This window comes from Pan troglodytes, chromosome 3 (assembly GCF_028858775.2).
Source record: "Pan troglodytes isolate AG18354 chromosome 3, NHGRI_mPanTro3-v2.0_pri, whole genome shotgun sequence".
NCBI classification, from domain to species: domain Eukaryota; kingdom Metazoa; phylum Chordata; class Mammalia; order Primates; family Hominidae; genus Pan; species Pan troglodytes.
The window spans coordinates 128896850-129017500 of NC_072401.2; the positions used below are offsets into that span (position 1 = coordinate 128896850).

The 120651-nt window shown below is 36.5% G+C and overlaps 4 protein-coding genes across 10 annotated transcripts; 3 read left to right on the plus strand and 1 right to left on the minus strand.

Annotated features, from left to right (window-relative positions):
* Positions 1-227: 227 nt before the first annotated feature.
* On the plus strand, positions 228-44117 carry SLC25A31 (solute carrier family 25 member 31). 3 transcript variants are annotated; one of them, XM_016951023.3, is made up of 7 exons: positions 228-669; positions 14259-14386; positions 33838-33955; positions 36746-36900; positions 38575-38700; positions 42467-42518; positions 43207-44117. In XM_016951023.3, the coding sequence occupies exons 1-7, from the start codon at positions 438-440 to the stop codon at positions 43212-43214; spliced, it is 819 nt and encodes a 272-aa protein (XP_016806512.1). In that variant the 5' UTR covers positions 228-437; the 3' UTR covers positions 43215-44117.
* A 7428-nt stretch (positions 44118-51545) lies between these two features.
* HSPA4L (heat shock protein family A (Hsp70) member 4 like) lies at positions 51546-103839 on the plus strand. Of its 5 annotated transcripts, none has more exons than XR_010156694.1 (20): positions 51546-51681; positions 52268-52465; positions 63892-63949; positions 65583-65723; positions 68402-68524; positions 70952-71051; positions 71577-71710; positions 73426-73670; positions 73808-73884; positions 74864-75015; positions 75478-75584; positions 77786-77919; positions 81192-81391; positions 88076-88174; positions 90205-90342; positions 92545-92670; positions 93297-93404; positions 97084-97402; positions 100408-100569; positions 102449-103141. XR_010156694.1 is itself a non-coding variant. In XM_054683367.1 (20 exons), the coding sequence occupies exons 1-20, from the start codon at positions 51629-51631 to the stop codon at positions 102638-102640; spliced, it is 2667 nt and encodes an 888-aa protein (XP_054539342.1). In that variant the 5' UTR covers positions 51546-51628; the 3' UTR covers positions 102641-103839. The 5 variants fall into 5 exon arrangements, 4 of the variants coding, with proteins under 4 accessions (XP_054539342.1, XP_063665907.1, XP_016807663.1 ...); XM_054683367.1 differs by having other exon boundaries at positions 97084-97203; positions 102449-103839; XM_063809837.1 differs by having other exon boundaries at positions 51620-51681; positions 65549-65723; positions 97084-97203; positions 102449-103839.
* On the plus strand, positions 78951-79361 carry LOC112208966 (SOSS complex subunit C). Its single transcript, XM_063809841.1, has one exon. It carries the CDS (start codon positions 79048-79050, stop codon positions 79270-79272), a length of 225 nt encoding a protein of 74 aa, XP_063665911.1. The 5' UTR covers positions 78951-79047; the 3' UTR covers positions 79273-79361.
* Positions 82459-83014, minus strand: LOC129143766 (large ribosomal subunit protein eL21-like). Its single transcript, XM_063809840.1, has one exon. The coding sequence runs from the start codon at positions 82954-82956 to the stop codon at positions 82474-82476; it is 483 nt and encodes a 160-aa protein (XP_063665910.1). The 5' UTR covers positions 82957-83014; the 3' UTR covers positions 82459-82473.
* Positions 103840-120651: the final 16812 nt, after the last annotated feature.

The window sequence follows — 120651 nt, forward strand, 5'->3', positions numbered from 1 at the left end:
AAAACTAAATTCTGTTCATCTCACACCGCTGATTTACTGCTCTGGCCTAGTCTCAGCTACTAAATTTCTTCACACAGAACTGGCTCTCCTGGGCCCCTCCCCTCGCCTTTCCTGCTCAATGCTCACCGCCTCCGGACCCCTCCCTCATCAGAAAGCCCAGGCTCCGCTCGTAGAAGTGCGCAGGCGTCACCGCGCATCCAGGAGCCACGTGTCAGGAGTCACGTGTCAGGTGTCACGTATCAGGCGTCACGTGGCTGGAGGCCGTTGGAGCGCCTGCGCAGCTTTTCCGCACGCGCCTCGCAGGCGCTCCGCTCTCTCAGCGTCCCAAGAGCCACTTTCTCACCAGTACGATGCTGCAGCGGTTTTCCGCTTCCCTTCATCGTAGCTCCCGTACTCATTTTTAGCCACTGCTGCCGGTTTTTATAGCCTTCTCCATCATGCATCGTGAGCCTGCAAAAAAGAAGGCAGAAAAGCGGCTGTTTGACGCGTCGTCCTTCGGGAAGGACCTTCTGGCCGGCGGAGTCGCGGCAGCTGTGTCCAAGACAGCGGTGGCGCCCATCGAGCGGGTGAAGCTGCTGCTGCAGGTGCAGGCGTCGTCGAAGCAGATCAGCCCCGAGGCGCGGTACAAAGGCATGGTGGACTGCCTGGTGCGGATTCCTCGCGAGCAGGGTGCGTAAAGGCAGGCCGCCCCGACAGCCTCTCCCGGCGCCCTCGTCAGCTTCCCAGAGAAGAGGGGTGGCTGGGAGGGGCATGATTGTGGGCCCCACAACCACAGCTACAGCTGTCGGTGATGAATTTGCTTCTTACCCTTCCAGAATTTAGTTTCTGAACCTAACAGGCTCTGCTTTTCCAGGGCCGCGTTGGTCCTGACCAAGTCCTGGTACCGGGGAGACCACTGCCTTCTCTTTCTCTAAATCTGCAGTGCGATTTACACCTTGGTGCACCTGTGCCAGGTCCAGAAGGAAAGTGATTGACCTCCCAGGATTGAGGGAGATGCCATTAGGCACTCTGCTATAACTAGTGCTCTAAGTTGCTTAAATATTTGTTGGTATAATCACCCCACTATGCTCCAGCATGGGCGACAGAGGAGACCTTGTGTCAAAATCTGTATGTATATTTGTTGAAATAGTATGTCTAAGAGAAGTACAAATATGGGAGCACTAGGGCTTACCAGTACTCTGAAACCTATTAGTGAAAAGAGGTTCTGCTTATTCTACTGAAGACCAAGGGGGTACTTCGTTCTGCCCAAAATTCAAAGGGGCGCTAAAAAAAAAAAAAAAAACCCAACCCTCAGTCATCAAGATAAAAAGTATTTTAAGGCCAGGCGCGGTGGCTCACGCCTATAATCCTAGCACTTTGGAAGGCCGAGGCGGGCGGATCACTTGAGCTCGAGCTCAGGAGTTCTAGACAAGCCTGACTAACATGGCGAAACCCAGTCTATACTAAATATACAAAAATTAGCCGGGCGTGGTGGCGCACGCCTGCAGTCCCAGCTACTTGCGGGACCCTGATGCGGGGATTTCAGGGAGCCCAGATCGCGCCACCGCATTCCAGCCTGGATGAAGGAGTGAGACCCTGTCTCAAAAAAACAAACAAAACTTTAGGGTCCTTCCGTTTCCGAAGCCCCTCTCTTTCACTAGAGAGAGAGCTGTTCTCCTTTCTCTTTATTTTTTCTATTAAACCTCCACTCCTAAAAACAGAAAAAAAAAAAAAACTTTAAACTATTTTAATGCAATCTTTTAAAAATCAAGTCATGCAAAAAAATTCATAACTAACACAGTATATACAAGTTTAAAATAAACATGGGATCAGTATTACCAGTTTTTCTTTTTGCATCAAGCACTGTCCTTATTTAAAATTTCATTTTTGTTCATCATTGATTTTTTTCTATTAATATTGGAATGATTTAAAGAAATAACGAAAGTGCTTTGTGAACCATTGCTGCAAAATGGCTCCCAAGTTAGCTAAAGGGATAAGTCTATCAGATATTTTATATAATCCACCCATATAGTTGGATTCAATAGAAAAATCTGTATGATCTTTTAAAAAGAAATAGACATTTATTGTGTATTCTCAAGAAATGAAGTGGCTTCAACTCCAGTGCAGACCCTTCTTTTAGTCCTGTTCTAGGGCCAGATACTGTCCCATTTAAAAAAGCACCTTGTACCCTAGGAATGCTAGGGATGTGGTTACAACTCTTCCAGACCTGTGGCGTGGAGTATATGGGGTCAGGGGTAGAAACTTAATGCATCATCTGGGAGCTAAGCTCAGGTCTTTCATAGTTTGCCTCTCTCCACTCATTCATTTAATTAAAGCAAGCTTCTCATTTCCCCCAAGATTTTTTCAGGAAAAGCAAGGAACCTGTCTCTTCTTCGTTTATATTCTAAGACTTCTGAAGAGAAGTAGGGGCCTCTCTATTATTAGCTTTTCTGCTTCAAATATTTTGTCAGGTAAAATGAAGTATTCTGGTCAGATAGGGCTGACTAGTGCTAATTTATTTCATATTTTAAATGTTTTTCACAATATTTAAACCTAAACGTATTCAATATGGCCCTTGTAAGTTGATATCATTCTCAGATGTATCCTGGTCCTTGCTTTAAGTTCCAAGATGAGAGGATCATAAGTAGAACTTGAAGATGTTTTCTATTATATATAAAGCTTTATGAAGGTACCATGGTGTATCCTATGCTAAGAGATCAGTAATTTACAAGGATACTATTGCCATCTAGAGGCAATTTCGGAAACTTGTGGGGCAATTTTTTTTAATTTAGCACAAAGATAGAGGGGTATAATCCTACGTTACAATGGTATGAAAGGCAAGGGCCAGGAATGTTAAACGTCCTGCTGCTATATGCGGGCCAGGCATACATGATGAAGATTTATCCCGCAACCTGAATGACTTTTAGATCTCCCCTTCGATTTTCGTGTAGCAGTGAAACCTGTTTATGTTTCTCTAAGCCTAGAAATAACTTAACTCTGATTTACTTATAAACACGTTGTCTGGGGCATGATTTTAGTATACACTGATTCCAGTAATGCAGCTACCATATAAGGAAGTAGAAAAAAGATCGTACTTTCTTCTGTTCAGAAGTTTACTACGAGTTGTTCATCATTGCAGAAACTCATGTCAACAACTCTGCTTATAGTATTTGGTCATCATTTATACAGGTTGAGTATCCGAAAAGCTTGGGACCAAAAGTTGTGGAATTTTTAATTTTTTCAGATTTTAGAATATTCTCATTATATTTACCACATGAGCATCCCTAATCTAAAATCCAAAATGCTCTAATAAGCATTTCCTTTGCCCATGATGTCAATGCTCAAAAAGTTTCAGATTTGGAGAATTTTGGATTTTTGGATTAGTGATGCTCAACCTGTGTCATCTGTATTTGTAGCTATTGAATCTATGATGATTGTATGTATACTTGTACACTTATTTATTTGACGTATTTCAAAATGTCAATATGCAGTTAATTACAACTGAATCGTTATAAGTAGAGGCAAGCTTGACTATTATATTTTTGGTATGGTCATGACCTACCAACTTCCTTATTTTAAAACATAAATTTCTTGCAATTTGCCTTCTCTTTCTTTTTTGAAAGTCAAGACACATGCACATCTCAGGTGTCCTGAAGATTGTTTTTATGTTTTCTCTAATTTTATTCACAACTTTTCCTTTCTTTAGGCCATGTGAAATGAGCTGGAGAAAGAGATATGAACACAGAATGCACAACTAGATGCTCTCTAGTTTCTTACCTTATCTCTACTTTCTTTCCATTACAAGGATAGATCTCTGCATTCTTGCCTTGAATATAGCTTTAAATATCACTTTGAGTGTTTCTGACACTTTTTATAAGCTTTTCTTGGCTTATGAAAGCTTCTGGATTTATCCTTATGTTGTTCTTAAAGATTTATTATATTCTTTAGTTGGTTTTATCACCTGCCAACTTTGTATGTGTACTTTTATTTAACACTGTTTAAACCTTTATTATGCAAATAATGCATAATTATTGTAGAAAATTAGAAAATATAAAGAAGCAAAAAGTAACATCACTGCTAAAGTCACCACAATTAACATTTTGGTTTTTCACTGAGCAAAATATACATATGTAAATATGTGTTTAATCAAAGGAACTGTCTTATTAGTATATTGTAAATGTAGCCTTTTAAAGAACTGATTTTCTGGGTGTGGTGGCTCATGCCTGTAATGCCAGCACTTTGGGAGGCAGAGGTGGGCAGATCACTTGAGGCCAGGAGTTCAAGACCAGCCTGGCCAACATGGTGAAACCCCGTCTCTACTAAAAATATAAAAATTAGCTGGGCATGGTGGTGCACGCCTATAGTCCCAGCTACCTGGGAAGCTGAAACACAAGAATCACTTGAACCTGGGAAGCACAGGCTTCAGTGAGCCAAGATCGTGCCACTACACTCCATCCTGGGTACAGAGCAAGACTGTCTCAAAAAAAAAAAAAAAAAGATCCATACAGTCTCATTTTTACAAGCCTATCCAAACTCTTCTCTTTTAGGAGTTCTGTGTCACGAGTTTATCAGCTTTCATCTAAGCTTTTCCCAAACCCATTTTTCTGAAGACTTAGAACAGTGAGGTTTTTTAATATCCTAGGGTCCATCTTGAAGATGCTATTTTGGGGTATGGGAAGAAAATATTAGGTATTTTATTTATATGTACTTTAAGTAAAATACAAAAATAAATTTTACTGATATTTAATATATAAATTGGCATTGTCACCTATGCTTGGGCCCAATGTCAGTTACGTATCACGGGACATTAAGGGATCCTGAAAAAAAGAGTGGGAGTTACACAAGGTAGAGGGAATGACAAGCACCCTTCCTCAATAATATATTATTGTTTATGTTTGCCCAATTAACTGGATTTATAGATTCTATTATCAGGTTTTAACTAAATCCTCAAAACATGGACAAAACTTTGAAAAAGATTCTGCCGTGAAAACCAAATCAAGGGTAACACCAATATCAAATGATGAACCACAAGAAAAAGCTGATGCCATTTACTCCAAGAAATGGCGTATTATTTCATCATTCACATGACATTCAGTGTAGAAACAATGACAGTCTAATTGGACCTGAGACAAGAAGACTATTTGAAATATAGATTCCTATATACTATTCTTAAAAATGAACTTCACCCTAACAGTGCCTTGAGATAATAGTAAATGGTGGTGTGAAAACATCATAATTAGCAAGATGTTTGAAAATATTGTTTTTCATCTTTTAAATAAATGTTTAACTTTGCTCTAATATCATCTAACATTCAAGTTTCCCTAACAACCCTATCTAAATAGCCTTTTATTATTCCCAATCTTCATATATTGTTTTTTTGTTTACAGTTTTTTATTGCTAACAGACATAGTTATTTGCTACCTATCTCCCTGGTCCCTCCCTCTTAAGATGTAAGCTCCATAAGATCAGGAACATTGTTCCTAGTGCTGTCCCCAGTAGGCACAAAATGTCTGCTGTGGAGGAGGTACCAAATAAAAGTTTTTAAATGAAAAATCTTTATCTCATTCTTTAATTTATATTTTGAGTATGTTTTACAGATGTACATAATATGGTAGTATAGTTGCAAAGGTATATAATTTATTAATGTATACTATTTGGAAGTCATGCAGACTTTTTTTTTAATTGATAGGCATATCATCAAAACATGTTGAACCTCCCCTGCAAAAAAAAAAAAAAAATGTTGGTTTAGACTGTATATCCAAACATGCCTAACATTCTTGTTCTTGGCAAGGCCAGCCAATAAATGGCCCAGTAACTTTTTCCTGTCACTTTTATTTCAATTCTTATTTATTTGTTCAAAATTAGGTTCAGAGCAGGTTTTTCTCATCCTTCTTAAATTTTGAAGAAATTTTTTGCTTAGGAATTAGAAACTTAAACTTTTATTTATTTATTTTACTTTTAATGGAGAAAGAGGTCACCATCACTATATTTTTCTCTACCAATTTTGTGATATATATTAAGAAACCATCCATTTATTCTGTATGACTAGAGAGTCAAAACGTTCCTGCCATTGTATCACTTCTGCTTTAACCTTGTTTTATTCTAACCAAAAAATACTGTTTTATCCAGAATGGATTTTTATATAGAGGCAATAGAAGTGCAATAACTCTAGACCTGGAGTCGAATGGACCTAGAACCAAGTCTCAGCCTTTCCCATACCTTGTAACTTTGAACAGTTTTTATTTAACCTTTCTCAGCCCCAGTTCCCTGGGGCTGGTATACTGGTATAATAACTATACCTATCTGATACGGTAGTTGTGAGGATTAAAGAAGATAATGCATGTAAAATATTCAACATGTGTCTATACCATAGTTAGTGCTCAAGTAATTGTAACTAATGTGTATGTGTGTGTTCCTGAATTTATAAACATGTACTCCAGATGTTCATTTGTAAATGAAATAATTTGGGATAAACTTGCATTATGCATAGAGTAGATTTTTGTAATCTGTCCAAGGGAACTGGAACCTATGTAGTGCATAGCATATCTAAGTAGAGTTGAATTAAAACGCTGAAACCTGACTCCCAAAAATAGTTAGAAAATGCATTCAGAATTTTACTTAGGGGCTCCTCCTGTCTTATACTCTTAGCAGGGGCGTTGGAGTTTCTAACAGCAAGGTACAGCAGAGGCAAAGAAGGAAATAAGAATAAGATGTTTTAGTGTGATCTATGGGAAAAGAGGTTAAAACAAGTGTTCTTAACCTGACACCTGGAGCTTCAGGGAATTCAAGAATTCTGTGACATCTATGTAAAACTATTTTATGTATGTGAGATTTTATATTTTTTCTGACCTAACCCATTAAGAATTGCCTGCTATACTACTTTAACAGTTTTCCTGTTATACTTCTAGGGATTTGTTTGTAAATTTTCATTGAGATATTGACATTTCTTTTGATGCAAATGGTTTTATTCGTGCAAATACAATTTTTCTCAAAGGAACACATTCTTCAGCCAACACTAGCAAACCTCTTTAGTCATAAATCTGACACTCTGTCATCATGGTCTCATGTTAGTTTCCAGATGTCTTTATCATTAAAACCTTCTGTTTATGTTCAGTACGCTAATCAAAGTTACAAACCTTTGTGCTACTCTTTTTTTTTTTTCTTTTAGATAGGGTCCTGCTCCATCGCCCAGGCTGGACTGCAGGGCACAATCGTGACTTAACTGCAGCCTGGAGTTTTGGTGTTCAAGAACTCCCACCTCAGCCTCCTCAGTAGCAGGGAGCACAGGCACATGCCACCATGGCAGCTAAGTTTGTTTGGGGTTTGTTTTTTTTAGAGATAGGGTCTCACTGTGTTACCCAGGCTGGTCTCAAACTTCTGGCCTCAAGCAGTCATCCATTTTCAGCCTTCCAAGCCATTGGGATTACAGGCATGAGCCACCATGCCTGGCTTGTGCTATTATATATTATACTCATTTTTTATATACTCAGCAATATAATCATAATTACAGAATTATAACTAATAACTCCTAGTCTGAAACCCATAATATCTCATACCAGTCAGCTGTATTAGCCATTTCCAAAGTGGCCATTAATAGTTAAAAAGCCATGTGTAAAATAGCCTTCAAAAACCAGTTTATTAGTTTTTTCCTTTAAACAGCTGATTTCAATTTTCTTTTTAGGAGAGGGTCTCACTCTGTTCCCCAGGCTGGAGTGTGGTGGCACCATCACAGCTCACTGCAGCCTTGGCCTCCCAGAGTCAAGCGATTCCCACTCCGGATTCAAGCAATTCTCATTCCTCAGCCTCCTGAGTAGCTGAGACTACAGACGTGCACCACCACACCCAGCTAATTTTTATGTTTCAGTAGAGATGGGCTTCCACCATGTTGCCCAGGCTGGTCTCAAATTAAGCTCAGGCAATCTACCTGGCTCAGCCTCCCAAAGTGCTAGGATTATAGATGTGAGCCACCACGCCTGGCCCAAATTGCTTAATTTCCATATAATTTGTGCTTTTGAGAGATCTTTTTGATATTGACTTCTGTTTTTATTCTGTTGTGGTCTGAGAGTATGGTTGATATAATTTCAATTTTTTTGTATTTATGGAGACTTGCTTTATGGCTTAGCATGTGGTCAATCTTGGAGTATGTTCCATGTGTAGAAGAGAAGAATGTAATTCTCTGGTTGATGGGTGGAGTATTCTATAGATGTCTATTAGGTTCGAATGGTCAAGTGTGGAATTTAAGTCTAGAATTTCTATGTTCATTTTCTGCCTTGATGGTCTAAAGCTGTTGGTGGGGTGTTGAAGTCCCCCACTCTTATTGTGTGACTGGCTAAGTCTTTTTGTAAGTGTAGAAGTACTTGTTTTATAAATCTGGGTGGTCCAAATGTTGGGTATGTATATATTTAGGATAGTTAAATCTTCTTGTTGAATTGAACCCTTTTTCATTATGTGATGCACATCTTTGTCCTTTTTATTTTTGCTGGTTTAAACTCTGTTATATCTCATATAAGAATAATGACCCCTGCTCTTTTTTGTTTTTTATTTGCATGATCCTTTTCCAACCCTTTACTTTGAGCCTGTGGGTGTCATTACATATGAGATTGGTCTGTTAAAGACAGCAGACAGATGCATCTTGTTTTTTATCCAACTTGTCACTCTGTCTTTTAAATGGGGTGGTTAAAGGTTTACACTGAAGGTTAATATTTGATATATGAGGTTTTGATCATATTGTGAATTTGTTAGCTGGTTTCTTCATATTTTATATTGTGTGGTTGCTTTGTAGGATCTCTTGGCTATGTTAACAGTGTTTTTGTGGTAGCAGGTATTTTTCTTTCATTTCCATGTGTAGAGCTCCCTTAAGGATTGCTTGTCACCTGGTCTGGTGGTAACTAAATTCTCTTAGCACTTGCTTGCCTGGAAAAGATTTTATCTCTTCTTCATGTATAAAATTTAGTTTGGTGTGATATGAAATTCTTGGTTTGAATTTTTCTTTAAGAATGCTGAAAATAGGCCCCCAATCTCTCCTGGCTTGTAGTGTTTCTGCTGAGAAGGCTACTGTTAGCTTGATGGGTTTCTCTTTGTACATGATCTGACCTTTTCCTTTAGCTCTCTTTAAGATTTTTTCTTCAGTGTTGACCTTGGACATTCTGGTGACTATATGCCTTGGTGATTGATGTTCATTTTGTACAGTATCTCACTGATGTTCTCTGGATTTCTTGTATCTGGACAAAGATAGGGAAATTTTCTTGAATTATTTCCTCAAATATGTTTTTTGGGTTGTTTACTTTTTCTGTTTCAGGAATGCCAGTAACTTGTAGGTTTGGCTGCTTTACATAATCTTATATTTCTCAAAGACTTTGTTCATTTATTAAAATTCTTTTTTCTGTATTTTTGTCTAACTGGATTAAAGGACCAGTCTTCAAGCTCTGCATTTCTTTCTTCTGCTTGGTCCAGTCAATTGATAATTTTTTTAATTGTATTTTGAAATTTCTTAAGTAAGCTCTTCAATTCCATAAGATCTCATTGATTTCTTTTGAAGATGTTTATCTCTTCTTTCATTTCCCAGATTACTCTAGAAGTTTGTGTCTATTTTCAACCTTCTTTTAGATCTTATTGAGCTTCCTTGCAATTCATGCTTTGAATTCTTAGTCATTTCTGAGTTTCCATTTTGGCTAGGAACCATTGCTTGACAGCTAGTGTGATCCTTTGGTGTTGTTATTACATTCACATTTTTTGTGGTGCCTGATTTCTTGCCCTATTCCTTCTCAACTGGAGACACTAGTGCTTCCAATTTTTGTAGTCATTTTAATGCAGGTAGGATTTTTTTTCTTTTTCTATGTAACATTATTGGGGTTTTTTCTTTTCTCTTTCCCCCTCCTCCCTTGGGGGTGTAACTGTAGACAGTGTTGGGTAGGGGCTTTTGACTTTGCTCTATAACCCTTGGGGGTGTAACTGTAGACAATGTTGGACAGGGGCTTTTGACTTTGCTTCTATAGCCCTATGCATGTATGTCAGCAGGTTTTATATTGGGCTATGGGATCCAACCTACAGGCCAGTAGATAGCATGTACAGCTAAGTCAACTGAGGCAAACACAGCTACATATGTACTTGACCCCTATTTACTGGGAGAAAGGATGGGCCAGGCTGATGATTCAGGAGAGCAGATGGTCAGAATGCCTGGAAATCTGCCTGGTTGTGGAGCAGAGACAGCCCCACTTCACCACAATGTCTGCACAGGAAGGATGGGGCAGCTCAGGCTGCTGATCATGGCAAGTAGGTACTCTGCCTGCCTGAGTGTGAAGCTGAGAAGGCCCCCTCCACACAGATCTCTGCAAAGGAAGGGCGGGGTGACTCAGGCTGCCAATGCAGGTGAGCAGGTTCTTTGAATGCCTGGAGATCTGCCTGTGTATGGAGCAGAGAGGGCCCCACTGCACCACAATCTCTGCACAGAAAGGGTAGGGTGGCTCAGGCTGCTCATCTAGGTGAGTGGGTGCTCCAAATGCCTGGATATCTCTTCAGTTTCTTTCATCAGTTTTTTAAACTTTTTGGCGTACAGATCTTTCACCTCTTTGGTTAAATTTATTCCTAATGTTTCGTGTATGCTATTGTGAATGATACTGTTTTATTACTTTTTCAGGTAGTTCATTGTTAGTATATAGAAATGTGGTTGATTTTTCTGTGTTGATTTTATATCCTAAAACTTTACTGAATTATTAGTCTAATAGTTTGTTGGCATATTTAGGGTTTTCTGTATGTAAGATCATGTCATCTGCAAACAGAGACAGTTTAACTTCCTTTTAATTTGGGTACTTTACTTTTCTTTTTCCTAATCACTCTGGCTAGAACTTAAGGTACTATATTGAATAAAAGTGCAAGAGTGGATCCCTTTGTCGTATTCCTGATCTCAGAGGAAAGTTTTCAACTTTTCTCCACTGAGTATGATGTTATCTGTGAGCTTGTCACATATGGCCTTTATTATGTTGTAGTACATTGCTTCTATACCTAATTTGTTGAGAGTTTTTATTACATAAAGATAAATTCTGTCAAATGCTTCTTCAGCATTTTTTGAGATGCTCATATGATTTTTGTCCTTCATTCTGTTAATGTGGTATATCACATTTACCAATTTGTGCATGTTGAGCCATCCTTGCATCCCAGGCATAAATCCCACTTGATCGTGGTGAATGATCCTTTTATCATTATATTGAATTCAATTTGGTAGTATTTTGCTGAGGATTTTTGCATGTTTGTTCGTTGGAATATTGGCCTGCAATTTTCTTTTCTTGTAGTATTTTGGTTGGCTTTGGTACCGGGGTAATGTTGGCCTTGTAAAATGAATTTAGTAGAATTCAGCTGTGAAATCATCAGATCCTGGGCTTTTCTTTATTGTTAAGTTTCTGATTACTGATTCAATCATTGTTGGTCTGTTCAGAAATTTATTCATGATTCAGACTTGGTAGATTATATGTTTCTAGAAATTTATCAATTTCATATATGTTATTTAATTTCTTGGTATATAATTGTTCATAGTAATCTCTTACGACTGTGTATTACTGTAATGTTAGTGGTAGTGTCTTTTCTTTCACTTATAATTTTACTTACTTGACTCTCCTCTCTTTTTTTCTTAAGTCTAGCTAGAGGTTTGTCAATTTTGTTTATCTTCTTCTAATAAAATACCAACCAGCACTGGATCTCAAAAAAATAAACTCTTAGTTTGACTGATATTTTTCTATTATTTTTATAGTCTCTATTTCATTTATTTCTGCCATTGAAACCAGCTCAATTGGCCCATGGAACTGATGTTTATTGTTTCTCATCAATAAACCAAGAAATTGACCTCTCAGTCTTAAAACTTGAGAAACTCGTATTTGTCATATCTGAGTTCCTTTCTCAGGAAACCAACCTTTGGGCCTCCCAGATAGTATCGAGGAACTGAAACTTACCAGATCACCACATCTGGACATTGAGACACTAACCCTTAGCCTGTCATGACTGCCTGATTGATTACCTGTTGACCAAGTCCTTCTTCTTATTCCTCCCTAATTCTTGCTTTCCCACACATAGTTACATTTCTTTTCTGCTATATAAACTCCTAATTTTAGTGCATGAAAGAGATGGATTTGAGATTGATCTGTTCTCCTCAGACACAGCACCCAAAACAGCCTTCTTCCCTGGCAGTACTCATCGTCTCTGTGATTGGTTTTCTGTGCAATAAGCAGCAGAACCTAGACTAAACCCTTGGCATTTTGGTAACACTAATTTTTATTGTCTCTCTCCTTCTTCTAACTTTGGACTTAGTTTGTTCTTTTTCTAGCTCCTTGTGGTATAAAATTAGGTTATTTGAGATCTTTCTTCTTTATACATATGCATTTATTGCTATAAACTTCTCTCTTAACTGCTTTTGATGCATCTGTGAGTGTTGGTATGTTGTGTTTCCATTTTATCCCAAGATTTAATTTTCCTCTTCATTTCTTCTTTGACCCATTGGTTGTTAAGAGCATGTTGTTTAATTTCCATGTATTTGTGAACTTTTTCATTATCTTCCTGTTCAAAAATTGTTACAGCAGTTTCTTTTTTTAATAAAGCTTCATCTATTATAATTTTAGAACTTTTCTGTGATTTGTTTCTCCAGAAATCCAAGCCTAGAGTAGAGTTTTGGAGTCAGACAGAAAGCCTGATTTTAAGTCTTGGTTGGCTAGTAATCCTCAGACAGTTTTTCTTTTTTCTTTTCTTTTTTTTTTTTTTTTTTTTTTTTGAAGACAGTTTCTTATTCTGTCACGCATGCTGGAATGAGGTTGTGTGATCATAGCTCACTGCAGCCTCTACGTCCTCAGCTCAAGAAATCCTCCTACTTCAGCCTCCTGAGTAGTTGGAACTACAGGCACATGCCACTGCACACGGCTAATTTATTTTTTTAATTTTTTGTAGAGATGCGGTCTCACAATGTTGCCCAGGCTGGTCTTGAGTTCTTGAGCTCAAGCAGTCCTCCCAATTTGGCTTCCCAAAGTGCTGGAATTACAAGCTTGAGCCACTGCACCTAGCCTAGTTTTTAAACTTTTTAAAGTTTCACTTTGTACATACTTAAAATGGGTGCTGTTGGAGAACCTACATAATAAGCATAATTGATTAAATGATATACATGTAAATCCTTTGCCAGTGACTGGTTCATATAGTGAATGCTCAGTAAGTAGTAGTTGTTACCATCACATGTTGAATACTCTAGTAAAGATGGAGTCAGCTATGAGTACTGAGAAGATTATTTCTTTGCCATTAAATATGCTTCTGAATTGTCTTTGTGTAATCACTTTATATTCAGCCTCGGGTTCACCAAGATTATTTTTTTCCCACAGGGTTAATGTTACTTATTTAACAAATAATTATCTTTCCCTCTATGTACTTATCTAACTTTGTTCAATTCTGAGCACTAGCGCAGTTAACTGAGATTATTTTCTTTTGAATCTTTATTTTTAAAAGACTGATTCTGGGTATTCTCCGAACTGGTGCTAGAGGTATCCTGTTCAGAACAGCAAGGCCAAAGCATTTTACAATTTGTAATCAAGTGAAAACAACCAAGGCTATTGCAGAGCTAGCCTGCCATGCTCTAGGGCAGCTCTATATCATAAGGATAGTTCTGAATTTTAAGGGGTACACAATGAATTATATGGGTTGGTCAATCCCTGGAGAATTCAGGTAGGGAGATTACTGGCGTCAAAGATTTCTTCCCATCTCTCCCTCAGTTCTCTAGAAACTGCCTGGAATTGAAATGGATCCCTTTTCTGGATAAATTTTAACACCCATTCAAAATGGTTCCAGATCATAAAGATAAGGGCACTTTAGATTCTTTTATCCTGTTCTCATTCTCATAAGTATGTGTACAAATCAGTAAGTGGATTTATTCTATCATACTCATTTGTAACAGCCTTACCACCATAGGTGTTATACATCAGGATTTGGGAATAAGCCTAAGGGTTACTAGCCTCTGAGAAATACAACTGAGTTCTGTTTATCTACTAGTAAAGAGCCCTATATTCAACTGATAACACTTTCCGTTTTAGGTATTCAAAGCTCTTTATTTGAAATTTTTTAAAAAATGGAATGGGGTTCAATAGAGTTAACACTGCCTTTTTATTTTTCAATGGAGACACACATTTTAGAAAACTTTATTTTTCTCATAAGAAAGAGTATGTTTTAGATAGTTCATATAGCTAAATTTGCTAAAACTATGGCAATTGTTTAATAATACAATGTAGGTTTATGTATTTATATGTTTCCCTCTGTAGGTTTCTTCAGTTTTTGGCGTGGCAATTTGGCAAATGTTATTCGGTATTTTCCAACACAAGCTCTAAACTTTGCTTTTAAGGACAAATACAAGCAGCTATTCATGTCTGGAGTTAATAAAGAAAAACAGGTAATTATATATTTTTTTACTTTTTCCTTCCAATATAGAAATTTTCCATCCAATATAAATTTCCCATCCAATGTAAATATATTTCACTATCTCTAAAATTTTCTTTAAAATGGTTAGATTTGTCTTAACTGTGATGTTTTATTTGGGGAGGATGTGCTCAAGTAGTGGGAAAAAATAGTAAGTGTTTATTGTTACAAAAATCATAAAGGATCTTTTGTCTTAAGGCAGTATTTTTTGAATAAATATTACACTTAATGTAATTTCATCTTATCACTGTTTTGCACTGGGGAAACATGGCATTTTGTCTGCTTATTTTAAGCGCAGAAAGAAATCAACAAGTACGTAGTTCCTATTACTGAGGTAATTTATATCCTGAAGAAGTAAATTCTTTCTTCTTTGAGAATAAAGATATATTTAGCTGAGATTAAAGTGTATAGGAAGTCCAAATGGAGCAAAACTGGAAAATTATAAATTTAAACTAGAGAATTCTTTTTATTGCAAGGATACTTTTTTTTTTCGAAGTAATTACTCCCTTGGTTACAAAATCTCAATTTCAAAATTTCCTACTCATATAAACTACATGTTATTTATTCTGATTTCTATTTGTTTTGTTGTATGCAATACACTATACTACCTACATTACTCCCAAGATCTTCCCCTCACTCTTAAAAAATCTCTCTTCCCCGTCATCTTTTCTCTTTTTCTCCCTATTACTCCTCATCTCCCACTCCTGCCTCAGCCAACCACGTTGTCTTAGGAGGTTTCTTAAAAGCAAGTCTTTGTGGAACATTTCATTGTTGCTGCCTCCTTAAATTTCCTTTTATGCTCTGTATTCCCTTTTTTCACATTTTTATTAACAGTTGTTCATTGAATGTTTTGCCCTGTACTTTGGCCAGGGTGGTGGGGCAGGGTGAGGGGGCACAGGTAGAAAGGTAACCAAGAAAATTCCCTAGACTTAGAATTGGAAGGTTTAGATTTGGATCTTATTTAGCTACATGAGGTTTTTTTACTTTTATTTTAGGTTTAGGGGTACATGTGAAGGTTTGCTTTATAGGTAAACTCGTGTCACAGGGGTTTTTTGTACAGATAATTTCATCACTCAAGTATTAAGCCTAGCACCCAATAGTTATTTTTCCTGCAGCTCTCCATCCTCCCACCACCCACCCTCAAGTAGATCCCAATGTCTGTTTTTTCCTTATTTGTATTCATAAGTTCTCATCATTTAGCTCCCACTTACAAGTGAGAACATGCAGTATTTGGTTTTCTGTTCCTGCATTAGTTTGCTAAGGATAATACCCTCAAGCTCTGTTCATGTTCCCACAAAATACGTGATTTTGTACTTTTTTATGGCTGCATAGTATCGCATGTTATATATGTACCACATTTTCTTTATCCAATCTGCCATTTATGGGCACTTAGGTTAATTCCAGGTTTTTGCTATTGTGAGTAGTGCTACAATGAACATTCACATACATGTGTCTTTATAGTAGAATGATTTATGTTACTCTGGGTATATACCCAGTAATGATACCTCTGTTTTTAGCTCTTTGAGGAATCACTATACTGCTTTCCACAATGGTCCAACTAATTTACACTCCCACCAACAGTATATAAGTGTTCCCTTTTCTCCACAACCTCGCCAGCATCTGTTATTTTTTGACTTTTGAATAGTAGCCATTTTGACCATGAGACAGTATCACATTGTGGTTTTGATTTGCATTTTTCTAATGATCAGTGATACTGAGCCTTTTCCATATGGTTGTTGGCCACGTGTATGTCTTTTTTTCAAGAGTGTCTGTTTATGTCCTTTGCCCACTTTTTAATGGGGTTGTTTTTCTGTTGCAAATTTAAGTTCCTTGTAGATGCTAGATAGTAGACCTTTGTCACTTTGCAAATATTTTCTCCCATTCTGTAGGTTGTCTGTTTACTCTGTTGATAGTTTCTTTTGCTGTGCAGAAGCTCTTAAGTTTAAGTAGATCCTATTTGTCGATTTTTGCTTTTGTTGCAATTGCTTTTGGTGTCTTTTTCATGATATCTTTGCCCATTCCTATGTCAAGGATGATATTGCCTGGGTTGTCTTCCAGGGTTTTTATAGTTTTGGGTTTTACATTTAAGTCTTTAATCCATCTTGGGTTGATTTTTATATATGGTGTAAGGAAGGAGTCCAGCTTTAATCTTCTGTATATGGCTAGCCAGTTATCCCACCACTATTTATTGAATAAGGAGTCCTTTCCTCATTGCTTGTTTTTGTCAGCTTTGTCAAAGATTAGATGACTGTAGATGTGCGGTTTTATTTCTGGGCTCTCTATTCTGTTCCATTGGCCTATGTGCCTGTTCTTGTCTTAGTACCATGCTGTTTTGGTTACTTTAGCCCAGTTCTATAGTTTGAAGTTGGGTAACATGATACCTCTAAGCTTTCTTATTTTTGTTTGGCTATTCGGGCTCTTTTTTGGTTACATATGAATTTTTAAACAGTTTTTTCTAGTTCTGTGAAGAATGTCATTGGTAGTTTGATAGGAATAGCATTGAATCTGTAAATTGCTTTGGGAAATATGACCATTTTAATGATATTAATTATTCCTGTCCATGAGCATTGGATATTTTTCCATTTGTTTGTGTCACCTCCGGAGGTGAAAGATGAGAATTACAAAACACTGCTCATAGAAATCAGAGAAGATATCAGATAGAGATCTTTCACTTCCCTGATTAGCTGTATTCCTAGGTATTTTATTCTCTTTGTGACTGTATGAGGTTTTAAAAGTCAGTTTACTTCTCTGATCCCTAGTTTCCTCTTCTAAAATTTGGGCATAATAATACCTATCTCGTAGTTTTATTATGAGGTTTAGATGGGATTACTTGTGAAATGCATAGCATAGTACCTTGCTTTTATGACAGGCATTCAGTAAAATGTTTCTGGCCTCTTAAGCTGACAGCTCTAATAATTGGAATTTCCCTTGACTCAGATTGTTAGTTCCACAGCGTCAGGGTCTCCAAAACTATCCTCAGGGTCAGTGACTAGAAGGACATATAGAACTTAGAAAATCTGTTATACTGTGGTTTATTAAAGCAAAGGTACTCCAATTAAAATCAAAGGAAAAAGGCACGCAGGGAAGAGACCTAGAGAAACCAGGTGCAAGTTTATAGTTGTCCCGTCCTAGTGAATCATGTAGACAGAATACTTACTTCCCAAGAACATATGACAACACGTGATGTGTTGCCACAGTGAGCTTACCTAAGCCTTGGTGTCCAGGGTTTTTCTTTGGGATCAGTATCATAGGCGTGGAATGTGACTGACCTTAGCTACACAGTTTCTGGTCCCCTTCCAGAGATCAAACTCATACAGCTTAGTCCAAAACCTCAGGCATAGACAAACAGGTGTTTACCATAAATCACAATGTTAGCACAAACTCTCCCAGCTGAGTCACTCACCTCAGTCCCTTATAGATCTTGAAACAGTCCTATAAATCGGCTCCTGCCCTTCTCATTTGCAGCCTGAGAGCATGCCTGCTCACCCAACACCCACCAGGAGGCTCATCTGTACGTGACCCCAGAGACAAGCTTAAAGAGCTCGGTCTCAACAGTCCTAAAACAACCTTGTGACTTGGTTCCAGCCCCTGTCACCCATGGACCAAGTCAGTACTCCCTTCCCAGGGACCCACCCCGTCATCTAATGGAAATGGTTCCAGAGTTGGGAGGAAACCACACCCATCAGCACACCTAGTAACAGGCCTACCATCAATGAAACATGCAGGCCCTCATCCTGGCACCAACTCACAGACCAAGGTCCTTGAGACAGTCCAGTTCACCCAGGATCTAGATAGGATATGTGCTCACTACAGTTTTTGGTTAGAGACCCACCAACTCCATTCTCCACTGTGGACCCAGCAGCAGCCATGTGACTTGGATCCAACCCCACTGAACTGCTATCTATATAGCAGTCCTATCAGTCCAAAGACCTAACAGGAGAAGATTTTAATTTGCCAAAACCAGTTTTCTAAGACTGCAAGAAAAGTTTGGTCTTTCAGATATCCAGACACCAATACAAGGCTACATGGATAACAAAGACTCAGGCAACCAGGGCATCACCAAAGGAAACTAATAATGCTCCAATAACAGACCCCAAACAAATGGAGATATACAAATTGCCTATGAAATAATTCAAAATAATTATCTTAAAGAATCTTAATAAGATGCAAGATAGACAACTGAATGAAAATAGGAAAACAAAACCATACATGAACAAAATGGGAACTTTAATAACGAAGTTGAAACCATTAAAAAAAAAACAAAACAAAACAGAAATCCTGGAGCTGAAGAATACAGTGACAGAACTGAAAAAGCTCAGTAGAGAGCTTTAACAGCTGACGCAATCATGCAGATGAAAGTATCAGCAAACTCAAAGATAGGTCATTTAAAATTAGCCAATTAGAGAAAAAAATATAAAGACTGAAGAAAGCATAAGGAACTTATGAGACACCATCAAATGTACAAATGTGTGAATTATGGCAGTACACGATGAAGAAAAAGGGGAAGAAAGCTTATTTTTAAAAATATTGTCTGAAAATTTCCCAAATCTTTGGAAATGTATGGACGTCCAGATTCAGGAAGCTCAGAGGACTCCAAGCAAGATTAATTTTAAAAAGATCCAGGTGTGGATGGGCACAGGTGTGTAGTGGCTCAGGCCTGTAATCCCAGCACTTTTGGAAGCCGAGCCAGGCGGATCACGAGGTCAGCAGATCGAGACCATCCTGGCCAACATGGTGAAACTTTATCTCTACTAAAAATACAAAAATTAGCTGGGTATGGTGAGGCAGGAGAATCGCTTGAACCCAGGAGGTGGAGAGTGCAGTGAGCTGAGATTGCACCACTGCATTCCAGCCTGGGTGACAGAGTGAGACTCCATCTCAAAAAAAAAAAAAAAAAAAAAAAAAAATGCCAGGTGCAGTGACTCACTCCTGTTATCCCAGATCCTGAGGAGGCTGGGATAACTCTGGTTATCCTGAATACTTGAGGTGGGATGATTGCTTGAAGCCAGGAGTTTGAGACAAGCCTGAGCAATACAGCAAGACCCCATGTCTAAAAATAAATAAACAAAGAATACTAGGAGATACATTTTAACCAACTTGCCAAAAGTCAAAAACAAAGAATTTTAAAAGTAGCAGAAAGAATTAATCACGTGAGGTTATAAGTGAACTTCTTAAAGGAAACCTTGCAAGCCAGGAGTATTGGCATGACATTTTCAGAGTGCTAAAAGAAAAAAAAAATGTCAGCCAAGAATATTACACCTGGCTAAATTGTCTGTCAGAAATGAAAGAGAGTTAAAGACACATTTCAAGGCAAAAGCTAAAGGAGTTCATCACCACCAGACTGACCTTGCAAGAAATGCTAATGGAAATTCTTTAAGTTGAAAGGACAATAAATAACAACATGAAAACATATGAAAGTATAAACTTCAGTGGTAAAGGTATACAGGTGCTCGTCAACTTACAGTAGGGTTACATCATGATAAACTCATAAGTGGAAAATATTAAGTCAAAAATGCATTTAATGCCCTGATAAATTGATTATATAGTCAAAAATCATAAGTTGAACCATTGGAAGTCCAAATACTCCTTGACTCATGATGGGATTATTTCCTTATAAACTCATGGTAAAGTCAAAAATTGTAATTTGAACCATTTGTGTTGTCAAATTTGAAATACTCTAATACTGTAAAGGTGATGTGTTTATCACTTTTAATCCTTAACGTCAGAAGACATTATTAAAAACAACTATAATATTTAACAGATATGCAGTATACATAAATGTAAAATGTGATATCAGTAGCATAAAATGGAGAAGTAAACATGTAGAGTTTTTATGTGCAGTTGAACTTAAGTTGATAATCACCTTAAATTAGAATATTGTAATTATAAAGTGTTTTATGTGAGCCCCATGATAACCATAAAGTTAAAAACCTCTAGTAAATACAAAAAAAAAGAGAAAGGAATTAAAGCCTACCTTTACAGAAATACAACAAATTATGAAGGAAGACACCAAGATTGGAGGAAAAGAAGAAATGAACTACAAAAAAGTAAACAGTTAACAAAATGGCAATAGTAAGTCCATATTTATCAATAACTTAAATTGTAAATGAATGATTTTTAATTAAAAAACATAGTGGTAAAGGGATTAAAAAGACTCAACAGTCAGTTGCCTGTAAGAGGCTTACTTTAGCCTTAAGTATACACATATACCCCATCAAGCTACCAATGACTTTCTTCACAGAATTGGAAAAAACTACTTTAAAGTTCATATGGAACTAAAAAAGAGCCCACCTTGCCAAGTCAATCCTAAGCCAGAAGAACAAAGCTGGAGACATCACGCTACCTGACTTCAAACTATACTACAAGGCTACGGTAACCAAAACAGCATGGTACTGGTATCAAAACAGAGATATAGACCAGTGGAACAGAACACAGCCCTCAGAAATAATACCAGGCATCTACAACCATCTGATCTTTAACAAACCTGACAAAAACAAGAAATGGGGAAAGGATTCCCTATTTAATAAATGGTGCTGGGCAACTGGCTAGCCATATGTAGAAAGCTGAAACTGGATCCCTTCCTTACACCATATACAAAAATTAATTCAAGATGGATTAAAGACTTAAATGTTAGACCTAAAACCATAAAAACCCTAGAAGAAAACCTAGGCAATACCATTCTGGACATAGGCATGGGCAAGGACTTCATGTCTAAAACACCAAAAGCAATGGCAACAAAAGCCAAAATTGACAAATGGGATCTAATTAAACTAAAGAGCTTCTGCACAGCAAAAGAAACTACCGTCAGAGTGAACAGGCAACCTACAGAATGGGAGAAAATTTTTGCAATCTACTCATCTGACAAAGGGCTAATATCCAGAATCTACAAAGAACTCAAACAAATTTACAAGAAAAAAACCCCATCAAAAAGTGGGCAAAAGATATGAACAGACACTTCTCAAAAGAAGACATTTATGCAGCCAACAGACACATGAAAAAATGCTCATCATCACTGGCCATCAGAGAAATGCAAATCAAAACCACAATGAGATACCATCTCACACCAGTTAGAATGGCAATCATTAAAAAGTCAGGAAACAACAGGTGCTGGAGAGGATATGGAGAAATAGGAACACTTTGACACTGTTGGTGGGACTGTAAACTAGTTCAACCATTGTGGAAGACAGTGTGGCGATTCCTCAAGGATCTAGAACTAGAAATACCATTTGACCCAGCCATCCCATTACTGAGTATATACCCAAAGGATTATAAATCATGCTGCTATAAAGACACATGCATACGTATGTTTATTGAGGCACTATTCACAATAGCAAAGACTTGGAACCAACCCAAATGTCCATCAGTGATAGACTGGATTAAGAAAACGTGGCACATATACACCATGGAATACTATGCAGCCATAAAAAATGATGAGTTCATGTCCTTTGTAGGGACATGGATGAAGCTGGAAACCATCATTCTCAGCAAACTATTGCAAGGACAAAAAACCAAACACCGCATGTTCTCACTCATAGGTGGGAATTGAACAATGAGAACACATGGACACAGGAAGGGGAACATCACACACCGGGGCCTGTTGTGGGGTAGGGGGAGGGGGTAGGATAGCATTAGGAGATATATCTAATGTAAATGATGAGTTAATGGGTGCAGGACACCAACATGGCACATTTATACATATGTAACAAACCTGCACATTGTGCACATGTACCCTAGAACTTAAAGTATAATAAAAAAAAAAAAAGATATTGCAGGCAAATGGAAATTTGAAAAGAGCAGAGGTGGCTATACTTACATCATACAAAATAGACTTTAAGTCAAAAACTGAAAACAAAGAATGTCATTACATAATGATAAAGGGGTCAGTTCATCAAGAGGATATAACAATTGTAAATATAAATGCACTCTACATTGGAGCACCTAAATCTATAAAACAAATATTAATAGATTTGAAGGGAGAGACAGACTGCAATGCATACTGCACTTTCAACAATGGGCAGATCATCCAGACAGAAAATAAGAAAACATTGAGCTTGAACTGCACTTTAGATCTAACAGATATATTTAGAACATTCTATCCAAAACCTGCAGAATACACATTTTCACAAGCATATATGCAAGTCTTAACAAATTTAAGGAGGTTGAAATCATGTCAAGTTATCTTTTCTGACCACAGTGGAGTGAAACTAGAAATCAAGAACAGGAGAAATTTAGGGAAAATCACAAATATGTGGAAATTAAACAACATGCTTCTGAACAACCAGTGGATCAAAGAAGAAACCAAAAGGAAAATTTTTAAATATCTTGAGAGAAATTTAAATGGAAGCACAGCATAGCAAAACTTATAGGGTATAGCAAAAGCAGTTCTAAGAGGAAGTTTATAGCAACAGAAGAAAGACCTCAAATAACCTAATGTTAAACCTTACAGAACTAGAAAAAGAAGGATAAACTAAGCCCAAAATCAGTTGAAGGAAGGAAAAAAAAATCACAATAGAAATAAATGAAATAGAGACTAGAGATAAAAGATTTTTAAAAACTAAGAGTGGGTTCTTTGAACAGATAAACAAAATAGAAAAACCCTTGGCTAGGACTAAAAATAAGTCTCATATAAATCAGAAGTGAAAGAGGAGACATTGTAGCTGAAACCTAGAAATGCAAAAGATCATAAGAGTATTGAAGGATTTTTATGCCATATAAGTTATGAAAATTTATATGCCAAGTAATTATGTAGCCTGGAAGAAATGGATAAATTCATAGAAACATACAACTTATCAACACTGAATCATGAAGAACTAGAAAATCTGAACAGACCAACAATGAGTAAGGATATTAAGTCCATAATCAAAAACTTCCAAAGAAAAACCCAGGATCAGATGGCTTTATGGCAAATATTTAAGAACTAATACCAGTCCTCCTCACAGTCTTCAAAAAAATGGAAGAGAAGGCAACACCTTCAGACTCATTTTATGAGGTCAGCATTACTCTGATACCAAAGCACCAGAGAAGGACACTAGAAGAAAAGAAAATTACAGGTCAGCGTCCCTAGTGAACAAACATGCAGAAATCCTCAAGAAAATACTAGCAAACTGAATTCACCTGCACATTAAAAGGATTATTTATTATGATCAAGTGGGATTTATTCCTGAGAAATAAGGATAGTTCAATATACACAAATCAATACATGTGATAAACTGTATTAACAAAAACCATAGCAGCATCTGAGTAGATGTCAGAAAAAGCATTTTACAAAGTTCATTCTTTCATATTAAAAACTCAGCAAGTTAGGCATAGAAGGAATGTATCTCAACACAAAAAAAATCACATATGATAAGCCCACAGCTAACATTATATACAACAGTGAAAAGTTGAAAGCTTTTTCTCTAAGATCACAAACCAGACACACTCACCACTTCTATTCAACAAAGTACTAGAAGTCCTAGCCAGAGCAATTAGACAAGCAAAAGAAATAAAAGGCATGCACATGGACAGAAAGAAGTAATATTGTCTCTGTTGTCAGGTAGCATGATCTTATATATAGAAAACCCCAAAGACCACCAGAAAACTGTTAGTACTGGTAAATGAATTCAGTAAAGTCACAGGATACAAAATTAACATGCAAAAATTAGTCACATTTTACATACTAACAATGAATTCTCTTAACAAGAAATAAGAAAATAATAACATTTACAATAGCTTTTTTAAAAAAACACAAAATGCTTAGTAAATTTAACCAAGGAGGTGAAAGATCCATATACTGAAAAGTTTAAAACACTGATTAAAGAAACTGAAACTGAAATATAAGACCTGAAACATAAAACTAGTAGAAGAATGCACAAGTAACTGGAAACTCATCGTGTGTTCATAGTTTGGAAAAATTAATACTATTAAAATGCCCCTACTATCCAAAATAATCTACAGATGCAGTGCTGTTTCTATCAAAATTCCAATGGCATTTTTTCACAGAAATAAAAAAAGAATCCTTCAATTTATATGGGATCACAAAATACCCACAAAAAGAACAGAGCTGGAGCTATCGTACCACCTGGTTTTAAAATCTGCTACAAAGCTATAGTAATCAAAACAGCGTGAAAATGGCATAAAAACAACCAACCAGTATGACAGGACAGAAAGCCCAGAAGTAAACTCACATATCTATGGTCAGTTGATTCTTGACAAAGAAGCCAAGAACACACAATGGGGAAAGGACAGTTTCTTCAATAAGTGGTATTGACAAAAGGGATGTCCATATGCAGAAGAATGAAATTGGACTCTTATCTCACACCATATACAAAAAAATTAAAACATATTAAAGATTTAAATATGAGACCTGAAACATAAAACATTGGGGAAAAGCTCCATGACATTGGTCTGAGCCATGATTTTTTGGATATGACCCTAAGAGCACAAGTAATAAAAGCAAAACTTATAGACAGATGGGATAGTATCAAACTAAAATGCTTCTGAACAGCAAAGGAAACAACAGAGTGATGAGACAACCCGTGACTTGGGAGAATATGTTTGCAAACAAAATATTTGCCAAAAAAAATCTGACAAAGGGGCTAATATAAAAACTGTATCGAGAATTCAAATGCTTTCATAATATAAAAACAAATGACCTGATTAGAAAATGTACCAAAAACCTAAAGAGACACTTCTCAAACGAAGACATACAGATGGACAACAGGTACATGAAAAAATGCTGAACATTACTAGCCAGGGAAATGCAAATTAAAACCGCTTTGAAATATCACCTCATACCTGTTAGAATGACTATTATCAAAAATATGAAAGATATGCGTGAGCAAGACTAGAGAGAAAAGAAAACCCTTGTATACTGTTGGTGGAAATGTAAATTACTATAGACGCTTTAGAAAATAATATAAAAGTACCTTAAAAAACTAAAAATAGGGCCAGGTGCTGCGGTTCACGCCTATAATCCCAGCACTTTGATAGGCCGAGGCGGGCGGATCACCTGAGGTCAGGAGTTCGAGACCAGCTGGCCAACATGGTGAAACTCCATCTCTACTAAAAATACAAAAATTAGCTGAGCGTAGTGGTGTGTTCCTGTAATCCTAGCTACTAGAGAGGCTGAGGCAGGAGAATCGCTTGAACCCAGGAGGTGGAGGTTGCAGTGAGCCAAGATCGCGCCATTGCGCTCCAGCCTGGGCGACAAAGCAAGACCCCACCTCAAAAAAAAAAAAAAATAGAACTGCCACAGTATTCAGCAATCCCACTACTGGGTTATATATCCGAAGGAATTGAAATCAGCATGATGAAGAGATATCTGCACAATCTGCAGTCTTGTTTATTGCAGCATTATTCACAATAGCTAAGATACGGAAGCAACCTAAGTGTCCATGAGCAGATGAATGGATAAAGAAAATGTATGTATTCAGTGGAATATTACTCAGCCTTATAGAAGACAGAAATTCTGTCATTTGTGACATGGAATAACCAGCTAAGTGAAGTAAGCCAGGTGCAGAAAGACAAATACTGCTACTGACTTTGTACATCCCACTTATATATGGAATTTTAAAATTTTGATCTCATAGAAGCAAAGTAGACTGGTGGTTTCTGAGGTCGATGGAGCGTGGGGGGATGAGGAATGGGTAGATGTTGCTCAAAGGGTACAAAGTTTCATTTAGACAGGAGGAATAAGTTTTAGGGCTCTGTTGTACACCATGAGACTGTAGTTAATAATAATGTATATTTCAAAATTGCTAAAAGAGTATGTTTTAAATGTTCTCACCACAAAAATTTAAGTATGTGATATATATGTTAATTAGCTTGGCCACTCAACAATATAAATATAAATCACAACAACACATTGTACCCCATAAATATATACAATTATTTGTCAACTAAAAAATTTTTTAAGTCATTGATACTTTTAGCCATTGTACCGAAAAATTTTTTTAAGTCATTGATACAACACAATAAGATATCACTAAATACCTACAATAATGATAACACCAAATTGGACAGTGCAGAGAAACCAAATCACTCTTATATTGCTGGTGGAATGTGAAATGGCACTGCCACTGTGGAAAAAAGTATGGCGATTTCTTAGAAACTAACATGCACCCACCATATGATGCATGTTTACACTTTTGGGTGGGCATTTATCCTGGAGAAATGAAAATTTATGTTCATACAAAAATCAGTGTACACAATGTTCAGTAGCAGCTTTTCTTAGAATAGGCAAAATCTGGAAACAACTCAGATGTCCTTCAGTAGGCAAATGATTAAACTGTGGTAAATCACATCACAGGATATTACTCAGCAGTAGAAAGGAAGAAAATTTTAAAATAATAGATTCAGGGGATACATACACGTCTGTTACATGGGTATATTGTGTAATGCTGGGGTTTGGGCATCTGTTGAACCCATCAACCAAATAGTCAACATGGTACCCAACAGGTAGCTTTTTAACCCTTCCCCCACTTTCCTCCCTGCTTTTGGAGTTGCCAGTGTCTATTGTTTCCACCTTTATGTCCACACGTACCCTCTGTTTAGTTCCCACTTATAAGTGAGAACATGAAGTATTTAATTTTCTGTTTCTGCATTAATTCACTTAGGATAATGGCCTCCAGCTGCATCCATGTTGCTGCCAAGGACATTATTTCATTCTTTTTTTAAAGCTGTATGGTATTCCGTGGTGTATATGTACCACATTTTCTTTATCCAGTCATCCATTGTTGGGCACTTAGGTTGATTCTACAACTTTGTTATTGTGATTCGTGCTAAGATAAACATACAAGTTCAGATGTCTTTTTCATACAATAATTTCTCTTCCTTTGGATAGATAGCCAGTAATAGGATGGCATAGTAGTTCTATTTTTAGTTCTTTGAGATATCTTCATACTGTTTTCCATGGGGGTTGAACTAATTTACATTCCCACCAACAATGTATAAGCATTCCCTGTTTTTACACATGACTGACATATATCATTTTATGACCTTTTAATAGCCATTTTGACTAGTGTGAGATGGTATCTCATTGTGCTTTTAATATGCATTTCTCTGATGATTAGTGTATTAGTCCATTTTCATGCTGCTGATAAAGACATACCTGAGACTGGGAAGAAAAACAGATTTAATTGGACTTACAGTTCCACATGGCTGGGGAGGCCTCAGAATCGTGGTGGGTGGTGAAAGGCACTTCTTACATGGTAGTGGCAAGAGAAAAATGAGGAGGAAGCAAAAGTGGAAACCCCTGATAAACCCATCAGATCTCATGAGACTTATTTACTATCATAAGAGTAGCATAGGAAAGACTGACCCCCATGATTTGGTTACCACCCCCCCCCCGGGTCCTTCCCACAGCATGTGGGAATTCTGGGAGATAAAATTCAAGTTGAGATTTCGGTGAGGACACAGCCAAACCATATCAGTGATGTTGAACATTTTTTCATATGTTTGTTGGCCAGTTGTCTGTCATCTTTTGAGAAATGTCTGTTCATGTCCTTTGCCCATTTTTTAATGGGGTTATTTGGTTTTTTTCTGGTCAATTTATTTAAGTTCCTTATAGATTCTGGATATTAATCCTTTGTCAGATGCATAGTTTGCACATATTTTCTCCCATTCTGCATATTGTCTGTTTCCTCCACTGAATGTTGTGCAGAAGCTTTTTAAGTCCCAATTGTCAATTTTTGTTTTTGTTGCATTTGGCTTTGAGGTCTAAGTCATCAATTCTTTGCCAAGGCCAATGTTTAGAATTTTTCCTAGGTTTTTGTCTAGGATTTTTTTAGTTTGAGGTCTTATATTTAATTTTAGTCTTTAATTCATCTGGAATTAATGTTTGTATATGGTGAAGGGTAGGGACCCAGTTTCATTCTTCTGCATATGGCTAGCCATTCTCCCCAGCACTATTTGTTGAATAGGGTGTCCTTTTCTTATTGTTTATTATTGTCAACTTTGTTAAAGATCAGTTGAGTGTAGGTGTGTGGCCTTGTTTCTGGGTTCTTTATTTGCTTCCATTGGTCTATGTGTCTGTTTTTGCACCAGCACCATGCTGTTTGGGGTATTATAGCCTTGTAGTATAGTTTGAAGTCAGGTAATGTGATGCCTATGGATTTGTTCTTTTTGCGTGGGATTCCTTTGGCAATTCGGTCTCTTTTTTTTGGTTCCATATGAATTTTAGAATGCTTTTTTCTAATTCTTTGAAAACTGATGTTGGTAATTTGATAGGAATTCTGTTGAATCTGTAATTGCTTTGGGCAGTATGGTCATTTTAATGATACTGATTCTTCCAGTACATGAGCATGGAATGTTTCTCCATTTGTTTGTGTCATGTATGATTTCTTCCGTCAATATTTTGTAGTTCTCCTTGTAGGGATCTTTCACCTCCTTGGTGAAATGTATTCCTATGGGTTTGTTTTTTTTTTGTGGCTACTATAAATGGGATAGAGTTCTTGATTTGAGTCTCAACTTGAATGCTATTGGTGTGTAGAAATGCTACTGACTTTTGTACATTGATTTTGTATCTGGAAACTTTATTGAAGTCATTTATCAGGTCTAGAGGTATATTTAGGGTTTGGGAGGCATATCTAGGGTTTTCTAGGTTAAATTATTCATGTAATTTGACTTCCCCTTTTCCTATTTCAATGCTTTTTATTTCTTTCTCTTGCCTAATTGCTCTGGCTATGACTTTCACCACTATGTTGAATAGAAGTGGTGAGAGTGGACACTCTTGTCTAGGAACAAACTTTTGATAGGGCAAATATTGTATGATTCTACTTAAGTACTTAGTATAGACAAATTCATAGTGACAGAAGGCAGACTATAGATTAATAGGTGGTTAACCTCTGTTAAACTACTGAGAGGGGAGATGGGGAGTTAGTGTTTAATGAGTTACAGAGTTCTGTTTAGGATGATGAAAAAGTTCTGGAAATAGTGACAAAGTTTAAACAATGTTGCAAACATACTTAATGCCATTGAATTGTACACTTAAAATAGTTAAAATGGTAAATCTTGTGTATATTTTATCAGTATACAAAAAAGGAACAAACTTTTGATATGTGCACCAACTTTGGATTTTAAGGTAGAAAAAGCCAATCTCAAAGGTTATATGCTTTCTGATTGCTATTATATAACGTTCTTGAGATGATGAAATTATAGTGATGGAAAAAAGAATACTGTTTGCCAGGAGGGAGAGAAGTGGCTGTGATTTTAAGAGTGGCATGAGGTATCCTTCTCATGGAAGTGTTGACCAATTTGAACATGTGACAAAACTGCGCGTAACTGAATAAACACACAACTGAGTCATGTTAAACTGACAAAATCTGAATAGGGTAGGCCTTATCATGTCCATTTCTTGTACTACAGATATGCTTAGTACACTGAGGATAATTCGTTGAAGGATTTATAGTCTCTCTGTATATTACTCCTTATAATACATGTGAATCCAAAATTATCTCAAAATAAAAAGTTTTTTAAAAAATGGTAAGGGAAGCATGTGCCTACTATATATGTTGTTTCACTGAATCTTCACTTCACTCTTTGAGGTAATTATTTTTACCCAGAAGGTACAGATAAGGAGAGTGGGACTCAGAGCTTAAAGCTTTTGCTCCACTAGTTTGTTCCAATCTAACTCCCAAACTCACCTGAGGTGACTAGACTGGATGAGCCTCAGCTGGGCCTGGGCATAAACTGCTCCTCAGCCACCCCTTAGCAGCTTTCAGCACAGCCCTCAATGAGGAAGACTAGAGCTGCTCCCAGCTCTCTTCCTTGTCCAGACAAGTTGTTATAAACAACTTTGGTCTCAGGGCATTTGTTGTTTGATGCATCATTGAGTCTTTTCACACAGTATCTGTCAACAATTAAAAATAAATAGGATTATTTTTCCTCAGAACTCTCAGACTTTCATCTTCTTCTCCCTTCCTGATTCTTCTCCGTGCCTCTTCTTTTAACAATATAGTAGGCCAGGCATGGTGGCTCACGCCTGTAATCCCAGCACTTTGGGAGGCCGAGGCGGGCAGATCACAAGGTCAGGAGATCAAGACCATCCTGGCTAACATGGTGAAACCCCGTCTCTACTAAAAATACAAAAAATTAGCCGAGTGTGGTGGCGGGCGCCTGTAGTCCCAGCACTCCAGCCTGGGGGGAGGAAAACACCAATATAGTAATACTTTAAATTACTAACTTACAACAACCAAAACTCACTTATACTTATATACATACTACCTTTTCTGGGTCTGTTTTATTTTCAATCTTACTTGTGGAGGGACAGGCTTTGTTACATAAATGCAGGATCGTCACTCAGCATGGGCAGATTCTTACTGCCTTTCTCCCTCTATTTCTATCCTTCCTACCGTCACTACATAGATCGGCCATACTGTTTATATATGTTGTGCCTGCCCCTGTCGTTTTTTCATAGCTCCCACTTTCTGTATCAGAAGTGTCCTGGTTTGAATGATAAATTACATGATTATCCACGCCAAAAATCATTGATCTGCCTTCTTTCTCATCGAGAAAGAAAAAAAGATTAAGTAGAACTTAAGATCTACTTTATAAATCTTTATGCCACATATTTTGTTTGGTTGATGTGCTTGGTTTTCATAAGCAGAGATTGACTCAGATTACCTCAGGAAAAAGATGATTTATTGTAATGATACAGTGGCACTTGAATTTCAGCCACAGGCACCTCTACGGACCAAACTATACTCTCATCTTTCTCTCCCAAGTCACCTGTTCTTTCTCTCTAATTACCTGCTTTTAGTATGTGTGTTTGCTCTGTTTTCTCATTATTGCCTACTTTTTTTACTTACTGATATTTTCTTATTCCTTTAAATTCAATATTTGTACCATAGTAATCCTTTTTGGCCTTTCTAAAGGTCAGAGGTTCTTAACCTGGGATCCATGAATGCTTCCAGAATACCCCACACTCTAAAAATATATGTTTATACATGTGTAATTTTTCTTAGGAGAGGATCTATAGCTTTAAACAGTCTCCAAAAAGTCTAAGACATTAACTTTTCCTTTTCTGTCCTTATTGATAACTAGTATTGAATATTTAAAGTTCAGTTCCCAAGAAAGAGGCTCTGGCCCAGCTCATCTTTTTCTACCAGGTTACCAATCATCTACTACACTGTGGATTAACTACCCTTATGTCAGATGCAATCTCCTGATCTAATTATTTCTGTATGATGAGACATGCTGCTTATACAATAAAACTGATGAGTGTTACTTAAAAAGATCCATGGGAGTCTGGGAACAGTAAGTGGCATTACCAGTACACTTTATTAAACAAATACTTATTTAATACATATCTCTGGGCAAGACCTCCTGACTTGCTCTGTGAAATAAACAGAGGAATTAAGAATCTTGGCCTCAAACAAATGGAAACAACCCAAATGTTCATCAGCTGATGAGTAGATAATGTTCATAAAATAGAATATTATTTGGTAATAAAAAGGAATGAAGTATTAATATGTACTGCAACATGGATGAACCTTGAAAACATGCTAAATGAAGGAAACCAGTCAAAAAAGAGTGTGTCTTATGTGATTCCATTTATATGAAATGTCCAGGATAAGCAAATATATAGAGACAGAAAGTAGTTTAATGGTTGCCTAGGACTTAAGGAGGTAGGGAGGATGTGGAGTGACTTATAACAGGCCTGGGGTTTCTTTTTGGTGTGATGAAAATATTCTAAACTGTGGTGATGGTTGCACAACTCTGTGAATATATTAACAATTGAATTGTACGCTTTACATAGGTGAATTTTATGATATGTGAATTATACTTACTAAAGCTGTTAAGGAAAAATAATGCTGGCCTCAAGAAATTTATAGTCTGGGCTGGGCGCAGTGGCTCACACCTGTAATCCCAGCACTTTGGAAGGCCTAGGCAGGCGGATCACGAGGTCAGGAGATGGAAACCATCGTGGCTAACACAGTGAAACCCCATCTCTACTAAAAAAAAAATACAAAAAAATTATCTGGGCATGGTGGCGGGCGCCTGTAGTCCCAGCTACTTGGGAGGCTGAGGCAGGAGAATGGCGTGAACCCAGGAGGCAGAGCTTGCAGTGAGCCGAGATCTCGCCACTGCACTCCAGCCTGGGCGACAGAGCGAGACTCTGTCTCAAAAAAAAAAAAAAGAAATTTATAGTCTGTAGGAGTATAAATGTACACAAATAATTATAAATTGAAAGTAGAAAATGGTTGTAAGTGATATTTAAAAAATAAGAGTCTGTGCAGTGAGTCGAGATCGTGCCACTGCACTCCAGCTTGGGTGACAGAGCTAGACTCCATCTCAGAAAAAAAAAGAAGAGTCTATAACATGTTAATACATTTTACGTATTGGTCATGGGATTCAACTTTAATTCTCTGACAGAGATGAAGTATTTATGGGAAGAGGGTATGATCATATACAGTTTCAATAGATGGGTTGGAGATCAGATATTTCATGAAAGAAGTAGAACTTGAATTAGAGCATGAAGCAATAACTACTTTTTTGTTTAAAAAAGGAAGAGCATTCCAGGGCTAGAGAACATTGAGAATTGCAAAGCTGTCTGACACTTTATTGTTAGAAATAAAAGCCAGAAAATAAAGCAAGAAATTGAGCTTGACTAGCATATTATTCACTTTAATGTATTTAGTGCTTGCAGTGGCCTCGTATCCTGGATTTTTCATAACAGCTCCAATTCAGATACTCATTTCTTCTCGCATAAGCACTAGATGTTGAAAAGCATCTTGCTGAACCTGGGGAGGGCACATTTTAAATGTTGATCAAAAGTAATTATACTTCTTCAATAGCTCATGTGAACTAGTAGACCAGTGAGGCCTAACTTAAATGCCATACAACTACATTATGATTGATGTCTGCCAATCTCCATGTTGTCATTTGAACATAATTAAATACGTATTTTTGAGCTATTCAAATTTAATTGTATTTAAATTACAAGGTGAAGCTGGGGCATTGTGAAGTATTTTAGGTTGGTGCAAAAAGTAATTGCAGTTTTTTGCCATAATACTACTTACTTCACCCTTCACAGAAAAAGGGCACAACTAAAGCCTCCATATGTGCCTGACATTGTAATCATAGCAAGCACTATTATTAAGAATTATGTAGCTATTAAGGAAAAAAAAAGTATACAGCGTAAAGAGATGATTATGCGACGTCTTTTGCTAATTTGGGCTGCTTTGCTGGAGAACATTAAAATATCCTGGAATTTCAGTATGTCAGCATCTAAACTGGGTCTTCCAGACTGCATGAAACAAAAGCTATATGGCTATAAAAAGAAAATATTTTGGATAGCATGGTATGCATTATTATAGATGTTTACTTTATAAAAGTAGCTTATAAATCTGGTGTTTTAACATTTATAAAAATAAGAATTTACCAGGTATTTTAAACAGTTAGATTCTGTGGTTTAATAACCACTTTTAAATTAATATGTTTCAGTTCTGGAGGTGGTTTTTGGCAAACCTGGCTTCTGGTGGAGCTGCTGGGGCAACATCCTTATGTGTAGTATATCCTCTAGATTTTGCCCGAACCCGATTAGGTGTCGATATTGGAAAAGGTATGAGATTTTTAGAAATACTAACTTTTCCTTCTTTGCATTTTCAACCATCTGTTATTTATTGTCATTAATTGTGCTATAATAGTGTTACCAGATAAAGTCTACGAACTTTGTTCTCAACCAAATGGTGGAGTCATAGGGCCTAAAGTATATTACTTGCTTCTTTTCCCTTAAAAAAGGGAAGGAGGGAAAGCCTGTTGTAACAAAAAAGTGAACATAAAAACTGCTTATAACTTAGTCCCATTTTTTTTTCCTAGAAAGCCCTTCCTAGATTTTTTTCCATGCACTTAGTCCTGTCTCAGCTGTGGCTCCCTTCTAGGTTAGATGCACAAATCTCATCCTAGGGAGTCCCTTTGCCTCTATCCTTACTTAAATATCACATCTTCCCTTTTTTGTTATTACACCCTTGTTTTTTGGTAGAGTATATTCTTTGGTAACTTTTTGAGAAAGAGTGAAAAAAAATAAATTGAGCTCTTACATATCTTAAAAAAGTGTTTGTCTTACCCTCTCAAAAAGGGTAAGACATATATAAAAGTCTGAGTTTAAAATTATTTTCCTTCACAATTATGAAAATATTACCCTGACTTCTAGTTTCTAATGTTGCTCTTAAGATACCAATTTGCTTACTCCGGATCCTTTAGTATATGTTTTTTCTTTTTAGTTTCTTTCTATCCCTGATGATCTTATATTTCACAGTAAAATATCTTTATGTGAGTCTTTTTTCAGTGTTTGAGTGATTGCAGCGGTCACACAACTGGCCCAGTTAAATCTGGAGCCTTGTGTTCAGTTCTGTGGGTGGCAGCACAGTAAGTCATTTGGCTGCTCAGGGTGAGGTTGTGGATATTGAGCATCTCCCTGCTCCTTTGCTTTCATCCTGGAAGTAGTAGTTAGTTCCTCTAATTTCTAAGTCTTTCTGAGGTTATTGTGATCAAATGGCTTGCTTCCCAGCAGTGTCTTCCTCTGTAAGAAAATAGGTTCAGCTTTTTCTGCTCTATTTGGTGAATTACCACTCCTCCCTATTCTCTCCATCTGGCAAACTTTTGTAGATTTCATTCTGTCATGTTCTCTTATTGGCCTATCTGGCTTTAAACCTGTTTTATTTCATTATTATTAATGTAACAGAGTTTCTTTAGGGTACAGAGATTCATTCAACAAATATTGAGTGCCTTCTGGAATACAGGGTGCCTGCAGATACAGGGCGTGTGTGAGTGTGTATATGCGTATATATATGCACACATATTCACACCCCACCCCCCATATAAGATACAGAGCTCAGGGTGTGTGTGTGTGTGTATATGTGTGTATATATGCACACATATTCACACCCCACCCCCCATGTAAGACATAGAGTTCATGCCTCATGTACCTAAGAGTCTAGTGGAGGACACAAGTAATAATAAATGAATAAATGACTAAAATATATTGTCACTTAATGATAAATGCTAGGGAAAAAAGTTAGAAGAGAGTGATACCAGTTTTAAATAAGTGATCAGAAAATGTCTCAGAAGGGGTGGCAGTTTGAGCAAAAATAAAAATGTGAGTTTCATCTATTTAACTGGAAGTTGAAAGTTTATTTTTATTAATAAGAGGGTAAAAATAACTCAATATTATCTTGCTTTAAGTTCCATAGTTTTGTTTTCTCTTTCAAATCAGGAAGATTTAGTTTATTTTTGGAAGATTACATTGTACATATATAATAGTTTTAAAATATTGTCAAGGAATTCTTGGTCAAGGGAAAAGAAAAATAAAACCAGAAAATACTGGAAAAATATGACCCCTTCATATGAAATGTTAACTATCTTAAACTATCCTTACTAGTTTTTAGCTTTATCTTTTTGCTTTTCAACAGTCCTGGAGTTTTTTTATTTGTTTTTTGTTGTTGTTGTTGTTGTTTTTTGTTTTTGTTTTGAGACAGTCTTTCTCTGTCACCCAGGCTGGAGTACAGTGGCATGATCCCAGCTCACTGCAGCCTCCACCTCCCAAGTTCAAGCAGTTCTCCTGCCTCAGCCTCCTGGGTAGCTGGGATTACAGGCGACCACCACGACGCCTGGCTAATTTTTGTATTTTTAATCGAGACAGGGTTTCACTATCTTGCCCAGGCTGGTCTTGAACTCCTGACCTCGTGATCCACCCACCTCAGCCTCCCAAAGTGCTGGGATTACAGGCATGAGGCACTGTGCCCTGCCAAGTTTTTCCTTTCTAAGTGTTTCTTTGTTTTGTTTTGTTTTGTTTTGTTTTAATAGAGACAGGGTCTTACTCTGTTGCCTAGGCTGGAGTACGGTGGCACAATCATAGCTCAGTGAAACCTCCAACTCCTAGTCTCAAGCGATCTACCTGCCTCAGCCTCCTGGCTAATTTTTTTTATTTTTTGTAGTGGCAGGGTCTCACTATGTTGCCCAGGCTGGTCTCGAACTCCTGGCCTCAAGCAGTCCTTCTGCCTTGGCCTCGCAAAGCACTGGAATTACAGGCATGAACCATCTCACCTGGCCTGTTTCAAATTATTTTCTGAACCTCAATTAGTAACTTCTGGTAACTTTAATAAAATACTTTAAGGCAGGTTGTTTGAAGTAAATTGTTTTCATGAGAGATTAATATTTTCCATTTATTTCTTTTGAGATAGTACTTGAAATCTTGATTATCTGTAAAAGAACGGGAGGATTTTGATTTGTGCCTTCTTTGTTAGATTTGTAAGTGGGAATTTCAGCATTTAGATCTGTAAAGGTTTATTTTGATTGAAGTGTTTATTGGATATATAATGTTGCTAATAGATTTTAAATGGCTTTATTTTAGGTCCTGAGGAGCGACAATTCAAGGGTTTAGGTGACTGTATTATGAAAATAGCAAAATCAGATGGAATTGCTGGTTTATACCAAGGGTTTGGTGTTTCAGTACAGGGCATCATTGTGTACCGAGCCTCTTATTTTGGAGCTTATGACACAGTTAAGGTAATCTGGGGGCTTTAACTTGGACATATTAAATATATGGTTTCCATTTATTTAATTAGTAATGTTTTCAGCAGATATGTTACTTTTAATTATAAAAGTAAAAATCAGTGATGAAAAAAGAGAGACATGAAATTCTGCTTAATCATGATTTTGCCATAACCTAATTAAATTATAACTGCAGTATGGATCTGACTTTAGTTATAAAGCATGTATCTAAGTTTTTGAGGTGTTTTCACTGTACATCACATTACAAATGAAAAACATGCTAATTAAGCTTACATCATAATGAAATTATTGGTATATGGAAAGGCATCTTCTAACCGTTTTTCTGATTTTATGTTAACCCTATTATCACTTTTTTATATGCAAATAATAAAATGTCATTTTGAGAAGGAGACAAAGCAAAATTAATTAAATAAATGCTACTATAGCTTGGTTATCTACTGGATACTGTTAGATTCTGTGTTGTATTCTCCAGGTTGTTCTGCAATTTACCTTTTCATTTCAGATTTTAAGAACACTTCCATGTGGTAGGAAAAAGAAAAATTGTAACAATGGCTACCAATTTTTAGCTATTACCTAGTTCTAGGAAACTTTTTAAAGTACTTTACATCTTGAATCTCAGAAATCACTGGTAAAGAACTTACCCATGTAACCAAAACACTACCTGTTCCCCAAAAAACCTATTGAAATAAAAAATAATAAGAAAATAAAGATAATTCTAGTTGTTTAAAATAAATAATAAAAAAATAAAATCCCCCTTTTGTTTAAAGATAAATAGCCTAGGAATTGTTAAGTAAATAGCCTAGGAATGGTTAAGTAATTTACTTGTTAAAGGCAAGCAAAAAAAAAATCCATGTTCTTAATGACTACATTATAATGCTTCCAAAAGGAAGCAATGAAATTAATATCAGTATTATTTATTAGTATAATAAATAATTATACTATACTCCTTCATTAGTATAAATGTAGTTGCATGGCATTTTTATTGTTGTCTGGACAGATCAGTTTTTAGTGTATTTTTTAGACTGCTATGTTAATGAAAATTACAGGATCTTGTATTTATTAGTATAATAAATAATTATACTATACTCCTTCATTAGTATAAATGTAGTTGCATGGCATTTTTATTGTTGTCTGGACAGATCAGTTTTTAGTGTATTTTTTAGACTGCTATGTTAATGAAAATTACAGGATCTTGTACATTTATTTAATCACAAAAAAAGTTATGTGTGTACTCTGTCTCTAGTTTGTTATCACCTGCAGTAGTTATGAAATTTAGGAACATTTCTCCACTAGTTTTAAAGCTGCCCATCAAATATGTGTTGATGATAAAAGCAAGCATTTGTTTCACTTTTTTTCAACCCCACAAGGAAGAGCCATGGAAGAACTTCTTTTTTGTCAATGTCTGCTATCTTCCCTAGTTTTATGTGCATTAATAACAAATTCTTATAATGGCAAATATGCTTTATATTTTTGAAATATACCTTTGAAATATAGTCATATGTGGCATTCCACTTTTTATTGATCTGCTACTATTAAATCCAACATTTTTATTGCATTTTAAGTATAATTGGGCCCTCTTTCATATATTTATAAAAATTATCCTTTAACTTAAGAATTTAAGATATTTTAGAAATTTGGATAGTTACTTGGTACATTTTTCTTTTCTAGGGTTTATTACCAAAGCCAAAGAAAACTCCATTTCTTGTCTCCTTTTTCATTGCTCAAGTTGTGACTACATGCTCTGGAATACTTTCTTATCCCTTTGACACAGTTAGAAGACGTATGATGATGCAGGTATTTTATGTTATTGTTTCTAAGCTTAGTTGAGTTTTTAATATCTCTGATATTTAGGTATAATCAAATTTAAGAGAAATGTTGGCTGAAAGGCATAAGTCATTTGTTTTACTTAGCTAAAATAAATACATGATGTATTCTGTCTTATATTCTTTCCTATCCTAAAATAACCATCAGCCAGCAAAGCTGCTTCCTCACCTACCATCAAAACAGAAATGCCTACTATTCCTGTAGCATATATTGCTTGGAAGGTAGAGGGTTATGACAGAAATTGGATGAATATGTCTATCTTAACTGAAATATTAGATTAAGTAGAATAAGCCCAGTCACAAGCCATTGAGATATTTCATTATTTATTGTAATATATTTTTAAGAAAGCAAATAATTTTGAACTCCAAGGACAAAAACTTGTTTGTCATCATGTTCTAAATATAAATCCCTAAACCAAATTTTTGATACATTTGATCTCTATTGTTATTACTAGTTGACCATCCCAAATCTGAAAATCCTAAATCCGGAACACCCCAAAATTCAAAATGTTTTGAGCACCAACGTGATGCTCAAGGGAAATGCCCATTGGAGCTTTTCAGATTTCAGGTGCTCAGCTGGTAAGTATACAAAGCAAATATTTCAAAATCTGAAAAAATTGAAAACACTTCTAATTCCAAGCATTTCAGATAAGGGATACCAACCTGTACTTATTACATTCATCCATTCAGCAAATATTTGCATGCTTCATCTATGCTAAGCTCTGGTGACAGAAAAAGACAAAATCTGCACCCAAATTCATAGTCTAATATTGAAGACAGCAGTTAATGGTTTAAATACAAATGTGTGTAGGTTCCAGGAATACATAAAGGAGGGTTGCCCAAATGCTTAAAATGATCAGACGTGGTCTCCTAGAGAGCTAAATCTCAGTGAGTAGGCTTACTTCAGTCAGTGAGAGAACATTCTAAGCATAGGGGGAAAATCGTACACAGAAATATGGCTTGAGAAGTAGTTCAGGATAGCCAGGTCATAAGTTTTATGAGGGCAAGTGAAAATAATGAGGTCAGAAAACTAGAATAGTAATATAGTGCTTATTATATGCTTTATACTGTCCTAAGAATTCTATACTTTTACTCATTAAATTCTCAAAACACTGAGGTGTAGTTCCTATCATTATCCTCATTTTTATTGACTACAAAATGGTCCTGGAAGGACCAGTAGGCAATCTGGCAGATTAAAACTAACCCGTTACTTCACTTAGGGATAATACTTAGAGTTATTCCATTTATGTCTGTGTTTCTTTTCTTTCTATAGCTAGCTCTAGTTTAGCACATTGAGAAACTTTTTAAAATGGAAAATTAATCTGCACGTAGACTATGGATTGGGTCAGTGGTATTATATTAAATTTCCTGAATTTGATAACTGTACTTTGGATATGTAAGAAAATATCCCAATATTTAGAAAATAAATATGCACTTGAGCCAGGCACTGTGGCTCACGCCTGTAATCCCAACACTTTGGGAGGCTGAGGTGGGTGGATCACGAAGTCAAGAGATCAAGACCATCCTGGCTAACACGGTGAAACTCCATCTCTACTAAAAATACAAAAAATTAGCCGGGCGTGGTGGCGGGCGCCTGTAGTCCCAGCTACTCGGGAGGCTGAGGCAGGAGAATGGCATGAACCAGGAGGCAGAGCTTGCAGTGAACCAAGATGGCGCCACTGCACTCCAGGCTGAGCAACAGAGCAAGACTCTGTCTCAAAAAAAAAAAAGAAAAAGAAAATATGCACTCGAGTGTTTAAGGATAAATGGCATGATGTCTGCAACCTAATCTCACAACAGTACAGAAAAAAAAAATGGGAATATGAGTCTTATATGTGTGTGTGTATTAGTTTGCTAGGGCTGGTGTCACCCACAAAAGTGGTTTGCTTAAACAACAAATTTATTTTGTCACAGTTCTGAAGGCTACAAGTCTGAGATCAAGATGTCAGCAGACTTGGTTTCCTCTGAAGACCTCTCTCCTTGTCTTATAAATGGCTGTCTTCTTCCTGTGTTTTCACAGGGTTCCTCCTCTGTTCTTCTTCTTCTTTTTTTTTTTTTTTTTTTGGAGATGGAGTCTCACTGTGTCGCCGAGGCTGGAGTGCAGTGGTGCAATCTCGGCTCACTGCAACCTCTGCCTCCCAGGTTCTAGCAATTCTCCTGCCTCAGCCTCCCGAGTAGCTGAGATTACAGGCACACGCTGCCACACCCAGCTAATTTTTTGTATTTTAGTAGAGACAGGGTTTCACCATTTTGCCCAGGCTGGTCTCGAACTCCTGAGCTCAGGCAATCCACCCACCACAGCCTCCCGAAGTGGTAGGATTACAGGCCTGAACCACCACGTCTGGCCTGTTCCCCTTTTTATAAGGACAGTCATATTGGCTTAGGGTTCACTCTTGTGATCTCATTTAATTCTAATTACCTTTAAAGACCCTATCTCCAAATACAGTCACATTCTGAGGTACTGGGAGTTATTAGGATTTCAATATATGATTTTAACAATTCAGCCCATAACAGTACTACTTAATTTTTGTGTATTTTCATTTTACATCCCACAACTTTGTTAACCCTATTACAAACACGAATGTGTATGTACATACCTTCCAAATTTTTATTTACATGAACAGGTATATAATCTGCAACTAATATCAGTGTTTTCTTCCTTCCTGATCAATTCTTACACCTTTTATTTCTCTTTCTTGCCTTTCTGTACTCACTGAGACCCCGGATTCAGTGTTATATTTACAAAGTAGTAACTGGCAACCTTATCTTGTTCCTAATCATACAGAAAATGACGTCAGTGTTACATAATTTAATATTAACTGTGGGGGTTTTTTGTCATTATCATTTATCATGTAATGACAGTTCCTTTCTGTTCCTGGATTACAACAATTTTTAATTATGAATGGCAGTCATGTTCTTTCTGTATCTGCTGAGATGATTAAACCTTTTTTTTCTTTTAATATGTTTACATATTGTGTTAAATTAATCTGTTTTCTAGAGCTAATTCTTGTATGCCTGGGATAAACCCAGTTTGCAAGTATTGTATTCTGTAGCACTTGTTAGATTTGATTGCTGGGTTTTGTTCAGGATTTTTGCATCCATGTTTAATGACACTGGCTTGTATTTTTCCTTCTTGTATTGCTCTAGTATGACTTCAGTAGCAAGTCTGTGCAAGCCTCATAAAATATGTTGAGGAGTCATCCCACTTTTTCTCTCCTCTAGAATAATTTCTGAAAGATTGGAATTAAATGTTCATTGAATGTTTAGCAGAACTCACATGTAAAGCCTTTTGGACATGTGGTTTTCTTTATGAGAAGATGTTCAACAACTGATTGAATTTTTAACAACTATAGTATTATTCCAGTTCTTTTCTACTCTGTTGGTAAATTATACTTTTCTAGGAATTTATCCATTTCTTATGACTTAAAAATAATTGTCATGAAGTTTTTTTATGATATCATCTTGCTCTTAAATTTCTGGATCATCTGCATTTTTGTTACCGTTGCCATTTCTGATAATCTTGGGGCCTTTTCTCTTTTTTCCTCAAACAATATTTCCAAACTCTGTCAGCAAAGTATTTCAAAGACCTAACTGGACTTTTTTTGTGCTGTTGTGTGTGTTTTCTATTTCCTTTATTTCTGCCAGTTATTTTCTTGTTTTTACTTTCTTTAGGTTTATACTTTGTCTAAAAATGTTTAGGTTGCTCATTAACTTTTAGCCTTTTCTAATATTTCAAGGTCATTAATTTCCTTATAAATTACAACTCGAAGCTGCATCTTAAAAATTTAGGTAAGAGGTTTTGTAATTATCATTTGGTTTTCAGTATTTTCTGAGAAGAAGTGTTCTTCTTAACATCCCAACATATGATTTCTTTTTTTTTTTTCTTTTTTTTGAGACAGGGTCTTACCCTGTCACTTAGGCTAGAGTGCAATGGTGTGATCATGGCTCACTGCAACTTTGACCTCCCAGGCTCAGGTGATCCTCCCACTTCAGCCTCCCGGGTAGCTGGGACCACAGGCATGTGCCAGCACACCCAGCTAATTTTTTGTATTTTTTGTTGAGATGGCATTTTTCCATATTGCCCAGGGTGGTCTCAAACTCTTGGGCTCAAGCGATCTTCCTGTCTCGGCCTCCCAAAGTGCTGAGATTACAGGCATGAGCCACCATGCCTAGCCCATATGGTATCTTTCTATTTTGCTATTGATTTCTCAGTTAATTGCAGTGTGGTGAGAGGATAAATCATGGTCTATGTGATGACATCCTTTGACATTTGTTACGCCTAATGTATGGTCAGTTTTCAAGTGTGCCTGAAAAGTATGAATGTTCTCTAACCACCAGGGACAGTAGCCATATATGCCTATTAACACAGTGCTACTCAACACAGTGTTTATCTTATCTATCCTTAGTGCTAATAGAAGACTGTCTTAAGATAAAAGATATTCAGATAATGGAAAACCCTTTGTCTGTCTTTGTATAGAGTGGTGAGGCTAAACGGCAATATAAAGGAACCTTAGACTGCTTTGTGAAGATATACCAACATGAAGGAATCAGTTCCTTTTTTCATGGCGCCTTCTCCAATGTTCTTCGCGGTACAGGGGGTGCTTTGGTGTTGGTATTATATGATAAAATTAAAGAATTCTTTCATATTGATATTGGTGGTAGGTAATCGGGAGAGTAAATTAAGAAATACATGGATTTAACTTGTTAAACATACAAATTACATAGCTGCCATTTGCATACATTTTGATAGTGTTATTGTCTGTATTTTGTTAAAGTGCTAGTTCTGCAATAAAGCATACATTTTTTCAAGAATTTAAATACTAAAAATCAGATAAATGTGGATTTTCCTCCCACTTAGACTCAAACACATTTTAGTGTGATATTTCATTTATTATAGGTAGTATATTTTAATTTGTTCGTTTAAAATTCTTTTTATGATTAAAAATTAATCATATAATCCTAGATTAATGCTGAAATCTAGGAAATGAAAGTATCGTCTTTTAAATTGCTATTCATTTAATATACCTGTTTTCCCATCTTTTGAAGTCATATGGTATGACATATTTCTTAAAAGCTTATCAATAGATGTCATCATATGTGTAGGCAGAAATAAGCTTTGTTCTATATCTCTTCTAAGACAGTTGTTATTACTGTGTATAATATTTACAGTATCAGCCTTTGGTTATAGATGTGATCATTTAAAAGTTGATAATGACTTTAGTGACATTATAAAACTGAAACTGGAAAATAAAATGGCTTATCTGCTGATGTTTATCTTTAAAATAAATAAAATCTTGCTAGTGTGAATATATCTTAGAACAAAAGGTATCCTCTTGAAAATTAGTTTGTATATTTTGTCGACAATAAAGGAAGCTTAACTGTTATAAAGGAGTCTTTTTTTCCCTGACTCTGACTTTATTAGTAAGCAGAGTATAGCAAAATTTTTGTCAGAACTGGCTTAACTAAAGAGAGAGGTATTTCTCAATGGACAGATATAAACAGCATTCCAAGGTTTTGTACAGGAGTTTGTCTTGTTTTTCAGAGCTGTTGTAGAATACAGTATATTTGAAATCCCCAAGTTTTTAACGTTCTAATGAGTAAAGGGATGTTAAGCTAGTGGGGATAAACTATAGACGGATTTTCTGAGGCTGTGAATGGGCAAAATGGGGTGGAGGAACTTCCTTATGCACAGGGACAAAGCGTATTTCAAGGACAATAATACAGACCATACTTTTAAATATATTGGTGTTATCCCTCAAGAGGAAAAAAAGTCAAACTCTAAACATCATTTCTTGCAGTGGTCAACATAATGGAGTTACAGGAACAAAATAGAAAATATTTTCCTTTCCTGCTGCACTATCAAATGGTTCAAAGAAAGATGGTTAAAATAACCAAATATGAGGAATAGTTTCCCATATAAAGAGTAAGATAATATAAAAGTTTTCAATTTGTACAGAGGCATGCATAGAGGAAAAAAGACTCTAAATTCTGAATGGCATGGATAGAGGGCAAACAGGAATTTAATCGCTAAATTGCTAGACAATTCTATTCTTTGAAGCCTAAAAGATGTATAGTTAGAACAAAAAGTAAAAATATTACTTAGTATCCTGGACAGAGCTAAAACTGTATAAACTACATTAAACTGTTATTAATGAGAGTTTATAGTGAGCAAAATCATAACGTGATTTTATAAGGAAATTATTTTTTAAAATCTTAACATTGGAAAATGAATAGTTAAAATATATTTAAAATATATACAATTTTTATCTTAAATGACTAGTGCTGCATCTTTTTTTTTCTGTAGAAGAGAGCTGGAGTACTGCATCTTTTACAGTGTCTTATTAGATAGGATTTTTAATTTCCTGACCTAAAACTATCTCCCCAAATAATACCTAAAATTCCATTCTCAGAACTTCATTCTCTTGATTCATTAAAATACATCCTGCATAAAACAAGATGACCTTTTAAGTTGGTAGTCATTTATACTTACTGAAACTACATTTATTTTGATGAATTTTACATTGTTTTCTCACAGCACGTTATGCTAGAGAAAGAGGAGGGGGGAATGAAAATAACAGACATTGTGTGGGTAGTAAGAGGCCAAAAGCCCCTAGAGAGATTTTTGCTATTTTATATTCCTACTCTAGATTGATGCTTTCTAGTAAAAATTAGAATTTTGGTACCCTCACATTAAATTTTCTGAAACAGTTCCTTTGTTCATATATAAACATTATGCTACACAAGTAAGAAATTGATACCTTCATTCCTCATTAGCTGATAGATCGAAATGTAGATTCAGAAGGGCTCATTTTCTTCCACCACTTCTTAAATGTTAGTATTCTCCAGGGGCCAGTCCTTTGCTCTTTTCTCACTTTATATATGGTAGATTGTGCTGACACAGATGCCCCTCCCCCACAAGTACATGCTGGATAAAATATATCCAAAAAGATTTGGTTTTGTTTTGTATTGTTTTAAATAGGGAAATAGCATATCAAGAGATGTCAGAAATAAGATGCTGAAGGCCAGGAGAGTCACTGGGAGCTAACATTGTAGCAGCCCACAGATTTCAGAAACAAAAGGACACTAAGGGTGATTTTGACACCCACATGTGTAGATAGGAGTTAAGGAATTGGGGCCCTGGTAGAGTAGGCGGTTGAAACTGAAACATACCATGCCTACCAACCACACAAACTGTCCAATGAAGCTACAAACTTGGGTCCAGGCACAGGATGCGAGGCATGCGGCTGGTTTGAGGCCAGGAATTCAAGACCAGCCTGGGCAACGTACCGAGACCCCTGTCTCTTAAAAAAAAAAAAATTAGCCAAGTGTGCTGGCACATGCCTGTAGTCCCAGCTACTCAGGAGACTGAGGTGGGAGGATCACTTGAGCCTAGGGGACGGATGCTTCAGTGAGCCAAGATCATGCCACTGACCTACAGCTTTGGCCACAGAGCAAGACCCTATTTCTGTTTAAAGAAAAAAAAGCTACAATCTTAAAAAGAGAGTGTTTTATTTAAGAAGAGATGCTAGAAAAATAGGCAACAAATCATAGTGGAAAAGAATTGCCAACTACCCCAACAGTGAATAGGGAAAGAAAAACGCACCTGTGATGTCTCTGGTTTGGGGGTTAACAATTTTAAAAATTAAAAAGCCACCTGTGAGAAATCAAAACCCCACAAGCTTGTGCCACAACAAAGTATAGAACACACATATATATATTTAAACTATCCGTATAATACAGGAACTCCAAGCCAAACCATTATAACTGTTATAGGACCAGTGAAGCCCTCAGGACATTGGCAAAAACAAATACAAAACCTCTCTGAAACACTTCTACAACCTAGGCCACAAAAAATCCTACAGAAAAGGTAGCCTTCAATGAAGATGAACTGATGAGTCACCGAGAAAACAAAGCACTGTGTGGCAAAGGTGGTAGACATCACAAACAGAATTAGCACCCCAAGACTAAAAATGTGATGAAACACTAAAAGAAACTATAAAATTAGAATGTTTAAAATGATAGACTTTTTAAGTAATTAGATTTTTTATTTTTTAATAGTACAGTATGAAAGGACAGGCAAGTTTGAAAAAACATCTAGAAATAGTACAGTGTTTGAAATTAAAAACATGACAAAGGAGAGTCTAAAGGTCATAGTGGTTTGAATACATTTTACATATTCTAATAAGAGATCCAGAAGAAACTGAAAAAGGGTGTGAGAGACAACAAAAGAATAATGTTTGATACTTTTCCAGAATCTCAAGAATCCATTTGTCTTCAGGTTAACAAAAAACTCTTGAGTGAATAAGTAAAAGCAAATCTACAATTAAAGACATAATAAAATTGCAAAATATCAAAGAAAAGACAAACTGATTATTTAAAAAGGAACATTATTTACACTCAATAATGGATGACAAAAGATTGGAAAATACTGTCAAAATTTCTACAGTCAGCCAAGTTATTATTAAACAGTTCCATGACAGTAATATTTTCAAACAAACAAAGTAGTTCACTATTCAGAGACCTTTGCTTAGCAGTCCCCAACCTTTTTGGTATGAGGGACCAATTTCATGGAAGACAGTTTTTTGCACAAATTGGGGGAGGATGTTCGGAATGAAACTGTTCCACCTCAGATCATCAGGCATTAGAGTCTCGTAAGGAGCATGAAATTTAGATCCCTTGCATGTGCAGTTCACAATAGGGTTCACATTCCTATGAGAATCTAATGCCACCTGATGGGAGGCAGAGCTGAGGTGGTAATGCTTGCCTGCCCTCTGCTTACCTGCCATGTGCCCAGTTCATAACAGGCCACTGACCAGTTGGCTGCTTGGGGATTGGGGACCCCTGCCTTTGCTGAAAGGAACCGAACTCAAGAAGAAGTCAAGTTGAATGCAAGCAGCAACAAAGTAAAGAAATTGTTAAACATGTTAGTAGACCTAGATAAACACTGCCTGTGAAAGGAAAAATACATACTTTTTGGTGAGAGGAGTGACTTATCTTGATGAATTTCAGAATAATTTAGCCTCTTTCTCACTTTTCTTGGGAGCCTACACACATTCTTTTCTCTTGCTCTTTGATATGAGTTTATAGGAGAAGACCCTAATGTAACATTAGTGTGTATTACTGTGACTAGATAGATAAGTCTACTTAATTCTGGGGCGCAATAATTAACAAACCCATAGGCACCTAAGACATTTCTCTAATGTTAATGTTAGGTACACAGCTAAGGCTAATCCTCAGAGAAGCAGCCTGCCTACAAAATCACACCTATAGGCAAAAATAGAGCAGCCTGGGGAAAACTCAGGCTGCACCTGCACAGATAAGCAGGCAGGGTCCAGCACAGAAGCCTTTTGTTCTTTATGTGATTGGCAGGCTCCCAGGAAAAAGTGCCCCCCCCCCCCTTTTCAGACATGTACACGGTGGGCTCCATGGGAACTTCTGTAGGGAGAAGGAGGGATTACCTAAATTAAGCCCGCAGTTACAGAAACAAGAGAAGTGGCACTTTGTGCATGCCTAGAGACATACCCACAACTACATAAGGTAAGGGGAGTTGCACAGACAGCTACTAATAAGAGAAACTACTCAAACAGCTACAGAGATGAGGGGAGTTTCTTATAAAAGCTTTTGAATTCAACTCTAAAAACAGCAACCCACTAGGGCTCCCCTCTACACTGTGCAGAGGTTTCTTCTGCTGCTTATTAAACTTTCGCTCCTATCTCACCCTTTGCATCCACGCTCCTTCGGTCGTGAGACAACGAACTCGGATAACACCTTAGACAACAAGACCAGTGACCATTGACCTGTTTCATTTTATCCCCATTGCCTACTCTCCAACTTCAATTCTTTGAAAATTCAGGTAGGAATATAGCTAAAATGGTACGTAGAAGGAAATTTACAGCTTCAAGTGTATGTATTAGAAAACAAGAAACTGAAAATTAATGAACTAGAAAAGGAATAAACAAAAATAGTGAAACAAAGAGCAGATGGAACAGAAAACAAAGACAATTAAGTCAGGCAAGAAAACCAAAAGCTTGTTCTTTTAACAAACCATACTGACAGGAACCAAGAAAAGGAAGAGATTAAAATAAAGAATATTAAGAATGAAAAAGATGTACATATAACTACTGAAGAGATTTTTTTAAGTGAATAATCAACTTTGTGCCAACAAACTTGAAAACCTAGATGAAATGGTAAATTTTTAATAATACAAATAACCAATAATGATTCAAGAATAATAGAAAACATAGACCATAACCACTAAAGAAATTTAATCATTCATCATAAACCTCATAAACTCTAGGCTAAGATGGTTTACAGCCCTTTTTTTTTTTTTTTTGAGACGGAGTTTCTCTCTTGTTGCCCAGGTTGGAGTGCAATGACGCAATCTCGGCTCACCACAACCTCCGCCTCCGAGGTTCAAGCAATTCTCCTGCCTCAGCCTCCTGTGTAGCTGGAATTACAGGCATGTGCCACCACGCCCGGCTAATTTTACATTTTTAGCAGAGATGGGTTTTCGCCATGTTGGTCAGGCTGGTCTCAAACTCCTGACCTCAGGTGATCCGCCCGCCTCGGCCCCCAAAGTGCTGGGATTACAAGCGTGAGCCACCGCGCCCAGCCGGTTTACAGGCTTTTCTTACCAAAACTATCAGAAGGGAACAAAAAAGAGGAAACCCCTTTGGCTTCCTCTATGAGGCGATAATCTTGACGCCAATAAAAAGAGTAAAGAAAGAAAAAGGCCAGTTTCATTTATGAATATAGATGTAAAGATCCTTCATAAAATAATCACAAGCCAAAACAATCAGAACCATCATGGCCTTTCTGGTTTATCCCAGGGATACAAGGATGTTAGAAAACTCTAGTAACGTTATTCATTGTATTAACAAATTAAAGGGCAACAAACAGGTCATTAGATGATGGTTAACATTTGTTAAGTTTCAGTATCCACTTACAGGCGTGTGAGTGGATTTTATGAGAAAAATCTCTTAGCAAAGTAGGAATAGAAGATAATTTTGTTAACTTTCTTACATCATAAACACAAAGGTATTTAATGTTAGGGACAAGACAAGGATGCTTACCACTACTGTTTATTTTCAAAATTTTACTGGAGCACTTAAGCAACATAATCCAGGCAAAACAATAAGAAACAGAAGAAATAAAAATGAAGAAATTCATTATTTCCCAGGCCATATTGTTCTATACACAGAAAATCCAAGAAATTCTGCAAATACTTGAATTTAGAATACAGCAAGGTTGCTGGATACATGACCAATGTACATGAATCAGGATCATTCAGCAGCTAAGCATAGCTAGCATTTATTGACCGTTTGGTGCCAGGGACTGATGCAGTGCTTACATTATTTAATCATAAAAACAGCCCAGTAGGCATATTTGTCCTCATTTTAACAGACTGAACCTGTGGCTTGGAGCGTTAAGTAACTTGCCAAACGTTATACAGGTAGTAAGTTAGGCAAGCCTGGTACTACAACCCAAATCTGTGTGACCCCAAAGCCCGTCATGGTTTTAACCACTGGGTACTCTCACGTCCTGCCAGTAATTGTAAGGAACGTGATGATAACACCACTTTGCTCCTGGCCTCAACTTTCTTTTTACTTTGATATTTTAAGTGGTATTTTTAATAGGAAAAAAAAAAAAACATTCTTACACCCTCAAGTTGTATAGACAACATGGATAAACTAATGGAATTAGATAAATTAATTGTACTAGGAGAATTTCAGGATATTCTGGAATAAATCTAGATAGTGATGGCCGATGTCAGAAGAGGTGTGTGAGGAGAACTGGTGGAAGTCACAGGCGCCCAGCAGGACCAGGGCCCAGGGTTCAGTCGCAGGGCAACGCCCAATCCCTGTTCTGCTCACGAGCTGCCCGCTGGGACGCCGAGTTCTGCGGTGTCTCAGAGCGCAGCTTCACCCAGGGACTCCACGTCTCCTGAGTGCTCATGAAGGGAAGAGAGGCCTGATTGATTTCTTCAATGTAAAGACCAGAGCCCAAGCAATACTGTACAATCCAGTTGCCTCAGTATTGCCCTTGAAAATGGATTTCACGTTCATTCTAACAGCAGCAGGAACTATAGCCACCCTTGCTGCTGCTGCTGCTGTAGCAACATTATTAATAGTAAAAAATCTAAGTTATTTAAAGAAGTGGACAACTAGGGATAATCAGAATACTAAAGAATCTAGTAAACAAAACAAACAAACAAAAAAACACGCCTGTTTTCAAGATGGATACCAAAATGGAACAGGAAAACACACAAAGAATTGGATGAGAAGGAACAGAGACTAGATGAAGAGGACGGGGAGGAACAGGGAACAGACCAAGGACTGGCAGAGAAGGAACAGGGCACACACGTAAAAGTGAACGAAAAGCAACAGGGCAGCCAAATTTCTTAAGTGTAACATAAAACTTGGTTAATTACAGACAGGCAACACATGCCGATCAAACCAAGAGGGAGGGCGCTGGACCACACTGGGCTCTTTTTTGAGGACCACAGGGCAGCGGCTGGAGGCTAAAGCACAGACTTGGCTGGTGTGAGTGGCACACTTAATTAAGGTCACTTTCCTGTAAAACTGGTTTCCAGAGACAAGGGTCAGCGGCGGGGCCAGCATCTTTTAGAAAGGTGTGAGGAAAGGTACGTGGAGGGAAAGTTGTCAGTGTGATCTTATTTCTTGACAGAAGTTTGACTTTTGATATTTCAAATCCTGCTGATGAAAAAAGAAAAAAACCTAACATGTGCTCATCCCGCTTTCGCACAAGAGTCTGTCCCGGGCTCGGCAGCTTCCCTGGGGCTGGACAGGGCGGAGCGGCGGACGTCGGACAATGCGCGCCACCTCACAGAGCCGGGCGCGGCGGGCCTCGAGCCACAAGGGGAGTGCGCCGGGCTGCACATGGGCCCCTCGGGGAGGCGAGGCCTGCGGGCGAGCCCTTCTGAGGGCAGGGGGTGAGTGGGCGGCGCCCGCCAGCCAGGACAGCATCCTGCCGCCGTGACAAGCACGCCTCCGGTTGCCAAAACAATCCAAAAATGTGCCTCAAAACACGTTCGCAAAGCCCCGGGCCGGCCGGTCGCCTGCCTCTCACCTAGCCCGACCGCCCGACGTCCTACTGCCGAGCGAGGGCGAGCAAGCCAATGTGCCTAGCCTCCTTTCCCCGATCCTCCCCGCCCCGCCTTCCCGCTTCTCCCGCCCCCGGATAGCTCAGCAGCCTCCATTTTCCAGATCTTTCTCGAACCCGCAGCTTCTTGGGCAGCCGTTGCCCGAGTGCTGACGGAAGCGGCCGAAGTCCGGGCCCGGAGCTGGCTCGGGCGCGGAGCGGAGGCTCGCGCGCCTCCCGGGCAGCCGAGCGCGCAGGCGCAGGTCCCAGTAACCGCCGGTTGGAGGCGGCCGAACCGCAGTAGGGAAAGACCCAGGCTGCGGGACGCGGTGCAGGCTGCGGCGCTGACGGCCTCTGCTCCTTCCGCGGGTTTCCGACTCCCTGCCCTAGATTTTCTGCTTAGCGACTTGGGGTCCCCTCTCGTTTGCTTCTGGTAGGAGTCGCAATCCCAGCAGCAATAGCCCAGAAGAGGACACGGTTCCCGTACCGAAGGGTTCAGTACCAGCAGCCCGACCATCACGCGGCGGGATGTCTGTGGTTGGCATTGACCTCGGCTTTCTCAACTGCTACATTGCTGTCGCGAGGAGTGGCGGCATCGAGACCATCGCCAATGAGTACAGCGACAGGTGTACCCCGTAAGTGCCTCTGCTGAGCATCACCTCGACCCTAAGAAACGTTTTTCTCTCCCGTCCTTAACGTTTGTCCTGTCTGCTCGCTTCCTCGGATTTTCCCCTAACGTGCGCCGAACCCCGAGATGACAGGTGCAACCCGTCAACCGCAGTCCCTAGAGACCGCCGGGTGGCAGTCGGACTTCCTCGCCCCGCAAAGCTTCTTTTCCTTCAAGGACGAGGGACCGCACTAGTTTGCGCAGCTCTCTTTTCTGTACCTACGCACGTCCCCTGCCTCGTGCCGCTGTCCCCCAACGCCTCTTTTGCTTGCGAGAAAGAGGTTGCTGTGGGACAGCCCCTGGCGTCCGGAATATTGAGAAAGATCTCCGGTTGCCTCTAACGAGGTTTACGTGGGATTATCGGCTCCGCGCTAGCTGCCCTCCTTCCTTTCCCCGTCCCTCTGGGTGACAGCTTTTTCTCAGAAAAGTAAAAAGTCAGCTTCGGCTGCACACGTCAGAGATGAATTGCAGGTTGATCTGGCCCCGAAAGCCTTTTTTTTTTTTTTTAAGGGCGGGGAGTGAGGCATGTGGGGTTTTACAAAACCCAATGCCCTTGAGAACTGCAGGTAATGGAGCCGGTTTACAGGGCCAGGTCAATGGTGCATTGATAGGGAGAGCCTCGGGATGGGAGTCACTGGCCTTGTGCATTGGTAACTACGTCAGTTGCTGGAATGCGGCGGGGTTGGGTCGGACCAAAAGCGTGTTTCTGCAGAGTGAATTGCCGGAGTCGGGGGCAGCTGTCCCGTATAAACATGACTGTGGAGTGATTCTATTATGAACGCTTAATGAAAGGCTTAGGAGGAGCGGCGTTATGTCATGGAAACATGTTTCCACATGTTCCGTTGTTTCTCTGGCCTGGGAAGTTTGTTGGCAAGGAATATAATGAAGTAATTCTGAAATATGAAAAACTAGCTGCTGCTTATAGGCTGCTGTTACTGGTAATTTTATGAGGAAACCAACTGTATGAAACCTGTATTACTTTTTATGGAAAGGTAATTTGGCATCTTAATTTGACCGTTGTGAATGGTCCAAAATATAATACCTTAACTATACTAAAACAAGGTCAGTGTCCAATGGTCTTTAAATGCCTCATTTACTATTCTATGGAAAGCTTTAAAATATGGCAAAAAGATGTTGAAGAGTAGCTCACTTGAAGCAGTCTGTGCTTTGATTTCTTTCCAAGAAGATTCTAGAAGGTTTTATACCTTTTTTCGTAGATGTACACGTTTCTTCCATTGAAATTTTAAACGTTTTGGACGTTTATATTTTCAATACATGGGCATAGATAAGGTAATCCTCAATAATGTTTGAACTCTTCTACTTTTTACATCTTTTTCTGGCTTTTATGCACAGTGAGAGGCCGAAACAGTAACTGTGAAGTCGATGAATTCGTCTCTACAAGGTTTTATATTAAGCCACAACAAATACTGGCTTTCACCAGAAACAGACCAGAAATTCCACTCTCCACCTTCAGCAGAGTAGGGGTTAAAAATGGGAGCAATCTTTGGCTTCATTGACTCTCAACCTATAGAGAAAAAACTGAGAGGTAGGGTGGACATTCTTTTAGTCCTTAAAGCCATATCCTAAAAGATCAGAAACCAGAACAGTAAGAAAGATCGATCTGCATTTCCAGGCTGAGAAATCTCTTTAGCAGTGAGTGAACCTGTGATTCTTTAAAGATCCTGGCCGGCCAGACTTAGTTCTTTAAAAAGTGGGCTTCTAGAGTCTTCTAAAAGTCTCTTTGTTATTGTACTTAGGCATATTCGCTGGTTCTGTGTGGTTGAGAAGTAATGTGATATTTCTGATTTGTGTGCTAGAAAGCCAATAGTAATATCTAGATTTAATGAGCCTAATCTAAACTAGAAAGTTCTTAAAAAGTGAAAGGATATTCTCACTTAGCTTGCATCAGCAACTCTTCTCTCCATGGCTGGGCACTGTCATTTACCTCAGAAGTGTATCTTTTGTTGTTTCTGAACAAAAGTACTTCATGGTAGTGTAGTGCTCTTACACTATGTATTACTTTGTGGGTCCAATTGTTGAGGAAAAACATAGCCCTTCCGGGCCTCAGGACATTTATCCATCAATTCAACACCGATCATGCAAAAAGCATTGTAACTATTAGATAACCTTTAACTTCTCTAATACACCACAGTATTTAATAACACACATAAATAAAATGTTAGCTTTGCAAATAAAATGTTTTTCATATTCCAATTGCTTACATCAAGGTAATGTGACATATTTTCTAAGATGTGAATACATTATAAAATGATCCTATGAAAAGAGGAAAGAAATGTTCAATTTAGTTGTTTTCAGCATTCATACATTTTACGTTTCTTTCATTAACATACTTGATTGCTTATAGTTGAGAGGATTCCATATAAACCAAGGAGGACAGTTTAATGAAAAAGAACCAAGTTTTGGGCTATAATTAAGGGACAAAAGACAAGTTAATTTAACCTATTTAATTCAGATTCACCTTCTGTAAAGTTGGAGTGTTTATACTAGCCTCTCATCTCCTGCATAACTTGAAGAGGGAGAGAGAAATTAACCTGCATAAATTGAAGAGACAAAATAATTTTCCTGAACATCTTATTGAAAAATTATTACATAATAATATGTGCTCATTATAAAAAATACTGGCACATTAAAAGGTGAAATTAAAAATTTAATTCCTCCAGATGGTTTTCTGTGTGTGTTTTCAAAGGGAAGGGGAAGTATTTACTTTATGTTTAGTAACCTTTTTCTTTCTTTTTTTTTTTAAGACGTAGTCTTGCTCTTGTTGCCCAGGCTAGAGTGCAGTGGCGCGTTTTCAGCTCACTGCAACCTCCGCCTCCTGGGTTCAAGCGATTCTCCTGCCTCAGCCTCCCGAGTAGCTGGAATTACAGGCAACTGCCACCACGCCTAGCTATTTTTGTATTTTTAGTAGAGATGGGGTTTCACCATGTTGTCCAGGCTGGTCTCGAACTCCTGACCTCAGGTGATCCACCTGCCTCGGCCTCCCAAAGTGCTGGGATTACAGGTGTGAGCCACTGCACCCAGCCTATGTTTAGTAACCTTTTTCTATGTAAAACATACATATTTCTATACTATCAGTTGTAGTGTCTGTATAATCATGATAATTTAATCCATAGCCTAATAATTCAGGTTGTTTATGATACTTTGTAAAGAGTGTTGCAATAACTATCTTTGTAACTAAATTTTTGATCCTTCAAGTAAATTCCTAGAAGTAGAATTACTGAGTGTCCACATTTTTAAAGGCCTGGTACATGTCTGTATTGTTACTTAAAACAATTAGAATTTCCATCCCAGGCTTAAGTATACCAAGGTGATTAGTTTCACACATGGGGAAGAAAATGATAGCCAAGAATCGTCATTAAGTATCAAATTAAAGCGTGTGGTAAATTGGAATAGTGATTGCTATGTGCTAAGCAAGCATTGTCATATGTATCACAATTCTGTGAGTTTGATCATACTAGCTATCTTTTTTTCCGTAAGAAGCCTAAAGCAAAGTTAAATCACTTGGCCAAGAATTAGTAAAACAATGAATTGGATTCTGTTTCAGGCCTCTCTGACCCTAGAACCCAAATGTCTTTCCAGTATCCATTGTTGTAAGGATGGCATATACGTAACTAGGTTAATGATGAAAGGAACAAATTACCTGGTTGAGCAGTTATTGTACAGGAAAGCATCTTTGCTCTACCATCAATAAATGTCTAATTTTAGCTAGTTTTTAAGAAATACTATCTTTTTTGAAAACATTATTTTAATAATTCCTAAAAATTTTTTTGACACAGGGTCTTGGTCTGTTGCCCAGGCTGGAGTACAGTGGTACAGTCATAGCTCACTGCAGCCTTGAGTTCCTGGGCTCAAAGGATCCTCCCACCTCAGCTTCCTGAATAGCTAGGACTACAGGTGCATGCCACCATGCCACACTAATTTTTTTTCCAACAGAGACAAGGTCTTGCCATATTGCCTAGGCTAGTCTCGAACTCCTGGCCTCAAGCCATCTTCCCATCTTGGCCTCCCAAAGTGCTGGGATTATAGGCGTGAACCAACGTGCCTGGCCAGTAATTCTTTTAAGTTATGTTAAGGACATGTAAAAATCTTACTTTGTTTTTAAAATTCATAAAAAATACATACAAAACATATTAGTGTAAACATTTGGAGAAAAAGTAGTGTGGAAGACAATAAACTACTATTAATAATGGATAGATACTTCTCAGAGGTAGAATTATGGAGGAGGTGCTTTTAATTTATAGTCTGTAATTAATACTTTGTAATAGGGAATATGGATTTTCTTTACATGAAACTGTGTCAAGATTTTTGTTAGGAATATTTTATCATCAAAATTCTGTATGATTCTTCAATATTCAGTTCTCTGGTTTTCTATCTTATTTTTTCCTATTTCTTTACTAGCATATGAATAATCTGGAAATATGGGAAAATGCTGTTTAAACACTGTTTCAGATGAGTGAGACCCCTCTTAAATGCATGAAAATAGAAATCACTTTGGTGCACTGAAAACAACAGCACATAGAAAATGCCAAATCGGGGGGTTAACTGTGGCTATAATAGATGGGCATTTTCTGGTGATGGCAGTTTGGGATGAAGAAGAGGCTTTTACCTTTTTTTGTTAAATATTCTTTTTACTACATGAATTGGTTTTATATGTTTTACTATTTGAGCTTATATTTTATTTAAAATATTTTAAATGCTGAAGAATTACACAAAGTAAGTCTCCCCCTTCATCCCTTCCCAATCACATCCTAAAGTTTGATTTATGTTTCTAGCTATACAAGTATGTGATTATATGTACATAACTGGGATTTTTTAACAAAAGCAGAATTACATTACATTCTGCTTTCATTAAAAAATATTTTTTAAGTATTTTGCAAATTGCTTTCTTTTCACCTCAAAATATTGTGGACATCTCAAACTTATGGCTCTAATTTACTTCATTCTTTTTGCTAGCTGTATAGTATCCCATTGATATAGTGACTGTTTTGGACATTTCAAGTTAATATTTTGCTAGCGACATATAAAAATTCAGTGAATACCTTTGCTTTTTTTAAATCAAATTTGCTAAGATGAGTGAAAAGCCAGGTTATTTCTAAATGTTTAACATTGAACTGACTTCCTTAAGCACTGAAAAAAAAAAGGTTTAACATAGCACTGATAGTCTTTTAATATGTGGTCATTATAAATTAATGAGTATAGTTGTGTTGTGATGAAACTTTATTTACAAAAATAGGTTGCAGGTAGTGGTAGTTTGCAAACTCCTGGTCTAAACAATTATAACCAAAAGAATTTTAACATTGTTACGCATTGATATTTGTGTTTGAACCAAGTGAATTATAGGTAATATGAGTTTTTCAAATAATATATCTAATATAATAATTTAATAGTTAAATAATGTATCAAATTTAATGTAGCTAGTATACCTAATCAGCTTTTAAAATATTGTCTACCTCTGTAAATATTTGTGTGGTTTCTACTAATGGCTTCAAGCTAATTTATTTATGATTACCTTTACTAAGCATTTGAAAACTCTTAAATTATTATTGTTTATATATTGTTAAATGTTTAATTATTTGTCCATAATGAAAAGCTGAAAGCTTTGTTATTACTAAATCATATGTGCCCAGAAGTCTTATTTTTAAGTAGCAAGCTAGAAAGCAAATTGCAGCAGTGAGTTTTTTTTAGAGCATTCTTCCCCCTCCCCCTTCTAGGGCAACGTTTTTTCCAAATAATTTGAGAAACAATATCCAGATGTTTTCTTTGCTGTAGAATTTTGTAGATCCTTTAATTTGTTCATAAGCATTGAAATTCTCCAAGAAAGGGATGTTTTTCCCAAGCTTATTTGAACGTCTGAGGAATTATGTTTCATAGAACACTATTTGGGAAATGTTGTTCTAGGGCAGAGGTTCTCAACTGGAGGTGATTTTGCCTCTGAAGGGATAACTGACAGAATCTGAGATATTTTGGGGTATGTCGCAACTGAGGTCTAAAGAGGAGGTACTACTGGCATCTAGTGGTTGGAGGCTAGGAATACTCCTAATATCTGACAGTGCATACAGTACAGCCCCAGTGACCCAACAAAGAATTATCTGGGCCAAGATGTCAGTAGTGCCAAGGTAGAGAAATCCTGCTCTGTACACATCTTGGCAAGCATAGTTGAAACTATTTGTTCAGCCTTTGATTTAAACCTATGGATTACAATGATAGCAGAGGGTAAAGAGTAATTGTGATTTTATGGAACTGGCAAGGAAAAGAAAAGGGCTGTTTTTAAAGATTAGAGAGTGAGGATTGAATCTTAATGGAGAATAATAGGGAGCAAACAAACTTAGTGCTGAGCTTTTAGGCAACAAATCTCTTCTGGTAGTATGTATTTTCTCCAACCTAATTACGCTTGGCCTTATAAAAATTAGTTTTTTGAGAGAAGAAGAAAATCCTAATTTTAAAGAGAAAATACAGATACAGCTTTCTTAAAGTAGCATCTTGTCATCTGATTTTTATGCCCCTCTCCTACTAAAAGGAACACAGGACATTTAGAAATCTTCATTGTCTAGAATTTTGTGGTATTTTCTGATAGTCTGAGATTACCACACAATAGCAAGAGCAGATTGGATATTATAGATTTAAACTGCATTGAAAACCGTCCCTGGCCGGGCGCGGTGGCTCACGCCTGTAATCCCAGCACTTTGGGAGGCTGAGGCGGGCGGATCACAAGGTCAGGAGATCGAGACCATCCTGGCTAACATGGTGAAACCCTGTCTCTACTAAAAATACAAAAAAAATTAGCCGGGCATGGTGGCGGGTGCCTGTAGTCCCAGCTACTCGGGAGGCTGAGGCAGGAGAATGGCGTGAACCCGGGAGGTGGAGGTTGCAGTGAGCTGAGACTGCGCTACTGCACTCCAGCCTGGGTGACAGAGCGAGATTCTGTCTCAAAAAAAAAAAAAAAGAAAAGAAAACCCTCCCTTTATTTTAGCCATAAAATGACATTTCTAAATAGTAGTCGAAATAATCAATACAAAGTATAATATAGATTATGCTGTATACACTTGGATAAACTGTATCTTTTTCTGTGAAAACTCTTACATCAGCCTAATATGTGTTATAATGTGTCTGTTTCCCTTGCTATTACTAATATAAAAGTTTTGAGAGCAAATAGGTGTTTAATTTATTTGGGTTTTTCTGAAAATACTTGGCAGGTATTTTTTATTTCATGATTGTAACATCCTGGAATGTATTTGAAAGAAAATCGAAGGAGTTTGAAGGGTGCCTTTATGAAATGGGTTTTCTATGTATTTTAAACTGGGCATTTCCAAGCCTGGTTAATTGACAGATTTTTTAACTTTAAAAGTTGTCTGCTTTCAACTTCAGAGAATATCTGATACTGGTAACTGTTTAGCTTTCTTTGTGAAGCGATACATGTATGAAACACATTTCAAGGAACCAGCGCTTAATGATAGTTGAATCTGAATCTTATTTGGCTCTACTGTTCTAACAAAAATTAAACTCTTGAGAATCAACCTACAAATAAGATTTTCAGTGTAGTCAAGTGATGGTAGCCTAGTATTGAAAAATTAGAAGTATTTGAAAGTGTGTCCAAATAATGGAGTTGGGAGCAAGATGAGTTATAAGGTAGGCTGAGAAATGGCAAACGCATATTTTCTCTAATAGATGAGTTTTAGGATGGAATGCCAACATCCACACATTACCAAATTGGATATGTAAATTTTTACTCTGGCAGAGAATATGTTGAATCAAGGAGTTATTTATAAGAGATGTGAAGATGTCATCTAAGCCACTGATTCCTGCTATACCCTTATTTTCCTGTTTTTCACCAAATCACAACTAAAGACTAGTAACTTCCATTTCCTCTTTAATTTGACCATCACTTTTAACATTTCAGTTCTAAATATATATTTGCTTGGATGCCTCAAACTTACCTCAAGCCTAATGTGTTCACAATAGAGTTTGTGACTGTCCTGTCCCCAAACCTATCTTTCTTAGAAAATTTTCTGTCTCATTGAGTGCAAATAGAAACCTAGATATTATTACTGTCACTTGCCTCTTCTTACTATCTAGTCCAGCACTGTCCAATAAAAGCATATGAGCTACATAGGTAATTTTAAATGTTTTAATAGAGCCAGGTACAGTGGCTGACACCTGTAATCCCAGCACTTTGGGAGGCCAAGGCAGGTGGATCACTTGAGCCTAGGAGACTAGCCTGGGCAACATGGTGAAACCCCATCTCTACAAAAAATTTTAAAAATCAGCCAGTAGTCCTAGTTGCTCAGGAGGCTGAGATAGGAGGATCGCTTGAGCCCTGCAGGTCAAGGCCTCAGTGAGCCAAGATTACGCCACTGCACTCTAGCCTGGGTGACAGAGCAAGACCCTGTCTCCAGAAAAAAAAAGTTCCAATAATTAAAAAGGCAAAATGAAGCAAGTGAGATTAATTTTAATATATTTTATTTAATTCAGTATATCCAAAATTTTATCTCAATATATAATCAATATTTTTAAATTGAGATATTTTACTTTTTTAGTATTAAATTTTTAGAATCTGGAGCACAGATGTCCAACCATTTGGCTTCCCTGGGCCCCATTGGAAGAAGAAGAATTGTCTTGGGCCACACATAAAATACACTAACACTAAAGATAGCTGATGAGCTAGAAAAAAGTCCATCCATAATTTTTGTGATATCTGCCACCACAGACAAAAGAGTCCCTGCATTCAAACGGTTGGACACCCATGGTCTAAAGTTTATTTTGCACTTTATATAAGCACATCTCAATTCAGACTAGCCACATTTCATGTGCATAATAACCACATATGGCTGGTGGCTAGTGGCTACCATATGGGATGGTGAAGATCTAGTCTGTCACCAAGTCCTTTAAGTTTCCTCCTGAATATCTCTTCTTTCTTCTTGTGTCCCAGCTGTCACCATCCTGATATAGACTACTGGTAACTTTTTGCTTTCCTCTCATTGGTTAACACTACAGTCAATATGATCTCCAACAAACTCTCTACCACTTTTATCCCATCATCATTTACTCTTCCTTAAAATCTTATTTCCTTGGGTAAGCCTTTCCTGACTCTCCTCCTCTAGGTTAATTCTTGCTGTTACAAACTTTTATAGCACCATGTTCACCTTCTGTTATAGCACCTAGTTTACTTTCTTTTGTGTGAGTCTATAGCATTGTGAGATCCAAGAGAGCCAAAACCATGTTTTCTTTCATTATTATATCCCTAGCAAAACAGTATGCCAGGCATATAGTAATTATTAACAAACATCTGTTAAATTGACTAAATTAACTTTTTAACTGTTTGCTTTCTCTGAAAATCCAGTAGTCCCCAGCAGAACAGTGTTTTGTTCAGCCCTTGGAAAGCACTGCTCTGGAATATTGCCTCTCCAGTTTGTATTATGTATCAGTATGTAGGGTCCTCTCCATTATTCAGAAACATTGAATGAATCCTCATTGAAATTTAATCCTCATTAACTGAATAAATTTTAAGATTATAATCTGGCACCTGAGACCCTATATAATCTGGCCTTGATACTATCTTATCAAATTGTCCTATGAAACTAGCCAAGTTGTATTCTTTTTGTTTTCTCCCTGGCTGAGTCCAAATTATATTCTTCTAGTCCTCAAATGAGCATTACCTTAGGAACCATTATTCCATTCATTATGTAGCTTTATTATGTCCTTGAAAAAGATCTAGGCTAGAAGATCTAGGCTAGTGCTATCCAGTAGAACTTTCTGTTGTATATTTGTTCTTGTATATTCAGTTCTCTGTATATCTGCTAGCCACATGTGGCTGTTGAGCACCTGAGATGTGACTAGTCCTGAGAAACTGAATATTCTAGTTAATTGAAATTGTACTAGCACCACATGGCTTGTGGCTACCATATTAGATAGTGCAGATCAAGGCAGTGGATACCTGTTACCTTGCCTTCATAGAGTTCACGTTCTGGCTTCTGGTACTGAGATACAGTCACTAAATGAATTGTATCAGATGATAATACATACTATGGAGAAAAATAAAATTGGGTTAACAGTGTGAGGTATGTGTTGGGGAGGAGCAGGAATGTTTTTTATATAGGATGGTGAGGATAGGTGTTTCCGATAAGCTGACATTTGAGCAGAGACCTGAAAGGAGTGAGAGCACCAGCCACATGGATGTATTTTCTGAACACTTCAGAAAGAGAGAACAGCATTTACAAAGGCCCTGAGGCAAAAGGGTGCTTGGCATATTCTAGAAATAGCAAGGAGACCAGTGTGCCTAGATTGAATTTGCAGGGTAGAGCAGCCAAGGACTGGACCATGAAAGGCCTTATTGGCTGTTAGGGGGACCCAAGCTTTTACTTTGTGAGGTAGGGCACCATTGGAGGATTATTTCATCATCAGAGAACAGCAGAGTTTCATGATCTTAGTTTTTAAGTGGATCACTTTGGCTACTATATGGAGAACAGACTTACATACCTATATATCAGGAATGTCTATTTCTGCAAGACAAATAGATATTAAATGTTTTCCCTCCTTTCAAGTCCTAATTCAAGAAGTCACCTCTCTTATCTAGAAGTAATTATTCTCTTCTTTGCTAGTATTATTCATAATTCTATATATTCTATTGATTTTTTTTTCAATAGACTATACATTCTCCAAGACAGGTATTGTGACTTGTATACATGGAGTGCCTATAAATGTTTGTTGATTGAATGTAGTTTTCTGTAGTTATAACTGAAATCACAGAAACATTTTCTTGAATCATAACATTAAATGGTATTTTGATGAAGATGTTATTCTGTGCTTGCTCTGTGTTATTATTCCATGCTATTACATTTAAATGTGGTAATTAAAATACAAGAATTTACATAATGTTTACTATGTGCCAATTATTGTTCAAAGCATTTACCTATATCCATTCTCTTAATTCTCACATAACCATATGAGCAGATATTATCACTATCTTCCAGACAAGAAGCTGAAGCACCCAGTGGTTATGTAATTTCCACAAGGTTAAGTGGCAAAGCCAGGATTTAGCCTTTTTAACTGTTTACCTTCCCTGAAAATCCATTGGTCAACACGGTTGAGTTTTCTTTTAATGGGTCATAGATCAGTGTAATTTGAAAAACAATTTTGGAGATCAACATTGTATTGCCAGCTATTAGGACTTTTTTTAAAAATTGTAACATTTATTCTGACCACCATTTTATTATATAGGGAAACTTTAAAATAAATTTTTGATTTGCATAACCTATTTTTAAAATAATATATGGTTATATTTCTCCTTTTAAATTCATTTTCGTATAAGGAGAAGCAAGATAATAGCACAATAATATAAAAGTACCATGGAACAAACTTTTTGTTTTTCTGGTTTAGGGCCTGTATATCATTGGGATCAAGAACTCGAGCCATTGGAAATGCAGCAAAGAGCCAGGTAAATTGTTAATGTGGATGTTTTGACTTACAGGAAGAATTAACTGAATATTGGTAACTAAGTTCCTTAAGTTATATTGTTAAGAGTGAATAAGAGAGTGAGGAAAATAGGACAGGTACTACATCTTTGTTTTGTTTTGTTTTGTTTTTTTAAGATATAATTTGCTTTGGGTTGTAAAATATTTCTTGAATTTTATTTTTTAAAAATATTTTTTAGTTGTGAAGTTAGGGTGTGCTACTATGTGACATCAGTTTTTCCCTAAATGGTCCCTCAGGTGACCATCCAGAGAATAATGAGGGATATTCTGTCTAGAACATACATTTCAATGACAGTTAAGTAACATCTTTGTAAAATAAGGTAGGAAAAATGAAAGAACTAATTTCCAGAGTAACTCAACGTGGCTACCACTAATTTACATAGAATTTGTTGAAGTATTTATATTTTTAGGCTTTTGAAATCTTTATGATTAGAACGTTGACTTTTAACATTCCATGTTATAAACTGATTTTCCTTGGACTTTCATTACCTCCCTGAACTAAAAGCCCTTAACAATTATTTCTTGCATTTTATATATATCTGGGTCTTATATCTCATATTCTGGCTGACCTTCTAAGTGTGTCACAGATAATCAGAGTCTCTAAAAGCAGCCTTTAAAGTCATTTCTCCTAAGGAGCTAAAGAGAGCAACATAGTAATTCAGCATCCCTATAGTTTTCATGTCATAATTGAAGATCAAGGTCTGTTTGGCTTTAAAGGTCACTAGGATTATAGCAACTGGATCTCAGTAATATTCTGTAATTTGAACTGCATATTCTAGTTAAAGAAAAAATTGCTTTGCAAAAATGCAAGCCATTTACAAATTAAGACACTTTCATTTAGCACTATGCTACATGGAAGGGATTTTAATTTACTAGCCTAGGAGCAATCTGCAGCAATGGAAGCAAGATGGTAGTACATGAAGATTTTCACAAAGAATTAGATATGGAGAGGGAAAAAAAACCTAGACAATAATAAACCAGTTTAAATTAAAACACAGAAATGGAAGTGGAAATAAATAATCAAAGATACAGGTTGCATATCCCTTATAAGAAATGCTTGGGACCAGAAGTATTCAGATTCTGTATTTTTTCAGATTTTGGAATATTTGCATGATACAGGTTGACCATCCCAAATCCTGAAATCCAAAATGCTCCAAAATCTGAAACTTTTTAAGTGACAACATGATGCACAATGGAAATGCTCATTGAAGTATTTAGATTTCAGATTTTTGGATTTGGGATGTTCAGCTCGTACTAATTCACTAGAGCAAAAGCTCGAGGAAAACCAAAAAGATGAGTTGTAGATATTTGTAATTTGAAACGTTTTAAAGGTTTGTTCGTTCTCTTCTGAAGACATTAATTTTGAGTCTAACATTCCCAGGATAGGTGGATAATTTGGGAGGCAAGTGTTAAAATGTGTACATTCTCATTGTATGACTTTACCATCAGTTGGAAACCAGAAAAAATGAATGATTATTTGTAATCCTAAACTTGGATGTGTAGGATAAAGGAACTTGGTGGTTGTCAAGTACTAGGATAGAATTTTATTTTGCATTTATTAGGTAACTGATAAATACAAGTGTTTACTGCCAACAGATAGTCACGAACGTAAGAAATACAATTCATGGCTTCAAAAAGCTTCATGGGCGATCATTTGATGATCCCATTGTGCAAACTGAAAGGATCAGGCTTCCCTATGAACTGCAGAAAATGCCTAATGGAAGTGCAGGAGTTAAGGTAAGCTTTATATTCCCAGGGTTACAAACATATCTTCAAATTAAGTAAACCCAATGTGATAATATTGCTATTTGTAGTTTGACCTTTTTCCTCTAGATACAGTACATACACACCCAAGAGATAGTAGTTTTTGTAATAATTGTAGTGAATGCCAGGAGATCTAATTTAGATAATTTTTTCATTCAAATCACACTATTATTGTCAAGGAAAAAAGTGGTTATTGAGACTCAAGAGAATAGTTTTTAGGGGATAAAAATGAAGGTATATAGGATTCAGAAGAATAGACCCAAAAAGTATGTTAATTCAGAAGAATGGACCCAAAAAGTATGTTAATAGCTGTAATGAGTTTAATGAGTTCTAATTTAGAAGAATCTTATACTATAAATGTTAAAGCATACTTTTCTTCCAAGTAAGAGATGGATTCTGAATTTTTAATTTTATATTCTGAGATAGTTGTAGATTAGTTAACCAAAACATGTTTGTGCTGATTTTTTTCAAAAACTAGCCTCATAACACATGGAACTACTTACTATATGGCCCCAAAATTCCACTCCTGGGCTTATACTCAAGGGAATTGAAACATATGTACACATAAAAACTTGTACATTAATGTTCATAAAAGCATTGTTCATAATAGCCAAAAAGTGGAAACGATACAAGTTTCTATCAACTGATGAGTAGATATACAAAATGTGGTATATCTTAACACATGGAATATTATTTGCCCATAAAAAGGAATGGAGTACTGGTATGTGCTACAACATGTATGAACTTTGAAAACATGCCAAGTGAAAGAAGCCAGATACAAAAGGCCACATACTGTATGATTCCTTTTATATAGAATGTTCAGAGGAGGACAAATTCATAGAAACAAAGTCAGATTAGTGGTTGCTAAGGGTTAAGGGGAAGGAAAAATAGAGAGTGACTGCTAATGGGTTTCTTTTTGGGTGATGAAAATGTTCTACAATTAGATAATGGTGATCAGTGCACAGCTTTGTGAATATACTGAATTGTACACTTCAGAAGGATAAACTTAATGCTGTGCAAATTATCTCTTAAGAAAGTTATTTTTAGTAACTAATTTTAGACTTGATATATGTGTTATGGATATGTACACAGTTCTATTTTTAGAAGAGGGTTCTGACTAAAAGGTGGATGATGAATCGTAGTAAGGAGACAGGAGGCTGTTAAAATAGTTGAGGAAGACACCATGAGAAGTTGAAGACAGGGAACAAATTGTAAATCCATATTTTAGGTGAAATTTTCAGGTTACTAAAGTGAGTAGCTGGATGGGTTATGATAGTAACAACTGAGATAAAAAATAATATTCAGATATCTTTTAGATATGATAAGCTCTAGTTAATGGTTACCTAGAGCAGTTTTATTCTACTCCAGTTTAAAATTTGAACTACTTAATTTTGTAAGTAGTTTAACTTCTTAAAGTGAAAATTAATAGATCAGGCTTTGAGAATAGGCTGAGAAAAACAGAATAATGTTTTTAAAGAAAGGCAGAACCAAAGTTTTGAGTGATATAATTTTATACATTCATAGTAAGTGCCTGTAAGCTAGTAGAAAAAGCTTTGAAACATCATCTTTTGAAGACTTAAGAAAATCAATGTTCAACTCCTCAAGCATGTTATACATTTGTTTTTTATACATTTATTTAAATTTATTTCATCTAACTTTAAAAAAAATTTTTTTTTTTTTTTTGAGACGGAGTCTTGCTCTGTCTCCCAGGCTGGAGTGCAGTGGCGCAGTCTCGGCTCACTGCAAGCTCTGCCTCCCGGGTTCCCACCATTCTCCAGCCTCAACCTCCCAAGTAGCTGGGATTACAGGCGCCTGCCACCACGCCCAGCTAAGTTTTTGTATTTTTAGTAGAGACGGGGTTTCACCGTGTTAGCCAGGATGGTCTTGATCTCCTTACCTCGTGATCTGCTCGCCTCGGCCTCCCAAGGTCCTGGGATTACATAGAATGTTCTTATACAAAAGAATACTGTATGATCATGCCTCCGAAAGTCAGATTAAGACTATGATTCATTTTCTCTTATTTCTGTTTGCTTGATTTCTTTATGCACCCCTGGTTTAAAGGCAGTAATTTGGCATAATACTTGTTTTTGAATTTACTTGTAAATAGGTTTGGAAACAAATGCTTATCAATTTTAGGTCTGATTCAGAGTAAATCTTATGTCATTAGATATATATATTTATACATACTCATATACATAAACACATTGTGCTGCTTGAAAGAATGATGTTCTTATTTCCTTTTCCCAAAACTGTATGACTGAAGCTTTTATTTTAAACCCAGGGAGAGTTCTGACTTTCAAAAGAAAGATTATTTGATCTTTTCCTTTTTCATTGTTTGCTGTGTCACATTTGGAAAATGAATTATAAAAATTGTTTTTGTGGGAAGTGGGGATCTGAGAGGGTAGAAACTACACTTTTGAAAATACTTTGGTTATAATACTGTCTGTAAGGTACTACAGCCTCAGAAATGACATAGTCACTGTTTTTAATGGGATCATGATTCTAAAATGACAATCTTTCTGGAATAAAACTTCCTTGAGCAAGGGTGTCTTTTTCCCATTATATGTCTATCACATATACAGTAGATGCTCACTGAATATTTGTTGGATAAACAAATGACTCTTAATAAATATCCCAACTTTTGGTGTTAGGTGCGGTACTTAGAGGAAGAGAGACCTTTTGCAATTGAGCAAGTTACTGGAATGCTGTTAGCCAAGCTTAAAGAGACTTCAGAAAATGCTTTGAAGAAACCAGTGGCTGACTGTGTGATTTCAGTAAGTTTTACTTCAGTAATGAATACCCTTGAATTATATTTTACAGTGTATTAATGTAATATTGAAAGATTTTTCTTCCCTTACACTTTCTGCCCTTATCCAGTAAATAACCTAAATCCATCTGACTTTCTTTTTTAAAAAACTGCCTTATTTGCTAAAGTTTAGGATTGAATTCCCCATAAAATCAATTATGATGAGCAGTGACTCTTAAAAAACTGTTATGTAACTAGTGACTGCTGCTATCTGGGATTTATCCCTAAGAATCTTCTCAGATAGCAATTAACTTCTCACCTGTGAGGACCTTAACATTTTATAGCAAAGGTTGAAAATTTCTAGTTGGGAATTTGAGGTTGTGTATCAGGGGAAAAAAAAGATCTTTAAGGATTCTTAACATTTAAATTATTTACCGTCTTATCTCTTGAGGTCCCATTAAACATTGTTAACTGGTTCTTTACCTACATGTTAACTAAATTGATATATTCCTACTATTAAACTTGACTACAAAAGTTCAAGAGTCTCATGTCATCAGAAAAACAGAATCAGATGATGAACTTTTCAGTGAGTTTAGTAATCAATTTTTTTTCATAGGCATTTGGAATTTTTTTAATGGGAGAAAAATATTAGAGCTTAATATTTTATTTTCTAGCCACTTAGTAATAGCAAATAATAGAGTTTACCATTGACCAGGCACTATTTATAGGCATTTTAACCCATTTAATCTCAGAAGCAATCTATAAGGTAGGGATATTATTAACCCTAGTTTTACAGATTCAAAAAGTAGGATACTGAGATGTCAAATAACTTGCCCAAAATCAGCACAGCTAATATAGTGTTAGAGCCAGATAGTTAATTCCCAAGCCCATGCTCATAATTGTTATACTGCCACTTGAAAGGATATGTTAGAATCATACAAATTTTAAAGATTCGTCTTAAATTCAAATCCATTTCTATTTAATTATATTTTTCCTTGTGTGTCAGAAATTCATGTCAGAACAGAGTAATACAAACTTTTGACCAGTATTAACTTTGTGGTTGGTGCAGTAGACCCATTGTAAGCTCTACAGGGACAAGTATTTTGTCTGGTTTGTGCACTGTTTTCCTGGTAGCTAGAAAAGTACCTGGTTTGTAAGTGCTCAATGAATATTAAATGAACCATGCATGATAACTTAGATTTTTGTCAGGAGGATAATACCAAATCAGCAAAATTTATATTCTTTTCCTGTTGCTAATCTGTTCAATGAAATTTCTAAATTCATAAAACAATAAAATTAAAGGAAGCTACTTATTTGAAACTTAAAACTGGAAGAGCCCAAGTTGTTTTATATGTAAATACACTTAATAGCTTTTTAGAAATGGGTCTATATGTCAAAATACTTCTCAGTTTGATAAAACTAGGGTGTATACATACATACATCTTTATACATTTTAAGACTGAGTTTAATTTTTAAATAGAGATGTAGTTAATGGGCTGGGCATGGCGGCTTATGTCTGTAACCCTAGTACTTTGGGAGACCAAAGCAGGAGGATTGCTTGAGGCCAGTAGTTAACAGACCAGCCTGGGAAACCATAGTGAGACCCGTCTCTACAGTTTTGTTTTGTTTTTTTTAACTAGCCAGGCATGGTGGCACACACCTGTAGTCTCAGCTACTCAGGGGGCTGAAGCAAAAGGATTGCTTGAGCCCAGGAGTTTAAAGCTGCAGTGAGCTATGATTGTACCACTGCACTTCAGCCTGTGAGGCAGAGCTAGACACAGTCTCTTTCAGAAAAGAAAATTTTATATACATATATATGTGTGTGTGTATGTATGTATGTATATTTTTTCAATGTTATTTGGTGATTGTTAAAGGAAATTCCTATTTATCACAAGTTCCCTACAATATAGTTCCCCTCCTTTGAAATATAATTGTTTTAAACAGTTGGGACTGTATTCTTCTGGTTGGGTGTATATACACACGATAATGAAGTAATGTTATATGTGCTCTTTTTTAACATAATAAAGATAGAATTCCATAACAATTCAGATCTACCTGATTCTTTGTAACAGCTACATAGGATTCCATTATATGGATATACCATAATATATTTCTCTAATCTCATTTTCAGACTCTTGAGTTTTCAGTTTTTTATTATGAAAGATGAGCAAATATATTTTTAATAGATCAGACTAACACAGGAAGTATTTAGACGAATAAAACTTAGGCAACTCTGCCATATTACCTTACTTTAAATTAGTATTCATACTTTAGGTCAGATTTTTATGGTATAGAAATTGTCAAACTTAAAAAATAAAACACTGGTATTTTTCCTCTTTAGTTAGAACATCTTTATTTGCCTTAAACTGTACGTAAGTTTTAGGGTAATTATATTTTTCAGTTGACAAAATGTTTACATAAAACATTATACTTAACTGTTGTTTTTAAATACTAGATTCCTAGCTTTTTCACTGATGCCGAGAGAAGATCTGTGATGGCTGCAGCCCAGGTTGCAGGCTTAAATTGTTTAAGGTTGATGAATGAAACTACTGCAGGTGAGCACTTTGCAATTTGAAAATCACTATAAGCAAAATACTGTTCTAGTTTTTTTCTAATTATTAACAAAGCATTTTTTTTTTTTAACTCCAAGGCAAGAGGATTGCTTGAGCTTGGGAGTTGAAAGCTGCAGTGAGCTATGATCATACCACTGCACTTCAGCCTGTGAGGCAGAGCTAGACACGGTCTCTTTAAAAAAATTTGATATATATAAAAATACGTGTGTGTGTGTGTGTGTGTGTATGTACTGATTCTTATAAGCTTGTTACTTCGTAGTACAACTTTTTGGCAGAGGTTAAATATGTCTTAATGGCTTTACAAATCTTTACTATTACAGAGTTATAGTTGAGTAAGGGAAAAATAAAGTTAAAGCATTATTAACCGAATTGTGAAAAGTTCATTTACTTTGAAGATAATAATATGTATTACTATACTGCATATTAAAGTACAGTATCAAAGTGACATTTCTTGTTTTCCAAGTAATTACTGTGCTAGAATTAACATAATTCTTTGTTCTTATACAGTTGCACTGGCGTATGGAATTTATAAACAGGATCTTCCCCCATTAGATGAGAAACCAAGAAATGTAGTATTTATTGATATGGGACATTCTGCCTATCAGGTCTCGGTTTGTGCTTTTAACAAAGGAAAACTTAAAGTAAGTAAACACATGGTTTGTTATATTTACATATGTTAAGAACACAGACTAAAGAACCGTAATAGCTGGGTTCGAATCCTGGCTCTGCCCCTTAAACTATGACCTCAAGCAAGTTACTTAATCTCCCTAAATCTTCAGTTTGTTTATCTGAGAACAACAGTAGTAACTACCTCATACAATTTTTCAGGACAAAATGAGTTAATGTGTACAAAATTCTTGGAAAGCCTGGCATAGGGTAGCTGCTATAATATATATTAGCTATTTTTATTGTTGTTTCTATTGTTAGGTTGTTAAGTCATCTATCAGGAAGCATAAATTATTTATCCATAAATGTAATTACAGGAAGCATTTTCTAAAATGATTCCCATTGATTTTAGAAACCTTTCTATCCAAGCGTTCTAATCGTAATTTTACTTCTATGTGCTTCTTACAAATTAGGATTTATAATCATTTTTACATTGATTCTTTTGTCCAGACTTATGATCTCTCTCCAGTATGCACAGAGTAGAGTTTACTTAGGAGATAAACTGCAACACTGCAAGAGTATTCTGTCTTAATTTATATTACTATAATAGCATCTTTGTAATCAAAAAATTAAAGGGAAATGACTCAGACTGAATATAGGGTAATTTTCAGTATATATTGACTTAATCCTTGGCCTTTAGTCTTACATATTAACTTACTTGAAAAAGAACGTTTTTTTCCTTCCTTTTTAGTAGGTAACTTTGTAGTGAAATACGATTTTTAGATCACAGACCCGTTTGAAAATCTGATCAAGGCTATAGCCCTTCTTCCCAAAATACACACCTGTACTAGTTATTTACCAAGATAATTTTGCATTTAATTTTGGGTAATACTAGACTTCATGAGAGGTCTATACATGGATTCTCCATGCTAGTCTGTGGGGCGACATTCCACGCAGATTGTACTCATATCCTCCTGTGATATTTACCACCATACTACCACCCCACCACCCACCTTCTAATGAAAGAGCTGCAAAACCACCCCAACAGTAGGATTCTTTATTAGTGACTGTTGTAAGTAGTCATTTAACCCTAGGGAGAGAGCCTAGATGTTTGGTCCTATGTTTTCAAGAACTATAGTGTTGAATTTCTATGACTCTCTTCTGCTGGGAAGCCTGTTGCTCAACCAGCTTGTTAAATTGTTACCTGGTTTTTTTGTTGGTTGGTTTTTTGGTTGTGTTTTTTGTTTTTTTGTGTGTTTTGTTTTTGTTTTTGTTTTTTTGTAATAGTCAAAAGGCCTAATTTCTGATCCGTAAATTGACCAATTATGGTATTTTATATTTAATCTTTGAATCTGCTTTTCTTGGATGTTTTGCTCATGTTTATATGCTTAGGACTGTTTCTTTGCTCTCTTAAACTTGGTTTTGGTCTATCTGTTCAGTGCTGTTGTAGAACCAAGTGACTGAGATAATGAGGCTTTAGTTGTTGTAATTCAGTTATTTCTGAATTAGAATTCTTTTAATTATGATATATGGATCTGTAACTATAAAGTAGAAAATTCAGAATAAGGAAATATGTTGACTAAATATAAGTGATAATTTAACTCTGATTCCAAATTCAGCACCCCTGTGATTGGACAAGTTTTTTTAGCATCATTTTTATTTTTACATTTTTTTATTTTAGAGGTTTTTCTTTTTTTTTTGGAAGAATCTATATTTCTGAAAATACAGTTCTGCTTTTTCAATTAAACAGGTCTTGGCTACTACCTTTGATCCATATTTGGGTGGCAGGAACTTTGATGAGGCTTTAGTAGACTACTTCTGTGATGAGTTCAAGACCAAATATAAGATAAATGTGAAAGAAAACTCTCGGGCCTTGTTGCGTTTATATCAGGAATGTGAAAAACTAAAGAAGCTAATGAGTGCAAATGCATCAGATCTTCCATTGAACATTGAGTGTTTCATGAATGACCTTGATGTTTCTAGTAAAATGAACAGGTACCACGTATGTTTTTAGTTTGAAAAGTGTTTACTTATTTTATAATGTTTAGATCACGTCTGATTTGTTTGTTGTTTTAGAAGATACGCTCAACTTTTAATCCCAGAATAATGAATTTTATTCTATTTTCTCACAGGGCTCAATTTGAACAACTGTGTGCTTCCCTTTTGGCCAGGGTTGAACCACCTTTAAAAGCAGTAATGGAACAAGCTAGTAAGTGGAAATTACTGGACTATCAAAACTGTACCATAATGTTGCCTACTTAGCGGGGGTAGATAATGATAAAATAAATTTTTAAAACTTTGTTTTTTAAAAAGATTTATATTTCTCATTTTAGGGAAGGAGATTATAACTCATTATTCATAAGAGTAAGGCAGTATAATTCTGGGTTTATGAGAATTCTTCCTGGATCTTCTTATTGTTTATATCATAAATCTCATGCTAGTTCTGGCCAAGCACGGTGGATCATGCCTGTAATCCCAGCACTTTGGGAGGCCGAGGTGGGTGGATCACCTGAGGTCAGGAGTTCAAGACCAGCCTGGCCAACATGGTGAAACCCCATCTCTATTAAGATTCCAAAAATTAGCCAGGCATGATGGTGCGCACCTGTAACCCCAGCTATTCAGGAGGCTGAAGCCGGAGATCACTTGAACCTGGGAGGCGGATGTTGCAGTGAGCTGAGATTACGCCATTGCACTCCAGCCTGGGCAACAGAGTAAGACTCTGTCTCAAAACAAACACACACACACACACACACACACACAAAACTCATGCTAGTTCTATTTGGAAGTGTTTATAAACTGTAGATGATTCTAAAATGAAATTAATGTAGAAATGGGGACATAATTGCTTTTTCATAAGGATTTTGGTAATCAATTAAAAATATCTTCTATAGGGATTTAGGAGGTAGAAATAAGAAAATTGAAGGACTCTGAAGAGCTCCTTTAAAACCCATGAAGTGCTTTTCTCTTTCTATTGCCACTCCATCATCTGGACCAAGTTGGACCAAGTGCATTGCCTGTCACATAAATAATATTTATTAAATGTTATATCTTTCTAAAAATTGTATTTTTCTTCCCTTTTATTTTCTGACAAGTAAAAAGTCAATCCACTTTTTAAAAAAGTACTCGACAAAGCCTTCTGTTGAGATTTTTAAAGACTATCATTTTTCTCAATTAAAAAATTTTTCCAGACTTACAACGTGAAGACATTAGTAGTATAGAAATTGTAGGAGGAGCAACACGAATTCCTGCAGTGAAAGAACAAATCACTAAATTCTTTCTTAAAGACATAAGTACCACATTAAATGCTGATGAAGCTGTTGCAAGAGGATGTGCGTTACAGGTATAATTGTTATTTTATTTTTTAGAATATGTATTTTGCCAGAAATGAGTGATAGATCCAAAGGGGCCTTTTAATGTTATCTGTTCCATCCACTTATCAATAAGCTAAAGTAAATTGAAGTTATTTCTGATAAATAAGTCTTATGTCTTTCCCATTTATGTTTTTAAGCTATAATAGGACAGTGTGTCTGTAACGACACTGAAAGAATATTAATTTTACAAATTATTGCAGTCTGCCCATTTAAAATCCCTTTTGGAGATGTAAAGATATTCTGTTAATTTTTATAAGGTCACATAAAGAGTACTCAGGCCCTTTTAAATTTTCACTTCTCATTGCCAAAAACCAGTAACTTTTAAAATGTAACAGTTGTAATAGGAGGACTCTATTAAGCAGTTCAATCAGAGTAACCTAGGGTATGTTTTGTATTTGTTGATTTAAATATGGTATACATCTTATTTTCAGTGTGCGATTCTCTCACCAGCATTTAAAGTGCGTGAATTTTCCATAACAGACCTTGTTCCCTACTCAATCACATTAAGGTGGAAGACCTCTTTTGAAGATGGAAGTGGGTAAGTTATTTTTAAAACCTTGATTAGAGCTTGTCATAAATCTTTACCCAGTTAAACCTACTTTTCTAAATTAGAGAAATTTACGCTTCTTAAAATTCTGCCAAATACTTTTAAATAATGTATTAAAGAGATATAAAAATGATATATCACCTATAAATCATAATTGGGCATATTTTTAAATTTATGTTTTTTATAAAAGTAAAACAAGGCTCATTTTCAAATAAATCACAGTATAGAAGTATAAAAAAGACCTGCATTTGTCATATTCTCTCTTAGCCCATTTTACAGACATAAACATTTTTAAAAGCTAGTTTATCTGTCCAGTCATTTTCTTTGACTATCCATAAATAAATAAAATCATACATTTCTTAGGTACATATAGAATTATCTATAAATCTCTAGTGCAACTTAGCTTTTTAAATTATATTGTATTTTATTTTTCCATGTCAACAGACAGTAACTGTTTTTTCAATAATTATATGTGCCATAATAAATTTAACCAATACAGTATTAAGTCATATTTTTGCTATTTTAAACAGTGCTAGTAAGAACATCCTTGTGCACAAACCCTTGTTCAGTTGTGCTTGGTATATCTGTAAGATAGCAGTGTAGGAATGGAATTGTTTAGCCAAAGAATATGCACATTATTTTGAGTAATATTTGCAAATTATTCACTAAAAGGATACTGGTTTATATTCCTATTAACTTTCATGAGATTGCCTCTTTTAGCTCATTTTCTCCTGTACTTTTAATTGAACATGCCGATATTTTAAAAAAAGCACTGTTATTAAATTAATATTTCCCTCTGTCATAAGCTACAATATTTTCATGCTTGCATTAACATTTACATTTTTTTCCATGAACTGCCCAGGATTTAGGTAGCCTGCTTCCCTACCAGAATCAAAATTTATATTTCAAATATTTTACTTGCCTGCTTTTCAGAAGTATAGCTTGTACAATGAATAATGGTGTGTTTACATTTTGAAGTTATTTTTTAAATTTTGTTCTGTGTTCTGTACATAAGTACCCCCAAGAAAATGAGATTTTTGTATACATTTCAAAAATATGGATTTTCAGCCTTATCTGAATGTCTTGCAAAAGATTTTAATGGCATGTGTTAATGTCAGTTTTTTTCTTTTTAAATAATTTTTCACCTGTCTGCCCCAGATAATGTCAATTTTGAGGCAAGAATCATTATTCTATAAAATTTAATTTCAGTTTCAAGGTATAAGTGATCCAGAAAAAAATTGTAAGAAAACGTATGGGGAGCTAAATTGAAAAGTAAATATAGCCTAATGACTACAAAAAGAAAGTAGAAGGTATTGGTAGTTTCTTGAAAACTAGGATAGAGTAAGAAGTTTGTGGATTCAAGATTTTAAAATCTTCCATACTTATAGTAATAGGATGATATATAGTATTAAAGATTGGTTTCTGGGCCACTATAACAAATAGTCATAAACTGTTTCTGTTAAACAATTCAAGGAATAGGAATTGCTATGTAGGTTTTAAAAACTCCCTGTACTGGAGGGGTAAAATGCTGCAAAGGACATTGTTGTATCAACTGAAAAAAAGATGGAAATATGAATAGTAAAGCATCAGAGAATATCCCTATTAGGATGCACACTGACGTTTTTAGGGGTAAAGCACCATAATGTATGTATAACCCTCGGTTGGTTCAGGAAAAATATATACAGAAAGTGTGTGCACTCAGATGATGAAACAAATGGAGTAAAGTAGCAAATCTAGGTAAAAGATATACAAGTGTTCCTTGTCCTATTTTTAATTTTGCACCTTTTCATAGGTTTAAAATTATTTGCAAACAAAAGTTTCTATTAAAGGTAGCCAGAATTAAAAGGGTAATAGGTGGCAAGTATTTTAGAAGTTAATGGGTAGGACTTGGCCCTCAGATGTGAGGGAAAAAAACCATACACATTGGCCTTAAAATATACATATTCTCAGGTAATTTTTCTCTTTTTAATAGTATACAGTTGTCTGTTATTATGATAGACATTATGAAAACTTTGAGCCATAAATCTGTTGCAATGCATGTTTAGAGCAAAATCAGTAATTGTTTTTTCTTTTTATTTGTGCAGAGATTTTTGCAGTTGCTGCTAATGAATTAAGAATGAAATGGATTCAGTAAATAGGTTCATAGGCAACTTTCTATTTGTTTCTAAGTGAGTTCTTTCCCTCCATTTTAGGGAATGTGAAGTTTTCTGTAAGAACCATCCTGCCCCATTCTCAAAAGTCATTACTTTCCACAAGAAGGAACCATTTGAACTAGAAGCATTTTATACTAATTTACATGAAGTGCCTTATCCTGATGCAAGAATTGGTAAGATAAAAAAAAGTTCTCCATAACATTTTGGCCTTTTATAAATAATGTGTTATTTTAGAATCAAGGAAACAAATAGACATTTCAGCTAAGCCAGTATGGGACTTTTAAAGAAAGATATTTATACTCTTTTTAGAAATGTGCATTTGTAGTGCTCAGTTTATTTCTATAATGACAGCAGGGTTTACTGCAGTCGGCCCTCAGTATTCATGAGTTTGGCATCTGTACATTCAGCCAATATTAGGAAAAACAAGTGTCTGTACTGAACATGCCTAGACTTTTTTTTTCTTGTCATTACTACATGTAACAACTACTGACATACCATTTATTTTGTAGTAGGTATCATAATTAACCTAGAGATGATATAGACTTAAGAGTATTTGGGAGGTTGTATGTAGGTTATACACAAAATACTATGTCATTTTTTTTAATAAGGGACTTGACTACCAGAGGATTGCTTGAGCCCAGGAGTTGAAGACTAGCCTGGGCAGTATAGTGAGACCCCATTTCACTCACATGCAAAATGATGTATAAAAGGTTCTTCCATCCTCAGAGAGACCTGGGACCAATCCTCAATGGATACTGAGGGGACAGCTATATTTCTAATTCATTTTTACTTCTATATTTAAAATGCTGTGCAAAAATTAGCTGGGTGTGGTGGCACACACTTGTAATCTCAGCTACTCAGGAGGCTGAGGCAGGAGAATTGCTCGAACCCAGGAGGCAGAGGCTGCAGTGAACTGAGATTATGCCACTGCACTCCAGCCTAGGCGACACAGTGAGACTCCCTCTATCAAAATAAAATGCTCTGTAACTGTCCTGAAAGGTTTGTGTGATAATTATTTTTTACTGAAAAACTTAACTTTAATTGGTATATTCTAATTTTAAACTTAATGTTTACTGGCAACAACTAGAATGACTATTACTGGATTAATATGAAGGTGAGGGCGATTGGAAGGTGAGGCGGTCCCGGAGTTCTTGCATCCCAGGTGATTGTGAAGTGCTCACCATTTGCCACTGCACATAATTGAAACAAAATAGGAAAATTGCAGCAAACTCTTCAGGACAAGGTTTTCAAAACAAGTTGCAATCTTGGCAGAACTGGACAAAGAGAAAAGAAGACTACTTATGCAGAACCAGTCTTCAACAAATCATCCTGGAGCTAGCATTGCACTCTCGAGACCCTGTCTTAATAAGGACTTCTGGGATCACGCTGAGCCGCAGTATATTGCAGCCCAGCAGAAGGCAGCTTTGCAGCATGCTCATGCACATTCATTTGGATACTTCATAACTCAAGACTCTGCATTTGGGAACCTGATTCTTCCTGTTTTACCTCACCTTGACCCAGAATGAAGAAAATATTTGTGATGGAAAAGAGACTTTGTAATATCAAATGCCAAAGCTACTGTCATTCAGTGCTAGATGAACTGTGACTTTCAAAATTTTGGTGAACTTTGATATTTTTTGTTTGTTAAAGGAATGTGTAAGTGAAAGCAGAAAGAAGGGTAACCAGGATGATGAGAGCTGTGGAGGCTGTATTGTCCAAGGAATTGATTATGTACCGTAACTGTAACTTTTTTGTAATGCTGTTTAACAGTAATCAGACTCTGAACTGGATGGTCACAAAAACATTCCCCAACCCCTAGCAAGTTTGACTGAATATATCATGTCCACAGTAGATTTCCAAGAATCATTTATAGTACTTAACTTTAAAGAAACAAGAGTACTTTTAAAAAATGAACCAATAAGCTTAAATCTGTTACATCCATATTTGCTGTTTATAGGATTGGTGTCAGTGTACCTTTTGAGTTTACAGTCAACATGTATCATCCTAAAATATTATTTCTGAACTCATAACTACTTCCCCCTTTCTCACTTTAAAACAAACCCCAAGAATAAATTACTAACCAGTCTTAACCATCTTCTATAAACATATTCCCTTATAAATGATGTGACTAAATGCAATTAAAAATAATAGAAAAAAAAGGAAAGTGAGAATAGGAGATTGTAATATCCATTTTAACTGAGTGAACTTTTCAGAAGATATAAAATGAAATTACAACATTTAAAAGGATTTTCAAATTTTAAATTTTTTTCTATGTACTGCTTTATAGACTAAGAAGGGGACAGCACAAATATTATAAATATTTCAAGGATATTATATAAAGCAGTAAAATTATTGAACATTATATTAGTTTGCTAGGGCTGCTATAACAAAGTACCACAGGCTAGGTGGCTTAAACAGTAGAAATTTGTTGTCTCATTTCTGGAGGTTAGAAGTCTGAAGTCAAGGTATCTCCAAATACAGTCACATCTGAGCATGGTGGCTCATGCCTGTAATCCTAGCACTTTGGAAGGCTGAGGCAGGAGGATTGCTTGAGCCCAGGAGTTCAAGACCAGCCTGGGCAACATAGTGAGACCTAATCTGTACTAAAAATCAGAAAAATTAGCTAGACATGGTACCATGCACCTGTAGTCCCCGCTACTTGAACGCTGAGGTGGGAGGATTGCTTGAGCCTGGGAGTTTGAGGCTGCAGTGACCTATGATCATGCCACTGCACTACAGCCTGGATAACAGAGTGAAACTGTGTCTCAAAACAAAACACACATAGTCATGTTCTGAGGTACTAAGCACAGTGTGGGAGCAGGTGGGGGGCAAAATTTAACCCATAAAAAAGTCATCCAAGTTTTTTACTACCTGATTTTACTGCCTAATGTTCTCTCTTCTATAGATAATATATATATGAGATTTCTTTAGAGAAATAAAACATCAGTAGATTTCTTAAAGCATTGATAATGATCTCTGCAGGTATTTTGCTATAGGAAAAATAAAAATTGGAATTGCTTTATTTATGAATTACCAAGATGATTATGATTTGTAAAGCTTATATCAAAAAAAATCTATTTTGTTTTCAAATTCAGAAAGTGAATCTTGTTATTTTGGTTTTAGAATAGCAGTATTATGAGATAACTTACTGCCTTTGAATCAAATTGTCCATGGTTAAATTCCCAGTGCTTTTTTTTTTTTTCCTAGCATTGATGATTTTGAGCAGGTTACTTAAGCTTCCTGAGACTTAATAACAGGTTTGTTATGGTTTATAAAAGATAATCTGGGGGAAGTACCTGCCCCATAGTGATCAATCAGGATATGATCATAATTATTGCCAAGATGATTATTTGCCAACATCTTAAAGATGATAGCCAAATTATTCAATGAATTGAATAAGTTAATCTGAGGCTCACATACTGATTGGAGTTCTTTTTTCCTTAAGGGAGCTTCACTATTCAGAATGTTTTTCCACAGTCTGATGGTGATAATTCCAAAGTGAAGGTTAAAGTTCGTGTTAACATCCATGGAATCTTCGGTGTGGCTAGCGCATCAGTAATTGAGAAGCAAAATTTGGAAGGCGATCACAGTGATGCTTCAATGGAGACAGAAACTTCATTTAAAAATGAAAACAAAGATAATATGGTATGTAGAAATTCTTTCTCAATGTTCTTGTAATAGATAGTGTATACAGTATATCTTAATCATAACTGGGACTTTAATAGTTGAATACAGTACTCTCTGAGGTTTTGCTTTGATTTTCTGCTGTGGGAATCTGTGTAAAGTCTTTTGATAAAAGCATTAAGGAATAATACTATTTTCAATGCTTTACATCTTTCACGTTGTCACATACTTTTTAAGAGTTTGGTGCATCTTTCATAGTATTACATGGAGCAGATGAACCTGGAATTCTTTCCTAAGTTCTTAACTTCCATTAAAACATGTATTTTATTATGGCTAGATTTTTAGCTTACAGATAAAACCACTTCAGAATGATAAATTTTGAACTATACATTCTTTTTAGATTGAAAATACATGCTTAATAAATAATTTTTCAGGGTTTATTTGGGGGACATCTGAGACAGTTAAGCAGAGGAATGTGCTGTACATTCAGTAATGTTAAAGTACAGATTTTTGGCCGGGCGCAGTAGCTCACGCCTGTAATCGCAGCACTTTGGGAGGCCAAGGCGGGTGGATCACGAGGTCAGGAGATCGAGACCATCCTGGCTAACACAATGAAACCCCGTCTCCGCTAAAAATACAAAAAATTAGCCGGGCGTGGTGGCAGGTACCTGTAGTCCCAGCTACTCAGGAGGCTGAGGCAGGAGAATGGAGTGAACCCGGGAGGCAGAGTTTGCAGTGAGCCAAGATCGCACCACTGCACTCCAGCCTGGGTGATAGAGCGAGACTCCATCTCAAAAAAAAAAAAACAAAAACAAAAACAGATTTTTTAACTTTATTAAAGAGTTATGTGACCTGAATTTACTGTGGGGATACTATAGATGAAGGAATCTTAGGAGAACTTTATTGTATTTAATTACACAACGTTTTCATCTTTTTATGTGTGCTCTTCATGAATTATTTTTGTGCATTATTTTTAATGGCATTAGATTTTTTGTCTAATTACAATTGGAAGTCTGCCCTAGATTTTTTGTTTGTTTGCTTTTGTTTTGTTTTGTTTTGTTTTTGTAGCCCAGAGGTCCTTTATTTTTTTTTTTTAACACCTATTATGCCATGAATTCATAGGGAATAGGTTCCAGCAGCTCAGGCTCCTTCCCATTGATTCTCACAAAGTGTGCTGCTCTGGGTGGAGCAGGCTGGCGCTTTAGTTGAACCCAGGTACCTTTCTCTTTGGCTTCTTTCTTTTTCTGATCATTTTCCTTCACACGTTTCAGGAAGCTATCTCGGCTCTTAGAGTGCTTAATGTGCTCAATACGCACATTAATTCTCTTGGCAAGAATCTTGCCCTTAACTTGTTTGTTTACAACAATGCCAACAGCATGCTGGGTAACATTGTAGACTCTTCTAGTTTTGCCATGGTAACACTTGTGGGGCATTCCTTTTTGAACAGTACCCATTCCCTTGATGTCTACAATATCACCTTTCTTATAGATTCGCATATATGTGGCCAAAGGAACAACTCCATGTTTTCTAAAAGGCCTAGAGAACATATATCGGGTGCCTCTCCTCTTTCCCTTTGTGTTCGTCATTTTGGCGAATTACTGGAAGATGGCGGTTCCGGCCGAAAGGCGATTTTCTTTTATTCTATTTTAAGACAGTTTCTCCCTTTTTTTAAGGTTGCTTTTTGTTTTTATTAATAATTACTATGCATCTTTCTTCCAAATTGATCAGAATTCAACCACTAGACTTTAAACTACTTCATGTAAGGACTGTGGCTTTTTCTTTCAATCTTTCCATGTATCATTTTGTAATCGCTTTCTTATTTGAATTGAGGAAGAGGAAATGTCTTTATCTGTTAGTGAAGGTACAGTTTTTCATAAATTAACATAATAATTGGTGAAAAGTTAATATTTCAAATTATAATCCACAATAACTTAGATATGTAAATTTAATCCATTAAGATTTATTTTTACTGAAATTGAAAGTGCTTTGTATGCCTTCTAAGACCAGGTGTTTATAATCATTTATCTATTTTGTTGTTGTTGTTGTTTGAGACAGTCTCGCTGTGTTGCCCAGGCTGGAGTGCAGTGGCGCAATCTCGGCCCACTACAACCTCTGCCTCCTGGGTTCAAGTGATTCTCCTGCCTCAGACTCCCAAGTAGCTGGGACTACAGGCATGTGCCACCACGCCCAGCTAATTTTTTTTGTATTTTTAGTGGAGACGGGGTTTCACTGTGTTAGCCGGGATGGTCTTGATCTCCTGACCTCCTGATCCATCCAACTCGGCCTCCCAAAGTGCTGGGATTACAGGTGTGAGCCACTGCGCCCGGCTCATTTATCTTTTTTTAAGTATTTCTGCTGAGACCTTTAATTTTCTTTATATAATATTAGTGAATCCTGGGAACTGAAAATACAACAAGAATATTATGGTACCCATCTTGTACTTCCCCTGGCAGTTCTTATTTGCTGCTTCTGTTTGTCTGTGAGCTGGAAATTCAGTTAACCAAGCTTTAAAGGATGATTTCTGTATGTGAACTAAGTGGGTTCACCTGTGAATAAAGTGCATGGATTTATGGTATCTGCTTTGGTTACTCAGAGACTTACCTGCTTATGATAGTTTTTGGCTTGCTAGAACATTTGCAGGCAGTTGAGGTTCCCATACAAGGAATTTCTAGATAGGTGATGTGTTCCTTAATATTTCTTTTACAATGTATGTAATCAAAAGAAAAAAGGTAGCTAACATTATGGATCATATACTTGGCATTGTTGGTGAGCACATTCATATATGTATTATCTTTTTTTAAAAATTTTTTTTGAGCCACCATGCCCAGCCTAAATCTTTTAAATCCCTACTACAGCTAATATAATAAATATTGAATAAATTGTAGTTTATTTCCTTTTCCTTGCTAATAAAAGCGATGATGCTGAATACACTGTGTTGAAAATATTCTGTGCACTTTTTACTTTTTTTTTTGAGACGGAGTCTCGCTCTGTCGCCCAGGCTGGAGTGCAGTGGCACAATCTCGGCTCGTTGCAACCTCCACCTCCCGGGTTCAAGCAGTTCTCCTGCCTCAGCCTTCTAATAGCTGAGATTACAGGCACACGCCACCACGCCTGGCAGATTTTTGTATTTTTAGAAGAGATGGGATTTCACCATGTTGGTCAGGCTGGTCTCAAACTCCTGACCTTGTGATCCACCAGCCTCTACCTCCCAAAGTGCTGGGATTACAGGCGTGAGCCACCGTGCCCGGCCTGTGCACTTTTTAAAGGTTCTCTCTAGGATTTTTCTCTTTAATTCTGTATTTGGAAGTTTAAAGACTTAAATACCATTATAAAGTAGTCTCCCCTTCCCCTCAAAAAAGTGAACCAATTCAAAGACTCTGGAAGCTAATTGTTTAAATTTCAAGGGGTGGAATAATAAGATAATAAGTTCTTCTTTTTACTCTATCCTAGCTGATGGTATTGCTGGCTCTGAGGTAGATAAAGAGGCCCAGACATAAACCAGTGAACATCAGCAGGAGCCTTTTTTTTTTCTATGAGGGTCAGTTTATGAAAGACTATTTTGTATGTGTTATTTTCTAATTCAAAATTAAAATAGCATTGATTTTCCAGAAAAATCACAATAGAGCTTGCTGACTTCAATATAATGATGTGTGAGAAAATTGACACCTCTCTTGTAGGTATAATTTAATACAGGGGCATATTAAGAAATTACCACATCAAGCCCTGAGTACTTATTAAGAAATTACCACATCAGGCTCCGGGTACTTACTAAGAAATTACCATATCAAGCCCCGGGTACTTTGGTTTGTGCCTATAGTTACAGCTACTCAGGACGCTGGGGCCGGAGTTTGAGTCCAGCCTGGAAAACATAGTCTGCAAAAAAAAAAAAAATTATCACATCTTAAACTATATCACAAAACCCAGGGATCAAAGAAACTATATGCTATTCATCTTACTAATGTACCACAGTTTATTTCCCAATTGTTGACCATTTGGGTTCTTTATCTTTTTATTTACTTCTATTTATTTTTTTAATTCCACATATTTGCTTATGTGTAGCCAGGACTCTTCTATGCACTAGGGATACAGTGATTAAACAAGATTGAAAAGGTTGCCACCCATCTATAACTTACAGTCTAGTGGGAGAGGACAGGCATGAAGCAAAAAGATAGCATATAAATATAAAGGAAGTTAATGGGGATGCATAGTGGGAATTATGTGATAGTGATGAGGAAACCACTTAGGAAGGAACAGGTAAGCTAGTCTGAAAGATGCAAAAGGCAGCTTAAGGGTAAGGAGTAGATAGGTAGTTGTCCAGGCAGAGTGAATAACAAATAGGCACTGAGACAGGAAGGCCTTCTTTTTCGTTGTTGTAACAAATAGAAGAGTGGTTGGTGTATAGGATATAGGTGTGGAGAATGGGGGAATAGCAGGAAAAAAAATGAAATTGAGAGGGTAAATCAAGCGACAAATCGGGTAAAACCTTAAAGTTCATGGTAGTATCTAGATTTCTTTCTTAAGTGCTTTATGTTTATTTAGCAAATAGCTATGAGTACCTAAAATGTGTGCTTGGTCATAGCAGCAAACAGAAAGATGGTTTCAACTCCCATGGAGTTTAAAATCTATCAGGGAAGTCAGAGTCTAGAGGCACTTCCATTAATTATCCCACTATTGATAATATTTCTATAAACATCTTAAAATCATTTTAAAGAATTAACAGTTTATTACCACTTCATATCCATTTTAAGATGTGTAATTTTCTGCTTTTAAATATATCTTAGTCTTGCAAATGATAACATCTTATATTTGCTGTTGATCATGGCAATAGTCATGAGATACTTCTCATCACCTGTGCATCTGTGAACTCGGTTGTAATTCCTAGTGGCATGACTAGATAGTTGGCAACCTCTTGACATTTTAGTGAACAAACCATTTAAGGAGCATTCAAGGAAGGAATACGAGTCCTGGTTGGTTGAAAACAGGTTGTGATAAAGATACAGTCATAAGTCTTGTAGAATAGGTGTTAGTGGCTTGTAAGAAAACACTAGAGGCTATATTAGAGCAACTTTTAAACAAATGCTGGGTCATTTATACTCCTGATGACACACAGAGTGATATTGTATAGAAATATACATTAACAACTGGATTAAGTGATTCAGAAGAGTTGGATTCTGAATGTGAAGAAATTTTAGAAATAACTACTTAATCTGGTTTATTTTCCTTTTCTCTGTGAAAGATATAAATATATAAACAATAGAAGAGCTCTTTCAATAAATATAAAAATTCTAAGTGATAAGGCATTGTGACCATTTAGCATTTTTTTCTGAGTAATACAAAAATTAGAGTTAATAACTCAACACTTTATCACTTTTTTCACCTATCTTACCTATCAACAGGGTTGGGGAGGTTGTAAGGTAGGGCAGGGGAGTTGAAATATCAAAAATAATTGATTTTTTTTAAATTTGAGACAGAGTCTTGCTCTGTCATCCAGTTTGGAGTGCAGTGGCACAATCTCAGCTCACTGCAACCTCCGCCTCCCGGGTTCAAGCAGTTCTCCGGCCTCAGCCTCCTGAGTAGCTAGGATTACAGGCGTGCACCACCAAGCCTGGCTAATTTTTGTATTTTTAGTAGAGACGGGGTTTCACCGTGTTGGTCAGGCTGGTCTTGAACTCCTGACCTAGTGATCTGCCTGCCTTGGCCTCCCGAAGAATAATTGATCTTTTAACTACAAAAAAAAAAAATTAGCTCCTCTTTGGCAGAAATAAGCTTTTATTCAAGATAGCTTTCTGGGTATTACAGATTTGCTTAATTCTAGATGTAGTTGAAGACCTAACTTATGCTGATTCCTACATTTCAAGCTTTCTTCAGGAGGATGGTGACAGATAGGATTAAGAAGGTGACCAAAAAAATCTATTATATATATGGGATTATTTGCCAAGTGGAGAGTTCATTTTGGAGATTTTATTGGTAGAAAGTTTGGTTTTTAGACATAAAAAAATCTTAAAAGTGTACCTTTTAATAATTTAGAAACACCCACTTTGAGTTTTGATTAATTTGATTAATTTTGATTAATTTATATCAAAACTCAAAGTGCATATTTCTAATTATTTTACATTTTACAATTTAAAGATATAGTATTGTATTTGTGTAATTCATAGATTTTGTATCTTTTTCATTTTATTTTCTTGTGTTATTTATAAACATTTTTCATATCAAGTTGAATGTTCTCTATTTTATTTATTTTTATTATACTTTAAGTTCTGGGATATATGTGCAGAACATGCAAGTTTGTTACATAGGTATACATGTGCCATGGTGGTTTGTTGCACCCATCAACCCATCATCTACATTAGGTATTTCTCGTAATGCTATCCCTCCCCTAGCCCCCCACCCTTGAATGTTCTCTTTTTTTGTAAGCTTTTGTGAATCTTGATTTGTAAATTTGGCTTGAGAACAATTTTCCACGTATTTTGCAATTACTTAGCCATAGATAAACAAGATTTATCCCATAGCATCAAATAGATCTTTTCACTTTACTTCCCTGTTAATCTGTTTATTTGTAGCAATTCTCATTTGAAAAATGAGCTTCTACTTGTTTCTACATTTTACATTTCAAAACAGGCTTGAACTCTTAAGATGCAGTTTACATTTTTAAAACGAAAAAAAGACACTGCGTATATTATCAATTATGTATTTTCTTTCTAGGATAAAATGCAGGTTGATCAAGAAGAAGAAGGGCATCAAAAATGTCATGCTGAACACACTCCAGAAGAGGAAATTGATCATACAGAAGCCAAAACAAAGGTTTGGTTTACTTTTTCTGTAGTTATGTCTTTTTGAAATTGATATTTTGAATTATTGTATTTAATGCTTTCTTTTAACGCACTTGATATTTTTGATCTTAGAATTGTGAGAGAATATAGAAAGCTGATAGCCAGAATAAATATACTTTAATGATTTATTAAGAGTTGTGTTTTTTAAAAAGGAACCCTAACAACATCAGCAAAATTACCTTTTTTGGTAGGAAAAAAGATACATTTTTCATTAACTTTTTTTTTCATCTCATGAGAACACACGGACACATAGAGGGGAACAACAAACATTGACGCTTACTGGAGGGTGGAGGGTGGAGGAGGGAGGGAGATGATCCCTCCCCTTAATGGGTACTAGGCTTAATACCTGGGTGATGAAATAATCTGTACAACAGACCCCTGTGACATGAGTGTACCTATATAACCTGCACATGTGCCCTTGAACTTAAAAGTTAAAAAAAAAAAAAGAAATTTTATCAAAGAACCCAACAATAAAATTGCCTGAATTCTTTACCTTATTTCCTTAATTCATTATTTCTCATGTTTCACCAATAACTGCATTGTATTTCTAAAGTATGAATACATAAGTTAAAATTTTAACTTTAAGTGAAAAAAATCATTTCAGAAAAATATGAGATGGAACAAGCTATATGAGGAAAACATATTAGCTGTACTCTATATCTCAGAATTAACCACTCTAATTATTTTGTTGCATATCATAAAATATTTTTCTATGTGTAAAAATTAATACTTTCAAAAATAAAATGTTAAAGGATAAATGATTTATTGAGAGTAATTATTTTTCTAAGATAGTGATTGCCAATAAGACAGAAGGGAGAGGCCCTGCCCCAGTCACCCAGATGAATGTGGTTATAACTCTTAAAGCTATCATCTTCAACAGATTTTTCTAACCTGCATAGAATTTAATCTATGCAGGTTAGCCAAATAGATTCATTTCTCAGAGATTGTAAAGATTTAGTTTTAAATCGTAGATTCTAAAGTTATTTAAAACCTGGAAACTTTTTTTCTGACTTTTTCAAAATTTTAATTGTTGAACAGCTTTATTGAGATATAGTTTATATATCATTCAAATCATCCAATTAGTTGTACAGTTTTTAGTATATTCAGTTGTGCAACCATCATCACAATTTTAGAATATTTTCATCATCCCAAAGAGAAGCCTTGTTATCTATTAGCGGTGACTTCCCATTTCCCTTCAGCCCTCTCCCTGCCAGCCACAGGGAACAGGCAATAGATTTGCCTATTGTGAACATTTCATATACGTACAGTTATACAGTGTGTACTTATTTGTGACTGGCTTTCACCAAACATAATGTTTTCAAGGTTCATCCAGGTTGTAGAATATATCAGTATTCCTTTTTATGGCCGAATAATACGGCATTGTATGAATACATACCACATTTTATTTATCCATCTATCAGTTGATAGACATTTGGGTTATTTTCACTTTTTTACTCTTATGAATAATGCTGTTATGAACAATCATGTATAAGTTTTGTGGGGGTGTGTATTTTCATTTTTCTTGGGCATATACCTAGGAATGGAATTGCTGGGTCATAATTGTTTAACATTTTTGTTAACATTGTTTTGTTAAGATTGTCATCTTGAACATTCTGAAGAACTTCCCAACTTACCAACATTCTGGAACATTCCCAATGTTCCAGAATGGCTGCAACATTTTACAATCCTGCAAACAATGTATGAGGGGTTGCAGTTTCCCCACATCCTCAACTAACACTTATTATTTTATATTTTTTAATTGTAGCCACTGTAATGGGTGAGAAGTAGCTACTCGTCTTAGTTTTGCTTTTCATTTCCAACCCAATATTTTTAATATAGAAACTAGGATTTAACATACACAGACTACAAAATAACATCAGTCTTAAGGTAGTACTTTAAAATAAATAGATCATAATCGTTTTGATTTTACTTTCTGTTTTACCTCTTAAATCTATTTTTAAGCTAATTTTAGAAATTTATACTTCTCTTTCGGATTTGCAGTCAGCTGTCTCAGACAAACAAGACCGATTAAATCAGACACTTAAAAAAGGAAAAGTCAAAAGTATTGATCTACCGATCCAGAGTAGCCTATGTAGACAACTGGGCCAAGATCTTCTCAACAGCTACATTGAAAATGAGGTATGTAAATCTGAGTTGATGCTGAAATAGGTGGTAGTTTATTCTGAAATTTTGTAGAAGTCAATGATTATCTCCAAAATTTGGGGCACTAGTTTATAACTCCTAAGGAATTATATTAAGTAGATTACTAAACTATTTTTTACAAAATACTGAGCTGTTTTAATGCCATATGTACTGTGTAGCTGTCATCTTAGTTGTGTGAAAAACATACATTGCCTCCTCTATAGAGAAAGACTTTTCTGAAATTGATTCTTCCTTTTATTCTGTCTTTAACAATGACACCCAGCAGACCACATATGGGGAAATATTAGCTGCTCCCCTCTTCTCCTGTGTTGTCCTTAAAGATTATATCTCTGTTCAAAATGTTTTCTGACATCCATTAAAAATTTTTTTTAAAAATCTTTGTCATTCTTGACATTTTCTTACATGTTCTTTTCTATTTACATGTTTAAGTTACAGTCTCTAGAGGAAACGAGTTTTGTTTCTTTACCAGTATCTGTTTAAGAAGTAATTTATATTTTATAAGTTTACATTTAAGTGGTAGTTCCTAATTTTTACAAGCTCAGCTGGCATTAAAAGGTCAGTCTTCTGACTTTACAATGCTTGCTTTTGCAGTACCTACCTATATCATCTATTCATTAATAATTGTTAAAGGCTGCATTTTATGTGAAGCAAGCATTCCTGGAGATCCTGAATAATTTGGAATTTGTGTGTCTTGAGAAAAATTTTCCCAAAGGAATGAATTGTAGGGAAGCACAGTTTTGGCAAATTTTGTATATAAAATGAGATTTTCTTAACTTTTGAATGTCTCATTATTTTCACTTCACAAATGTGAATGCATTGTAATTTATAAAGGGATTCTTACGTTTACATGTGTTTTTATTAAAGTGAAAATTTTGCTCAAGTATTATAATCTTCAGGTTATTTCTTTGCTTTTGTTCATCATAAACTAACATCTATAAATACTTTTTATTTTTACCCTCAAACCTATGAAGTGTAGGTTCTGTTAGAGAACTACATTTTACAGGTGAGGAAACTGAGACACAAGTAGACTAAATTACCCAGGATCAGAGAATACCCTTTGGATTTGGATCCAGGTGATTGTTCTCCAAAGCTCAGTATCACAACCACTATACCATATCCACCCCCGCAAGGCTTTTATTCATTACCAGTTATGTGTCAAACATGGAACTAAATATTTTACATGAATTATCTCAACCTTATTAGCAGCCCTATGAGTTAGATGGAATTATGCTCTCTGTTTAGGATAAGAAAACTTATGTTTAGATGATTTTCCTGCTATCTCAAGATAGTAAATAGGGAACCTAGGATTTTAATCTGAGTATGTAGAATGACATAGGCTATGTTTTCTTTTGTTTTTTAACAGCTTTATTGAGATAAATTTACATATCATAATTAACCCATTTAAAGTATCCAGTGGTTTTTGGTATACTACGTTAATTTTTTTACATGAAATTTGCTATTATAACCATTTTTAAGTGTATAATTCAATGGCTTTAATTACATTCACCATACTGTGCATCCATCACCACTGTCTCTTTTCAAAACAATTCCATCACCCCAAATGTTAACTCTATAATAACTTATTTTCCTCCCTTCTCCCAGTTCCCTACTTTCTGTCTTTGCGAACTGCCTAGTTATCAATAGATAAGAATCATGTTAAGTGGGATTATACAATGCTTGTCCTTTTGTGTCTGGCTTATTTTACTTGGCATAATGACTTCAAGATTCCTTGTTTCAGCACGTATCATAACTTCATTTCTTCTTAAAATGAAGTAAAATACTACATTGTGTTTATATACTTTTTTTATTTGTTCATCTTTTAGTGCACATTTGGGTTGTTTCTACTTTTTGGCTATTGTGAATAATGCTGCAGTGAACACTGACATACAAATATCTGTTCAAGTCTCTGCTTTCAATTTTTTGTGGGTGTATCTAGGAGTGAAATTGAAATTCTGTGCTTAGCATTTTGAGGGACAGCCAAAACGTTTTCCATGGTGGCTGCAGCATTTTACATTCCTCTCAGCAATGTACAAGGGTTTCACTTTCTCCACATCCTCATGAATACTTATTTTTTTTATTGTAATCATCCTAGTGAGTGTGAAGTGGTATCTTGTGGTTTTGATTTCTATTTCCCTAATGCATATTCTTATGGCAACTAATCTGAAGCTTTTTGAATAGGGGAAGATGATCATGCAAGATAAGTTAGAGAAAGAAAGAAATGATGCTAAGAATGCCGTTGAAGAATATGTATATGATTTTAGAGACAGGCTGGGCACTGTCTATGAAAAATTCATCACTCCAGAAGTAAGTCTAAATTCTGTTAATTTTTTGTGAGGACTGTTTAAAGGTTTACTCGAGAATGCTAGTACAAATTACATAAATAAATGTACCAAATGTTGTTATTGTTGCCAATCTTGGGCCCATATGGGGAAGGTTCTTAGTTATTTTTACAAGTTGCAGAAGTATGGTGAAAAACATATTTTTGAATAAGAAGTTAGAAAATTTTGAAATTTAATATTTTATACTTGAAAAACATTCTGTCCTTCCATGATTTTTAATTTTTTATTTATTTATTTATTTGAGACAGCATCTAGCTCTGTCGCCCAGGCTGGAGTGCAGTGGCACGATTTCAGCTCACTGCAACTTCTGCTTCCCGGGCTCAAGCAGTCCTCTCACCTCACCCTCATAAGTAGATGGGAATACAGGCACATGCCATCATGCCTGGCTAATTTTTTAATTTGTTGTAGAAATATGATTTTGCCATATTGCCCAGGCTGGTCTCTTAATTCTGGGCTCAAGCGATCCTCCCACCTTGGCCTTTCAAAGTGTTGGGATTACAGGCATGAGGCACTGCACTGCACTGAGCCCAATGATGACTTTTATTTCTAAGGAAAGTATTTTTAATTAGTGTCTCTCAAATATATTACTAGGACTTGAGTAAACTGTCTGCAGTATTGGAAGACACAGAAAATTGGCTTTATGAAGACGGAGAGGACCAACCTAAACAAGTTTATGTGGATAAGCTTCAAGAACTAAAGGTACATTTTTTTAAAGTCCATGTTAGTATAAATCAGTAACTTTTTCTAAAAATTAGGGTGTAAGAGCACAGTTTATGTTCTATTAATTTTTAATTTTTTAATTGAGAGGAAAATTGTATATATTTGTGGTGTACGACATGTTTTGATTATGCACACATTGTGGAATGGCTAAGTCAAACTATTTAACAAATGCATTACCTCACATACATTTCTTTCTTTGGGGGGGAGAACACTTAAAATCTACTCTCTCAACCAATTTTCAAATATACAGTATATTGTTAAGTATGTGTGGTAACTGTGGTTACCATGATGTACAATAGATCTCTTGGACTTACTCCTCTTGTCTAATTCAAATGTTGTGTCCTTTGACCAGTAGCTCTCCATCATACCATCCCGATAACCACCAATTCTACTATCTGCTTCTAAGAGCTTACCTTTTTTAGATTCAACCTTTGAGATCATGCAGTATTTGTCTTTTTGTGCCTGGCTTATTTCACTTAGCATAATGTCCTCCAGGTTCATCTAAGTTGTCTCAAATGACAGGATTTACTTCTTTTTAAGGCTGAATAGTATTCCGTTGTATATGCATACCACGTTTTCTTTATCCATCATTTCACTGATGGACACTTAGATTGAGTCTCTATTTTGGCTATTGTGAATAATGCTGCAGTGAACATGGAGTGTAGATATCTCTTTGGCATAGTGATTTTATTTTCTTTGGATAGATACACAGTAGTGAGATTGCTAGATCTGTATGTTTTTAGTAAGTATGTGAAAAATTACTAAATCAGAAATGTATAAGAGGAAATGTTCTAATTTTAAAAGCATTTTGAGAAGCCAGCAATGCTATATAATTGAAATCAGATATTGTATAGTCATAATGTTGAAATATAAATGTTTATAGATGATCAGAGTGTTACTTTTGCACAAGCTATATATTACTGGCATGTCTTTAAGAAGTGATAAGTATATCATCTTGACCATTAAAGGAGTCACCCTCTTCTCCTGCTCCTCTGACTGTTAACTGTCTGATGTTAGGGAGTAATACCACACTGGTCTGTTGTATTTTCAGTGTCACTGCTCTTGAATTTTAACGTCCTTTCACAAATCAAGAGACTTGGCCACAAAATCTCCTTTTTTAGGTCAGTGGTGTTATTTTAGGGAAAGACCTTCCATACTTGCTACCAAATCTGGAAAAAGTACCTTAAAAGATTAAAAGTTTATATTGGGCTGGGTGCAGTGGCTCACGCCTGTAATCCCGGCACTTTGGGAGGCCGAGGCGGGCGGATCACAAAGTCAGGAGATTGAGACCATCCTGGCTAACATGGTGAAACCCTGTCTCTACTAAAAAAAAATACAAAAAATTAGCTGAGCGTGGTGGCGGGCACCTGTAGTCCCAGCTACTCTGGAGGCTGAGGCAGGAGAATGGCGTGAACCCAGGAGGTGGAGCTTGCAGTGAGCTGAGATTGCGCCACTGCACTCCAGCCTGGGCGACAGAATGAGACTCCATCTCAAAAAGAAAAACACGTTTATATTGGAAGGATGAAGGAAATTTTCAGTCATTCCTTCTTAGTATGGATCATAGCAGTTCTTTAATGTGCATATGAATTACCTGGGTGCTTATTGAAATGGAAATTTTGATTCAGTAGATACAAGGTGGGCCCACTTTTAACAAACTTCCAAGTGATGCTGATGCTGCTGGTCCCTGAACTATTCTTTGAGTAGCAAGGGATTATATAGATGCTAAATGATGACATTAACAAGGATTTTTAGAATATGGGGAAAGATGGCCCTTTACAACTTGGGACAGGCATGAGGTGGGGGAAGGTGTGCAAAAGAAGTTACTCAACTTAAAAGTAAAAGAAGTTAATACTGTGCAAAAAATTACCTTCATGCCAACAAATACTTCCAAAGGAAATAATTAGAAAACCTAAGTTTATGACAGCAAAACTAGGCTTTACCATGTCTTCTTGGTAGTTTTTAATCCCTGTCTCCCTAAAAGAAACACAAGCCAGCCAGGTGCAGTAGCTCATACCTGTAATCCCAGTGGCCCAAAGTGTCCGAGGCAGGTGTATCACCGGAGGTCAGGAGTTCCAGACCAGCCTGGCTAACATGGTGAAATCCCATTTCTACTAAAATTACAAAAAATTAGCCGGGCATGGTGGCACGCACCTGTAATCCCAGCTACTCAGGAGACTGAGGCAGGAGAATCGCTTGAACCCAGGAGGTGGAGGTTGCAGTGAGTTGAGATTGCGTCATTGCACTCCAGCTTGGGCAACAAGAGCAAAACTCCGTCTCAAAAAAAAAAAGAAAAGAAAAGAAAAAAGAAACACAAGCCAAGCAGCTGAGGCCAGTAGAAATAACTGGAAATCCCAGCAGTTCCTATTATGGATTCTTCTGCTTCAAATATGTAAGTAGCCATAGAAATGAATGTTACAGAAGTTTTCACAAGTTTTACTTTTTCTGTTTTTGAGATGGCATTTAAAAATTTAAAATGGTGGCTAGGAGCAGTGAATCACACCTGTAATGTTGGCACTTTGAGTGGCCAAGGCAGGAGAATCACTTGAAGCCAGGAGTTCAAGACCAGCCTTGAGCAACAAAGCAAGACCCCATCTCTACAAAAAAATAAATTAGCCAGGCACAGTGGTATGTGCCTGTAGTTCCAGGTTGGGAGGCTGAGGCAGAAGGATCACTTGAGCCCAGGAGTTTGAGGCTGCAGTAAGCTGTCGCCATTGCACTCCAGCCTAGGTGACAGAGCAAGACCCTGTCCCAATGAAAAAAAAAAATGCAGTACTTGCTTCCCTTTCAAAAACATTTAAACTATAAAAAGTATGACGTGAATAGACCAAATGTAGTAATGGTATCCTGGAACAGATGATAATGAACTCTGAATAAAGACTGTAGTCCAGTTAATAGTAATGCTCCAGTGGTAGTTTCTTAGTTTTGACAAATGTACCCTAAGATGCTAACATTAGAGAAAAGCATAGAGAAGCGTCTGGTGCTTGCTCTCTGTATAATTGCCTTTTAACTTTTCTGTAAATCTAAAACTGTTCTAAAATAAGCTGATTTTTATTTAAGTATATAAAGAATTTAAAAGAAAATATTTTATCCTTCTAATGTGCTCCCCTTCCCAAAACTACAGAGTCTGTTTTAACATTTAGAAACTCCTTAATCCAAGACATGTAGGGGAAAAACCTACATATACTACAGTACACATTTTACTGATTAAATGTATAAATAATATTTAGTTGATAATAATTATCAGTCCCAGTAATTATGTTGTACATAGAGGGTTATATTATGACTTTGAGTATTTGATACCAAGTTTCAAATCTACAAATTCTGCATGCAGTATAGTTTTTACAGTTTTCTTATTTTAATAGTTCTATAAAGTTTTAACACTCAGCTTTTAAGGAATTAAAGTTTTGATTGAGACATCGGATTTGAGAAGCTAAGAAGTAATCTTAATGAGTGAGAAAAAGATAAGGTGTGTGGAAGGCATCCTTGTGTAGGATTGAGGAAGTAGCTACTGTAACTTGCTTCCATACAGGAAAATAAGAGGGGATATATTTTTATCTGTCCATTTTTTCTTCCTATTTATCATCCTATAAGGGCCCTATAAAAGTTTTCTGTTAAAACTCAAAAATTTTTCTTCTTTAAAAATTTCTTATGTTAACAGAAATACGGCCAGCCTATTCAAATGAAGTACATGGAGCATGAAGAGAGACCAAAAGCCTTAAATGACTTGGGAAAAAAGATCCAACTTGTCATGAAAGTGATAGAAGCTTATAGAAACAAGGTATTGAATTCATAAAGCCAATTGGTGACGATGGCATGTGCATGGTACATAGAATGGGGCAAATCTAAAAGTTCTCAGCTACAAAGCTATAGCAGTTGTATCTATCAAATTCCAGAGACTTTGTGTACCAAACTTAAAACTTTTTTTTTTATTGGAGAATTTCACTTAAGGATTCTGATACATTTGAAATACAGTAAAGGTATGTAGCTTTCATCTTTTAGAATTTCCTGAAACTACATTATAAAATAACCCAGTGACCAAATCCATTGTTTTCTTCTTAGAGATTTCATTTTTATGTTTTTCATATAGTGAAAAAGAGGACCTCTTTGACTTTTTTTTAATTATGGGCCTCTTTGAGACTGGACTCTGCTAGCCTTTATTTTGTTTCTTGGCTTATTTTTCTTTTAGTTGCTTTTTGTCCTCCAGTCCATTAGTCATCCATAATCTCCTGTACGCTTTCTTCTTTTATGTACATATTCAAATCTATATAACCTTAATCTTTCTACTGTCAAATATGTAGTTATACAGATGATACTTCCATTTAGATATAACCATAAAATTTGAGAAAATTAAGCTTATTGTTTTGTTTCCTCTAAATCAGTAGTTATCAGACTTTTTTTAAGACAAACAATATTTTAGGCTTTGTAGTTTTTACTGTCTGTACAGCTATTCTTATCTGCCACTGTAGCACAAAAGTACCATAGACAATATGCAAACTAATGGACATGGCTGTGTTCCCAAAAACTTTATTTAAAAAATCATAAGCAGTGGCTGGATTTAGCCGATGGGACAAGTTTTTTAATCCCTACTCTAAGTAAATATTCTCTGTAATCCCTAGTTTTTGTCATTGATGTTAAACGTGCATTAGTAGAAGAGACCAGCACCAGAAATATTCAAGCATGTCAAAATAGCTTACATTTATTGTGCACGTCATGAATTTTAAGTACTTTATGTGGATTATCTCACCAGCATATATCCTATACAAAGTTAATGCTATTATCTTTATTTTACAATTAAGAAAATGGAAATACTTAAGCAACTTATTGAGGTTTACCCAAGTAGTTAATGATGGAATCAACATTCAAACCTAACCAGTCTGACATCAATATACAAATTCCCAGCAACTATACTGCTTTCCACTACACAAAATTGAGAAGAGTTACTTATTTTAGAAATAAGAGATTTTTTAGTTTTGTGAAACAAAAACTGCAGTCCAGAAAACCTAAAGGAAAAATTCAGATATTGATTGTAAATATGCCTGCTAATATCAGTGTTCAAATTGTTCTTATAGGCACAGATAGAATGTTGTAAGGATAATGAAAAAGTAAGAAGGAAGAAACAACCCAATGAAAACACCAAGAATATTTTAAATCTGGTATAATTACTAGTGTCACAGTGCTCCCCAGGCTTTAGCTGTCTTCTTCAATATGCACATTTAAGATACTATCCCAAACAAGGCAAGACTTCACTTTTGCTCGAACATTTGAGTTTTTATTATGTGCTAGGCTATTTTCTAGATGACTGAACTATATTGTCAAACAAAACATTGAACTTGTTTTTAATATGCTTCAATAGTGAAAGGTGGACAATAAATTACTGTAAGTTATGTCAGATAGTAATAAAAAGCTGCAGAAAAAGGACTGCCAGGGTTGGAAGAGGTTTGTCAGAAAGGTGTACTAATAAGGTGATATACATGTTAGGAGAGAAATGAAGAAGTGAAAACTCAAAGATGTGTGATAACTGGAAGAGAAATGCTCTAGACAAAGAACAGCAGTTGCAAAACACCAAGGGGAGAACATGTTAGAGGAACAGCAAGGTCACTGTGGTTGAAAATAGGGGTAAGTGTAGCAGTTGAGAGATCATAAATGGGTCTAGTTGGCCCTTGTAAAAGTTTGGGTTTTACTCTGAGATAGGAAGCTGTTGGAGGTTTTTGAGCACAGGAGTAATAACATTTGGCTTTTTTTTTTAAGGATCTGGAGGCAGAGAGATGGAATAAGACATTATTAGAATAATACAGCAAGAAATGATGGAGGCTTGAACCCAGATGGTAGGGTTGGGGAGCCAAGAATTGGTTAGATTTTTGCATTTATTTTGAAGGTAGACGCTTTTAAGATTTCCTGATAGATTTGATGTAAATCTATCACAAAGAAGCTGAAAATTACTCCAAGGATTTTGACCCGAAAGAATGAAGTTTCCATTTGCTGAGATGAGGAAAACTGGGAAGAGTAGGTGGGGACATAATCAGGTGTTTGAAACATAAGCATTTCAAACTTTACAAATAGAAAGTCAAAGTTGGATATAGAGTTGAGAGTTAAGGGAAGAGGTTCAGGCTAGAGATTTTTTTTTTTTTAAAGCATGTGGGTAGAGAGATGAATGAAGATGAACTGGCAAAAGAAACTTAAAAAGTGATCCATGACATAGGAAGAAATTCAAGAAAATGTGGCGACCTAGAAACTGAGTCAGATGATTGATGCATAATTTGTAATAAAAGCAGAAGGAAGATTTGGGTATCCGAGGAAGCTTTATGGGTTTTCCATTTGTTTGTTTGGGTTTTTTCTTCTTCATATATATAGCTTTATGGTTTTAAAAATGGCATCACCATCCTCCCACTTCTTTGACTTTGGAGTGTTCTTACATTCTCTTTCCCTTTATCTTCTGTGTCCAAACTGTAATCCATCAGGAGATTCTCTTTCTATATGTTCATTGCCATTTCTTTGTGATTCTGTCACTACTTATCTAAACCATGACTACTTGGTTGTGTATTACATGTGACAGCTGCAGTTTCTCTTTTTCAGAAAGAATTTTGTCATTTTTCTAATCAAGAATTTAATATGCTTTTCTATTATATATTCATAATTTTGTGTCTAGTTTGCTATATGCCTTGTTCACTTTATTTCTCCTTTACAAATTCCATTTCCTTGCAACTTCTTCCTTGGCTAAGTGCTTTCTCCATGAGTATTCCTTAGTAGTCATTCTTTCCCAAACCTGATTTCTTCAGAGAGCCTTTCCTTTTTAAACTCACACTGATCTTATCTTTTATCCCATTCTCTTCAGTTCTGTGTTATTCGTATGGGGTTTCTTCAGATGAGTACATTTGAGATAAACAGTCAATAAGAGTCTAAATTTTTAAAGTAGAAATTACTAATAAACTGGTGCTAGCTGAAAAATCATTAACATGCAGTCAAGCTTTTTTTTTTTAAATAGGATGAAAGATATGATCATCTGGATCCTACTGAAATGGAAAAGGTTGAAAAATGTATCAGTGATGCCATGAGTTGGCTGAATAGTAAGATGAATGTACAGAACAAACTAAGTCTCACTCAAGATCCTGTGGTAAAAGTTTCAGAAATAGTAGCAAAGTCAAAGGTAAGAAGTTTATGAAATTGCCTTTTTAATGGTTTCAAGTATTAAAATTTTTAATGAGAGTCATACTTTGGCAAATAATCAACTTGCAGAAGAACTTAGAACAGAAATTTAAGACTAATTTTTTATTTAGTTAAAAAATTTTAAGATTTTAGGTATGGGGTATCCCTTGATTTAATTTGTCATATACCAGGCTGGTTTTTAAACTTCAAGAGTAATACAGAATGAAATAAAAGCAATGTGACAACTTCTGATTAAGTATTTCAGACTTATAGGTTGGATGAAACCTCTAAGTCTTCATTACAAAATTTTTCAGTATAAGTCTGTCTTTGACCTAGTTTGAAGCGTATAAACTTCCATGGTAAAATCTTATTCCGAGATAAACTTTTCAATTTAAAAAACACTGCTAATGAAAATGTTGGCCAGGCGTGGTGGCTCACGTCTGTAATCCCAGCACTTTGTGGGGGTTGAGACAGGCGGACTGCTTGAACCCAGGAGTTCGAGACCAGCATAAACAACATGGTGAAACCCCATCTCTACAAAAAATACAAAAATTAGCTGGGCATGGTAGTGCATATCTGTAGTCCCAGCTACTCAGGAGGCTGAGGCAGGAGGCTCCCTTGAGCCCAGGAATTTGAGGCAGTAGTGAGCTACAGTCATGCCACTGCACTCTAGCTGGGCGACACAGCAAGACCTTGTCTATTTAAAAAAAAAAAAAAAAAAGGGAAGCAATCTAAATATCTATCAATAGGAAACTAGATCAATAAGTTGATGCATCCATACAACACTATGCAGCCATTAAATATAGCATTTTACATATAGAGATATCTGTTTAAAGATGTATACAGTGTATTGCTAAGTTAAATTACAGAACTTAAATGTATTCATTTGTACAAATACGTGTGCTCATAGATTTGTTTATATGTATGTGTATGCCTGAACATACATCTAGAAGGATATCCACCAAAAGGTTAATATTATTAATTTGTAGGAGATGGAATTTCAGGGGATTTTTAAAATAACATTTAGTATGTTTTGGGATATGTGATTTTTTTCTTTTTTTTTAACAAAAGCTGGTATTTTTTATAATGAAGTAAGTAATAACAATATTTTTATTCTAACAAAGTTTTGCCAATAAGCTATAATATATATTTTACTCCTAATGAGATGAGATGAGATGTGGAGTGTGACAAGAGCAGTTTGCAACTAAAACATTCCCCTTAAGATGTTAATCCCTATATTTCCGTCGCTACCCCGATCTTTGTGACATTGATCTTCAAAGGTTTTTAAATTTGAGTAGTGTTTGTATAGTGGTCTTCTATTTGTTTGTAAAAAGCAAGGAAATTGAAGAGCATTGTTTCATTTAAATTATTAAGTTCCAATTTACTTTCACGGCACTTTTTCCTTCAGAAGAGGCTACTCAGCTATTTTCAAACAAAAAAAAATGTCGTTTGTATATGTATTTGTATGATTCCATTTATTAGAATTGTTTTCATATAAATGTTGAAATTTTTCAGTTTATGAAATAGGTGTTATTTGATGTAATTCTCATAGCAAAGCATTACACGTAATTTAAAGGAAGAATTAAAAATTATTCCTGCCAAAGTAAACTGTATTTGATTATAAAGAAACAAGTTTTAGAAAGGTTAAGTACAAAAAATAATTGTTTAAGATTCAATAATTTTTGACTGCCACAGACATATACTAACAAACAAGGTAAATCTCTCATGAGGCATTTGAAGAAAACAGTTGGCTATCTAGCTGAGCAAATTCAGAAAGGGGGAATTATGTGAAAATTTAGAAAGTTAATGTGGAATTTAGAAAGTTAATGGTAACTTGTTCTGTAATCGTTTTAATATAATCAATTTCTTCATGTCTTTAGGAACTGGATAATTTCTGTAACCCCATCATTTACAAGCCCAAACCAAAAGCAGAAGTTCCTGAAGACAAACCAAAAGCTAATAGTGAACACAATGGCCCAATGGATGGACAGAGTGGAACTGAAACTAAATCAGATTCAACAAAAGACAGCTCACAGCATACTAAATCCTCTGGAGAGATGGAAGTGGACTAAGTCTTAATTTTACCTTCACATTAATTCAAACCGTGCAAGTAACCACGGGGTCCATCTTTTACATCTGGTACACACAACAGACGCTCAGTTGTTCTTAACCACTTTTGTCATTTGTTTTTTGGAGTAGTTTTGAAAAGTGTTTTATATTGAGTGCACTTCTGTTCATTTCCATTGCTGCTTATATGCAGCGTTAGCCGAATTAGATTTACAAGACAATCTAAGCTTTCCGGATAATTTTATATATCAAACATATAGGATTGATACATAGTTGGCAACAGTCTACCTTATTTAAAGCTTCTACTGGGATAAACCTCAATTCCTTTATTCAGGAAAGGATACTTTATTGCATTATTGTTGCAGAAGCATAGATTTAATTGCATCTTTATTTTGAAAAACAAATGAAAATTGATGGGGTTTAAAGCTACGGAGGCACTGACCTTTTTCTAGTTATTGTATTGCTACAATTTAAATATTAAAACAAATAAGAGCTTTCTCAACAAATTAGTCCATCTCATTGATGTACCACAGAAATCCAAAGCTTTGCTGTCATCACATAAATGAATTAAATCACATGTGAAAGGGAACACACCCAATTTTATGTTAAGGTGAAACCAGCAGTTTGCTTCTTTTATTAGTAATGTGGATTGATGTTTTCTCAGAGTAACTCGTTGTCTTTTCGCTTGAAATTTTTGATCTTGTCCTGAAGACTAGCTGCTGCTAAAACAATGCTAGCCTAAAGATACAGGAGTCTCTGACAAAATGACTTTCATGTTAAGGGGAAATGCTGTTTATCTACTCAGACATGCATCTGTGATGTTCATAGCCTTGTTTCAGTTATAATAGTTGTCTTGTTTTTTTCTTAATTGATTTTGTTAATAATACCTTAACACAGGGTAGGAAGAAGTGGCACAGTGTATTGCATTATATACATTTATCATTGATTTACCTAATGTTACCTTGTAGATTAAACACTATTAAGTGGTAATACTTGAAAAGGAGCACTTATACCATAAGTCTTAGGAAATAATGTTTGTAATAAACTTAACTATGTTACATATCAACAGGCAAAAATATAGAATGTTACATAGTGTTGTGTGATTAAATTATAGTTCCTGCTGTTAACATTACCTTTTGAAACCTTGGCTCCAGTTTTGGTGCTGCTTATACAAATTAAATGCGAAAAGGGACTGTAAACTTAAGATGTATTTTAAGGACTTTATCTGTGCTTCATCACCCAACTTGTTCACATTGTTAATTTCTGTCCAGAGACCTGAAACTGCTTAAGTATGGGAACAGACTGAAATGGTGTTTCAACCTGCAAGAGACAGAAGCATAGACAAGTATATGAGCCCTTATGTCCTTAATGCCAATCAACTAGATTGACCTAGGTTAAAATTTCAAAAGGCTCATTTTCTCCCAAAGCTAAATCTTTATATTAGGAACAATTAAATATTGACTTAAGTTGTAAAAATTGAGAGTATAATATCTTTAGGGATAGTCATTATTTCTCACAACTAGTTCTCTACGAGAGATTTTGTTTCTACAATGTAGTCAGCACTTAATGGAGAGTATGGAGTAGTGCATTTTGCAGGGATTTTTATTCCATCTTTTGAGGGGAAGAATCTCTTTTTTGCATTAAAAAATCATATAAACTTAATATATTTTTAAACTCTCCTAGTCTTTAAACTTTCTCTTAATTCTCTTAAAATGAAATAGGTATATCCAATAGGTGATGAAATACATTTTTTACAAACATAGATGCTTTTTATTTGTATGTTGAATGTACAGATTCATTTCAAGAAAAGCATGAAGATAATGAAAGCAAATATGTAACAATACAAGTAGGGACTTTAGAGCTTCTATTTGAGTTAAAACATCCACTCACTTGGTTAGGAGCTATGCCTCAGAAACTTCCTGGGAGTAAATATGGGAACAACTTTTCTATTAATACATCTAAATTTTCTAGTATGTCCTGACATTTTCCATTCCTGCTCTGAAGTCACTTTTAGTTTTGTGTTTTAGTCAGATAGTACCACTAATTTTTGTAATTATATAACACTTCATTTAATAACTTATATACATCCAAATATATATATACTTTTTCTACCCAATTATTCAACTTAAAAGATTTCAAAAGCGATTTAGCCTTATAATGTATTTATTTATTTAATTCATTAATGAAAGAGAGTGCTCTCTTTAATGCAGCTTTGGGTAGACAGTCTAATTCAGTCCAATTTTAATCTACATTAAAATATGCAATGCTAGACAAAGATTTTCAAAATAAAAAGCTATTATTTCAGAAATTATTTTAAAAGATGCATAGTAAAACAGTGTTTTCCTATGGTAAGCAAATAAGAATGAAGTTTGTAGGGAATATTTGGAATGATTAATATAAATTAGTATACTTTGGCTCTGTGGGAAAGTGTAAATTGTGGTTTTAGAAACCAACTCTTGATAGTCAGTTGTACTGTGATTATAAAAAACAATTGTTAAATAATATAATGGAAGTTTGTGATAATTCCTTAGCAGTAATGTAAAATTATTAAGTTTTGGCCAGGCGCTGTGGCTCACGCCTGTAATCCTAGCACTTTGAGAGGCCAAGGCAGGCAGATCACTTGAGGTCAGGAGTTCAAGACCAGCCTGGCCAACATGGTGAAACCCTGTCTCTACTAAAAATACAAAAAAGTAGCCGGGCGTGGTGGCATGTCCCTGTAATCTCAGCTACCCGGGAGGCTCAGGCAGGAGAATCGCTGGAACCCAGGAGGCAGAGGCTGCCATTAGCTGAGATCGTGCTCCTGCACTCCAGCCTGGGCAACAGAACAAGACTCCGTCTCAAAAAAAAAAAAAAAATTCTTCCAAAAAACTAGAAAGAGCACAGCAAAGAATTTGGCTATTGAAATAACAGATAAACTTGATTTTGAAAAGGATAACAAGGCTGGGCACGGTGACTCACTTCTGTAATCCTAGCACTTTAGGAGGCTAAGAAGGGAGGATCACTTGAACCCAGGAGTTCAAGACCAGCCTGAGAAACATAGTGAGACCCTGTCTCTAAAAAAATAAAAACTTAGCAAGGCATGGTGGTGCACACCTGTAGTCCTAGCTACTCAGGAGGCTGAGGTGGAGGATCACTTAAGCCTGAGAGGTCAAGGTTGCAATGAGCCATAATCATACCACTGCACTCCAGCCTGGGCAACAGAGTGAGGCCCTGTCTCAAACACAAAAGGCAGTGGCCCACGCCTGTAATCCCAGCACTTTGGGAGGCCAAGGCGGGCAGATCACGAGGTCAGGAGATCAAGACCATCCTGGCTAACACGGTGAAACCCCGTCTCTTCTAAAAAATACAAAAGAATTAGCCAGGCATGGTGGCAGGCACCTGTAGTCCCAGCTACTCAGGAGGCTGAGGCAGGAGAATGGTGTGAACCCAGGAGGCGGAGGTTGCAGTGAGCCGAGATTGTGCCACTGTACTCCACCCTGGGCAACAGAGCAAGACTCCATCTCAAAAACAAAACAAAACAAAACAAAAACATAAAAGGAAAACAAGACATTTACTAAGAAGAGCTAAAGGAAAGAATTAAAGGTTTCTTATGCTTTTTTTTGGGGGGGGTGTCAATTTTTAGTATATTAAGAGCTAAAAGAAGTAAAGGTTTCTTAGACTTTTTTTGGGAGGGAGGTGTCAATTTTTAGTATATTTGTGATTAATTCCATGATAGAAGTCTTTAAAGAGAATTTTGGGGCTCAATAATTTAACATAATGTCAGTGATAAAGCACTTAATCCAAATTAGCCCATCTTTAACTGTTTTGAAAAATTTATATTTATTAAAGGTAGTAGACATTTGAATATAGTAATCAAATTAACTGATTTTGTTTTCACCCTAAATACATACAACCATTCCTCCACTTTCATAAATTTGACAAATAATAAGCCTCTCCCATTAGGATTTTCTGTTTTATAGTAAATAGTTGTTATTTGGTAGTCCACAATTAAAGTCATTGCATTAATTTTACAAATTATAGATTTAGAAATGATTCTTTATTGGTAAAATATAACTTTCTCAGTTTTTAAAAGTTTACAAAAATTTTTTTTTGTTTTGAGACAGAGTATGGCTTTGTTACCCAGGCTGGATTGCAATGGGGTGATCTAGGCTCACTGCATCCTCCACCACCTGAGTTCAAGCGATTTTTCTGCCTCAACCTCCTGAGTAGCTGGGACTACAGGTGCATGACACCACACCCAGCTAATTTTTGTATTTTTATAGAGACGGAGTTTTGCCATGTTGGCCAGCCTGGTCTTGAACTCTTGAACTCCTGACCTCAGGTAATCCACCCACCTCAGACTCCCAAAGTGCTGGGATTACAGGCGTGCGCCTCCATACCCGGCCAAAAATTTTTGCTTTTAAAGTTAATGTTATTTTGTGGTTAAACTTCTGAAGTTTTGAACTGTAAGCAGAATTTTGTTTTGTGATATTTTATTGTATAAACTGTTAATGAGAGGCACAGCTAATTGTACATATCAATATACATTTAAAATCTGGTAACACTGGTTAAATAGCCCTTGATGACTTTTCATGTGGCATGAGAGGGATATGCTTATAAAGCTTAATTCTGATATTATCCTCTTACTACCTACAGTATGTTTTGCAAAAATCAGTCCACTTAGCAAACTAATCTTTGTAAAGCAGTCAGTTTCAGAAGATACTTTTTATCAAAAAAGATGGCAGGTTTAACATTATACCTTTTGGTTTTTGCCCAACATTTGATTTAATCTAAAGCAAGAATATAAAATAATTTTAAGAAGCATATAATTTCTTTTGATAAAAAGTAACAAAAATTTAATGCAGATCAAAGACCAAGGCTTTTAACCAAAACAAGCAAAAAGAAACTTTAGCTGTTTAACTATCACCTCTCTAATTTAAAATGCATGAAAATTAATACTTTGTTTTTGTTTTTTTTTTGGAAACAGTCTCGCTCTGTCACCCAGGCTGGAGGGCACGATCTCTGCTCACTGCAACCTCCACCTCCTGGGCTCAAGCCTCAAGCAATTCTCCTGCCTCAGACTCCCAAGTAGCTGGGATTACAGGAACCCACCACCACGCCCAGCTAATTTTTGTATTTTTAGTAGATGGGGTTTCATGATGTTGGCCAGGCTGGTTTTGAACTCCTGACTTCAAATGATCCACCCACATCCACCTGCCAGAGTGCTGAGATTACAAGCGTGAGCCACCGCACCTGGCCAATGTTCTTTTATATACTCATGTTTTCTAACAAAACAGCTTTGGATTTATAATGCTGCCAGATGTCATTACAATTTTTTTTCTAAATTCAAAGGTAATTATTCTAAACAATAAAAGGGCACCTGGAATTTTCAGAACATTAAAAAACTGAAACCACTTAGAAGAAAAGAAGAAACCTAAATGTCTATGGAAGTGATCAGTGTTAAGTGGGTGATGGCTCTTTCATCTTCCTTATCCCTAAAGATACTTCTAACATATTGTTAGAGTAAGTATTAAAAGAAAAAGTAGGTTTGCTGAAAAACATTACTAAATGACTTGGAGCTCTCCAGTCAAAGAAACAAAGCTAACTGAAATAATGTACATTTGGTTCAGTCTGTCAGGCAAGTACAAATCCATAACAAAAAAAATTAATAGTATGCTCTTTGCTTTGGAATCTCTAATTTACGGTCATGCCCTAAGTCACAGGATGATTATTAGGGAAATGTCACTGACACCTGAAAATTACCTATCCTGTAAAAAGACTGGTGAAATTCAACATGTTTTAAATAATTTAATTGCATTATAGCATATAAACTATAAATGAAAATGATCTTTGTCTTTCCTTTATCTTGCTTTATCCTCTTATCCAATTCTAGACTCTTAAATAATCACTGTATTTTTCTCAAGTATTTGTTATTTTTTATTATCCTTTAGATCTTTTTGTTCATGGCTTTTTAAAAATAGTTTTACTGATAATCCAGTCACTTGGATAGTTTTATTACTTTTTGTTTCCTTTTTAATACTTATTCTTCCCATTAAGGGTTTTTTGGCTATAAATTCGTACTTGATAAGCTATGTTATTTCTTTGTGTAATTTAATAGCATTCTGGAGTAGATTCTTTTTTTGTATTCTGGCCTTGGAATACTTTAATTCCAGACCAAAAGAGGTCAATTTTGTGAGTATTGCCTATTAAGTAAACAACATCCCTCATTTTTAATCCAAATATCAATTTGACAGAATAACAAGGGTCAGAAATTCAAAATAGCTGTTAGACACCTTTGATTCTTTGCTGCTCTCTGGTTATGTATGTGTGTTGTGCATCTTCCTTGTTGTTTTAGAGTTTCCTAAATTTTTTGCTTCTGGGGACTTGAGTATTTTTAAATGTTCTTAAAATTATATGAATCTACCCAGAATGTAGATGTCAAAATGTAATTAGAGGCCCCGTGCAGTGGCTCATACCTGTAATCCTAGCACTTTGGGAGGCCGAGGCAGGTGGATTGCCTGAGCTCAGGAGTTCAAGACCAGCCTGGGCAACATGGCGAAACCCCGTCTCTACTAAAAATACAAAAAATTAGCTGGGTGTGGTGGTGTGTGCCTGTAGTCCCAGCTACTCGGGAGGCTGAGGCAGGAGAATCGCTTGAACCCTGGCGAAACCCCATTTCTAAAATAGAAAAATTTAGCCGGGTGTGGTGGTGTGTGCCTATAGTCCCAGCTATTCGGGAGGCTGAGGCAAGAGAATTGCTTGAACTCGGGAGGTGGAGGTCGCAGTGAGCTGAGATCCTGCCACTGCATTCCAACCTGGGGGTAACAGAGCGAGAACTCTGTCTCAAAAAAAAAAAAAAAAAAAAAAATGTAATTAGAAAGGGAAATCTAGGTAAAGGAAGCTTTAAAATGTTGTATTTTTTCCCTGAAATAAACTTTTATGATTTCATGTCTTGGAAAAAGACTCACATGAAAAGTGGCTTTTATATTTGGTAGGATAAAGCCATTGTCCTTTAATACCATAGCAAATAGAAGCAATTTTTAATGAGGTTACTGAATTGTTTAGTATTCCTAATATGGCATCCAGGTCATCTTTTCTTTTCTCCAACCATTATTAAAATAACTTGACACTTTGGGAGGTCAAGCTGGGCAGATCACCTGAGGTCAGGAGTTTGAGACCAGCCTGGCCAACATGGTGAAACCCCATCTCTACTAAAAAAAATACAAAAATTAGCGGGGCCATGGTGACGTGCACCTGTAATCCCAGCTACTCGGGAGGCTGAGGTGGGAGAATAGCTTGAACCTGGGAGGCAGAGGTTGTGGTGAGCCAAGATCACGCCACTGCACTCCAGCCTGGGTGACAGAGCAAGACTCCATCTCAAGAAAAAAATAAATAAATAAATAATAATTTGTGTATGTGATGACTGACTCTAGTCATTATGGAAAATAACTTTTGGCAGTTTAGTTCCTACTTGTTAACAATTCCTCTTTTTAAGAGAGGTACTACATTTGATTTCTCAATTTCTCAGTTTGTTTTCAATACAAACAGCAACCATTGAAATGCAGAAAATGGTAATCAAGTGTGATGTTTCTATAAAAATAATTGAGATTCACATGTAATAGACCCTTTAGCTTTAATGAGCAGACATGAGAATGGTTTATGATCTTAAGTTGGTAACATAGGAATATATATTTGTCAATTTTAGTTCACAAACATATCCATAAGAATGTTTACACATGGCAGTATCAAAGCATATAAAATATTTTCTATGTAAGTAAATTGCATCTTTATGCTAGTGAACAAAGTAGCAATAAATGTAGTTCATTTTTGGATGGCAGTACACATTGTTAACAATCGTGTAATTATAATAAATATGTCTACCTACTCCTTGAACCATGAATTTTGCACACCTGAGGTTTAATTTTCACCTATTGAACTTTATTGATTTGATGATGGTCTGTGGACAGATCATCAAGTTCATTTATAAAAATTTACTTGGCAATGAGGGTTTTTAAGTAACCTGGGAAATTTTTCAAACCTTCAGATACTATTGATTCTGAAAACTAATAGTACTTTGCTAATGTTGGAAGTATTGTTAGAGAACAACCCAGGAATAAATGAATTTTAAGACTTTAGAAATTCTCAACAGGCAAATGGACGCTTCCTGCCCCAGTGATTCTGATAATAGCTCCTCAGTTTTGAGAATTGCTGTTCCTAATAAAAATGTGTCAAATAGCTTAGCATGTTGGGAAAAGAAAATGGTTGAGGTCCCCGGTCTAGACTGGAGCATTTGGTGCTTAATTTTTTTGTGGTTGGACAACTTGGGAAATTTGAAGGATTTGGATCCTCAATCCAGAAAAGTGTTTATACGCCTATGCACTTTAAACAAATGCGAATAAAGTCTAGAAGGCTGAATAACTGGCAGTTCATTCCCATTTTGCTAACTCCTGAGTTTGGAAGAATGAGATAGAGTTTTGCTTTAAATCAAAACCCTGTTCCTACTGATTAATGAGGTAAGAGTTGTAACCTTTCAGAGGTGATTGTCTGATTGTAAGTAAGTACCCAATATTTTATCCACAAAATTTTACCATTTTAAAAGGTAAGGAAATACGTTCAAGAGAGTTCAGACATCTTGCAATTGCCAGAAGGCAGTATGAAACCAGTTGTGTCCAGCTGTGGTGATAAAGCAGTATAAACCTGAAAGTATTTGTGTATTAGGCAAAAATCAGGTTAAATTTAGATAAATAAGGAAGAAACAACATGTAATAAAATGAACCCTGTTAAAGGCAACAGAGAAGCGAAGAAAAAAATCACAAAATAACAAATCCAAATATCTAAGTAGTTACAATAAGTACCATAAACTTGCAAGTTTAAAGACCACATGTGGGCCGGGCATGGGGTGCCGTGGCTTATGCCTGTAATCCCAGCACTTTGGTGGGGAGCGGGTGGCTCACGCCTGTAATCCCAGCACGTTGGGAGGCCAAGGCGGACGGATAACAAGATCAGGAGTTCAAGACCAGCCTGGCCAATATGGTAAAACCCCGTCTCTACTAAAAAATACAAAAAAAAAAAATTAGCCAGGCGTGGTGGCGTGTACCTGTAGTCCCAGCTACTCGGGAGGCTGAGGCAGGAGAATCACAAAAAAAAAAAAAAAAAAAAAAAAAAAAAAAAAAAAAAAAAAAAAAAAAAAAAAAAAAAAGCTTACAGAGACTTCTTAAACATAATGATGTAATAGTTAAAAATAGATTGGAAAAGATATACTAAAAATCTATCAAAAAAGAAGTGACAATCAGATAAAATTGATTTTGCTTTGGAATTACCTTAAAATTGATTTTAAGGTAAAATAATAAAGGGAGTGTGGGAATAAAGAGAGTAAGCTTTTAACAATGATAAATGGAGCAATTCACCAGGATTATAACAGCTCTGAAACAGCCTCAAAATATATGAAGCAATTCACAATGAGAAGCTGAAACCCATAAGAATAGTAATAGGCCATGTGCAGTGTCTCATGTCTGTAATCCCAGCACTTTGGGAGGCTGAAGCAGGCACATCATTTGAGCCCAGCAGTTTGAGACCAGCCTGGGCAACATGGTGAAACCCTGTCACAAAAAAATCTAAAAATTAGCTGGGCATGGTGAATACATATATAAAAGAATGGAGCAAAATTTAAAAGCTGGATCTAATGAAATTATATAATAAATTGTCACTGGACTATTAGGTAAAACTTTTCCAAATACACATGGAATAACATATTCACAAAAATTCATTATAGTAGACCACAAAGCAAAACTTAATACTGAAGACCGTAATAGTTTTTCAGACAAGAGAAATCACCTTATAAGACAAGATTAGAAATCACCTATGAAATAGAGATGGTGACTGTAGTTAACAGTGTATACATTTGCTTTACAATGTATTTCAAAGTAACTAGAAGAGAGAACTGGTCATGTACCCAACACAAATGATAAATACTCAAGGTGATGGATACCCTAAGTATCCTGACTTTATCATTACACGTTCTACGCATGTAACAAAATACCACATCTACCCCACTAATATGTACAAATATCAGTTTTTAGATGTTTTTAATTTTTAAAAATTATGTAGATAATCCAAGACATGCCAAATGTCCATATGCTTGGATTGAAAGGATTAACTTCTAGAAATGTCAAATCATGTTGAAAATTGGAAAATACTTCAAATGACAGTGAATATTGTTACTTTAGCAACTGTACCCCTTAAACTCCAACTGCTTTTTAATATACTCTTTTTCCCATTGCATCTATCCCTATATATGTATGTGTGCATGTATGTACACATGTTAACTGTAAAATGTATCTTCCCACTCCATAAGGGCAGCAATTTTTATCTTTCCCATACAACTACAAGGATGCCTGGCACATAGTAAGAGATCAACAATTTTTAAATAAATGGAAGCTGCATGTAAGACTTGGTAGGATACAACTAAAGTGTTAGTTTATATGCTTTAATCATATACTGAAAATGATGATTTAATGACAAACTCATCCAAGTAGAGATAGACAACAAAATACACCAAAAGAACTTGGAAGGAATTAATGGCATAAATTGATAATGGAATTTTCCCAACATGGTGTGCCTCAGCCACTTGGAAATAGCAAAATAATGCATAAAGATCCACTCCGTGAGAAAAAAAATAAAAAATCACGGAAATTCACGGGAATAGCAAAAGACACCCCAGATCCCGAGGAGGAGGAGGTGGACAAGTGGCCCCCATGATAGTCTCTGGCTGATAAAACTGACACTCCAGTACGTGAGGGGGCAGAGAGCCAGTTTCTGTGACTCACCTTTCCACTAGGGATCCGTGCAATCCAGGCCGAGGGAGAATAACTTATTTCTCTCAAACCCTGGAGATAACTTGGAGAGAGGCGAAGAGACAGAGAGACACCAGGAAAAGCTGCAGCCATTTTCCCGGACTTGGGACTGAGATGAGGACGCAATCTTTAACCCTGGCTTATACAAAGTCAGTCACTGGCCACCTGGCAGCAGGGGCCACTGCAGGCATTTTAGTCGCTGGCTGGAGATTGGAGCACATGCTCTGAGGAGGAAATGGCCCACAAAGCCAGAATTGAGCAGTGAGTATGGCGAGTGCCCCAGCACTAGGCGTTGGAATTGGGTTCCCTACCACCCCAAGACTGGAGGACTGCAGCGGCAGGAGAGTTACTGAAGCTGAGGTTTATCCTGGGTGGTGAAACGAAACCAGAGACAGCCTTGCAAGCTAGAATCAGTCTGCATGTGTCTGGGTACCCTATCCTGCTCCCTTGGTCAGTCGGAAGAGTGCCCCACCAGTTACAAGGAGTGGGAGGTGGACCCCACTCTGTCTTGCCTGGATTGGGAGCGATGGGTCAAATTCCTCTTTCCTTGCAAAGACATCAGTGTCAGGGGTGCATTCTCTGTGGTACACTCATAGTCCAACTCATTCAGAGTAACTTTAGCAGCCCAAGCCACATTTCCCTTCCTGTGCAGAGATTTTGGTGCAGTGGCACTCTCTCCACTCCAAACCCAGGCATATTCCCAGGCATTTGGAGCACCCACATTCCTTGATTAGCAGCCTGAGCTGCTCCTCCCTTTTCCTGGAAAGACCTTATTGCACCAGCAGTACCTCCACTCCTTGCCAGGGTACACGTTTTCAGTCATTCAGAGAACACATTAGCCTGGATTAGGAGACAGAGCTGCCCCTCCCTTACTGTGTAGAGAACTTGGTGCAGCGGGGCCCTCTTCGCCCCCACACCGAGGCATATCTTCAGGAATTTGGAGCACTGGCTCATCTGGATTAGCAGCCTGAGCTGCCCATCCCTTTCCCTGCAAAGACTCTGTTGTAGCAGCAGTTGTTCACTCTTCACCAGTGGACACATTTCCAGGCCATCGGGCATGTGCTCACCTAGATTAGGAGCCTGAGGTGCCCCTCCCTTCCTGTGCACAGATCTTGATACAGTGGTGCACTCTCTGCTCCATACCCAGATGTAACTCCAGACTTTCAGTGCACCTGCCCCCTGGAATAAGAGTTTAAGCCACCTTCCCATTCCGCACACAAAGAACTTGGTGCAACAGCACTCCCTCTGCTCTACTCCCAGATGTAACTCCAAGCATTTGGCACACCTACTCCCACGGATTAGGAGTTTGAGTCACCCCTGCTTTCCCTCTTGTGGTAGCAGTTTCTCTGCTCCTGCCCTGGGCTTATCTATATCTGGTTTTGTTACCAGTGGGAGGTATCTGAGTTACCGGCAACAAATCCATACAGGTCTGCAGCAACTTCAATTCTTGCATCCTCAGAAGAAAGAATTTGACTGACGGACATAAAGCAGAAAAAGAGACCAAGGCAAGTTCCAGAGCAGGAGTGGAAGTTTATTTAGAAAGGCTTTAGAACAGGAAGGAAAGGAAAGTTCACTTGGAAGAGACCCAGGTTGGCACCTGAAGGTCAAGTGTGACATTTAACTGTGATCCTACTTTATAGGCTCACCTCTTTCCCATGACTCTTCCCTTAGAATGGGCTGCTTGCATGCACAGCACCCTCCTTTTGCTTGGGAGGTGAACACATGCAGTGTGTTTAGGAAGTTGTATGTATGCCCATCTGAGGCTTTCTTCCTTTTTCGAGTGGAGTGCCCCTGGAACATCCTACTCTGCCATTTTATCTCTTAATATGCATGCCCTTCTGCTTCTCCCTGGCATCTGCATTCAGTTAACACTTCAGGGCAACAGGTGTGGACCATCAGGAAATGGCCTCTCCCTGGCACCAGCTGCCAACATATCACTTTTAGATAGGCAATGCAATAATTGCCAAACCATCACCCAGCATTCCTAGTGGGTTTGCAGGAGATCCCTTTCCTGCCCCACTCATGCCTGTTTAACTACCTGTAACTGCTTGAGGCACACCTGCTTCCCCGAATTAGGAGGTTGAGCTACCCCTCCCATCCCCTGCAATGTCTTTGTTGCAGCAGCAGTTTCTCAGCTCCTTGCTGGGACATATTTCTAGGCATTTGGCTCACCCACTCACCTGGATTAGGAGCCTGAGCCATCCCACCCCTTCAGGTGCACAGATCTTGGTTGCAGTCATGCTCTAACCACTCACTGCTTGGTCATATCTTCAGGCATTTGGAGCACCCACTCCTAGATTAGGAGGTTAGACTGCCCCTTCTTTCCCATGCAGAGAACTTGGGTCAGTGGAGATCCACCCACTGGAAACCCCCCACCCACTTGGAGCTGGTGCCTGTTGCTGCCATTGGAGAACCTGTAGGCAGGCCTGCCCAGTCTAGTCCCACCCATCTTTCCCCTTCTCCAGGTCTTATCAGGGAGCTCAGACCACTGTACATTCCATAGCCCATGCCTGAGGCAACAGAGGGTTTCTCCCAGTAAAGAAGGATCAAGTATATACCCAACTGCATCAGCCACAACTGACTCTTACCATAAGCATCACCTACTGGCCTGGAGGTTAAATGGAATAACACAATAGGAAATCTGCTGACACAAGCATGCAACCCTGTGGAGAATAAGATAAGCTTCCTAACACCTCCTCCACCCCAGCCACACAGGAGCCAATGAGCCTGCTCATATGCCCAGTACCTTGCTGCTACAGTGTTTGGAAAAGCCACCATACAAAAACTATCTATAACCAGGCAACTTAGACTCTGCCACCAAAAGCACCCAGAACCAAAACCAAAGCACCCTACACAAAATACATTATAGACATCCCTTCAAGGGAGAAACAAATCCTGTCCAAATGAAAGCAAGTTAAAAAAAATATAAGGAGAGATAGCTTATCCAGTGAGAAAGAACCAGAGAAACAACACTGAAAGTAATTTAAACAAAACAAAACAAAACAAAAAGACCAAAACAACACCCTCAAAGGATTATGCTAACTCTCCAGCAACAGATCCCAACCAAAATGAACTCTTTGAAATACTAGATAAAGAACTCAAAGTACTCCAGCCTAGTGTGACACAGCAAGACCCTGTCTCAAAAAAAAAAAAAAAAAAAAAAAAATCAAAGTAGATTTTTACAGAAGCTTAATGAGATTCAAGAGAAAGCTGAAAACCAACACAAAGAAATCAGAAAAACAATTCAGGATATGAAAGCTGAGACATCATTTTAAAAACCCAAACAGAACTTTAGGAAATGAGAAATTAATTGAAGGAATTACAAAATACAGTTGAAATCTTTAACAACACTCTAGACCAAGTGGAAGAAAGAATTTGATGGCTGAAAGACAGGCCCTTCTAATTAGACTAAACAGACAAAAATTTAAAAGAATTTTTAAAAATAAGGCCTTCAAGAAATATGAGTCGTAGATATTCCAGAAAAAAAAGAAAAAGTAAAAAGTATGGAAAACCTATTTGAGAAAATAATTCAAGAAAACTTCCCTAGCCATGGGAGACATTTAGACATCCAGATATAAGACACTCAGAGAACTCCTGGAAGATACATTGCCAGAAGAACTTCACCAAGGCATACAGTCATCAGACTATCCAAAGTTAACAAGAAGGAAAAAATTCTAAGACTGGCAAGAGAGAAAAGTCTAATCACCTATAAAGAAAATTCCATCATACTGATAGCAGATTTATCAGCAGAAACCCTACAAGCCAGAAGAGACTGGGGGCCTATTTTTAGCCTCCTTAAAGAAAAAAAAAAAAAATGCTAGCCAAGTATTTTATATCCTACCAAACCAAGTTTTATAAGTGAAGGAGAAATAGTCTTTCCCAGACAAACAAATGCAAAGGAAATTTGTCATCAGTAGACCAGTCCTGCAAAAAATGCTCAAAGAAGTTCTAAACATGGAAACAAAAGGGCAATATGCACCACCACAAAAGAACACGTAAGTACAAAACTCACAGATCCTATAAAGCAGTTACATAATTGAAACTCCATGGCAACTAGCTAACAACACTATGACAGAAAAAAAACTCACATATCAATATTAACTTGGAATGTAAATGGACTAAATATTCCACTGAAAAGATGCAAAAGCAAGCAGAAATAGCCATTCTCATATTAGAAAAAACAGACTTTAATCCAACAAAAGCAAAAAAAAAAAAAAGACAAAGAAGGGCACTATATAATGCTGAAGTGTTCAAAACAACAAGAAGATTTAACCTAATTAAATATATATGCATACAATACAGGAGCACCCAGCCTCATCAAGCAAATACTACTTGAACTAAGAAAACAATTTGATAGAAATACAATAATAATGGGGGACTTCATCCCACTGACATCACTAGACAAATCATCAAGGCAGAAAATCAGCAAAGAATCTCTGGACTTAAACTGGACTGCAGACCTAATGGACCTAATAGACATTTACAGAACATTCTATCCAACAACTGCAGAATATATATATACTTATCTGCATATGGAACATTTTCCAAAACTGACCATGTGCTTGGCCTTAAAGCAAGTCTCAGAAAAACAAAACAAAACAAAACAAACAGAGATCAAGTATCTTCTTGGACCACAGTGGAATAAAATTAGAAATCAATACCAGCCCGGGCATGGTGGCTCATGCCTGTAATCCCAGCACTTTGGGAGGCCAAGGAAGGGGATAACCTGAGGTCAGGAGTTCAAGACCAGCCTGACCAACATGGTGAAACTCCGTCTCTACTAAAAATACACAAAAAAAATTAGCCCAGTGTGGTGGGAGGTGCCTATAATCCCAGCTACTCGGGAGGCTAAGGCAGAAGAATTGCTTGAACCTGGGAGGTGGAGGTTGCAGTGAACTGAGATCGTGCCATTGCACTCCAGCCTGGGTGATAAGAGTGAGACTCCATTGAAAAAAAGAAAAGAAAAGAAGGAGAGAGGGAGAGGGAGAGAAGGAGAGGGAGAGAGAGAAAGAAAAAGGGAAAGAAAAGAGAGAGAGAGAAAGAAAGAAAGAAAGAAGAAAGTCAATACCAAAAGGAACTCTAAAAAGCCACACGAGTACATGGGAACCAAACAACTTGTTCCTGAATGATCTTTGGACAAACAATGAAATTAAAGCAGAAATCAAAAAAATTTTCAAAACGAATGCAAATAGAGACACAACATACCAACTCTCTGGAATACAGCAAAAGCAGTACTAAGACACAGTTTATAGTGTGAAATGCCTACATCTTGACAGAAAGATCTCAAATAAAATTTAATGTTGAACCTCAAGGAACCTGAAAAACAAGAACAAACAAAACCCAAAGCTAGCAGAAGAAAATAAATGGCAAATATCAGAGCAGAACTAAATGAGACTGAGACCAAAAAAATGATACAAAGGATCAACAAAACAAAAGTTGGTTCTTTGAAAGGATATGCAAAACTGACAGATGGTTAGCTAGACTAAGAAAAAAAGAGAGAAGATTCAAATTAGTATAGTCAGAAACGATAAAGGTGACATTACAACTGATACCACAGAAATAGAAAAGATCACCAGAGGGCTGGATGTGGTGGCTCATGCCTGTAATCCTAGCACTATGGGAGGCCAAGGTACATGGATTGCCTGAGCTTAGGAGTTCGAGACCAGCCTGGGCAACATGGCAAAACCCTGTCTCTAAAAAAAAATACAAAAAAAAAAAAAAAAAAATAGCCAGGCATGGTGATGCATGCCTTTAGTCCCAGCTACTTGGGGGTCTGGGGCAGGAGGATTACTTGAGCCCAGGAGGCAGAGGTTGCAGTGAGGCAAGATCTCACCACTGCACTCTAGCCTGGGTGACAAAGTGAGACCCTGACTCAAAAAAAAAAAAAAAAAAAAATCATCAGAGACTATGAACACCTCTCTGCACACAAAGCAGAAAACCCACAGGAAATGAATAAATTCCTGGCAACATACAACCTTCCAAGATTGAAGCAGGAAGAAAGAGACATCCTGAACCAGACCAGTAATGAATAATGAAATTGAATCAGTAATAACAAATCTCCCAACAATAACAACAACAATGAAAAGCCCAAGACTAGAGAGATTCAGTCAGTTTTACTGACTGTACAAAGAAGAGCTGATACTGATCTTGCTGAAACTATTTTGAAAAATCAAGGAAGAAGAATTTCTCCCTAACTTATTCTATGAAACCAGTATCACCCTGATAGTAAAATCAGGCAAAGACAAAACAGAAAAAGGAAACAATAGGCCAATAGCCCTGAAGAACACAGATGTGAAAATCCTCAATGAAAGAGTAGCAAACAGAATCCAGCTGCATATCAAAAAAATAATTCATCATGATCAAGTAGGTTTTATTCCAGGAATGCAAGGATGGTTCAATATTTGCAAATCAATAAATGAGATTCACCATATAAACAGAACTAAAAACAAAAACCATATGCTCATATCAATAGATGCAGAAAAGGCACTCAATAAAATCCAACATCCCCTTATGATAAAACCCCTCAACACACTAGGCATCAGGGGAACACACCTCAAAATAATAAGAGCCATGTTTTACAAACCCACAGCCAATATCATACTTAACAGGGAAAAGTTGCAAACATTGCCAGGGAAAATTTGCAAACATTCCCTTTAAGAACTGAACCAGACAATGATATCCACTATCACCACTGCTATTTAATATAGTACAGGAAATCCTGGACACAGCAATCAAGCAAGAGAAAGAAATAAAAAGACATCGAAATAGGAAAAGAGGAAATCAAATTATCTCTATTCACTGGCCATGATTACATATCTAGAAAACCCTAAAGATTCCTCCAAAAGACTCCTAGTCTTGATAAACAACTTAAGTAAAGTTTCAGGATACAAAATCAACATGTCAAAATCAGTAACATTTCTACACACTAACAATTTTGAAGCTGAGTGCCAAATCAAGAACACAATCCCATTTACAATAGACACACACACACACACAAATACCTCGGAGTACATCTAACCAAGGAGGTGAAGATCTCTACAAGGAGAACTACAAAACACTAATGAATGAATGAAATACATGACACAAATGGAAAAAATCCCATGCTCATGGATTGGAAGAATCACTATCATCAAAATGACCATAGTGTCCAAAGCAATCTGCAGATTTAATGCAATCTCTATCAA

What these genes read in the sequence shown, in the direction of transcription:
- SLC25A31 (XM_016951023.3), top strand. Translation starts at nt 438, where the DNA reads ATGCATCGTGAGCCTGCAAAAAAGAAGGCAGAAAAGCGGCTGTTTGAC. An exon ending in GCGGATTCCTCGCGAGCAGG is followed by an intron (nt 670 to 14,258) that starts GTGCGTAAAGGC and finishes TTCCCTCTGTAG; the next exon opens with GTTTCTTCAGTTTTTGGCGT. An exon ending in GAGCTTATGACACAGTTAAG is followed by an intron (nt 36,901 to 38,574) that starts GTAATCTGGGGG and finishes TTTCTTTTCTAG; the next exon opens with GGTTTATTACCAAAGCCAAA.
- HSPA4L (XM_054683367.1), top strand. Translation starts at nt 51,629, where the DNA reads ATGGGCCCCTCGGGGAGGCGAGGCCTGCGGGCGAGCCCTTCTGAGGGC. An exon ending in GAAATGCAGCAAAGAGCCAG is followed by an intron (nt 63,950 to 65,582) that starts GTAAATTGTTAA and finishes TACTGCCAACAG; the next exon opens with ATAGTCACGAACGTAAGAAA. An exon ending in ATACAGAAGCCAAAACAAAG is followed by an intron (nt 88,175 to 90,204) that starts GTTTGGTTTACT and finishes TCGGATTTGCAG; the next exon opens with TCAGCTGTCTCAGACAAACA.
- LOC112208966 (XM_063809841.1), top strand. Translation starts at nt 79,048, where the DNA reads ATGCAGAACCAGTCTTCAACAAATCATCCTGGAGCTAGCATTGCACTC.
- LOC129143766 (XM_063809840.1), bottom strand. Translation starts at nt 82,956, where the DNA reads ATGACGAACACAAAGGGAAAGAGGAGAGGCACCCGATATATGTTCTCT.